We start from the raw sequence: 144179 nt of genomic DNA on the forward strand, positions 1-144179 counted from the left end.
CACCCTGTAATAATAGTAATATTGATCACATATTGAAGGCAAGGCACTGTGCTAGACCTCGCACTTACACTATCCGATTTAATAATCACAACAACTCCATGAGGTAGACACTCTCGTTAGCTCCATTTTATAAATGAGAAAACTAAGACCCAGAGGATTTAAGTGACTTGCTCATGATCATCACACAGATGGAATATTGGGATAATGAAAGCACATAACTCATAAGGTTGGTGGACCATGAAATAAAATATTAGAATATTGTAGAAGCTTAATAAATATTAGCCATCAGGATGAGAAAGAAAAAGAGAAGAGAGCTGATCTGTAATGAGAGGAAAGTCCAGTCAATACAAAGAGAAAAGTGAAGATAAAATTCAGGGAGAGAAAAAGAAATATTGGCAATCACACCTCTGGTTCCAAATATTCCTGAGACCCAGGTACATCCTGGAACTATGTGAGCCAATAAATGCTCCTTTCTGATTGAGCTATACTTTGAGTAGTTTTCTGAAGTTCGCAACCAAATCCAAACTGTGCCTTCCCCTTCCTGCTTTCCTACCTGAGTGTAAACTCAATTCCAAAGACCATAGAAACGGCTCACTCAGGCCCGACGCCGTGGCTCATGCCTGTAATCCCAGCACTTTGGGAGGCTGAGGCGGGCAGATCACTTGAGGTCAGGAGTTTGAGATTAGCCTGGCCAACATGGTGAAACCCTGTCTCTACAAAAAATACAACAACTAGCTGGGCGTGGTGGCACAAACCTGTAATCCTAGCTACTCAGGAGGCTGAGGCAGAGGAATCGCTTGAACCTGGGAGGCGGAGGTTGCAGTAAACCGAGATTGCCCCACTGCACTCCAGCCTGGGTAACAGAGTGAGACTCCGTCTCAAAAAGGAAAAAAAAAATGGGTCACTCATTTAGGATTTAAATAGAAGAAACTCATTAAATGGGCAAGAAACAAATATGTCTTTAAACCCCTAAGTTTACTTTTGGTATTAACTTGGTGATTATAGGCAAGAAACGTATTCTTTGTAGAGGATCCATCATTGTAAAAACTATTTGCATAAACCAAAACTGGGCAAAATAGATGTTTGAGCTTGGGTTTTCCTAAAAGTAGACCCCATGACAAGGATTTTAATATGAGTTGTTTATTTGGAAAGTGGTCCCAGGAAGCACATGTGAGGAATTGGGAAAAGTGAGAAAAGAAAGAGAAAAAAGCCTACAAAATATGTGTTCATAAGGTTGTCATTATAGGCAATTAGGGCTCAGTCCTGCTGAAATTATCTGAGATATGTATGGAATGCCCCTCAAAATTGCCCCAGCGCAGGTTGAGGACGCTGAGGAATTTATGCTGCAACTCTTCTCTTCCCTTGCTTGAGAGTTGTCTCCAGGGCCATAAACTACTCTGCAGAAGTTGCGCCTACAGGAAGCTGAGCAAGCTTTTGCAGTGCCAGAGAAAGCCCTTGGCACAAGAGTAGAGATACCCAGATACTTTGCAGTGGGAAGTTGTTAGCTTGCTGGGAGTGTCCATAGCTTCAAGTGACCCAGGCAAGACAAAAAGATCTGGAACAGAATATGAATGGCATCTATTATTTTAGATACCCTCTCTTCCCTAATGGCTCCTGGAACTGTTTCAGTGTCTCCAAGGAAAGCTCTTTCATCCTTCCAAATTTAATTTATCCACATTTACTTATCTTTCTCAATAACTCAGGAAGGCCACAGTTAACTCCCACCCCCACGATTTTCTCCAGTAGACACCACACCTGAATTAGTAGAAAAGTATTTTTCTTTACATTTAAGGTCTTCTGGAGGAAATTTGAGTTTATGGCTTGAAAACTTAAATTTCCATTTCCAGCCATAGTGGAGTAAGTGGGGCTTAACATATTCTCCCACCATAAATAATTACAAAACTGCTCAAAGTATATGAGACAATTTGTAGATGTTGGACAACAGGCAGTACAGGACCATAAGGACGTAAGGATGGGGTGAGTTATACAATCACCCCAGTTTTCTGCTTAGAGGCAATTTCCAAACCTTGAATCCCAAGCAGAGCAAGGAGGTGTTGATGAATTGAAGAGATGGCTATCAGTGCTCAGGAAGACTTAGATGACTGGAATTTATAGGATAAAGTACCAGGGAGGAGGGAGATGTGCAGAGAAATAGATCCAAAAATAAACGTAGAGATTCCCTTGAGTCTGTTGCTGAATACTAAGCTGCACGTGCATAGAGTGAACATGCTTGATGTTGGGCAAAAGATAAATTAGAGCTGTAATCTGAACAATCCCCAGAGACCACACAGGACTGTGCATTGGTTGAGTTCTGACTAATCAGAGAAGAAATTTCATGCTGAACATCCAGGCCTTCAGTGAAGAGCTCAGAGGATCACTCTTTATGAGAGAAGCTAAACTAGTCCTGGAGTAAAGGCTAATCTATACCCACCCTTAAAAAGCTAGGAGAATGGGAAGTTACTGTTTGATGGGTACAGAGTTTTTGATGGAGACAATAAAAATGTTCTGAAATGGACAGTGGTGATGGTTGCACAACATTGTGAATGTACTCAATGCCACTGAATAGTAGACTTAAAAGTAGTTAAAAGGGTAGATTTTATGTTATGTATATTTTGCCACAATAAAAAAAAGGTATCAGAAAATGAGAGACATGGGAATACATTGAGAAATTACACAATACGTCTGATAGGGTTACAGAAGAAGAAAAAGGGGAAATAACAAAAAGAGTAAGATTTGAAGAAAGGTTTTTCCTGTATTAAAGAAGTAATAATTAATAATTGTCCTGTATTAAAGAATTCTCTTCATTTTTTAAAGTACATCTTAAGCACCAAGCTCAATACATATAAATCCACAGACACATTGTGCTTAAAACTGCAAAACATCAAAAACCAAAAGAAAATCTTGGTTCTTACTCTCCTACTCAAGTAAAGCTAGATGCTGTAGCAGACAACACTCACATCTCAATGGCTTCACAAAATAAAAGGTGTATTTCTTGTTCATTTCACAGAGCTGTTGAGTACTTAAGAAAAGACTTCCATATGACTTTCCAAAGACCCAGCCTCTTTCTAGTTTTCAGTCCTTGTGATCCTTGTGGTCTTCCACTGGAATCACTACATCCAGCCAGGAAATGAGGAAAGAGAGTGTGTGGGTGAGACATACACACCAGGAATATGTACACAATGGAATACTAGTCAGTTATAAAAAGAATGAAATTATGTCTTTTGCAGCAACATAGCTAGAACTAGAAGTCACTATCTTAAGTAAAACAAGCCAGGCATAGAAACACAATATTATATATTCTCAGTCATAAGATTGTTTAGTGGATGCTAAAAATGTGTTCACATTGATGTAGAGAGTAGAATGATAAACGAAAGAGACTCAGAAGAGTGGGAGGGGGTAGGATGATGAGAGATTGGTTAATGGGTACAATGTACGTTATTTGGATGATGGATATGCTAAAAACCCTGACTTAACCACTACACAATCTATGCATGTAACAAAATTGCATATGTACCCCATAAATTTCTACAAATAAAAAGGAAAAACAAACACACACCAGCTCTCAACTGCCTTATATCAGAAGTGACACATTACTGCCATTTACATTACACTGGCATCAATAGCTGAATAAATAAATGATTTATGGTACGTCAAAAAAGTAGAATATGGTTCAAATATTTAAATTACCCAAAGCTATTGATATATATATGTGTGCACATATAAATCTTAAAAACACAATATTAATAGAAAAAAGGAAGTTGCAGGACATGTACTTTATGATGATATTTCGATAAAGCTTTTAAAATGCAAAAACTACCAAATATTATATACATATAATATGCATAATACATTTATGTACATACATGTGTGGAGTGGTATTATATACATATTAATATATGATTTTGGCAAATCTAACATTTTGGCAAGTTCAGGAAAGTAGTGAACCTTAGGAAAGAGAGAGGAATCGGTTGGAGAGGGGTCAATACAGAGGGCTTTGTCTATCTCTGAAATGTTTTATTACTTACAACTGTAGCAAATATGGCAAAATGTTAACATTTGATAAAGACGAGTATTAGGTACACAAATATTTCTCATTTTATTTTTCGTATCTTTGTGTGTTTGCAATATTTTATAAAATGTTTCTAGCACCTAGAAATCAGTTGATATTTCCTACTATAAATTTCCAGACATGTTCTATGTTCTATGTTGTTGTTTTTAGACGGAGTTTCACTCCATTGCCCAGGCTGGAGTGCAGTGGCACAATCTCGGCTTACTGCAAACTCCGCCTCCTGGGTTCATGCCATTCTCCTGCCTCAGCCTCCCGAGTAGCTGGGACGACAGGCGCCCGCCACCACGCCCGGCTAATTTTTGTATTTTTAGTAGAGATGGGGTTTCACCTTGTTAGCCAGGATGGTCTCAATCTCCTGACCTCATGATCCACCTGCCTTGGCCTCCCAAAGTGCTGGGATTACAGGAATGAGCCACTGCTCCCAGCTATAATTTTTAACCACTTACATATTGTCATATATTTCATTGTTCCAAGTAGTATATTGTCATAATCAAAATAATAAATATTATTTTACAGATGCCTTTCAATTATATGATTATATTCTTCTAAAACAATCCTTAAAGTGAAGATGCTTGGATAAAAACGATATGCTTTTTAAAGTCTTGATACATATTGACAAGTTGGCCTTTTAAAAAATGTATTCAATTTTACCGTTTTAAGTGTGTCCAAGATTGTGTTTTTTTATATATATTTTAGCCTTTCCCGGTTTTAATCATCTTTATTTGTAGAGCTTTGAAAACCTGAACATCACAATTGACAGAGGGCAGCCAAGGCTGGTTCTCCATAAGCAGTTGTACGAAGAGAGCTGTATTTGCTTACATGTAAAATTTCTCAACAAACAATATACAATTATAATTTGCACATTGATGAGTGTTAGGAAATGTGACAAATCTTGGGAGAATACTATTCATACCCTTGAGGTCAGCACCATACGTTATAGGTATTTTGTACTCTGTAGACAGTGTACAGTTTTACTTCAACTGTTGACTTGTCATAAAGTCTAATTACCCTAATTGGATGGGGATATTAAAAGACTGAGAAAAATAATCAAGAGCAGGGTTTTCTTTTTTAAATTTCATTGGCAATTTCCTCCTCTTTCCTGAAATTGCCCTGAATACCCAAAGAAAGGAGCTTCCCCTTTCATGTCTAACAACAGACCATTGACAATTAAAATCGTGTTTCAGGTTTTGATAAATGTGGGCCTTGCCCTTCCAGTTTCTGGTTTGACAAGCACCATTGGGATGCAACAAAACAAAACAAAACATAGCCTTAACTAGGATAATGTGGTGTCATGTGAAAAGACATAGAGAAGAGGTCACCTTGGAGAAGGTTATTAAAGGTAACCCTTATTACAAACTTATTGCATAAGAATTGCTTAACTAAAGTAATAAGTTTTAAAATATTTTAAGTAAAAAAAAAAAAAAGCATATGTAAAACATGTCCTTGTTACATTATACAATTGACCTAAATTAGGCCTCTGTAACCACTAATGAACACAGTTTAGAGGACGTTATGAATCCGTATTTTGAATCTGGTGAATGAGACTGAAGCAGCATGCTCAGATTTCAGCTGACACCCAGAAAGTTTCCTTTACTCATCTTTCATAATCCAAAGCAACTGCTTATAATTTTATAATTTTATTAAGCCTCTTAAATTGCATTCCTGATCAGGCTTTCACACAGTATCATTATTTTTATGGACATTTCTCTAACTCAGCCCAAACTACAGACCTATTGGTCTGCTGATCAATGAATTTAAATTCAACGTCTGCTCCTACTTGAAAAACTATATGTGTGAGACTGTGCAGACAATATTTCACATAGGCATGAGCGGCCACTAATATACTCATTTATAATTTTTGCCAATAATCTATTAAGAAATATGAGTCAATTGCAGGTCTAATTGAATTGATTGCTCCTTAACCATTCACTGACAGATATGAATAACAATTCTGTGATCTCAATATGGACCACTTATTATTCATACTTACCAGACCCATAGCCTCAGCACTGTTGTGAGACTTGGGGGTCTGTCCTAATGGCCCCCTAACAGATAAATCAAAAAAATTTTTAAAACTTTTAGATACAGGCTCCAGCTTTGTTGTCCAGCCTGGCCCTGAACTCCTGAGTTCAAAGGATCCTCCCTTCTCAGCCTCCCAAGTAGGTGGGACTACAGGCATGAGCCACTACCCCCAGCCAATCAATGATGGGATTTTTTGTTTTGTTTTTGGCTTAGAACAACACAGATTTATTCTCTTAAAGGTCTGGAGGTCAGACAATCAATGGTTTAAGTGATGTAATATAAGACTGCATTCTACCTCCCTTCCCTTGCCTCGTATCTTGACTATTTGCAAACCTTTTAGATAACTTAGAATCATACCTTCTCACTTTAACTCCCATTGTAGAATAGAAAGATCGTCCTTTGTAGGGACATGGATGCAGCTGGAAACCATCATTCTTAGCAAACTATCACAAGAAGAGAAAACCAAACACCGCATGTTCTCACTCATAGGTGGGAACTGAACAATGAGATCACTTGGACTCGGGAAGGGGAACATCACACACTGGGGCCTATCATGGGGAGGGGGGAGGAGGGAGGGATTGCATTGGGGAGTTATACATGATATAAATGATGACTTGATGGGTGCTAACGAGTTGATGGGTGCAGCACACCAACATGGCATAAGTATATATATGTAACAAACCTGCACGTTATGCACATGTATCCTAGAACTTAAAGTATAATAAAAATTATATTAAAAAAAAAAGAATAGAAAGATCGCTATGTTTTTTTATCGACATGAACTGGCAGCAATATCAATAGGCAGTTCTGTTATCTAATTATCAGAAATACAGTAAATACTTCTTAAGATCAATTACTCTAAAACACCACAATTATTTTGGGCAAATAATCCTATTTCATGATTAGGATTGGCTGTGAGTGACAAAACCCCAAAGTAACATTAGCTTAAAGCCAATTGAAGTTTATTTCTCTTTCACCTAAGTGGAGTCCTAAGCAATCTTGAGCTGGCAGGGAGACTATTATCAGGGACCTGTGCTCTGTGTAATTTGCTGTTTGACCATCCTTAAAACAAGCTACCACATTTATGGCTCAAGACAGTTGCTTCAGCTTCAGCTTCAGTCTTCACATCCACTTTCCAGGCAGCAGAAGAATTGAAGGTATTTACTCTCCCCTTTATAATGGCGCTTAAACTTGTAGTCTGTTGACCAGAACTTAGTCAAAAGTTCACCTAACTACAAATGAGGCTGAGAAATTTAGTCTTTATTTCAGACATCCATGTGCCTCCCTAAAAATTGTTGTAGGTTCTATTGGTAAAGAGGAAGTAGAGAGTAGATATCAATGTACAGTCATGTGACATTTTCATCAATGATGGGCCACATATTCTACAGTAGTCCCATCAGATTATAATGGAATTGAGAACTTCCTATCACCTGGTGACTTCTCAGCTTTCATAACACATTGCTCATGTGTTTGCGGTGATGCTGCTGTAAGCAAACCTGCGTACCAGTCTTATAAAAGCATAGCACATACAATGGTGTACAACACGTAACACTTGATAATGATAATAAATGACTATGTAACTGGGTTATGTGCTTACTTGTTATTATTATTTTACAGTGTGTTCTTTCTACTTGTGAAAAAAATAGTTACTGTAAAACAGCCTCAGGCAAGTCCTTCAGGAGGTAGTACAGAAGAAGGCATTGTTATCATAGGGGATGACAGCTCCCTGCATGTTAATTGCCTCTGAAGAATTTCCAGTGGGACAAGATGTGGAGGTGGAAGAGAGTGATATTAATTATCCTGATCCTGTGTAGGCCTAGGTTAATGTGTGTGCTGTGTCTTGGTCTTTAACAAAAAAGTTTCAGAAGTAAAAATTAAAAAATTTAAAATAGAAATAGCTTGTAGAATAAGGGTATAAAGAAAGTACTTTTGCACAGCTGTACAATGTGTTTGTATTTTAAGCTAAGTGTTTTACAAAAGAGTCAAAAAGTTTTTAAAAATTAAGTTTATAAAATAAAAAATGTTTCATAAATTTAGTGTAGCCTAAGTGTACAGTATTTATAAAGTCTGTAGTCATGTACGGTGATGTCCTAAACCTTCACATTTCCTCACCACTCACTCACTGTCTCACCCAGAAGCAACTCCAGTCCTGCTAGCTCCATTCATGGTAAGTATCCTATACCGGGGTACTATTTTTTATCTTTTATACTGTGTTTCTACTATACCTTTTCTATGTTTAGATACAAAAAACTTACCATTGTGTTATAACTGACTACAGTATTCAGTACAGTCACATGCCATGGAGGTGTGTAGCCTGTGAGCAATAGGCTGTACCATATAACCTAGGTGTGTAGTAGACTGTACTATCTAGGTTTGTGTAAGTACACTAATCACCTTACAACACATTTATCAGAATATGTCCACATTGTTAAGTGACACATGACTGTATAATCTTCAAATACATACAAACACACACACACACACACACACACGTATACACACACCCTCTCTAAGAAAGATAAATCCAAAGTCCTATCCTGTTATTGCATCCACCTCATAGTCTTGGGGATCATATCTGTCTTGGCATACATTCCATACTATATCTTTTTCCACCACCAACACCTCCAATGCCACCGAGTGGACTGGATCTGTAGCGCTGATTGCACTGTACCCTGGTCTACATAGCCCTTTCAGGCTCTAGATTCACTCCAAGTTGGTAGTGTTTTGTGTCACCCAGTACATGCCTAAAATGCTATTCCTAGGGATGAAAAGTATTGTCTCCAGAACCCAAAGAGATCACCAGATGTTATGATTTCTTCTTTGTGGGAGGGATATAAGATGCAACAATTAGTTTACTTTACGGAGGATGTCCCAGCGTGCCCAAGCACTGGACCCTTAAAAATTTTACTGAAGTATAAAATTCCAGCTGGCCACCTCTTCCTCACTTTTCTCAATCAGCATAATGTCATCAATATAATGGATCAGTGTGATATTCTGTGGGACTGCCCAGATCTCTTTGGTCTATGTTATGACAGAGCACAGGTAAGTTAAGAAAGCCTTGTGGCAAAACTGTGACTGCATAGTTTGTACATTCCAGATAAATGAGAACTGTTTCTGATCCTCTTTCCTGACTGGGATAGAAAAGAAAACACATGCCAAATCAATGACTGCCTATCATTTACCTGAAGCCACATTAATCTGTTCTAACATGGACACCATGTTCAGTCTGGCAGCTGTGGATGGGCTTATTGCTTGGAACAATCTGTGATCATGCCCCAGGATCCATTCAGTTCCTGCAGAGGCCACACTAGCAAATAAAATAATTCATGAGATCTTTTTAGATTCTTAAGGGCAGCACTAATTCTTGCAACCCCCCGGGATGTGATATTATTTTTGAGTTACTGCCTTGGTAGGTTGGGGGTTGGGGTAAGTGATAGAGAAAGAGGTATGTTTCATCCACTTGGCCGTCCCTACTATGATAGCTGTTGGCCCTACACAGGCCAAGTACCCAATGTGGGGGTTAAATCAATTGCCAAGTATATCCATCCTAGTTACACAGAGACTAGGAAAATAACCACCAGGTGAGTCAAAAAAATCAGTAAGCTAGACTTTGGCTCCCATATGCCTCCACTCTAACAGGGGGCCACGATGATGCTTAGTGTGTCTAGACCTCAATGTCAACTAGGATCCAATAGTCCTCAAATTGTCTACATATTTCCCTTTCCCCAATGTAACAGTCATCTAAGTTAATAACAGTCCCTTTGGGAAAGGACTGGGGGAATTGTCACACTCTACACTGTCATAGTGTTTCAGTGTCCTTCCTCCTGGGGACCTGGAGACCTGGTTCCCTGATCATCTCTTTAGTCAATGGGTTTTGGTCCTAAAATCTGGCTCAGACCCAGGAAATGGGCAATGTGTCAGGATTTTCTATTGGATCGACACTCTAAGCCTTCTATGCGTACATTTTTGCATCCTTTTGATTAACCAGCATCCTGGTCGTATGCTCATTGGTTTTGCCCTTAGGGAGCTGTAGTTTTTAACCCTCTTCACAGTTCTCTGCTAGTTAGGCCCTTTGGCAGTCATTTCAGTCTTTCTAGTCATAATGATAATTGCACCCCCATGGCTTCTGGTGATTAAAGCCACCATCACCTGGCCTCTATTGCTTTTGAGTCCCATCATCCCTATTGCTATCAACAAACCAAGTTTTGTGACAGACTCCCTGATTTAACCCAGGCCGGCATGCAGCAGAAGCCACAACTAAATGTCTTAATGATGCTAATGGATGACCATCTCACCAGCACATTTCTGATGGCCTTGGCAAGTAGTGTGTCCTCTGCGCATTTCCATGGGCATAATCCACTGGTGGACCTTTTGGCCTTGCATAATATATGCATTCCTGTCTGCCTACTTATCTCAGACTCTATTCCTTGCTCTACAGTTTGTTATAGCAATTTAGATACTTCAATTTTGCTCAATTTAGGCTGCCACTTTCTCTGGAACCACCCAGCAGTAAATTTACCCCATGCCCGAGGTCCTTGCCAGCATGTCCCAAGAAAGTACCATCAAGTCAATAAACCCTCCCTTATCCAGTCATAGTTTTCAGCCCCATTAATCAATTACCCTCAAAATCCAGCCGATTGGTAAGTACTTCCCCAGCTCTTGTCAGTGCATGCTTGACAGGTCTTGCATGGTCTTACCCCTTTGGGGTAAATTCCCTTTCCTCCCTTATCAGACTCAGCACTTTCCCAATGGAGACATAACATAATCCTAGTTATTGCCATGGCAATCAGGAGATACAGTGGAGACAGATCCTGAGAGCAGCCTCTACAGCCCTGTGGGGAAGAAGATAGTGCTGGTGTATTTTTCTACACTGGAGGGTAAGAGGGAGCATGCTAGCTTGTAATAGGGAAAGGTGGGCCCCTGTGAAGGTTCTCAGAGTTTAAAGAGACTGGGGAGCCAAAATCATCAAGAGCATTCACCCACATGTCCTGATCCCATGTACCAGAGTCCAAGTTTGCCCCAAACAGGGCTCCAACTTTTGTATAATAAGCTCCCTCAGCTGAACACTCAATCATTTCTGAAGGTCAATGAATATAACTACTAATTATTGAGTTTTGTCCTCAGCTTTTTCTGCTATCCCACCCCTGGACATAAGGGCCTCTTTGTAAACTACCAAAGAGGACTTCTTGCCTTCACACCTATTTTTCAATTATTTACTAAGTTCCCTCAGTATTTCATTATCTCTCTGTAGGGTGTCATTGAATATCAATAACAACCAGGCAATTCCACTGTTCTTATATGTATTACGACCCCACACCTCCACTCCTACCTCCCCACACCATGGAATTTTCAATCCTTACACCAGCCAGAGCATTTCCCTCCATCAGATTTTTTTTCTCAAATCACTACCAGTGGAAGTTATAGCAATTAGACTGCAAGATTAGTCCAGGGTCCATCATACCTCCCAGCGTGGGTTCCTCATTGCCAATCAGGTGGTGAGTGACTCAGTCACAATTCCCCATCTTTTCTCCTGATTTCTCAGACCATTTCCAGTACCAACTGCATCTGTTCAGGTCCCCTGGGAAGTAAATGGTAAGATGGAATGAGGAGTGCAAAAAGTTTGTTGAGGGGTTTAACAGAAAAAAATGAAGAAGTAGAAAGCAGGATAAACATACAAAGCCTTAAGATGGTGATGCAAATCTGACATCTATCAAAAAAAAAAAAAGTGAGAGAGGAAGTAGAAATAGGCAGAGAAAGCCTCAGACTGCAATGCAGATCTGACAAAGACTCAGCCAACCCAGTGGGGAGCTCTGAAAAAAGATTGCCTGTTAATGAAGACCTATGTTCGGCAGAAATGGCCACGTCATTGTGGCCACATTATGCTTGCCCAGGAAGAGCAGGGCCTCACAATTACATGCTGAGGCAGATCCTGAAGACACTGTAGTTGGGGACTGTCAGATAACTGCACTCTGCAGCTGATTAACAAGTTTTTTCTTTAAAGAAGATGCAAATGGCATACCTTGTTTGCCACAGCAGGCAAAAACAACAGATGTCCACCTCATTTTCATCAGTAGTATGAATCTCTTCTATACTAACAAATAAGTCACAGAGACTTTAATTCTCATAGTTTATTTTTAAAGATAACTGCTTCACCTACAATCTCCACTGAGAGAAAAGCAGATAAAAAGTATAATCACTACTATTTATTAAACACCTGCTATTTTTAGAGACGAAACAAGGAGGCTGGCATAAATTATCTTTAACCTTTACGCTATTCACTGTCCAAGGATAACCTTAATCTTCAAGGATAGGCCATCCCACACCACTGGCAACACTGAATAGTACAAAAGCTGCCACATTCTGTGACTCAGGTTCACATTTCATCTTCGTCTCCTTTCTCTTAGCATTTTAGTTTTTGAACTCCAAACTTGTGTGTGACTTTGGCTGACACATGTTCTTGGCTTTATCTCTGGGTTTCTTCTCCTTTTGACTCCTCTTTAGATTTGCTACTCCTTTTTACTTTGTTTTCTTTCAAGGTTTCTCATCCCCAGATATGGTGACCTAGGCTCTGGTGCCTGACCTGAGGATCCAAAGGTTTCTACTCCTAGTCACGGGTGTAAAAGTACCCAACTCCAACTACCCAGGGGTTATCTCTACTTAGTCTCCCATTAGTTGGAGAGTAAGAAAAGATAATCAGGCAAGGCAGATATTATTATCTCGATTTTACAGATGAAGAAATTGAGTCCCAGAGAAATTAGGTAATTGTTCAAAAGCTAGTATATTGCATAGTTAGATATCCTAGCTATTGTTAAGATACATTTTTAAAACTTGTGAAATAAGGGAGGAAATTGGATTATATGACATTTTAATGTCACCCTGCAGTATTGACAGGATTACCTAATCATTATTTAATTTTCAAGGGAGATGTATCTGTGGGCAACTTTGCCATTTACTATTAATTAAGGCCTCAGACTCTGTAGTTATATGTTAATTTTTATGTCCAGTAGAAAATATAACCCCAAAGGAACGGTTTCATTGCTGTTTGGATATTAACACATTTTGTCTCTAACTTAGTACATTTATTTCAAAGTGGCTTTCCCCGTGACTATAAATATGCCAGTAGTAAAAATGCTCTTTGAACCACCCCTGGGAGTGGGTACAAAATTGTAATACCTTGGACTGTGAGTATCCTTTGCTGAGAAATTTACTTAAAACTGATCTTGAATTTATGAAATTTGCAAGGCCAGAGCAAAGACAAATGTTAAACCATCCAATTATAGCACCTCCTCAACCCAGGGCACACAGAGGACACTCATAGAAGTTAATTTCCACAAAATAGCATTTTGGTTAACTTATCACCTTATTGATTCCCTCATTCATGAATTGAATAAAATCTCTGACATATTTCCATTTTGTATTTGTATGAGAGTCATGTTTTTAACTTTTGAAAATCACTCTTTGGTGCTATAATGTTTGACTTCAAAGTCCTTGGTCTTTTCCCATACTAGATTACCTTTCAAGATGAGCATGCCAATATATATGGGACTAGGAGAAGAGCCATGCGCCCTGAGATTAATTTTCTCTGGAATTGGGAAAGAAATCTTATGCTGTGTCTCTCCTTATGTTAAGGCTATGCCTCCATCTTGGGCCATGTTTTGGGGAAGAGTTTTCCTCTTGCCAAGACTTCTGGTGAAAGGAACAGCTCAGGTAGATTGACCATGAAATCTGCCTAAAAAAATTATTCCAGAGATTGTTGAAATCTTGAAACAAAGCCTAAGTGCTTGAAACAGAGGCTAAAATTCTTCTTTGAGGGCTCTTTTGCTTTGGGAGGCCTGAATGGACTCTGCATAATGTGAAAATTGTTTTCATTGTGGGCAGGGTGACATGCTGAGAGTTTACAGTGCTTTAACTCACAGTAATTATTGTTGTCTGGAAAGATGTTAAAGTTCCTTTTACTCCTACCTCAGTGAAAGGCTAGATAAGGCTGAGGTGGGAGGACTGCTTGAGCCCAGGAATTTGAGAACAGCCTGGGCAACATGGTAAAACTCTGTCTCTCTCTCTCTATACACACACACACAATAAATATATATATACACATACACATATATATACATGTATATACACATATATACATACATACACACACACATATATATGTGTGTATATATATGTATATGCATGGTGGCACGTGTCTATGGTCCCAGCTACTCGGGAGGCTGAGATAGGAGGATCACTTGAGCCCGGGAGGTCAAAGCTGCAATGAGCCATGATTGCACTATGACACTCCAGCCTGGGCAACAGAGTGAGACGATATCCCAAAGAAAAAAAGAAAAGAAAAACGAAAGAAAGACATGCTAGATAAGTGATATGAAAAAATACTCTAAAACATAGTTGAGCTCAAAAGCAAATCTGCAGGGGTCAAAGCAGTGAGAAGGAATTGAGGTCAGACGGCTTTTGTAGTATTGGCCCTAGATATGCACCTCAAGGTGCACAGGTTTCTAACATAAGAATAGCACTGGAATTCAGGCTAAAGGAACAAGTCAAACCGGAAAACTGGACCTAGGTTCTCTAAATAAATGTAGGCACTAGGAAGGGGTTTCCCTGTCCTTTGTCAAAGAGTAGAAGTAGAATGCACACAAGTAGTGTACCCACACTGGGCCATTGGCAAAAATAGAACTACCTGCAAGAAATTGGAACCCTGAATATGATCTCTGCCTGGGAGTGGGTACATATTTGTAATACCTTGGATGATGAATATCCTTTGCTGAGAAATTTACTTAAAACTGATCTTGAATTTATGAAATTTGCAAGGCCAGAGCAAAGGCAAATGTTAAACCATCCAATTATAACACCTCCTCAACCCAGGACACACAGAGGACTCTCATGGAAGTTAATTTCCATGGAAGATGAGTTCACAGCAAAAAATCACAAAGCACATGAGGATATTTTCTTCCCTGAGTATTAGCAGACGCTGTTAATCAGCGAATCCATTGCAGGGAACCACCAAAGAAATCTAATAGGTGTAGGAGGAACAGTCCTCTCCCTTTTCCCTTATTCTTCTTAAAAAAAAAAAAGACAAAAACAAAAAAAACCTTTGCATCTTTACAAACATTAAGAAGAATTGTGCCTTAGTTTGATGTAGACTCTGAGATAAGAATTCAAGTACAAGTAGTTCTTTGGGAGGTAAAGAAATCACCTGTGTGTGGGAGTAGGGGTAGGGGGAGTAATGCAGAGAAGGAAAGGCAGATATGTTATTAAGCCAACTACTATGGGCACCTGGAACTTGACCGCACAGGACAACCCCATGGAGGAAAAGTGTAAAATATACACACATCAGAATTATACTACCCAAGGGGTGAAGGATCTGGGGTATTAATAATGAGATATAATTTATAATGGGTGATAACTATAATAAGAGTTTTTGGCTGAGGACTGCCCTCAGAGAGTTGATTCCCTGGCACTCCTAATCTGCTGCACCAAACAGAGTAGTCCTGCTGGAGGGAGAAGGGCTTGTAGGTCCAGAGATGCAGGTACTGGCCAGCAGAAGTCACAGAGAACACGTTGAAATGATGAAGGTCAAGGGGCCATGGATGGGGCACTGAGAGTGTCTACTACAAGCAACCTTTGACTCTGTCTCTGCCCTTTCATTCTCTTTGCCATACTCACAGTCCAAGGTATTACAAATTTGTACTCACTCCCAGGCAGAGATCATATTCAGGGTTCCAATTTCTTGCAGGTAGCTCTATTTTTGCCAATGGCCCAGGGTGGGTACACTACTTGTGTGCGTTCTACTTCTACTCTTTGACAAAGGACAGAAAAAACCCTTCCTAGTTCCCACCTTTATTTAGAGAACCTAAGTGGGGGTAGAGAGAGTGCATGCAGAGAATCGAGCCCCTTCTTAGGAACACATTTATAGGGTTCTTTTTCCCATGAGTCTCCTCTCTGCTAGTCCTGGGAAAACTTTATATAGCTTTAGGCAGCTATTATTGAGCTGGTCTTTTTCCAGATCTTTCTGTGTCTACCCTGAAGCCTTCAGGACCTTGGGTTTTGATACTCAAACTACTCAGGCTCTTGCAGCCCCAAAACCTTTTCTTTCATAAATATAAGTTCCACAAAGAGCTTCAAAGCCTATTTTGTAGCACAAAAGTAAATGATTCTCTTTTCTTTCTGTTCATTTTAATAAGGGGAGGGCTGTGGGGGTAAAAAGTAATTACCAATAATGAAAAACACATTGGTTTATATTGCAAAATACTATTCTGCTATATCACACATATAGGAAATATGGTATTGCTTTGTTTTCTATAAATCACCTTAAATTCTGTTTTGGGTCTCTATTCCCACTGGCAGATGATCCCAATCATTACTAGCCTAGCTCCTCTTTCATTGTTATATCAGAATCCAAGAGTCTTATAGAAAAAGGGGAAAGGAAGGGTCCTGTGTAGTAAGGAATTTGGCCTTGCTCAAAGAGTGTTCTGGCCTTTGTCCTGGCTTTTGAAGGTAACCACTAAAGGCTTGGAATTTTTGGAGAAATGGGACTGTCTTTGTTATCCATGGTCAGCCACTTGGACCACACCCAACAGTGCATGCTAAAGGGATGACTCAGGGTGGGGCAAGCCACACTAGATAGTCTTTTGGTGGAGGCTAGACATACCAGAAAGGTTAATTATGTGATGGGGTGGGAGCTGGAGATTGAATTTAACCACAACTCAAGCCTACACAATGAAGCCCCAATAAAAACTCTGGATATAAAAGCTGAAGTGAGCTTCCTCGGTTGACAGTTTGCACAGAATATTGTTGGCAATCCTTTGTGGGTATTGTTACACATTGATGTCATGAGAGTAATGCATCCTGAGAACAATGGGAGCTTCACATTTGGAATCCTTGGGAATCCTTCCACACTCTGCCCTATGCATCTTTTCCTGATTTTAATATATCCACAGAAGCACTACCTATAATAGTCCCAAAGCGGAAATGATGTTCCTCAAAAATAGAATAGATAAGTAAATTGTGGTTGCTATGGTTTGAATGTCCCCTCCAAAACACAGATTGAAATTTAATTGCTATTATAACACAGGTGGGACTTTTAAGAGGTGATTAGGCCATGAGGGCTCTGCCTTTGTAAACCATAAAGTATCTGAGACAAGTTTCAATCAATTTGGAAGTTTATTTTGCCAAGGTTAAGGGCATACCCATGACACAGCCTCAGGAGGTCTGAGAACATGTGCCCAAGATGGTGGGGTTACAGCTTGATTTTATACATTTTAGGGGGATAGGAGTTACAGGCAGACATCAATCAATGCATGTATAGCTTACATTGGTTTGGTGTGGAAAGGTGAGATAACTTGAAGGGGAGGTGCAGTGGGTGGGGGTGAGGGGGTTCTAGGTCATAAGTAGATTCCAAGATTTTCTGATTGACAAATGGTTGAGTTCACCTAAAGGCCTGGAATCAATAAAAAGGAATGTCAGGGTTGTGGTAAGGGGTTATGGAGATCAAGGTTCTTATTATGCAGATGAAGCCTCCAGGTAGCAGGCTTCAGAGAGAGAACATGGTAAATGTTTCTTATCAGACTTAAAGAGGTGCCAGACTCTTTTTTAATCTCTCCTGGGTCAGGAAAAGACCTGGAAAGGGAAGGGGACTCTCTACAGAATGTAGATTTTCCCCACAACAGACAGCTTTGCAGAACCATTTTTAAATACGTCAAAGAAATATATTTCAGGGTAAAATACTTTGATTTATTTCAGATCCTCTATCTGTCATGTATGTATCTTATCGCTACAGTCTGTTTGGTCAGTCTCAAGATCTCTGTTTTAATGGTAGCGCTGGTCAGTTGTGCCTCAATTCCAAAGGGAGGAGAGTATAATATGCCTGACCCTCACTTCCCATCATGGCCTGAATTAGATCTTCACATTTACTTTGGAATGTTCTTGGCCAAGGGGGTGGGGGGTGGTCATTTGTAGAGCTTAGAATTTTATTTTGGGTTTATACTTCCATGAATGGATTACTGCTGTTATCATGGAAGTGGGTTAGTTATCATGAGACTGAATTTGTTACAAAAGCAAGTTTGGCCTGATTTCCTTTCTCTCATATGCTTGCTTGCCCTTCTGCCATGATATGACACAGCAAGAAGGCCCTCACCAGAAGCAGCCCCTTAATCTTGGACTTCCAGCCTCCAGAACTGTGAGCCAAATAGACTCGTTTTCTTTATAAATTATCTAGTCTGTGACATTCTATTATAGTAGCAGAAAAGGATTAAGAGTGTGATATGGTCATATAATGGGATATATATAACAATAAGAATTGACCAAACTAGATAACATACAACAACATGGATGAATCTCACAAACATAATGTTGAATGAAAGAAACTGGAAATGAGATTGTAAATTGTATGTTTCCATTGAAATAATTTTAAAACCAGGTAAAACTAATCTAAAATGTTTTAAGTAAGGATAATGGTTATTCAAGGAGGTGGTGACTAAAAGAAAAGAGGGTTTCAGGGATCCTGAAAATATTCTCTTTCTTGATCTGGATATTACATGTGTGTTTACTTGGTGAAAATTTGTAGAACTGCACACTTATGATTTGTGCATTTTAAATTTGTATGTTATATTTCAATAAAAAATTTACACAAACATGGTATTCCTCTCCCCATTTACCTTTAAGAGCACCTCTCCTCAATGAGCTCAGGGTTTAGGAAAAAATTCAGATGGGAAGGATCTCGTACATGACTTCTGCTTAGGGCAACCAACTTGTCCTGGCTTGCCTGGGACTTTCCTGGTTTCAGTACCGAAAGTCTCATGTGCTAGGAACTGTTCCCCTCTCAAACCCCCCTACAAACCCTGAGCAAACTGGGATAGTTAGTTACCCTATTTCTGCCTACAAATAAAATACAAACTATCCTCTGGGAAGGTGCACAAAAAAAATTACTAACTTTCTGGAATGAAGGAGGAAAAAATAAGAAAAAAGAACATACATTATGATCTCAATACATTATCCTGCCACAATATTTATAGTTTACTCATTATCACAATCAACAAAAGTTCTTTCTGTTTGGGAAATCAAAGACACACTATATCACCTTGAAAAGTCAGAATCTATATTAACCTAAAAGCTCAAGGCACACATGCACGCTCGCGCACGCACAACCATCTGAACCTAGATCCAGAGGGAGATACTCAGTTGGAAAGTTTACTTTCTAAAAGGTCAAATTATTCTCCCTGAAGTTCCTGTAGACAAGTGATTTTAGAGATAGAGGCCCCTTGAGATCTAAAGGAAATGCTATGATAATACAAATAAACCTTCTTGCAACCCAGCTGTGACATTTGATACCAGAGGGAATATGACTGAAAATACACAGTGCCACTCTGACTTTTCTCAAATGAAAAGGGAATTGTCAGAGACAAGTATAACTTGCAAAAACAAAAACCAAAACATGAGAATTCCCATTTATAGTTCAAAGGATGAAGATGCTAAAGGGAGCGGCAATGGTGGGCTGTAGAATAACTACCAAAAGAAATAAAATATTGAGCTCAACCTTGGCCAAACATTTCCAAATGGAAAGCGAAAGAGAAGACGACGACCAGTTTAAATTAACTTCCCAGTCAATAAGTCTCTTAAAGTGTTGTTCCTTTGAAGTCTTCTATTACACAGTGATTAAATGTGCTCCTACTCTGATTAAAAACATTTTGTGGGGCTCATTTCTCCTATTCTAGTTCTATAGCACTTAATGTTCCCTCCAAATTGTTTTGGGGAAAGCAATCTCATGTCAGGGAAATGAATTCCAAAGTGCTTCCCTATAAGGCCTGAGGGAAATTCACACCTTCAGTGCACAACTTGGAAAATAGCAGGCTTTAGATTGCTTTTGGAAGTTCAAAAAATAAATTCAAGAAATCTGATGTTGAGTGAAGTAATCTTTAGACAGTTCACATACACATTTAGTCCTTAGAACTATTATTACCAATATTCTTCAGCAGAATATACTTGTTATCCAAGTGAACTATTTTAACAGCATGTTTTGTAAGCATGAGCTTTTATAAAATATCTCCTTTTCAGAGATGGTACTTTAACCTTTTGCCTTTCCAACTTTTGGACACACTATGTATTTAAACAATGAACATGCATAACTTAGATTTAGCCACAGACTAGAAGGGCCCCCTATGCAGCTTTCTGGATCTTTTCTGTCTTGCCTTCTTCCCTCCAGTCCTTTCTCCAATATACATATCTCCCTCCACTGGACAATCCTTCTAATGGAATTGTCCAGTGGACTCATGACCAATGATGTATGTTGGGACAGCTTGCTTGGCCTTGGGTCCACTTGGGAACAGACCCTTCAAAGCCTCTTTCACACATGGCTCTGTTATTCTTTCCTCCAAATGGATCCTCTAGCAAAAGCCATAGCTTAACACAATTCCAGTGAATACCATTCACGTATATGATAGAGGGATGCCACTCAACTAGAGTTGTGTGATGTCCAGACTCTGTCTCACCCCTCAGTCCTTATTTTTCTTCACCTGAAATAAGTATGGGTCACTTGTTCACATTCCCCTAAAGCTGTGGTCTCCATGCCTTGTTTACTGTTTACCCTGTGAATAAATAAGATTTTTGATGACACTTTCCAACATATATGCATACCTTTATTTATAAAATATATACATCTGCATATACATACACAGATACAATATATACATACTCACACATTAAAAAAACTTTTAAAAGTTTGTAATACAAACTAAATATGAAAAGAACTTCTGATAATTTTCGAGATCATCAGATTGGATGAAAAAGCAAGACCCAAATATGCTGCTTACAAGAAATCCACTTTGAATTTAAAGATGTAAATAAGGTTAAAAATAAAAGCGTGGGAAAATATATACCACACTAACACTAGTAAAAATAAAGCTGGAGTGGCTATACTAACATGAAAGTAGATTTCAGAGCAAAGAATATAAGGGATACAGATGGTCATTCCATAATGATAAAGGGGTCAATTCATGAGGAGTACATAATAATGCTAAGTATTTATAAACTTAATAACAGAGCTTCAAAATACATGAAACAAAAACTGATAGAACTGAAAGGTGGAATAGATAACTCCACATTTACAGTTGGAGATTGAAACAGCCCTCCCAGAGTAAACAGAAAAAACAAGTAAACAGAAAATCAGCAAGTATGTAGGAAACTTGAATAATACTATGAACTAAAGTGACCTAATTAACATTTATAAAACATTCTGTGTACCAAGAGCAGAATACACATTCTTTTCAATTACATATGGAATATTTAGCAAGATAGACCATATTTTGGGCCACAAAGCAAGTCCCAATGAATTTAAAAGGATCCAAATTTTGTGATGTGTTCTATAACCACAATGAAATTAAATTAGAAAACAATAACAGAAAGATCTCTGGAAAATCCTCAAATAACAGCTTTAAATAACTTACAGATCAAAGGAGAAATTAGAAAGAATTTTTAATTATATAAAAACAAAACTATAACAAATTAAAATTTGTATGATGTACCTAAAGCAGTGCCTAGAAGAAAAGTTACAGCACTGAACACCTATTTGAGAAAAAAGCAAAGATCTCAAATCAATGATCTCAGCTTGCATGATAAACTAGGAAGTTAAATGGTAACTTAAATGGTATACAAGCCATTGGGATTCCTCTCCCTCTGAATTCTCTTTTTGGAGGTTTTTTGCTCAGAATCTTTTATTTAGAGATGGAGTCTTGCTCTGTCACCCAGGCTGGAGTGCAGTGGCATGATCTTGGCTCACTGATACCTCTACCTCCCAGGTTCAAGCGATCCTCGTGCCTCAGCCTCACCTGGCTAATTTTTGTATTTTTAGTAGAGACGGGGTTTTACCATGTTGGCCAGGCTGGTCTCAAACTCCTGACCTCAAGTAATACACCTGCCTTGGCCTCCCAAAGTGCTGGGATTACAGGGGTAAGCCACCACGCCTAACCCTACTCATGACCTCTTTCTGTGACTGGTGATGACAAATGGGCCATATTCCTTCTTTTCCTCACTCATTCAGCTAAGAAAAAGACCTCTACTCCTACTTATACCCCTTAGACACTTGAGCAGAATTAAGTTTGGGCTCAGGAGAAAGAACACATAGGAAAGGCCCCTTAGGCTAGTTTCCAGTCTAGGCAAAAACAGTGCTCAATGCCATACCAATCCAGTCTATGTTACCTGGGCCGAGATGTCCACTTGGAGTTTTGGAGGGCCATCACTAAATACTCACATCATGCTGTCTCCTCTTTAGACTTGAAAAGACCTAATTCTCTTTTGACTACTTTAGTTAAATATTTCCAGTGTATTTTAGAATTATTAAAAGGAAATTCATTGATTTCAATGTATTAATTCAATAAATATTTATTGAGTGTGCACCAAGTACTGTTCTGGGCACCAGGTATGTAGCAGTGAACAAATAGGCAAAATTTCTTATATTTCTATTGGTATAAAAAACTATAGCAATATGCATTTCTCAAAGTCTATTGGCTTTGTCCCAGAACTTCTCAGAATAGCTATTATTCCCATTTTTAAATAAAATTGATATTTAATTTGTATTTTGACAGTGCAAACTAATGAAGGTATTTTTTTGTGCTAGAAATGAGGGAATCTGGAGTGCAGTTATCAGATGAAATGAACATCAAGAAAATGACATAATAAATAATATGAACATGCTGAGAAGAGAAGGAAAAATCTCTGTGACAATCATTAATTTTTATTCTCTTAAAGGTTTATTTTATAACGTAAGAAGGAAAGAAATATCATGAGGTATTTAGAATATGTTATAAGCTCCAAATCAACATTGAATATTTCTAAAAGGAAACAAAAGAATTTCAGAAGTAACTTCAGCAATCCGACAACCATATTGAAAAAATTATAATAGTGCATGGCTTTTCTCACCTTTATAGCTTTTAAAATCAGCAGGTAGCTGTTTTGTTAGACTTTCAAAATTAAGTTCTTTTTTATTTAGTTTTTGACATGACCCAGAAAGTCAGGATTTGCTAGTTATGAGATAATCTTTAGGCATCTATATCAGTCATATCAAAACTAGCAAAAATTTAGCCACAATTTTTGTTTTGGTGAGGAGGAGGCTGTCTGGGTTCCTTTTTACAGTGAGTCCTTTCATGCTGTATTGTATGGCAATCTGAGGGTGCCAGCTTTCTATTTTATTGGCCCCATGCCTTCTGCAAGTTGCTGACTCACTTTATGGAATGGAATTAAGAACCTGTCCAAATCAATAGGCATTTGTGTGAGCATGCAAGTTCTTCCCCAATATCCATTTTCTCTTTCTTCCATGGAAATAGAAATTTTAGCTAGGAACAGTATTAACAAAGGTCAGCAAGATCTTAGAAGATAACTCATGAGCATAGCAAGCAATGGCATTGGGGTAAATGATAAGAAAGATTCCAAATGTTGGAGGAGTGTATGCTGTATCTGAGTACTTCTAACAACATCCTATAGAGTGATGGACCCCGGTGAGAGTTAGACAGAAAGCAACAAAAAATGGAAGGGAACAGAGCTCTGTCAAGAGTATGTTCTTTGCCCATGGCCTGCAATTTCAGAGTCATACGCGATTGAAAAAGCCATCTGCTTTCTGCAACTTCACAGTAAAGCAGCTTAAAGAGGCTGCAGATAAAGGAAGACTTGGCAGGAAATAATATTGTGGCTCCTCACACATCTTCCTCTTGACCAGTAAATCAGAACCAGAGCAGAGGTAGAGATCATGTTAAGTATGTCAACTTCTCATACAAACCTACTAAGAAGAACCTAAGGAAACAACTATTAAGTTCAATGAGAGGAAGATGAATCAGCACAGAGAACAGTGACAGCAAAAGAATTTACCTGGAAGAGATCTTAGACTATGGTTACTTCTTCTTTTTTTTTTTTTTTTTTTTTTTTGAGATGGGGTCTCGTTCTGTAGCCCAGGCTGGAGTGCAGTGGCATGATCTTGGCTCACTGCAAGCTCCACCTCCCAGGTTCATGCCATTCTCCTGCCTCAGCTTCCCGAGTAGCTGGGACTACAGGCACTCGCCACCATGCCCAGCTAATTTTTTGTGTGTGTTTTTAGTAGAGACGGGGTTTCACCATGTTAGCCAGGATGGTCTTGATCTCCTGACCTCGTGATCCGCCCGCTTCAGCCTCCCAAAGTGCTGGGATTACAGGCATGAGCCACCGCGCCCGGCCAACTATGGTTACTTCTATATGTAATTGGCAAGTAGCAAATAGACCAGAATCCTATTGAGTAGTAGAGGGAATCCAAAAGCCACAGAAACCAAAAGGCTGGTTTGCAAATGCCTATCATGATTAGAGCCCTCATGTAGTGTTAGGAACCCCCAAACTTCTCAGTAGGAAACAGGCTGTGAAAGCTGAGCAATCCCCAAGAACCACCCACTGCAAATGTGGCCATAATAATCAATGAAAATGAACCTTCCAGAGAGCAGAGACAAGGTCCATAAAGGACAATGGACAAGGAATTTTCTTAAGAGAGCAGACCTAAGGGCTGTCAGATGAGCTAACTAAGAAATTCAATCCAATGTTAGGACAAGGAGCTTTTGCATTTCCAAGCCAGTAGGACTTAATAATTACCATGAACTAATAATGACTGCTGAGTGGTTCCCCTTTTCCCTTTCCAACATCAGTGTTTCTGTTCTTATTACTTTGTTCCTAGTCCACCATTATGTTGTGAATGGGGCACATAACTTGTCTTGCTTTTTATAAATCACAGGATCACAAGGAGACACATTTGAGTCTGATATAGAGGATCACACATCAGCACATCATTCAGAGATCCTGGACTTTGAGATGTATGTGTTAACAGGCTTGTATTTTGGGGTTTTCTTCATTGGTAACTGGTGAGTTTGTTCTATGTGTGGCTGGAAAGTCCAAGATCAAGGAGCTGCCATTTGGTGCCTGGTGAGGGCCTTTTTGCTACATCCTCACACGGCAGAAGAGCAGAAGGGCAAAAAGGACAAACGTTCCCCACTCACATGGCAGAAGAGATAGATAAGCAAAAGCTAGCTAGTTCACTACAGCCCTTTCATAAAGCTGATAATCCCATTCATGAGGGCTCTGTCTTCATGACTTAATCATCTCCTAAAAACTCCACTTCTTAATACTACCACATTGGAGTTTAAGTCCCAACATGAATTTTGAAGGGGACACAAATATCCAAACTATAGCAATGGTACAGGCAGAAGATTGGAGAGACTGGAGAGCCAAAGGGAAGAGTTTGCAGTATTTTTCTCCCTCTTTTTCTGATTCTTAAAGCATCTCTTCCATGGATTTAGCTTTTGCCAAACCAAACCTCCCTTGATGGTCCAAGCTACTACTGGACAATTCTGACCAGGCAGACATAGCCATGGTTCAGGTTCCCTTTAAATTGCCCTGGATTCTGGGATCTGGTAAAACCACCTCCTCCAAATAAATGTTTCCCATCCCTAGGGATGGCAGCATCTTTCTGCTGTTGCCAATCTCAGGGTAGTTTCATCACTGACTTCTCAGCTTCTTCATTATTTGTGAAATCAATTTTCTCTTTAATTTTTCCTTTTCTGACAGTATTAGAGTGGTTTCTGTGCTTATTGCTGTACCCTGTCTTAATATACAGACAATATAACCCTCTTAGAAACAAGAGCAATAATGATAGTCATATATGTTGACTCGATTTTTTAATCTGAAAAAAGTGGCTTTGGAAAATAATATAAAAGAAATAAAATATTTGCATAAAGATGTCCATTTTAGCATGACATATAACAGCAGAAAATTGGAAACCACTTAAATGTCCAATATTTTTAAATGGCTTAAAAAATTTAAAAAATTAAATGCTATGGTAACAGATGATTCCCAAATTTCAGTGATTTATCACAGATTTATTTCTCACTCACATTACCTACCCTTTGCAGGTTAGCTATAGCTCTGCTTCATCCTAGGACCCAGTTGGAAGGACCAGTCCCCATGTTGGTCTCATGGCAGTGGACAAAGAGTACGGACAGAATAATAGCTCTTAAAGCTTATGTTCAGATGTGGAATATTTCATTTCTGGACAAATTCCACTGGCCAAAGAAAGTCACATGATCAAGCCTGCTATCAATGGGACAGATACTACTCCTTCAGGGAGGCCCCTCCCCCGGAAGAGGTTCTATAGAGATGGACCCAGAGGAGAAGGGAAGGAAATTTGTTGAAGAATAATAAAACTTACCACATTAATGAAGACTATGAAGAAACATGGAAAATGTTTGATATGAAGAAAAGTAAAGTAAGAATCTACAAAAAGAGTTTACATATACCATCATGGTGAATTCTGGTAACTGTTCACCAAAATCCATTCTAACCTGCTTCCTAGGCATATAAAGTTAGATGTAGTCATATGATTAAGTCCTAGTCAATGAGATATGAGTAGAAGGGATGTTTAATACTCCCTGGCCAGGTGCCTCCTTTACACATTTTTTGTCATCTACTAGCTGATGTCTGTTTGTGGCAATCCAACCTCAACCTTGTAGGTAACAAGTCTATAGAAGTTATAGAGGCACAAAGCAAGAGGACCCTGGGTCCCTAGATCACCACGTGGAGGAGAACACCTGTCAACCTACAATACCTGACCTAGACTGTTATGTTAGGGAGAAATAATTGTGTTCTTTAAGTCACTAAATTTTGAGGATTTCTTTTGGGTTCTATTAGCCTACTCTAACTGATACAAGTATTACTGCATTTGTAAAAGTAAATGCTCCTGTCACTTCCTTCAATTTAGATGTCATTGTCTCCGTGAAGCCTTTCATGGGTCCCTCAGTCCAAATTAGGTATCTCTACTAGGTGCTCCTCATATCTACCCTTATTACACTTTATTGTACTTGTTTGTGTATCCATCCCTTTAAATGGAAAGCTATAACCACAGATCTTTGTTCACTGCTATGATCCCGGCTTCTAGCATAAGACATAACATCACAGAGCCTTCTTATATATTTGCTGAATGAATGAATGAGTAAAAAGGAAAGTAATTGTTTTATAATAATAGAATTATAGACAATTAAATGTAATATTTTAAATAATTATCCACTGACTTTTGACTATAAGTTAATATGCTTTATTTATAATTTTCTAATCAAATATGCCAAATTAAGTATTATCAATGATTATTCCTCAGCATGTCTTTTGGACATTACACACATGACTCATAATACGAACTAGTGGGGTTTTTTCGTTTTTTGGAATTTCATTTTGAGACAGGGTCTTGCTCTGTTACCCAGGCTGGAGTGTAGTGGCATGACCATGACTCACTATGGCCTCAACCTCCCAACCTCAACCTTCCATCTCAGTCACCCAAATAGCTGGGACCACAGGTAAGTGCCGCCATGGCTTCATTTGCTACATTCCATTATGCTTATTTGTTTATGTGATATTCTTTGTAATAGGCTGCAAATACCTTGAAGCCATGGACTTTGTCTTATTCATCTCGGTATCCTCAGAACATGGCTCAATAAATGTATGTTGAACGATGAATTAATCCCTAAGGCTGTGAATAAATGACACTTACTGTTTCTGGTGTTCCTGGCAGAGAGCTCATTGCATTTGGGAAGGGAAGGGCTGAATTCCCATCTTGGCTGGACCAGTTACCTATTACCTTAGGCAATTCTCTTAACCTCAGTTTTCATCTGTCAAATGTCTCTTTGTACTATTACATGTTTACTATGAAAAGGAAACTCTGTGGTTCAGGAAAACCTCAAAACCATCAGGAAAAAAAGCTGCTAAAACAAGCTATTTTTTATGTGTATTGAAGGGTAGTCTATAGTCTTCCCAAAAGCCAAGAACACTCTCAGCTACAATATTTTGTAAGCAGTATTAATTCATAAATCACTTACTTTGGGTGGGGAGGGGTTTAAATCCTGCCCCTGTCCACTCACTGTGTCACCTTAGGTTCTCCAGGTGTGTTTCCTTTTGTAGAATCACAATTAATCTAACACATGCTTATTGAGCACTTATGTCTTGAGTATTTATTACATGTTGAGCCCTAAGCAATAGGCAAAAATTGGATTCATTTTATTGAAACACTATAAATATTTTTGGTCACTTTGCTTTCTGTATTAGTCCATTTCCAGGCTGCTAATAAAGAGATACTCAAGACTGAGCAATTTACAAAAGAAAGAGGTTTATTGGACTTACCGGTCCACATCGCTATGGAGGCCTCACAATCATGGTGGAAGGTAAAAGGCACATCTCACATGGTGGCGGCAAGAGAGAGAATGAGAGCCAAGCGAAACGGTTTCCCCTTATCAAACCATCAGATCTCGGAAGACTTGTTCACTACCAGGAATACAGTATGGGGGAAACCGCCCCCATGATTCAATGATCTCCCACTGGGTCCCTCCCACAACACGTGGGAATTATAGTAGTACAATTCAAGATGAGATTCGGGTGGGGACATCGAGCCAAACCTTACCACCTTCCCTATACTCAGTCATGATCTTGAGTATTCAAACCATTCATTTCTTAAACTCATTCATTCATGATATATTCATTCAGAATCTTTTCTTTGCAAGTGACAGAAAACATATCTCAAACAGGCTTATGCAAAAGGAAAAGAGATCATGTAACTAATAGTATAGAAGATAGGACTGGTTTTAAGTACTGCATGATGCAGGAGTACAAATGATATCCCCCAAACCTAGTTCTTCTGTCTCTCTCTTTATCCCTCAGTTCATTACCTTTGGGTGGGTACTGTTCTTTAGACAGAGTCCCCACTATAGTCATGATATAGAACTAATTAATAATTTTATATTCCCTCTTTCAGTGTCTTGGTATAAGAGGGCTCAATTCAGTTGTTTCTTGTGCTTATGATAGGGAAAATTAGAGTAGATTGCTCTTAATTCTTCTAGCAAGCTCAGAAGGCATTCTGACACTTGTTATTTAAGGTGCTGGCCAGTACAGGGGCAAGTACTAAATGAAGGTTAGGTGGGAAGCAGAGTAGGGGGTAGAATATACAGAAAAAAATTAGATTATGAGAAACCCCTTTTCCATTGAGAATCACTAAATCACAAAGTAAAAATCAAGGGGTCTACACAGAACATTAACATAGTTTAAATAGGGTATTTTAGTACAAAGAGCAGATTTGTCTAAATGTGATCCTGAGAACTCATGTTGGGTTACAGGCAAAAAGCTAACTGGAACCAGGGATCTGCCCTTTTACCAAAGAGAAAAGCTGCACCCAATTTCAGCTTCCCATAGGACTTCTTCCCCTCATAGAAGAATTGTAATATCTAATTAACCCCAAGGTCCCAGACAATGCCTATAAACAGTTGGCACCGCAACTTCAGATTGCCTGGCATCAAGCAGCCTGAGTAGTCCATCACTGACAAGGCTCCTCTTAGACTTGCACTATAAGAAGGGAAAGCAAAGGGGCAAGGGATTCTCTCAACTGAACCCAGTGTTACCCTTCAGGCCCAGCAAGGGCTCCCTCTTACCAAGGCTCAATTAGCTATTACTGGCCTGATCTACCAGCAGCAGAGATCAACAGTGAGCCCAGGGTATAACACCATTTCTCAAGGAGACCAGCCACTTTGGCAGATTGATTACTTTGGATCCTTTCCACATGGGGTGTGGGGCATGCAGTTCATTCTTGCCAGAGCTGATTCATACTCTGAATATGAGTTTGGCTTACCTATCCACAGTTTTCCCATGAGCACCACCATTCAGGAGTTTACAAATGGTCATCTAGTAACATGGTATCCCACAAAGTATTGCCTTAAACCAATGGACCCATTTTACTGCAAAGGAGTTGCACATGACAATGAGAACTGCTGGTATCATATACCTCATCATGTAAAAGCAGACAGCCTCATGAAATGGTCCATGAAAGGCCCAACTAACTTTTTAGCTTTTAGACCATACCTTGTGGAGTTGGGAGTGACACCGAATGTCGTTGGTCCCATGAATAGCCTCTATTCTTTTTACCATGAGTGACCCCATGTGAGACCAGAAGAAAAACTGCCCAGCTGAGCCCACCCCAATTTGTTGACCCACAGCATAATGAGCAAATAACATGATTATTATTTTAGACTATTTATGTTTTGAAGTGGTTTGTTGCAGGACAATAGAATATTGATACAACAGGTGAGGCCAAAAATATCTGAAATGGTACATAAAATGTGTCTGATACATGTGAAAAGAATGCATACTAAGTACTATCACATTCCAAAGGGAGCTCCTAGGCAATTCTCTACAGGACTCACCAAGAGGTGACAAAACCGGTTCTATGACCTCGCTCAAACACTTCCTCCAGCCTAAATAAGAGAAGACTACAAGGGAGAGTTTATTAGTTATTACCTTCGAGGGGGTGTTGTAGATTTTCTCTCCCACTGAAAAGGGGGAAGCCAATGAGAAAAATGAGAGTGAGGTGGCCTCTGAGAGCTGATTAAGAATGTCTTCAAGACATATCACCCTCCAGATGCTTGGTCACTGAACTGAAGCTATCTGTAGGTCCAACCCAGAGAGAAAGTTTTAGGGAGAGCCTGCTATGTATCCCTGGAGTTTGGAGGCCCGTGTCAGTGTAGACACTGACACTGCCTCTTGTCAGAATTCTAAAGGCAGAAAACTTGCTGGAGCAGCAATGACAAGGCAGCATGTCTGTTGTTCAGTATGGCAAGGACATGTGAACTTCTCATGGATCAAGTGAGTGTCTCAGAAGGCAAAATAGCTTGAGCCATTTGCTTGTGCCTGTCAAAGGGCTTGCCAGTTGTTGAAGTAATACTGGCAGTAAGAAACTATGGGTATTCCACAAGAGACAGGGGCTGAGGAGAAGTTTAAAAGGATTGAGTCCATATTTAAGAAATGTGTAGTGAAGGGGGTCCTGAACAATCATACTCACCCTATGAGAGCCAGCATTCGGATGCCAGTCACATAGAAGGCATTGACAACCAAGAGAGGACTTACAGCAGCACTGAAAAGTAAGAGAGACAAAGGGCTGAGAAGAGAGAGGCTAGATGGAAGAAAGAGCTTCATTTGTGTCCTGACAGGTACTCCTGAATCTTCTCAGTGGGACCCTAAGAAGAAGTCACAGAAGAAATCAACAGAGAGCCAATTTTCAGCATTTGCCATGTCCAGAAAGGACAAAGCCATGTTATGAAAGGATCAGTAAAGCAACACCTTGCCACCTCCATTTCTATCACCCCCAGAGGAGATACAGCTATGGTTAGCAAGATGGGGTAGAAGAAGTAGAAGCCTAAGGGACAGAAAGAGAAGGGTTACACCTGCTTCCTTGACTCAAAGCCCCTCATCGGTGGCAGGATCCAACTGGGAGAGAGGACAAGATATAACTTCAAATAAGGTCCGAGTTTTGATTATTGTATGGGTCTTCTGGTTGTCCCCTCAATGTTTTTTCCAAAGTCATGGAATGTTTACCTAGTTACAGGACTGCTTAGAATAAGATCACGTTTCACAGTCTCCCTTGCAGGTAGATGCAGTAACGTGATTAAGTTCTGACCAATGGGTTGTGAACATAAGTTGATGCTAACAACTTCTGGGTCATGCCCTTAAAGGAAATGGGTAGGCTTTTTCCCCCTTGGTGACTGAAATGTGATGTGGTGCTGAGCCATTCTGGACCATGTAGACTAAGACAACAGTCTAGGAATGGTGGAGCAAGAAGACATAGGGAGACTAAACCATCGCTCAGTTTGTAGAACAGAGCTGCCGTGTTAGTCCACTTTTGCCACATAATAAGCAAAAATCTCAGTGCCATGCTACAATAAGCATTTATTTCTCACTCATGGTTTTGTGAGTTGGCTGGGGCTGCTCTCCTTGGTCCGAAACCTGAACTTGTTTTCTACAAATGTTTCAGCACATTGGGCCCCACTGTGTGGGGTGTGTGATAGGAGTGAATGAACCCCTTCTGACCACATCCAGCTTCCAAAATGAGTGGCTCTTGACACTGCAGCTGCTCTACTTCAGGATGTGGGTCAAATTCAGCTCCAGTCCAGCTGTTACATTCTCATCCCCAGGCTAGAGGGAGATTGGAAGCTCCCAGAGGGACAGGAGAACTTCCTTCCCATAGCAGCAGTTGGATCGTTTGCAGTTTGCCCACACTTGCAGAGGCAACGCCTTGAGCCCTGCTCAGAGACATAACACCAGCGGATGCTGCTCCTTTCTCAGAGGTCTGAGTTTTACCTCCACAAGGCAATTCCTCTAAACGTATAAATTGTAATAATCCCAACCTCTTCCCTTCCTCCTTCTAGCTCTAGGCATAGTAGCTGCTTCCTGCAGTTGCTACCTCTGTGGTACATTAACAGTTCTCTCTGACCTTATCAGTTGCCTAATAATCAATTCTTGATATTAAATTCTATTGGTTGAAATAATTGGGGTGGTTTGTTTCCTGCTATCACCCCAGGTGATTCACTGGACTAAATCCTATACCTGTTAGACACCTCTCAAGAATTTTCTCTTTGGCTGGGCGTGGTGGCTCACCACCTGTAATCCCAGCACTTTGGGAGGCCGAGGCGGGCAGATCACTGAGGTCAGGAGTTCGAGACCAGTCTGGTCAACATGGTGAAACCCTGTCTCTACCAAAACTAATCAGCTGGACTACAGGTACACACCTGTAGTCCCAGCTACTCAGGAGGCTGAGGCACGAGAATCGCTTGAACCCGGGAGGCGGAGGTTGGAGTGAGCCGAGATCACACCGTTGCACTCCAGCCTAGGCAACAGAGGAAGACTCGGTCTCAGAAAAAAAAGAGGGATTTCCTCTTTGATGTATTTTATGATATCCTCCCCCCATATCTGTCACTCCTCTCTGTACTCATTTCTATCACAGAACTTACTGTGCTAAAGTGTCATCATTGTTTTTTCTCATTCATCTCCATCCCAGGCCAATAGCTCCCTGAGGTTACAGCATTTCCTCAGTAGCTGGCACATAGGAAACTGAACAACACACGTTTGAATGAATGAGCAAGAAAAAATAAAATAGGAAAAAGAGTTATTCGTATCAGATGGCTCATGTAGCACCAAAAATGAAAGAGAAAGTTGGATGGTGATGGTGGGAAACAGGACTGTGGCTGCCAGCTGTGAGGCCATCTGCAAGCACACAGCAAGAAGCTCTTGATCAATAATGTGAACTCATAACAGGATGAAGAAGGTGCAGCTGAGGCTTTGCTAAGACTACTCGGTGACAGAACCCATAAGGACAAGCAAAGGCTTGGAATATTCCCGAGGACGCAAAAGTGTGTTGGCCATTCGGGCTCCTGAGGGATGACCAAGCCTTAAGGGACGCCTCTCACTTGGTGCCTGGTCCTGCCAAGCCCTTTACTGGGTTTCTTGACTGGGTTTCATTACCCCGCCCCGCGCCACTAGTGGAAACAGGTAAAACCTGGAGAACCAGGTCCTACTTTAGAGGCCGTTCCAGGCATGCGTCATTACCCGCGCACGCAGGCGCAGCAACTTCCTCGGTAACTGGTACTGCCCATGTCCGATATGGGAAGTGTTTGCTCAGGCTTCCCTAATTTATCACCTTTCCTTTGGGCCCCCGCCCTCCTGTTCCTGTGGGGGAAGCCTCGCGAGATCGCCCTTGGCCGTACCCAGCGGCGCCATCTTTGTACCTGGCGAGCGACGGCGCCCGACGGAAGCCCTGAAGCCAGAGCTTGCTTGCCAAGCTCTCGCTCAGACCGGATCTAGGAAATACGAGGCGGGCCTCGGTGGGAGGGACGCACTGAGGGAGGAGGGAGGAAAGGGGGCGGCGGCGGCTCACACCGGATCCCGGCCCCGCACGGCGCGCACCCTGGGGGTTCGGGCGGGGAAGCGGCGCCGGCCCGGACCCCCCGCGGGAGCAGGCAACGGGAGTGAGGGCGAGGCGGCGGCGGCGGCGACCAGAGAGCAGCAGCCGCCTGGTGAGTGTCCGCGGGGAGGCCCGGCACCTGCCGGAGCTGGGACGTCGGAGGCGCCCCCGGGATCGTCCCAGTGACCCTGTGCCTGAGACGGTGGGCGTGTGCGCAACTGCTGGTGTCCCGGGGACTCCGCTCGGCCCGGGACTGCGGCTGACAGCGGGAACTGCGGGGCTGCGGGAGGTTTGCGCAGGGCCTGGCGCGTCCGCGCCCGCCCCAGACGCCCTGAGAGGCCGAGGGAGAGGGAGTGGCTGGGGTGGGGTGTCGACTTGATGGGCCTTGGTCCCCCCAACGGAGGGGAAGATGCCCTTCCTCGCCGGACCCTAGGCATTGCTGAGAGTGAGCCTCTGTGGACCGGCTTTAAGCCCCCAGGAAGGTGTTTGAGGATGAGGACTAGCAGCACCAGCGTAGGGGCCGTTGAGGGTGTTGAGAGATGTGAAGGTTAGTAGCAGTCTAGTAATAATTGTTGGAGAGGAGGTTTACAGATGACTGTTGGTAGGTGTTGAGTAAGGAGAAAATATTGCTTTCCTTTAAAGATCACACAAGCAGTCCTCTGAGGTCCAACATCAGATTTCCCCGTTGGAGTTCTGTAGCTTACTACCGTGTGCCAGCTCATAAAGTGCGTAAAATCAGGATTTGAAGGGTGAGGGACAGGTGAGGCATAAAGTAAGCTGCAGTAAAAAAAATCTGAAGTTTGTTAATGTGTTAAAATGTAAAGCCTTCTGTTTCTACTGAAATGTAACTTACTTGAATTATTTAAGAAAACTTGCCACCTTTGGTCCAGACCGGGCTTGTCAGTCCGGTGTGTTTCTTCAGTGACGTTTGTCAATCAGGCAGTCATTTTGGCATACAGTATATTTACTTCTGGTTTCTAAAAGAACAAGAATGAATGAAAAAAGGGAGCGGTTTGGCAAACTGAGCTTTCTTTGCGCACTTTTTCATTTTGAAAGGATAAGAGAATTTACTTTTTTCTTTGCTTTAGCAATGATTTGCAGTAGTATACAAGAACACGTGGAAGAAGAAAGAAAGGGTTTTTTGAGATGAGAGTTTAATTTTGCACAGTGTTAAATTATAAAGGGCCTCATCACCCATGGCAAATTTTGTGATGGTGTGTTTTTATGAACACCGGAAGAATGCAGGCACATACATATACATGCTTCTTAGTCAGTGTGTGATATGAATCTTTACAACCTTAGGGACAGCCCCTGCCCCCATTTGCTTACAACTGGCTTAATCAAGGGAAAGTTAGACTTCGGTGAAGGTAAATATTAAATGTGTGATTTTCATCTTCACATCTGAAAGAACATAATTTGCATTCAATCACCCTGAATTTTCTTCCATATGTTTATTTGATGGAGTCTTCTCCTCAATTATAGATACCACATTGTGTACAGTTTGTTGGAGCAAACAGAGCTAACGTCGATTATATTCAGGCACTGGAGATCCTCACAGCCACCCGTTGCTAAAAAGATAATGTTATCCCGATTGCACAGAACAATACTAACCTCGAATATTCTTTGGTGACTTCCCTGAGGAGATTATATAGCCCTTAAATTGCAGAGCTAGAACTCAGACCCATGTAGGTCTGATTCTAGAGCGTGTGTTCTTTCACCGTACTGTGCGTAAGTTTTTGTGCTGACTGATACAAACTTTATGAAAATGGAAATTTGTGTTACAAAGAAACCTTTCAGTTCTGTTGGTAATCTTGAAAGCTTTCAGTGTCCTTGGCTCCAGATAATCTCAAGGTTTTTTTTTTTTTTTCTTTTCAGATGTGTCCATTTTCTAGCCAGAGGTAATATTTGAGTTAGAAGTCTGCTAATCTGTAAAGATTCCTAATAGCTGGTAGTGACCTATCTGAATTTCAGATATTTTCAGCAACTTTGCCTCTTGCGTCAGCATGCCCAAGATACTTCAAAGAACAGATATTTTGTTTATTCTGGTCCTGAATAGTATTTCAAATTACATTATTAAAATGGCAACTATCTATAGGGATTTGAATTTGCTTTATCAGAGCTTGGAGGTACACATACACACCCCTGCCTTCTCCAGCAAGTGGAGTACTTGACAGCTGATCCTGTTTTTCTTCTCTCTAATAATTTGATACAAAGGTTTTGGACCCTATTCATGATTTGCAGAAAAGACGGCAGCTCTTCTGGGATCCACCATAATCTGCTATGGGGCAAGGGAATGAAAGACCTTAACAGGTTCCCAGGCAGTATCTTAGGTGTTGGTGAAACAGTGTGAACATCTTGCCAGTGGTCACTTTTATCTCCCACTGTCTCTGCTGTTGCATTTCTTATGTGCTGCAGAGCCTGCCATCCTGGCCCTTATCTCTGCTCAAGAGAAGGGCTCCACATCTGAGTAGAGTTGAAGTGGAAGAACAGCCACAGAAATCATAAAAAAAGAGAAAAAGATACTAAATATCTGGTACTCATCCTCCACCAAGTCATTTGGTCAGGTTTAGCTGCCTAGTTAATTATCTCTGGCTGAAAGTTCTAGAAAAGTTATGAAATTTGGGATTTGCTGCTTCATCTTTAAGAAGTACATTGTTCGGGGGCCTTCAGTTAAGTAGTCCTGTCTTCATGGAAACAAAAGAAGTCTTGTGTTCCTCAGTACACATCAGCATGTGTGTGTATTATGTGGCTTTAGAGACTGTTTTAAATAATGCCTTGGCATCTTGATGGGCAATCTTTGATCTGAATAAGTTTTTAAATATAGTTATACTCCCAAGAAAGAGTTAAATAAAATATACTTCCTTACTTGTGAAAGTAATTACTCATGGTATTTGGGCTGTTTATTAGGGCGAAAAAAATCAACAAATGATAATGTAACTGAATGCTTACCAAGTAAACAAAGCCTTTCTGAAATGATTTATATTGCCACTGTATAAAGATAAAACACTGGGAAATTGCCTCATATCTACTTATAAGTTTATTTTCATACCTTCTATATAGTAAACCTCAAATTATTACTATGGCCACAAATATTTATTTCTCTAAAAGTGAAATGGACCTGACGAAATATTTGGAACTATCAAACCGAATTAATCCTAAATAAGAACATTTATTATAGTTTAATTCATGGACAGTTCTATTTGTCCAACTCTAACATCCTACTTCCCTCCCTGCTTCAAATTTCTCTACTTTCCGTCCTCTCCTTCTGATGCTGTTCCTGCCATTTACCTGTCACCCTTAGTTTTCCGTTGACATTGAAGTCTTTGATAGGGTGGATACTAACAAGGAAGGCACCAAAACTCCTCCAGGTCCCTTCTCCACATTCCCGTGCTCTAGGAGGTCAAGAGGGATGTGGATAAGACCTCTTAACCCACCCTGTTCTTTCTTGAAAAGGAGAACGAGAATAGCCAGAGTGAGGGAAGCACTGTCAAGATCCTCCAATGGTTTCTCCTCCTCTTCCCTCTCCTTAAGCGTCAAGGAGGAAAGTTGGTAAAAGCCCACGTGCTGCAGGAACAGGCACTGTACACTTATCCTCTTCAGCAGCCCACCATCTTCGCACTGTGTCCTCACTCCTTTCAGCTGCCATCTCCCCCTCCATCCTTCTTTCCCAGTTGTTCTTGCCTTCCTCATCCCTGGATCTCCTCCCACCCCAGCTCTGCCTTTTTGCCCTCCTTCATAGTGGAAGCCGAAGTCTGTGGTCCTAGAGAACCTCAGACTTCAGTTATGGGAGGGAAGATTTCCTTTTTCTACCTCCAGGGCTAAATGGGTCAGGAGTAGTTGCTGTTATCCTAAGTTGGAATGCTAAATTGATTTTCCTGTAGAAACATTGCCCACACAGGTTCTGTGTTTTGTTATACTTCTGTAACCTTTTGGACATTTAGGCTTTTGTGAGCCGGCTTGGAAACCTAGCATATTGATTACTGTCTCCTGGAAAGGCAAAGTCTGAGTTTCAAATAGATGATTTTAAAAATCAGCTTGTGCTCCAGAAATTGTTGAGGGTTGCCTGCTTTTTGTTAATTATTCACTGAAATGGTAGGTATTAATAGTACACCTTTAGCTGTCCGGAATTAGATTTATGTGGATCAGATGGCTCTTCTGGGAGATAAACTGATAGGCTTTTTAGATTGTCGATGAAGAATTTCTAAATTTAGGCACATGTTTTGAAATAAAATTTAAGTTAGTCCATCTCAGCCTAATATTGTCATTAAAGCAGGCAGATCTTGAAGTTTTGTTGAAAGAGCATAGTTTTGGTTTTTCATAAAAGGAATATCTCGTTCCCACCATGAATTACTGCTGATTTGAAACTTTTCAAAGGTATTGGATCTCTTGCAGTTATTTTACCCTCGTTTATTTAGTGAGTAAATAACATGGGACAGTGTGTTTGTTTTACTTCAAGATTTTAAAATAAAGAGTGTGTTGAGGTTACATACTGTACCACTGTTTGTGATGTTCAGACAATTGAGGGATTTGAAGGTGATAAAAACAAAACTAAGTATATTTTAAATTTGTTTTCCATAAATGTGTTCAGTCTTATCTTGGTTGAAGGAAATACTCCTAATAAAAGGCAAGATGGGTTTTTTTTTTAGTTTCCAAACCACTCTTTCGTTTGAAAAATGACTTTCAGTAAGCATGCTCTGTTCATTTTAAGAGTTTACCAAGTTATTTAATTACACACAGAGTGCAGAGGTTAAAAATATGATCTCTAGCGGTAAAATGCTCAAATGTTCAGATCTGACACTAACTAGCTCTGTGTTCGTGGGCAAATTACTTAATCTTTGACCTGTTCCCCCATTTTTGAAGTGAGGATAATGTGGTATCTACCTCATATAAGGATTAAATGAGCCAGAGGATGTATCATATTTAAAACATGCCTAGCAATGGTGAATATTCAAAAAGAGTTAGTTCTTATTATTATATTGTCATCATCATTACTACTATTACTGTTATTACTTTAGCTGCTTTCTAAGATGATATGCCTTCTGCGGTGTGGGCATGAAAGATACATTTGTTTACCTGGTAGCAATTTTTTAATGCAGAGTTTATTTGAGAGGCTCAGGGAGAGAGCAGTATGTTAACTGCTGGATACATCCACAATTGGCCATAGTGCAGAAAATTCATAGAATATTAAGCTTATTTTTTTTCAGTAACACCATTCCTTTTGTTAGGTATAAAGAACTGTGCCTTTTTGATGTTTGAGCAAAACTAGATTATTTGAGTAATTGCAATGTCTTTATTAAAATTCAGTTATCTTGGTATTTACAGGCTAGAGTCTGTGCAGGGGGAGCCTCAATTTCTAAATGATCCATTGGTAAGACTTTTTTTAAGCAGCACCATTTTCCCACAGAAAAATGTCACATAATAGTGTTCAGATTCCCAAGCCAGCCCAACATATCTGAATTTGAATACTGATAGTATTATAAAAACTAACTTTTATGTATAACAGTGTCTCAGCAGGAACATGCACTGAATATATCAAGTACTGAAAGATTATGACCACAATCTTGCATATATGGCAGTAGGGCTATCTTCCTTTGCAGTTCTAGCAAGGACCGTCAAGCCTTGGGAAGAGAAATCTTTCCTCTGGTAGAGGCCGAGGGTAAGTAGTGGAGACTGGTCTCTAGAAGGCAGTAGCTTTTTTCTGGCTTGGCTCCTCAAAAGGCTGTATAGTATAGTGGTTAAGCGCATGGACTTGTCCACTCAGAGTGCTTATCTTCAAATCTCTGTTCCATTACTTACAGAACTTCTCATCTGTAAAATGTAGATAAAAGTAGTGCCTCCCTTATGGGGTTCTTCAGAGGATTAAATGTGTTAATATGTGTGTAGCGCTTAAAATAGCACCTGACCCATAAGTGAGTGCATAAGAAATGTTACGTATTTTTTAATTATTAAGCTCTACTGGTCTAGGATCTCTAGAATACCTTTGTCTGCTTGGCTGTCCACTGCCCATATCTTTTGCACTAAACAGGATTATTCTCTTTCCTTTCCACTTTGGAATGGTTTCAGACTTTTCATTCCTGCCTGAAGTATTTTTTAAGGAGTTTTGGGGGATTTATTTTATTTTTTAATGTTGGAGAAATAGCATTTAAAGAGTCTCTTCTGAGAACCCACTCCGTTTCCCCTTTAGGCCTTGTGTTGATGGAGACCATTATTTTAAGAAAGATATTGACTGCGGGCATTTAATTGAGTCAGAATTGAGTTACAAATTTCTCAACTTTTAGTAGTTTTTGCTAAGTCATTTCTTTTTAAATAAGCTTTTTATTTTGCAATAATTTTAGACTTACAATGAAGTTGCAAAGATTATACAGAATTCCCATATACCCAAGTATATATAACCCTGGTACATTTGTCTCAACTAAGACATTAACATTGGTACATTATTGTTAGCGAAACTGTAGATTTTACTCGATTTTACCAGAATCTCACTAATGTCCTTTTTCTGTTCCAGAATACCATGTTGCGCTTAGTTAAGTCATTTTTAATTATTTGTATTTATATCATGGAGACCGCCAGTTCTTCAGTGAATAGATTTCTGTGGCTATAAAACCATTTTCTGTTTTAGTTTGAAGTTTTCTGCACATACTCGACGGCTAGGTGTTTCCTCTAGGGATGGCAAGTCCAGGGATTTATCTTGGCACTGAACTTTATAGGTTGAAATAAAAGGAGAGAGTCCTATTATAGTGGAAAGAACACTATGGTGATGGAGTTTAGGCTAAAGCATTTTTATAATTTAAAACTGTGTTTTCATGGGACTAAATGAGTTTGTTTATGCACTATTCACTTTTGATGGATTTGATTTCAAAATGACGAGTCATTCTTCCTATTAAAAGTGTTAAGCATACTTCTTGGATATAGAAGCTAATTGAAATGAATTGGAGAATTTAATTTTTTAGTACTCATCATAGTTGTGATTGACTTAATAAATTAATATTGTTAGTATAATTAAATTTCAGTAATTTAGAACATTTGTTTATATGTGCTTTTAGAAAATCCTTGGTTTCAATTTGTGGTAACAATAGAATCTTTTTGTTTTTTTCAGGGATACCGTATGTAATAGGTGCCATTGTTACTCTAACTTTTCGCACATGCCTTCAGTTTGATGTCAAAGTCATCATTTAGTGTAAACAGCAAGTTATCTGTTAGGCTGCACATCATGAACTTTACTTTTAGAAAGTCTTATCTTTTATGCCACAGAAATAGCATTTGGCTATTAGTCATGGATGGCAAAGAAATTAATTTTGAGTTGTTTGGATAAAAATGTTTCAGTTGACTATAGTGTGTATTGAGGGACACTGCCAGTAAACAAACTCTCTTGGTAGGTGGAAATCCCCTAGAAGTTACAGAAAATTGGGAGGAGGTTAACTTAATTAAATAACTTGAATTGTTTAGACGTATTCAGAGCGTCTCATGACCTTGAACAAATCACCCAACTTCAAAGGACCTTGGTTTCTTCATTTGTAAAATTAGGGAGTTTGACTAGATGTGTAAATCTAGTTGTTAGTTAACTTCTAAGATGTAAAAACCCTCTTGTTTAACAAAAACCTGCAAGATCAAGTTGCTTATCTGAAATCTTTATGAATCAACACGAGTCACTAAGTCTAGATATAAGTCAGTTTATCAGTTGGGTTCAAATAGTTTCAAACCAATATTACTGTAAGTTTGAGAATCACTAGTTGTTTGACACCTCTTATATATTTTTGGTAATTAGTATATTGCCTTTTAAAATTTTGTTATCTGATTTTTGTACTTTACCCTGAAGCAATGAACTTCAAACTTTTTTGTTCTCATATTCCCTAAACAATTGTGAAAAATGTACTCCTTTACACTTAAAACAAACCCAAATAACCTTTTACTGAAGTTTAATATGCAGAAAGTACACAGAAAGTATGGTAGTGAACAACTCCGTGAATTTTCACCAACTGAGCACACTTGTGTACTAGCACCCAGATCAAGAAATTCTTACCACCTTACCCCCCTCCAGCCCCACCCCCGCATATTTTCCTAACTTTTAACACCACAGGTTAGTTTTGCCTACTTTTATACTTTATCTAAATGGACTCTTGTCTCTGACTTCCTTTATGCAACATTGTGAATTTGAGATGTATTTATATTGTATGTAGTTGCAGACTGTTCATTCTCATTACTGTATACCATTCCACTGTATGAATAGATCATTATATATCATTGTTGATGGATATGTAGGTAGATCTCAGTTTGTGGAGAATGTCTTTGTGACCTTGGAGTAGGCAAAGATTTCTTCAACAGGACTTTTCAAGAGTAATTATTTCTTTTACAGTTTAGATTGGATAAGGAATGGGAGAACTGGTTTATTGAAAGATGAGCAGTTAAATTTTTTTTTTAATGTTAATGTATAGTTAAAAATACTCTCTAAATCTCAGGGAGAATGTTAGTATTTTTAACTAAATCTTCCAGGTAACAGGCTTGTGCTTTCATGACTATTTTGAGAGGAATTCCTTCAAAAATGTGTCATGTACTTCCTTGTCTTTTTGACTTGCTGATTTGTAGGAGTTTTTTACTATATGCTGGAAATGAGCCCTTGCTGGTTGTAAATATCTTCTCCCACTGTGTGGCATGCTTTTTCTATTTCATGGTATTCTCATAAGATTACCTTCAAGGTATTCTCTCATCTTCTAGAAGCTTTATTGTTTTGGCTTTCACATATAGATCTAGCATATACCTGAAATTGATTTTGGTATATTGTGTGAGGTAGGGGATAATACTGTTTTTTCTTATATGGATAGCTAATTGTCCCAGCACACTATTTCCCTGCTGTTGTCAGGAATCAAATGTCCATATATCTGTGGTTCTGTTTCTGTGCTCTCTGTTCTGTTCCTTTGGTCTGTTTGTCTCTACTTGTACTGATGCCACATTGTCTTGTTTATTATAGTTTTATCATAAAACTTGATATCTAGTAGAACAAGTTCTTCCACATTGTCCTTCGAAAGCATCTTCGCTATTCTTGACCCTTCGCACATTTCTTTGATTTTAGTGTCATCTTGTCATTTTCCACACACACCCACAAAACCTGTTGCTACTCTGATTGGAGCTGCATGGAATCTAGAGAGCAATTTGGGAAGAACTGACATCTTTATCATTTTCTGATTCATGAACATGATACACTACTCCATTTATTTAGGTCTTTAATTTCTTCCAGTAATGGGTGTGATTTTCTCCAGAAGATTGTTCACAATTTTTGAGAGTTTTATTTGTAGATATTTGATATTTTTTGATATTGTAAATGTTTATAGCCATTATTTTGTTTGTTTATATCTTTATAGTGACCTTGTATCTAACAGTTTTGCTAAACTTTTAGTTATATATCTTTAGAGTATGTATTCGATCTTTTACTATGTATTCAGTCTTATCTGCAAATAAAGTCTTGTTTCTTCCTTTCGAAATGTTATACTTTTGTTTCTTATCTTACTGTACTGGCTAGTATTTCGATTATAATGTTGAAGAGAAGTAGTAATAGTGGCGCTATTGTCTTGTTTCCTTTCTTGAAAGGAAAACTTTGAACATTTCTCCATTAAATATGATGTTTAATTTAATTTTTTTCTAGCTATCATCAGATTAAGGAAGTTTCATTCTGTCCTTAGTTTGTTAGGAGCTTACATCATGAATAGATACTGGATTTTATCAAATGTTTTTCCTACTGTTAATATAACCATAGAATATTCCTCAAGTCACATTATATTGATTGATTTCTTAATGCTAAATAAACTGCATTCCAGAAATAAACCCAGCATGGTCAACATCACATTTTCCTCTAATTTTACTTTGGAATTTTAGATCTTTGTTCGTGAGCAGGGTTGGCCTGAAATTTTGTTTTTCTTGTGCTGTCCTTGTCAGGCTTTAGTAGCCTTGTAAAATGAGCTAAGGAAGATACCTGCTTTTTGATTCTCTGGAAGAGTTTAGGTTAAATTTGGTTTTATTTTTTCTTTAAATGAATGATAGAATTTAGCAGTGAAGCCATTTAGGCCTAGAATTTTCTTTGTGGGAAAGCTTTTAATTACAGATGCAGTTTAAAAAATACTAATAGTATTCTTCAAGTGTTTCTATTTTGCTAATCTCTGCCTTATATTCATTATATTTTATATACCTTTTTAGGAATTATTTTGCTCTTTTTCTAACTTCTTGAGATGGGTAGGTAGGTGTTTATACCCTTGTTTCCTTCCTGACATACATATTTAAAGCTATACATTTCATTTTCAAGTATTGCTTTACCTGCATCCCATCATTTTTGAGATGTAATATTTTAATTATTTGACAGTATTTTTAAATTCTCACTGTAATTTCTTTTTTGATCCATGGGTTTTTTAAAAGTATATTTCTTAATTTCCAGTAATATGAGAATTTTCTGTGTATTTTTTGTATTTTGTTTCTGGCTTTAACACATTTTCCTTAGAGAATTTTCTTTGAGTGATTTCAATCTTTTAAAATGCCCTGGGACTTACTTTATGGTTCAGCATGAGGTCAGTTTTTGCAAATATGTAAGCACTTGAAAAGTATATTTCTGCAGTTATTGGATATAGCATTCTATATATGCCCATTGATCAAGTTTGGTAATCATATTTTATCTCTGTCCCTACTAACTTTTTTGGTCTGCTTATTCTTTTAACTACTGAAAGAGATATCCTTTCTTTCTTTCTTTCTTTTTTTTTTTTTTTGAGATGGAGTCTTGCCCTGTTGCCCAGGCTGGAGTGTGCAGTGGTGCAATCTCAGCTCACTGCAACCTCTGCCTCCTGGATTCAAGCAATTCTCCTGCCTCAGCCTCCCACATAGCTGGGACTACAGGCACACACCACCACTCCTGGCTAGTTTTTGTAATTTTTATATTTTTAGTAGAGACGGGGTTTCACCATGTTGACCAGACTAGTCTCGAACTCCTGACCTCAAGTGATTCACCTGCCTTGGCCTCCCAAAGTGCTGGGATTACAGGCGTGAGCCACCACGCCCAGCAAAGAGATATCTTAAAATTTACCCCTGAGATACTAATGCGTGTCTAATTCTCTGAGAAGTTTTGTCAACTTTTGCTTTATATATAATTTGAGTCCATGTTATCAAGTGCATACAAATTTAGTTCTTTATATTGTTCTGGTGAATTAAGCATTTTATCACTATGAAGGGACTCTTTTTAACTCTAGTGATCCTTTTTCTTTGATTCTGTTTTGTCTGAAACAAATACAGCAACACCATCTTTAATATAGCAATACCATCTTTATTTTAGCTAATGTTTGCATGATATATGTTTATCCTTTTACTTTTAACCTTTCTATATTCTCATGTTTTAGATGGGTCTCTTGAAAGCAACATATATTTGTAGATTTATTTTTTAACCCAATCTGATAATCGTTCTTTTTTGAAACATTTGATTCATTTATATGTAATATAATTATTGACATTTTGGGGTTAAGTACAGCATCGCATTTTTATTCTACTAACTCTGTATTTCTTTTTCCCCCTGTATTTTTCTTTTATTTGACTGATTATTTTTATATCGTTTTTCCTTTATTACTTCAGATATCACTTATTCATTTGTATTTTTTGTGATTACCCTAGCATTTATAGCATGTATTCTTCACTTATCAAAGTCTAGTGTTAACTGATACTTCTACCTTCCTTCTAGTTGAAGCAAGAATATTAAAGCACCTTAGTTCCATTTACCTACCTTGTGACATACATATTGTTGTCCTGTAATTTAGTTTTCTGTATGTATTTTAAACCTTACAAGACATTATTATTTTATACAGTCAATATTCCTTTAGATTTCACATGCTTATTTGAACTTCATGGGTCTTCATTCCTTTCTCTATCTGTGACCTTCCATCCTGAGGCAGTTTTCTTTTGCTTCATTCGTAGTGAGGGTTTGCTGGAGATGAACTCTGTTTTTATTTGTCTGAGCCTGTATTTTAATTTTTTTCTTGGAGGATATTTTCTCCTATACTAGGTTGGCAGTTGTTTTCTTCATGCTCCTTGGAGATACACAGTCTTTTAGCTGCCATTTTTGTTGTTGAAAATTAAGCTGTCAATCTAACTGTCGCTTCTTTGAAAGTAATCTCCCCACCCCTGCCCCCGCTGCCCCTCCATCAGGATGCTTTAAAACTTTCCTTTGGTGGGAATTCATTAAGATTGTTACACATGTAGTGTGACAGGTTTCATCATTTTTGGAACATTTATTCAAATATTGCCTCTGCCCCATTCTGTCTCTTTTCCTTCTGAGATTCTGATTAACTCTTGGATATTAGACCTTTCTCACTATATCTTCCAGGTTTATTACCCTATCTTCATTCTGAGCCTTTTATTTTCCCCGACCTATCTTTCAGTTCACTGTCTCAACGGTGTCTATTGGCTGTTAGACCTGTTTATTGAATTCTTAATTTCGGTTTTTGCATTTCTCAGTAATAAAATTATTCTTTGCTTCTTTTAAAAATCTGCTGTGTAGCCCGGGCAACATGGCAAAACCCCATGTCTACAAAAAAAAAAAAAAAAAAATACAAAAATGAGCTGGGCATGCTGGTGCATGCCTGTAGTCTCAGCTACTCAGGAGACTGAGGTGGGAAGATCACCTGAGCCCCGGAGGTCAAGGCTGCAGTGAACTGTGATCACGCCACCACATTCCAGCCTGGGTGACAGAGTGAGACCTGGTCTCAAAAACACCCAAATTCTGCTGTGTCACATTTTATGATTTCTGGGTCATTGCTGAGGTTTTTAAGTTTGGCTTTCATCTCCTTGAACATAGCAAGCACAATTTAAAATCCATGTCTGATAATTCCAATACTTGGAGTCCTTCTGAATCTGTTGTGGTCATCTTATCTTGTTTCCTCGTGTACCTGATTGTCTTTAATTGCATGCTGGGCATTGTATTTGAAAAATTATTTGAAAAATCATTTGAGACCAAGGATGATAATTTTTCAGAAAGGAGTATATGTGTGTGTGTACATCTGCTTAAGGGAATCCAGAAAATCCAGAGTTGCTTAATCAAACCTCAGCTTTGGAGACCTTCCTAGGCCAACCAGATGACTCAAGGCCACACTGCATTCAGTGTATGAACAGATTTATTGTGGTTCACCCTTATTTCTAAGGTGTAGCCCTTCAGGGTCCCAGCCCGAAAGTGGATGAAGAGGATTTTCCCTTTTGTCCTTCTGTTTTAGCTCTTTGACACTTTTAAGAAAGCCATTTCTTATATTTTAACCAACCCTATTACTTGCCTTCAGATAGTGAGGGGTTTTGTTGGCTCTTTATGGGCAGGATTTTCTTAGAAGTGGCAGAGACTATCATTTTCTCTAAGACTTCAGACTCAGCCCTAGTTCTGTTTAAGCTTTGTTTTATATAGCTGTACTCACTTGTATAATTATATACATTTTTAAATTGAAAGGTTACATTGTATGTGCGTAAATATAAGTAAATTGTTTACTAAACACTCAACAATATTTTAAGTCTCTTCAACCTTGGTCAGTTGCTAGACCTTGACAATGGACAGGTTTATTTAAATTTCAGCTATGTCTGGAATGACTCAAAATATGAAATCCCTCTTAATTGCTATTGAAATTAGCATGCATAATACCAACAAAAGTTTTTTTCCTGTCATGGAAGAGAATACTTTTCTAGTTACACTTTTGCAATCACAACTTCTGTCTTAGCATACCTATATGTAGGTATAATATATATCTGCCTTGTGAAATAGGAAAAAAAAAAAAAAGGCAGTTCTGCTGAGATTCTTAGATTTCTGCCATATAAGAACCCTCAAACAACCTAATCAGTGAACATTGTGTTTTACAAACTTTTTTCCTTCTATGTAAATTAATAACCACAGCAGCCTTGTGAGGTAAATATGTGATAGTTAAGTGTGATATTAAGCAAAGGATTAGGAAACAGGGCCCAAGAGGTTAAGTAACTTGTCTGTAGTCCCACACCTGGTGAATGGCATATGTTCTTTGTCTGTTACTATTACAACATTGTGTTTCAGCTATAATGGCCAGGTAACTCTTGCCTGCAGATGTTCACTGACTTCCCAGTTTTATCATGTTATGCTTTCTTCTTTCTGTAAGTCATATAATATCCTAACCCCATGACTCATGTCCTGAAGATTGAGACAATTAGGAGATTACTCCTTCATATCTCATCCTCACCGCCTCCCACCCCATTTCTAGAACATGGTACCACCAGCTCTGAAATTTGCCACCTCTCTGCCCTGTAAGAAAGCTTGCTGTGTCACTAGTCCTTTCTCATCCCTACACATACAGTCCCTTTATCTCTTTTTAGACATGCCTCAATTTTTCCAGTTCTAAAAGAGATGCGTCTTTGCTTTCCAGTTCATTTGCCGTCTTTCTTGGCACTCAAGGCTTCCTTTGTTGCTTCTCTAGTCACTCTTGATGAAATCCTAACCAGTCTTGTTTGCCTTATCCTTCTGAATCTTAAGAAGGGCAAAAAGCTTATCTGCCTTGTACTTCTTTCCCAGCAATAGAGTCAGTGCTCCTATACTTCTAGTGGTGATTCTGCTTCTGAATCTCCCTCATATCTCATTTTCAAATCATTGTTTTCAGCATCCAGCAACATCCTTGCTACTCACTTATAATGATAACCTTGAACAATTATCTTATGTTAGGCCTGTGAATGTCAAATACCCTTGTTCATTTGCAGGTACTTGACATTTGAACGTTTTATTTGAACATTTCTAAATGTACACAAATGAAAAGTCCAATGAACCTCTGATGCTACAGTTATGTACGTTTTACCATACTAGTTTCATCTCCTTACTCCTCTTTTTTCCAAGAATTTAAGGCATAGCCAAGACATATTTCACTCCTCAATAATTTAACATCTCTAACACAACACATTTTCTTACATAGCTACAATGTTATTATCTTATACAGCACACCTAATAAGAATTCTTAATAGCATATACAATACAGTTGACCCATGAACAAAGCCAAAATTAGGAGTGCTGACTGCCTGCAGAGCCAAAAATCCACCTGCACTTTTGTTGTTGTTGTTATTTTGAGACAGGGTCTCACTTTGTCCCCCAGGCTGGAGTGCAGTGGCATGATCATGGTTCACTGCAGCCTCAGTCCCCTGGGCTCAAGTGATCCTTCCACCTCAGCCTCCTGAATAGCTGGGACCATGAGCATGCACCACCACACCTGACTACTTTTTTATATTGTTTTGTGGAGATACGGTCTCCTCATGTTGCCCAGGCCAGTCTTGAACTCCTGGGATCAAGGGATCCTCCCGCCTTGCCTTCCCAAAGTGCTAGGATTACCGGTGTGAGCTTCTTTTGACTCCCCCAAAACTTAACTACTACTAGCCTACTGTTGAACAGAAGCCTTATCAGTAATATAAACAATTAACACGTGTTTTGTATGTTACATAGATTACTGTATTCTTACAATAAAGTAAGCTAAAGAAAATGTTAAAAATCATAGAAAAATATTTCCTACTCATTAAGTGGAAGTAGATCATCATAAAGGTCTTCATCGTTGTCATTTTCATGTTGAAGAGGCTGAGGAGGTGGAAGAAAAGGAGGGGTTGGTCTTGCTGTCTCAGGCATGGCAGAGGCAGAAAAAGGGGAGGAGGTGGAAGGAGAGGCAGGCACACTTGATGTAACTTTTTTTATTGAAAAAAATCCACATATAAGTAGACCCACATACTTCAAACCTGTGCCGTTCAATGGCCACCTGTACTTAGCCCATCCTTAAATTTCCCTAATTGTCTAAAAAAAATTCTTTTTTTATAGTTGGTTTCTTTGCAACAGGATCTACTCATTGTATTTGGTTATGCCCCTTAAGTCTCTTAATTCTCTTATAATTTATAACAATCCTGTCTGCTTTTTTTCATCCTCAGACTATCCCATTCTGGTGAGGTATTGTTTAACTTGTTTCTTTATCCTCTTATTTCATATGGACTGGAAATTAGATCTATGTACTTAATTAGGTTCAGAATATATTTTCTTGGAGGGCTGGGCAAGAGTGCTTATGGTCACTTCATATTCCATTACATCTGGAGGCATATATTGTCTGGTCATTTCACCTTAAGTGTTATGAAGGTTCATCAGAGGGTTCAAGTGGTGACAGCTTGATCCCTTTGTGAAGCCCAACCTTTTACCTAATGCTTTTACCATCCATTGATTACCAGTGCATGAATTTAGTTATGTAATTAAAGGTTGCAAAATTGTGATTGTTCAATTTGGTCACTTCTGCTATTATTAGCTGAAATATTTATATATGGACAAACTGTTTTCTCATTCACAAGAGCTATTTGATTAACCTGAAATATGTAGTCATTTATTGAGTTGTTAAATGTATAGCTCTATTATTTTACTAAGGCTTATGATAACTTGATAACTTGAAGAAGTTAAAGCTATTCCTGAGTGTTAGATTAGTGATTTTTGTGGGTTTGGTCATGGGGAAGGCCTTCCAATCCTGAGTGAACAGTTATAATCCTATTGAGAAGAGGTAAGGTAACAGGGAAAAACAAACAACCAACAAAACAGAAGAAAAGATTGTATACTCTGGTCATTGTTGTGGGCTTGCAGTGCGAGTGTGGTGCTTACTTGGGGTGTGGGAATTTTAAAAAGTTCCTTTACTTTACCAGAGACTAAATCAGACTCACCACGGAGTCCTTTAAATTTAAAGACCTATGGCCCTAAAAGGGCCTCAGCACAGTTTTGCAATCAAATTCATTTAATTTTAATGACTAGTACATCTTGGGAAGCTGCAGGGACTCCTGATGGTTTTCCAGGGATGCAGCTAAAGCTCTTCTTGCTAGCTTTCTCTGAAGCTAAAATCTCAGGAAAGCTTTGTTCATCCCCTCTGCTGTTGTAAAGCTCTGCCTTAGGCACTCCAGGTGATGAGAGAAGAGCAGGGTGGCTCAGACAGTCAGGAAAACGATCTCTTAGTATCAATTAAACATAAATTTCATTCACTGAAATTTCATGTAGTAAAATGGCTGCCTGCTTTTTCATGACCTTTTATTCATACACTATATCACTTGCTCACACTGTTGTATTTAAAGCTTTCACAGTTTGAATCTTACCTCATTAGCCTTTTTATTTTTTAGGATACTGTCTTCAGCCTTTTCTTCAAGTTTCTAACTGTGAATTGTGTTGTGTCAAACTGGATGAATTATCTTAGTTGAATTTTCACCAGTTGAAAATTGGAGGTAAGGAGTATATTTCTTTTTTGAAATTGAATCTATATTACTGTTAACATGTTTACACCCTCCCCTCCATTTATATTCCGTGTCCTTTGTGTATTTAAGAGCAGGGATGACAAAAGATGTCCAAGTGATTTCATGTGCTTAGATTTAGGCCCTAAGTCAAGACCCTAAGAGCAGCAGCTGCTACTGCTACTACTAGTGCTAATACTACTACTACTGCTAGTGGGAGTTACAAATTCTTTGGACAATTCATTTGCTATTAGAAACCTCACCAGAAAATAGAAGGGTAATTTAGCAGTTTATTTTGAATAAAAGGGGCTAATCCTACTCAGGTGCCAGATCCCCAGCATTAGAGCTGGTGGAGATTGAAAGATCTGCCCCAAGAAATAACTAGATGTGTGTGGGATATACAAATCTTCCAACTTCCTAGTTTTTGTAATCTTTCTTATTCTCAAATCCATGTTGAATAACTGAATTAAGCAGATGGTAAATACAGTATTATGAACAAATAAGGGTATACTTTTGTTAGTGGTATTGTAACCATAATTCTTGCTTTGAACCATTGGTAGATCTGTATCAGGAAAGACTACATAACAATATCAGTTGTGATTTCTAGACAGTTTATCTTTCTACCTTATGAAAATGTTCCCACTTTTTTTAACATCTGTTTCCTAGTATAATAACACACATGGGTATGTGCTGTGAATTAAATACTTAGGCAAGATGTTGTGACACCTGTTTAATAATCTTGGCTTTTAACAAGTTTTAAAATCCCTCCAGCCTTTAGTTATCTTCCTGTGTGAACTGTTTGTATTTGGGTTGAGTTCAGGGTTTCTCGGATTTGGCACTATTGGCATCTTGGGCTGGATAATTTTCTGTTGTCAGGGGCTGTCCTGTGCAGTGTAGGATGTTTAGCAGCATCTCTGGACTCTGCCTGTCAGATGTCAATAGCACCTTTCCTCAGTATGACAACCAAAAATATCTTCAGACGTTGCCAAATGTCCCTTGCAGAGCAAAGTCACCCCTGGTTGGGAACTACTGGGTTAGATGATGTGGAGTTTCTTCCAGCTTTATAATTCTATAGTTTTTATTTTAAACAAAAAAACCTATTTTTTGTAATCAAGCTTAAATGTCATCTCTTCCCTGAAGCTTTCCTCCACTCTCCTTCTCTTTGTTCTACCTTCATTGTTTCTTTTTCTGACTACTAATTATGGAACTCACCCCACTCTATTATAACTGCCAGTGTGCTTCTCTCACTACGAGGACATGGGTCTTCAGTATCGCCAAGCTTAGATTGTATTAAATGAATGGGCAATGCATTATAAATTGTTTAGTTAATGATTATAAATGGCATTTCTGTTAATCTTTCAAACTCTTCCACTAGGAAATTCCCATAGTTGTGATCTTGGATTTCAGGGTTAATGAGACTGATATTCATTTTTTTAAAAATCTTTTAAATATATTATAAGGCAGGAGCGTCCTATATGTATGTGAGGATGCTACATGAACACATCTAGGCTGCACTTGAGAGAAATCACACAGAAGTTCATAATGTGAAGAGTTAAGTCATTTCAACTTTCATATCTAGAGGGTTTCTCCAGTACCTCCACTTTGCTTCTTAATCAGAAAGCTTCCATCTATTCAGAAAAAGGTAACAAGGAAAGTAGTAATATTTTTCCTTATATAACCTAAAATATATCACCATATTTGAAGTTACTGTTTCTCAAACCCGCAGTAAGAAATACATTTTAATCGTGATCTAGTACATATGCACATACCTGAAACAAGTTTTTTGAATTAGTATTTGCCATTACTGTGTGTGAAACACTTCGATATTTTCTGTTCTTTTTCTTTTCCCCTGATAGTCATCACCTAGTACATTTGTTATACAATTCATTAACCGGTCAAAACCCACCATTTAAAAAACACTGTTCTAAGTAATCTCTTTAAGTAATAAAATGTGCAGATGATCTGCCTCTGGCATATGTCACCAATAGGTTGTTCTGTCTTTCTTTTAAAATAACATCATTTAGGAATTGATGCAACCAAGACCTTAAAACACCTTAACCAGAGCATATTAGATTTCCAGTTATTTTCAAGGCCTATATTTTCTCATTTATATTGAATATTTAGTGTGTACAAGGCACTGGAGCCAAAAGAGCATGTTTGGTTCTTGTTCTCAAGATTTATAGTGAAAAATCCTAGAGGAGACTAAAAAGTTAATATACTAAATGTTGAAAGTGATAATCCACACACGGTGACTTTTATAGGCATTTACGAAAGGGAGAAAACTTTATAGGCATGTAGGAAGGGGTTAACATAAATGTGGGATGGCAAAAAACAAACAAAAGGCCGGGCGCAGTGGCTCACACCTGTAATCCCAGCGCTTTGGGAGGCCAAGGTGGGCAGATCACCTGAGGTCAGGAGTTTAAGACCAGCCTGGCCAAAATGGTGAAACCCCATCTCTACAAAAATACAAAAATTAGCCAGGCATGATGGAGGGTGCCTGTAATCCCAGCCACTCGGGAGGCTGAGGCAGGAGAATCGCTTGAACCCGGGAGGCGGAGGTTGCAGTGAGTGGAGATCGCACCATTGCACTCCAGCCTGGGCGACAGAGTGAAACTCCGTCTCAAAGGGGGAAAAAAAATGTGGGGTGGATTTTGTGGTGTTGTATCAGAAAGTAGAAAAAATATTACACATGGTAGAAGCAGCATTCATGTCAGTGCACAGTGCTTCTTGCTCATACTTGAAGTTCATTTTTTTTTTTTTGGATAATCAGTAACTGAGAAATTAAAAAATAAGAAAGTTTGGTAAACTGCTAAATTAAATATATGATATAAACAGGGTATGTTATTTTAGCTCCACTGTGTTTGTAAAATGAAGTTTACTCAGGAGATCAATTAGAAACTTGTGTGTATGATAGCTCTGATAAAAGCCAATATATGCCCTAAAATGATAATATTAACATTGAATTACTAGGTTTACTGAGAATGCAGATAATCTCTAAATGGGGAGAGTGCTCATCTGTCAAAATAAGTGAATAAGGTTACTATTTCTCTCCCTCTCTCTCTCTCTCTCTCTCTCTCTATATATATATGTAGTTTTTCACAGACCAGAAACAGGATTATAATAGAGGTAGCAGTTTTCAAAAAGTTATACACACTGTATGCTATGCAATTAAAAATCATATAGGCTGGGCATGGTGGCTCACACCTGTAATCCCAACACCTGGGATTCCAGGCCCAGGTGGGCGGATTGCTTGAGCCCAGGAGTTTGAGACCAGCTTGGGCAATATGGTGAAACCCTGTCTCTATGAAAAATAAAAAAATTAGCCAGGTGTGGTGGTGCACACCTATAGTCCCAGCTACTTGGGCATCTGAGATGGGAGGATCACTTGAGCTTGGGAGGTCGAGGCTGCAGTAAGCCGTGAGTTTGCCACTATACTCTAGCCTGTCTCCAAAAAAAAAAAAAAAAAAAATATATATATATATATATATATATATATATATATATATATATATATGCACGCTTCATAGGCCTGGGCTTAATCCTCTCTTTTCTAAATAGAATGGAGGCTCAGGATGCTGAGTCAGAACCAGGTGTTGACTTAAGAAAATAAGTAGTGGACTTGTTTTTCTTTTTGAACTTCTGCTGTCTTCTGTGGGATAATGTAGAATTTACTTGCTGTAGAAGAATTTAAAGAAAAGAAGATTCAGCTTGTAAGGATACTTGGGAAAGAGCCAACCTGCCCTGAAAGTGTGGTCTAGCATCCTGTCTGCTGTTACTTTGAGGCACCAGAAGTCTACTAGTTTTTGTTACTTTCTATATTGAGTTGGGAAGTTAGCAAAAAGATAACCATCTTTTCGTTTTCTCAGATTTCTAGACTACTGAAAAGAAGTTGCTTTCAGAGCTGGAGATGTGAATAAAATTTCTGTGCCAGGGTTGATAAACCATCTTGAGGTATATTTTTTTTCTATTTTTAAATAACTATATTTTTTAGAACAGTTTTAGTTTTACGGAAAAATTGAGAAGATGGTACAGGGAGTCCCTGTATACCCTGCACTCCATTTCCCCTATTATTAACAGCTTACATTAGCATGGTACATTTGTTACAATTAGTGAACCAATATTGAAACATTATTATTAACTGAAGTCTGTACTTTATTCAGATTTCCTTAACTTTTACTGAACATGTTTTTTTTCTCTTTCAGGATTCCATCCAGGAAACCCCATCACAGTTGGTTGTTATGTCTCCTTAGACTCCTCTTGGCTGTGACAGTTTCTCAGACTTTTGTTTTTGAGGAGTACTGATGAGGTATTTTGTAGACTATCACTCAATTGGAACGTGTCAGATGGTTTTCTCGTGGGTAGAATGGGGTTATGGGTTTTGAGGAGGAAGACCACAAAGATAAAGTGCCACTCTCACATTCTCATCACACCATGCAAACAGTCCATACTATCAACATGACTTATCACTGTTGATGTTGACCTTGATCACCTGGCTGAGAACGTGTTTGTTAGGTTTCTTCACTGTAATCTTTTTTTTTTTTTTTAAATACCTCTTTCCTGTATTGTGCTCTTTGGAAAGCAGTCACTGTGTGCAGTCCACACTGAAGAGGTGGGAGGTTATGCTCCACCTCCTTGAGGTGAATTATCTATGTAAATTGTTTGGGATTTCTGCGTGGGAGGCTCCCCCCACCCTCATTTATTTATCATTCATTCATTTATTCAGTCATTTCTTTATATCAGCATGGGCTCATGGCTATTTATTTTATACGTTGGGTTATAATACAATACTATATTTTGGTGTTCAAAATTTTCCAGCTTTGACCATTGGGAGCTCCTTCAGTTGGCTCCTGTGTCATTTTGACATGCCCTCATCATCATGGGATTTTGATTTTTTAGTACTTCCTTACTTTCTGGTACTACAAGATGCTCCAGGCTCATCCTATATATTCCCTGCCCCAGTTTTAGAATCATCCATTTCTCCACAGGGCCTTGGTTCCCTTTATTAAAGAGAGAATGCAATTAGAAATCAAGATCTAGATGCTGGGTGTGCTCATTACTCCTGGGGTATTGTTGCCTCTGTGTCCTCTCAGCTGAAATTTCTGCGTATGTAGTCTCTATATATTTATGCATATTTATAAATATTCTTGTGTATAAATTTAATGTGGCAGCTAACATTCTTTGTGGGGGGTGTTAAGTTTAAATTAAATATGAATATATTGTTTTTGGAGGCCATATTTAAATTGAAAATGTTTTTGAGGATTATTTTAATATAAATATTTCAGTCTCATAGTATATCTCGAGACTATAACAGAATATGAGATAGATGCAGTGAATATGTGACTATTTCAAAATGGTTTCTATTGTAATAAAAATCCTATAGGATGACTGTTTCATAAATTATTTAGAAGGCTTAATTTAGGGGAAATAATAACTATTGTATTCCTCTCTCCCTTGTTATTTGGTAGCACCTTTACATATATGCATTAAAAATCTTGAAAAATGGAACTCTTGTCTCTGCCAGTAAAATATCATTTGTTATGCCTCAATATCAGCCACTTTTTATTACTGTTTAACTTGAATAATTCACACTCTAGTATAAAAACTCTTCTGTTTTAAAAGCAAGGTTTGGTTTAAACTGTTGTTAAGAGTTATGACATCATCATAGTCTTACCAGGTAGCCAGTAGTATGGAAGAATAATGGTTAAGAGCATAACCTTAAATTTGTATCTTAGTTTTGCTACTGGCTGACTGTGTAACCACAGGCAATTTATTTGCCCTCTCTGAACTTCAAGTTTACTTATTTGTAAAATGTGGATGATAATATTACCTCTCTCATGGAAGTATCTTGGGGATTAAATGAGGTAAAGCACTTAGCACAGTACTTGGTACACAGATACGGCTCAATAAATATGATCTAAAATTAAAACCTCCAAAGCAGCAAAAAATGGGTGAAAGCTTGAAAGCTTTATACTCATATAGGTACTGTGTTTTGTTCAACAATTATTACTGGGCCAGACCAACCAGAAAAATTAAAGATTCCTTTATTTTGCAATCCTAAAATTCCTCTCAAGACAAGGCTAACTTTTCTTCAAACCTGGGAAATGCTCACTCACCTCACTACCTTAATATGCTAGCAGTGGCTGTCAGCCCAAGGAAGTATTGCCTCTCTAGAGGCCACTTGGGGGTGCTACTGAGATTTTATGGGAGGGGCCAGGATGCTAAATACCTTTCATTGCCTGGAATAGTCTTGCATGACAAGGAATTCTTGTGCCCCAAATTATTGTATCAATAGTATGCCGTTGAGACACACTAGAGTACACTGATACTTACTATTGTATCTTTAAACCTTTCTGCAGAAACATTTTGGGTGTCACAAACCCAGGAGATACCTAGATGAGTGAAGCAAGGCCAGGCTGCAGTGCTTGGGACCAGCTAGGGAGTATAGGAACTAGGCAAACTGTCCTTTCTAAAAGGGGAGTGGTACCTTAGCTTCAGCCAGTTGTTGCCTGCAGTTGCTAGATCATGTGATTTTTCAGAGAAAAGCTAGATATGTAAATTTTTATGTGAAATCTCCCAGCTTTTTTTTTGAGATAGAGTCTCGCTTGTTGCCCAGGCTGGAGTGCAGTGGCCAGATATCGGCTCACTGCAAGCTCCGCCTCCCGGGTTTATGCCATTCTCCTGCCTCAGCCTCCCGAGTAGCTGGGACTACAGGCGCCCGCCACCTCGCCGGCTAGTTTTTTTTTTTTTTTTTTTTGTATTTTTTAGTAGAGACGGGGTTTCACCGTGTTAGCCAGGATGGTCTCGATCTCCTGACCTTGTGATCTGCCCGTCTCGGCCTCCCAAAGTGCTGTGATTACAAGCTTGAGCCACCGCGCCGGGCCAGTCTCCCAGTTTTAAATGTAGCTCAACTTAAAACAACACTGCGGCGGCCAAACCAGGCAAATCTGTAGGCTGAATTCATTGCACAGACCATTGGTTTTACTACCTCTGATACAACTGTTTTAGGAAGTGACCTAAAATTCTGACAGAGGTAAAACACTTTGGGCCATAATGGCACCACCCTGTTTATTTGCTGAGCTCAGAAAAAAACTGTGGAAACAAAGCACTAGATGTCGACATCATTTTCTAGAGTGTGGGGAATTGTGGCATTAGAGCAGAGCTCTGGGGGAGCTTCCTCTCTGATTGGGAGGAGCAATTCTGTTGGGAGACATCCTAGCAACTGCTTTTTCAGGAACAGAAACCACTGTGCCTTGTGTTACCAGCAGTCTTGAATTAGGGAGGTAGCTGTACCACTGAAGGAAGCCTCTGATTCCACTGCTAAGCATAGCATCTGGGCCCCATAGTGTGTCTTGCCTTTAAGAAAAGAATCCTCACAAAGCTGACATGCATTAAAGGCTTAAAACTCTGCAGAATCTCTTGGTTCATGTGGCCCCTGAACTGTGTGATGATCATAGGGTTTATGTCTTTAGTATTTCTTCTTTCTTGATCTAGGGTTACCGCCTACACAGCTCCACAATCCACAGCTGTGGCCATCTGGACTTTAGTGGGGGTGTTTCAAGGGTATCCCAGGAGTTTGGTCATGCCTGAGCCTAGCCTGTACAGTTTAGATACTGCTTGAGTCCTCTGTCTGGTTTTAAAGTGACAAATCATTATTCAGCGCTTATTGTATTAAGCCCATTATAATGTTAAGAAACAACTCAATGTGTATTTTGCTTAGTAGTTGTTGCCTTCATTGATATATATGGACAAGAATAGATTATATGCTTTGATCTGCATGGTAGCCACATCTGTAATATGATACTATATGACAGTGTTTTCATTTTGTTTTCTATTGGATTAAATACAAAAGTACAGCGTAATACTTTACTGTAAAACTTTGTGTTTTTAAAGGAAACTGACTATATGAGGCCATTCTTACATCACTGTAAAGAAACACCCAAGGCAGGGTCATTTCTAAAGAAAAGAGGTTTAATTGGTTCAGAATTCTACAGGCTGCATAAGCATGGCACCAATATCTGCCCAGCTTCTGGTGAGAGCCTCAGGAAGATTAACAATCATGGCAGATGGTGAAGCAAGAGCAGGCATGTAATATGGCGAGAGCGGGAGCAAGGCGGGTGGGGAAGAGGTCCTAGAGTTTTAAACAATCAGATCTTGAGTGAATGGAACAAGGACTCACCTAGGATGGTGCTGAACCATTCACAAGGGATCTGCCCCTATCATCCAGTCACCTCCCATCAGGCCCCACCTCCAACATTGGGAATCACATTTCAACATGAGATTTGGAGGGGACAAACATCTAAACTGTATCACTGAATTTATTGGCTGGAATATTTTCTATTTGTAAACAGAAAGCCTCCCAGTGAGCAAAATGGAAATTACTTTTTTAAAGTATTTTAACATGATATAGTTATCAAAAAATTAAGTTTGAGTGTTATATATTACAGTGAAATACTAAATGATTATTCATGTCATTTAGTGCTTATGTGAGTGAATGTTTGTACAGGGCAGAGTGCTAACCACTATTAAGATTACATACATAATCCCTTAAGGAGGATATGTGTTTACCAGTTTAGATTCCTATTTGTTGTGAAAAGTCAGTGTATTAATCATCTTTTCAGATGGTAGCCATTTTTATAAGCTGTTGGCTTCCATTTGAAAGATGCTTTCACGTGTTTCTTCAAAGGCAAGTATTTATAACCATTTTTTCAAAAGGCATTTTCTTCTTGTGTGTTTAAATAGCTAACTTACTTGTACAAGAATTTTTTCCTTCCCTCTCAGTCGTCCACCTCACCACACAGCTTTAGCTCCCTATTTGAATGATAAACTTAATGAGGGTGTGCTCCTTAGCCAGTCAAAGAAAGGCACTCATAATTAGAAATGTCTCTGATACCTACTAGTGACACAGTGGAAAGAACACAGACTTTGGAGAAGGCAGGCATGGATTTGAGTCATGATTCTGCTGTATGTTCATTCTTTGAGTTCATTTTCTTATTTGTAAAATGGAGATAATCGTAACTACCTTTGAGGGCATATTATTAGCTACCAATAAATGGTAGCTAATAATAGTGATAAAAATAATGGTAACCTTGGATTCAGTAGCATCTGAGGTTTCTGAAGGCTCTGACAAAGCTAGGTGAGAGCTAACCGCTCTCAAGATCTCTGAAGTATATAGAGCCTATGCTTTTGACACCTGAAGCCTGTCTGTCCTTGTTTTGATCCTTCTTGCCTTTTCTTCTATCTCATAAAAAAGACAATGGCATTGCCCTTGTATTTTAAAGGCTTGTAATTAAGGTTGGGAAATGAATAAAACTGTTTTGGGAGCCACTGGGAAAGCTGGAGTTAGGCCTTTGGCTGCTTCAGAAGCTTTTTATTGAAGGTTTGATTAAATAGCCATGAAGTGTTCTGAATGTAGTTTAGCACCTCAAATATTGGGATCACTTCCTGTTAGGAAAACTATTATTTTTGTAAATACAAGCAGATTTGATGAGTTAAGGTCATCCCTACCATTAAATTCAGTGAATTCCTTTTTTCTCCCCATTTCTCCTAATAAATATTTATTGTACACCTAGCCTGTGCTAGGCCGTGTGCCTACTTGATTGTATACCCTAAAAGGAGATGTTGAATTAAGGAATCTAAGAGTTCTAGGTTGTTGCCTATTATTTAAATGAAGATCCTAAAGCCTTAGAGCTGCACTGTCCAGTAAAGTAGCCACTAACTACAGGTGGCTACTGAGCACTGCAAATGGGACCAGTGTGAATTAAGATGTGCTGTAAGTATAAAATATACACTGGATTTCAAAGATATCATTTGAAATATATATAAAATAACAATGATTTTATGTAGATTACATTTAAAACAATATTTTTGACATAGGTTAAATGTTACAATTAATTTCACCTGTTTAAGTTGGCCACTAGAACATTTCAAATTATACATATGACTCACATATTTTTACTGGACAACGCTGCCTTAGAGCCTCAGTGACTTGGTAAGATTATACATCTAGCTAGGGCTCCTTTGGCCAGTGGAAATTAGAAATTGCTTTACTTTGAAAATGGAAGATAGATAATTCAAACCCCATTCAGAAAAAAGTTAAATTAACACTAAGGACTTTGAAACATTTTAAATCCTGGATGGTTAATCTGGTAGAATCTCTTAGTATTTCAGATTTGGGATTTTCAACAGGGACAAACTGGAAAAATATACCCATTGATTTAGTAGCCTAAACCAATTTTTTTCCCTAAGCGTTTACAAGTTACCCTATATAGGTGACTCCACTCCCTCGATATCTGCTGGGTGGGGGATGGCAGGAGATGGGGGGACAAGATTCATCTAAAAGGCTTGTCTATATATTTTTGATTATGAATATTGTTTTATCCAAATCTATCTTATTAGGTAGATTGATTTAGTATAGTGAAATTGATTCATCATTTAACGATATTTGAGTAGATATGGGGTTGGGCTCTGGAAATACAGTGGTGAACAAGGCACAGACCTTGAGTAGAGCTACAGGCTTTTGTTTGGTTAGCTGGTTTTTGTTTTCATTTTTACTTTTTATTTGGAAATAATTTTAAACTGACAGGAATTATGAGAATAAAAATAGGAGAAAGAACACTGTATACCCTTTACCCAAATTTACCTATTAACATTTTCCTGTTTGCTTTATAGTTGTCTGTGCACACACGTATGTGCGCATGTACACGTTTGTATGTACACACACGTACATTTTTTTTCTGAACTATTTGGGAGTAAGTTGCATGCCCTTTACCACTGAATGCTTCATCGTCTAATACCTAAAAATAGGAATATTCTCTTATGTAACCACAGCACAGTTATCAATTCAGTAAACAGGAAATTCAATACATTTATTGACACAGAATACTTCTGATGTACCGTCAACATTTCACTTCGGTCAATAGATCCACTCATTTATTTTATAACAGTTTTCCCTTTTAGTATAGGATCCAATCTAGGATCAGGTAAAAGATTTACTTGTCATGGCTCTCTCTTTTTTAACCTGGGACATTTTTCAAACCTTTGTCTTAAAATGACATTTCCTTCCCCCACCCTTTTTTATAGAAAAACCCAAAATGAGAAATGTTCTGTTTCCTCATGATTAGTTTCAGGTTATGCATTCCTGACTGTAATACTATAAAATGATGTGTTCTTCTCATGGTGTCACATCTGGAGGCCTGTGCAGTCCATCTGGCCTTCATTGGTGATGTTCATTTTGATCACCCAGTCAAGATGTTGTTCCATTTGTCCACTGTATAAGTGAATTTTTCCCCTTTGCAACTAATAAGCTTTGGGTACACAATTATAAAACTGTGTGTACTTCCTACTCTTCATGCAGATTTTCCCCTAGATTTAGCATCCATTGATGATACTTGCTTGAAGCAGTCTCTATACTATGATGACTGCAAAATGATTTTTCCAGCTCCAGCACTCCTGCATGTTTACCAGTTGGATTTTACTGTAAGCAGGGACTTCCCTTCTCCCCTATTTTTGTATGTATGTATTTAGTTATCTTCATTGATACGGATGCATGGCTCCCTCTTTTCTACAGGTTTATAACTCATTACTGTCTTCTATTATTTTGGTATTCAAATTGTTGCAAATGTGGCCAGTGAGTGCACCTCTTCAAGTTGACTTCCAGGTCCTTATATGTTCCCATCACTTCTTGAGTACATCCTCACCGTCTGTAATAATGAGCTATATTCCAGGTGGGGCTTCAGGTTTTTTTGTTTTTTTTTAAATAGGTAAGAGCTTTAGTGCATAGACGGTTTCAGTATAGTGTGTTTAGTGTTCCTGTGAGGGTAAGCAAAGCCTGCTTTGGCAGCATCATGGAGGGGAGAGGCAAGGCAGCAGGACTAAGACGGGGAGTGTCAGTGGAAGCCTCCTTAGAGGAGATGCCACCACTACTGAGTTGTACAGGATCAATAGGAATAAAGTAAAATATGTAACTAGACTTAACCATACTTTTTTTTTTTCTTTTTTAAATAGAAAATGACTGTGGTGCTAGAAGATCATTACTTTTGGAAAGCCAGTTAACATCCATTTCCTAAGAGAAACTTCGCCACCATTTGCTCTGGCATGGCGCAAAGCAGCCCACAGCTTGATATTCAGGTTCTCCATGATCTTCGACAGCGTTTCCCTGAAATTCCAGAGGGCGTGGTGTCTCAGTGCATGTTACAGGTAAGTTACCACCAGTGATAGTGATATTAAGTTTTAGTTTTTCCTATTAGAGCTGGTGATGTGTGATGTAATTAGAACCCAGTTATGTTTTCTTTGTGTGTGTGTGTGTGTGTGTGTGTGTGTGTGGTCGGGGGGAACATTTAGAGCAGGATTTCCCCTCAACCTTGGCACTGTTTACAGTCTATCCTGGATAATTCTCGTTGTGGGAGTCTGCCTTGTGCATTGTAGAATTACTAAACATTCTAGGCATCCGAGGCCTCTACCCAGTAAATACCAATAGCTTCCCCGCAGTTGTGACAACTGAAAATGTCTTTAGACATTGCCAGATACCTCATGAGAGGCAAAATCTCCCACCATTGAGAACCACAGATTGGAGAGGAGAGTAAAAGCAGGTAGCAACAAGAAAAACAGATTCTCCTTATGTTTCACTTTTTGAAGATTTTGGGTTGTACTATCAGTCCCTAAGTCCTTAGAGTTGAATTTTGAATCTCAAATTTATCGTTTTAACTTCTTAGACTATACACTTTTGAGTCTTTTTTTTAAAAAAAGTCTGTAGATAGGCCGGGCGTGGTGGCTCAAGCCTGTAATCCCAGCACTTTGGGAGGCCGAGACGGGTGGATCACGAGGTCAGGAGATCGAGACCATCCTGGCTAACATGGTGAAACCCCGTCTCTACTAAAAAATACAAAAAACTAGCCGGGCGAGGTGGCGGGCGCCTGTAGTCCCAGCTACTCGGGAGGCTGAGGCAGGAGAATGGCGTGAACCTGGGAGGCAGAGCTTGCAGTGAGCTGAGATCCGGCCACTGCACTCCAGCCCGGGCGACAGAGCGAGACTCCGTCTCAAAAAAAAAAAAAAAACAAGTCTGTAGATAATCTACTCCTTGTTTTTCTAATGCTAAATCCTTACTGATATCTATTTTAAATGTAAGCCCACTTTCACTCACATTACCTTTGTCTTGCTGTGTGTCTTACATTGAATTACATCTCATCTCTAAGATAGAATGTGTCTTTCCCACTCAGGGGACAACAGAGAAGTAGGCCTACCACTTCCCCTGTCCCACTGTCCCCTTGTTGTGTTTTATATCATCCTTCACAGGATCGTAGTGTTTTGGGTTATGGCACTTACCTATTTGCTTAACTTTGGGCAGCACTACTTCTACCATGCTCACCGGTCTTCCTCACACACAGTCAGTACTCATGTTCAAACTCTACCTTATGGCAGTGTGAGCAGCTCAGGATATAACCTAAACCTATATACAGGTGTGGTTAATTACAAAGAGAGACTCACAGAACAATGATGGTAACAGAGGTGCTTCCTTTGTTTGCAAGCCGTTTACTAGTCTAGAGCTTTGGGCTTATGGTTTTTGTGTTACAGCTTGCCTTTGCTTTTTCTCACACACATTCCCAGCCTGAATCTCAGCTCTTTACTTTAGCCCCATTTTGGTTTCTGGTAGAGCAAAGATACTTCCCACCAGAGTGAAACCAAGTAAGGGTGAAGCTTTTAGTTTAAACCACTTCCTAGCAATCACCTTCCTCACCTATCTTAGGGCCCCACCTAGCCCTGACCTTGTTTTGTTTCATTTAGCCCTTTATTACCTGCATTTTTCATGACCATTTAAACTGAAGGAATAGAACTTTACATTCAGCTCAGTGAACATTTGTTGATAATTACGCTGTCCTAAGTCTTCCACTTTTTTTTCCTTTGGGATTAATAAAATATATTGTATGGAGATTTACCACCTACTGGCTCTGGAAAACTGTTTTTCACATTAAAATGTGTGAGGCTCAGTAGTTTGCATTTAATGCGCAAGCCTTAGAGCCTCACTCAGGGGTATCATCCTCAATTTAGGATCACTTTTTAGGAATATGATGCTTTTTTGCCTCATTCCTTTCAAAAGTGTTCATTATATGTCTTAAAAATTCTTACCTCTGAAATGATTTTGATTTCTTCTTCATGTTTACTGTTTGATACATTTTTTATCCTTATTATAATCTATTCTGGTAGTTTTCTTTTTAAAATACTCCTGTAAAAATAATACTTCAATATCTTGGTTTTGTGGTTTTTAAATTTTCTTCATAGGAAAATTACTCAACTTGTCACTATAGACATGCTGACAATTCCAACTTTATATCATTTTGAATTTGGATACTTTTTGTGACAATACTAAGTAGGCTATCTAACTCAGCATAGAGAACATGGAATTTCAGGGTTATTAATAATAAAAATATCAGATGGTAAAGTATCCATGACTACCTTATGTTTAAAAGAAAACTCTCCAGTTTTTGTTTTCCCCTAATCCATAGGTCTATTAAAAAAAAAAAAAAAGAATACTTTATTTCACCTTCCATATTTTTTTTCCTTCAGATGTCTGTCAGTGACACATTCTAGTTGGCAATCAGTTTGAATCCTTTGGCTCCAAATTTGCTTTTAATATCTTCCCTTCCTTGCTCAATACAATTTTCAAGCAAGGTAAAAATAATTCAGATCTTTGAGTTGTAATGATTTTCTTCTTCAATTAATACATCCTTCTGTAACCCAAAGTATTTTTAAAGTATTTGAATTTTAAATTTTCTATATTGATAATAATTACTATTTGTTACTATCATCTGGGTAGGATGTTAATGTTTTACAGGCATGATCTCATTTTTTAAAGTATTTGAATTTTAGTATCAAAACTTTATATAAAGAAAAGGTTAAAAATGATCTATAGAGTTTTAATAAAGCCAATTCATTAAATTTCTAAGAATTCATTTTGCAAAGATTTGCTTGACTTTTTTTTAAACTTCCTAAAGCTCTAGTTTAATAATGTCCTTTTGGCCAAGCATCCTTTCCCTTGAAATTACCATGTGGAAAGAGCACTGGGACTCAGGAGAGTAAGAATCTAGAATTGACTTTCCAGTTAACTAGTTAAGTGCCTATTGTCAAGCCATGTAACTTCCAGGCATCTGTAACTTCCCAGGCATCTCTTCCTCATCTGTAAATGTGAGTTGCATTGGAGCAGATGAACTCTAATAGGAGTTCTCCCAACTCTAAAATTACAACATTATGGGTCCTGTTTTAGGTTTAACTTCATTTGGTTCTCAGCAGAAGTGAATTATTTCCTTTTGTTTTTATATAAAACGCTCTTCCTAAAATATATAGTAATATCGATGCATGTGCATATCTCTGTGTATATTTATGAACTACAGAGAAAGTCACAATAATTGGGAAACTTTTATGGATTACTTCAAAAGTAGTGGATAATATGTGTCTTACACTAGTAAAATAGTTTGGAATTCTGTATTTCATAGAAAACTGCTTTTTGATATATTAAAATTTTACAAAGAGGGAACCTTTATTAGTCTGATTACTGTCAGTTGGAACTTCTAAAGTGTCAGTTTGCTATTACATACTTCTTTGTGAGTGTGTAGAACTAAACAATTCAAATCTTTCAGTGATTTTGAAAGTATACCAAGACACCTTTCAGCGGGTAAAAACTTTTGAGACTGTGAGAGTATGAATGAATTTAATTAAGGCAGTCGACACCAGGTTTTTAATTAAATTACCCTAACTCGGGCAAAGTCATAGAGCCATAGTTCAAGTTACGGATTTTTTAAATACTTATTTGTTTTGCTTAAATCTTATATAATGGTTCAGACAGTTGAAGTTATTCAAGGATAAATTTAGGTAAAAGAAAAATGAGGGCTGCTTTAGAATTTTTATTGTTTTAACTCTTGAGGAATTTTATTGTAATTTTTCTCCTTTTGTGGTTTTAGTGCCTTTTAAAAACTAAAGCATGGTTATTTTTATGTTTTTTATCGATTTAAATATTAATCATGGATATTACTTATACTTATATTGCAGCAATTGTGGTGAATCCGAGATAAGCCCAACATTTTAATTTGTTGAGATGCAACAAGTATAAAATGAGTCCTGGATTTGGAGTCAGAAAACTTGGGGTTGAGTCACAGAGTTCATTAGTAGGTACTTTACATTTCTGTAGCAGTAGCAGTAGTGGTAGTACTAGTAATGTGAGCTAAATGTTTGTAAAATAATATGGATCGTTTGGGATCTCCTTTTCAGGATAGATGACCATGAAGCTTTTTGTGGTTAAGATACTGCTCTCTATTTATTCTGTGACAGTAGTATTTGCATAACTCTCTGGCAAAGCCTGACTTCCACTATTAGAATTTGTTAATGTTGCCAATGTTACTTTTACCATTTTTCTCCCCTAGAATAACAACAATCTTGAAGCCTGTTGCCGAGCCCTTTCCCAGGAGAGTAGCAAATACTTATATATGGAATACCATAGTCCAGATGACAATAGGATGAATAGAAATCGCCTTTTACATATTAACCTGGGTGTCCATTCTCCTAGTAGCTATCACCCAGGAGATGGAGCCCAACTTAATGGTGGTCGAACACTGGTACATAGCTCAAGTGATGGACATATTGATCCACAGCATGCAGCAGGTAAACAGCTGATATGTTTAGTTCAAGAACCACACTCAGCTCCAGCTGTTGTTGCTGCTACTCCCAACTACAATCCATTTTTTATGAATGAACAGAACAGAAGTGCAGCTACTCCTCCTTCACAGCCACCTCAACAGCCATCTTCCATGCAAACAGGAATGAATCCGTCTGCTATGCAAGGGCCTTCACCACCACCGCCACCTCCTTCATACATGCACATACCTCGGTATAGTACAAATCCAATTACTGTTACAGTATCCCAGAACCTCCCTTCTGGACAGACTGTACCAAGAGCTTTACAAATTCTTCCACAAATTCCAAGCAATCTCTATGGATCTCCTGGTTCTATTTATATTAGACAGACATCTCAGAGTTCATCAGGAAGACAAACTCCTCAGAGTACGCCGTGGCAGTCCTCACCACAGGGCCCAGTGCCTCACTATAGCCAGCGTCCTTTACCTGTTTATCCACACCAACAGAACTATCAACCTTCTCAGTATTCTCCCAAACAGCAGCAGATCCCTCAGTCTGCTTACCATTCACCACCTCCTTCTCAATGTCCTTCACCCTTCAGCTCTCCACAGCATCAAGTGCAACCTTCCCAGTTGGGCCACATCTTTATGCCACCTAGTCCTTCAACTACTCCACCCCATCCATATCAACAAGGACCTCCTAGCTATCAGAAACAGGGAAGCCATTCAGTAGCCTATCTTCCATATACAGCATCTAGTTTATCCAAAGGTTCCATGAAGAAGATAGAAATTACAGTTGAACCTTCTCAAAGACCTGGGACAGCAATTAATAGGAGTCCTTCACCCATCAGTAATCAACCATCTCCACGGAATCAACACTCACTATACACAGCCACCACGCCACCTTCAAGTTCTCCTTCAAGAGGGATATCTAGTCAACCAAAACCTCCGTTTAGTGTTAATCCTGTGTATATTACATACACACAGCCAACTGGACCTTCGTGTACTCCATCACCATCTCCTCGAGTGATACCAAACCCAACTACAGTTTTTAAAATTACCGTAGGCCGAGCAACGACTGAAAATCTTTTAAATTTAGTGGACCAAGAAGAGCGCTCTGCAGCACCAGAACCTATTCAGCCCATTTCAGTGATACCAGGCTCTGGGGGAGAAAAGGGAAGCCATAAATATCAGAGGAGTTCTAGTTCTGGATCAGATGACTATGCCTACACACAAGGTAAACTTTAACCCTTTTATGAAATTTCATTTCTGTGGTGAGGCAGCAATCTCCCATTCAAATATATTAGCTGTTTAGTTTTAATTAAATGTTTAGTATTAAATGTTGGGCAGTAGCATTGCTATTAAGAATAAAGTTAGTGGTTGGGTGTGGTGGCTCACGCCTATAATCCCAGCACTTTGGGAGGCTGAGGCGGGTGGATCACCTGAGGTCAGAAGTTTGAGATCAGCCTGGCCAACATGGAGAAACCCCACCTCTGCTAAAGTGTGGTAGCGCACATCTGTAATCCCAGCTACTCGGGAGGCTAAGGCAGGAGAATCGCTTGAAGCCAGGAGGCAGAGGTTGCAGTGAGCTGAGATCACGCCACTGCACTCCAGCCTGGGCAACAGAGGGAGACTGTGTCTGAAACAAAAAGAATGAAGTTAGTGCTTCAGGGTCATCTATAGACTTTGTTTTAGAACATGAAATTGTAGGCCTAATAAGGCTTAGTTTAGAAAGAATATTCATAGAGCAAAAAAATAAAGTGAAATGGAAATTGTCCAAAGTACAAACTACAGAGTAGGAAAAAAGAGATTCATGGAGAATGGAGTCAAGTTAATCAAATGAAAGAATTTGAATCTTTTCTAAAGAGGATGGCCCAGAGGGCGTAATGATATTTACATATAAATAATATATAAGAAGTGGAATTATTGGATTAGCTAATAGTAGACCTAAATTAGATACAGAGTTTTTAAAAAGTCTATCAGATTGTTTCAAGATACCTGAGAATTTAGTTTTCTTTCAGTATATAAGAAGGGAAGTAATGATTAAGTATGCCTGGTAGTCAGCCTGTTCAAAACACACACAAGTATAAAGAGAATCTTAGGACAATAGAACAAGAGGGATGTTCAGGTGATGTCACTTTGGTAGCATTCAGAGAGCTAAATTGAAGCAGATATGGAGGCAGCATAGCATTAGAAAGAAATGAGAGTAAATGCCAACCCCCAAGTTGAATGAGTCTTTTATACATTAGTAATACATATCGAAATTTTCCAGTCACTTATTCAGTGTTGTTCTCTGCAATGACGTTATCTATAATGCTATAGCCTTGCTGTTACATCAACGAGCAAGGATGGAGAGGTTAGCAAAGCAATTGAAACTTGAGAAAGAGGAGCTAGAGCGGTTGAAGTCCGAAGTTAACGGTATGGAGCATGACCTGATGCAGAGACGGCTCAGAAGAGTCAGCTGCACCACTGCGATCCCTACGGTAAGTGATCTGTTAGATGTGTTAATAGGTGGGTCGGGATATTGGCTATCAGGTCATTTATTTTTCTTTAGGTTTTATTCCTGGCAGAGTTCTGGGTTTTTTGTTGTTGTTGTTGTTGTTGTTGCTGTTTTTTAAAACAACAGATGAAGGACTTTTGCCTTTAGTAGTTCTTGTCAAAATAATTCATGTATGCAAATTCCATAGGCTCATCAGTATTTTCAAACATTGATGATAATAATCAAGGTATAGCATCTCATTTATTTGTAAATTGCTTTCTGTCAAAATAGAAAAGTGCACACTGACCAAAAATTTGATGAATTATTCTTTGTGTATTCATTTATTATTCTAAGCGTATGATATATATATATTTTTAAACATTTAAAATTATTTTTGTAAGTACATTAATTCAGATGATTTAGAATAGATCAATATGAGTCTTGGGGAAGTGTTGACTGTAGAATTTTTAAGGCAGAGCAGTTTTGTTAAGTATAAATAATTGTAGAAACTGAGGTAACAGTATTGATTGATAGCAATCTTAAAGGGAACTGCTGTAATGAAAAGATTCAGATAATATATTTTTAACATTTGGTTAATGTATATGAGTTCTAACGATCCCAAGCAACTGATAATTTTGAAACATGTTTAAAATCTTGTGACTTCACAAGCTGTGATCCAACCTATCATTTTACCTTTCAACATTTAGCAGTTTTGTGCATATAGTTTATGAAATGTGGTACTATGCTAGATGCTTAGTACATACCTACCAGTGGGAAAAATAGATACATCAACAGATAATTATAATACAGTGTGGTAAGTGCTCTATATGTTCATGGGTAATGAGAGAATTCATACATCAACTCGTTTCTGTGCAGATTCAATGCACTTCTCTGCTCTTACATTATCCTCCTGCTGGAATGCCCTTCTAAAAAGCTCTGCACGTGTAAATCTTGTCTGTTCTGTTCTTCAAGGCTCAACTTAACCTCTACTTTTTCCATGAAGCCTTTCCTCATTTTTCTACCCTCTCTAAACTTAGGGCAATCTCTGAGTTTACAAGTTTAGAGAAGTGGGCATATGTCAGGCCTCTTGCAGTCAGCATGTCTGCAGCCACTCCCTCATAGAGAAGTTTCTACTTGAGGTTCTTGGCTTCAAAGGGGATCTGTGAATTCTCTGAAATTATCTGCAGAGTTTCATAAGTGTGTCTAATATGGGAAGTGGGTCTATAGCTTTCATCAGATTTTCATAAGATTATTACATTGAAGGAAAAAAAGAGTGAGGAACCACTGCCCTAAACAATAGAGAGAAAAGGGGAAGGCATTTTAGAAGAGAAAAGAACAATAATAAGGTAATGAAGGCTTGAAGTCAAGATGGAGAGTGACTTTTAGGAGACAGTGACTACAATTCCCTGGCATAAGCATGAGATTTCTGAAGAGTTAACAGAGGGTAAGTGGGGCTTTGACCTTGAATGCTAGGTCGAGGTGCTTGAACTTTATTCTGCTGGTAACAGGGAACAAGTGGGAGTTTTTGAGAAAGAGAGTCTTGAGAAATAGGCATATTCACTAATTTAATGACTTTTTTGTAATATCATCTATAGTCCTCAGTATAGTCAATACTAGAAGTGAGGAGGAAGATTTTAACTACTTAAAGCAATGGAAAAATAACAGAGCCATCTTTAATGGAAAGGTGATGTTACTACAAATCAAATTTCTGCCTCATTTTCTCCATTTGAAATCTTAATTGAATCGTCTGATTGTGGAAGATATTGAAGGACATAACCCATATGGGAATCCACCTATGGTGGTGGGTACTTTGGAAACCTTTAGGTACCTGTAGAGCATAAACAAATTTTCTTAGCATAGTAATTTTCTTTTCTTTTTTTTTTTTTTTTTTGAGATGGAGTCTTGCTCTGTTGCCCAGGCTGGAGTGCAGTGGCCGGATCTCAGCTCACTGCCAGCTCCGCCTCCTGGGTTTATGCCATTCTCCTGCCTCAGCCTCCCGAGTAGCTGGGACTACAGGCGCCCACCACCTCGCCCGGCTAGTTTTTTTTTTTTTTTTTTTTGTATTTTTTAGTAGAGACGGGGTTTCACCGTGTTAGCCAGGATGGTCTCGATCTCCTGACCTCGTGATCCACCCATCTTGGCCTCCCAAAGTGCTGGATTACAGGCTTGAGCCACCGCACCTGGCCAATTTTCTTTAATTATATACATTTTATTTAGCAACTACTTGCTGTGTGATAATCCCTGCTAAATAAAATATTGGGTTTTTTTTTGTTTTTCATTGGAAGTGGAGAACTGTCTAATGTAGTATAGGTTAGTACTTAAAAAAAAAAAGCCCCAGATTTTATATCAGAGCTCTTATTGATGTATCTTTTTCCTTTTCTTTTTTTTTTTTGAGACAGAGAGTCTCACCCTGTCACCCAGGCTGGAGTGCAATGGTACGATCTCAGCTCACTGCAACCTCCACCTCCCAGGTTCAAGTGATTCTCCTGCTTCAGCCTCCCGAGTAGCTGGGATTACAGGTGTGCGCCACCACGCCTGGCTAATTTTTTGTATCTTTAGTAGAGACAGGGCTTCACCATGTTGGCCAGGCTAGTCTTGAACTCCTGACCTTGTGATCTGCCCGCCTCGGCCTCCCAAAGTGCTGGGATTACAGGCATGAGCCACTGCACCTGGTCCCCAATCTATCTTCTTGAGAAAGGAAAAAGAGAAGTTGGTGAAACTGCTGCCCTGGGCTGTAATTTAGTTTTAAGTTTTATTATAATTTCAAAGATACATAAAATAGTATAATGACCCCCATGTAGCCATCCCCCAGACTGAGAAATTGGTAGTTCATGTGGGTGCTAACATCTGAGAGATAAGACATTTAAGTGTGTTTCCCATGTGTTTCTGTTGCCAAGCCTAGAGTAAAATGGAGGACAATTGTAGTACACGACAGAGGGACAGTTGTACGTGGTGGTTGAGACAGTGAGTAGGCTTTCAAGTCAGGTGCCAGTTTGAATCCTACTTCTATTTGTGTCATTCATGTATCCTTGGATAAGTAACTTTCTCTATGCTTGTTATCTATAAAATGTGTGGTATAGTACCCATCTTACGGGATTTTTATTAGGATTATATGAAGTAATATATGTGAAGCAGTTTACACAATGCCCAACAAACAGTAAGTGTTCTTATAAAATATAAGTGTTGGTTGCAAAATACTAGAAAAATTTGCTTGAGGTTTAGACACACAAATCTAAAGCATTTTGTACTTTGACTTCCTTTGAACTTGAGGAACATATATAAGATTATTCTTATGTAGGAAATTAATCAAGAAATAAATCATTTAGTCAGAATGCCCATTTTGCACATCAAAGCTCATTTGAGGAACCATGACATAGTGGAAAGAGAGCCCACATAGGCTTGGGAGTCAGAATTGCTCAGGTGCTCACTGGCTATATTTGACTTCTCTGCATCTGATTTTCCCTATCTGTAAAAGAGAATTATAGCAAGTACATTATAATAATTGTCAAGATAAAGAGACAGTGTATGTAATAAGCCTGGCATGAAGTAGGTAATCAGTAGATGGCTAGCCTTATCATTGTCCCACTTGTATATAGGAATACCCAGTAGAGAATTGATGTTTTTGCTACTAAAGCACACATTGCCACCTTCAAGTTTTCAAACAAATTGCTTATCAGGCATTGTATACAAAATTGATTAGAAAGCTGCTTGCCTAATGATACTGCAGTGCACATTTGTGACCAGCTATGGGGAGGGGGGGTTGTAGAAACTTAGAATAGCAGTGAAATAATCTTTTTCTAAGGAGAGCAGAAGTACAACATGTAAGATGCATGATGGTGTCATTTCCCTTAATCTGTTATTTGCAAAGCATTGTATTAAATGCTGACGAAGATGTCATCTCTTAGATCTGCATGTGAAGTGAGATAGGTATATCTGTGAGTCTATATGTATTTGTGTGAGAGAGAAAACATAAGTACTTTCAGAGTATTGAGATAGAAATGTTAGCTTTTTGCCTATAAAGTTTATAGATGAAACAGTTTCAAGGAGAAGGGAAATTTAAGTTTTACCTTGAAAGATAAGATTTTAATATGCAGAAAGCTGCCAGTTGCCCCCTCCCTCAAGTTTTTTCCCCCCATTCTTCCTGTTCTGATTAGGTTTTTGGACTGTCCTACAGCTTTGAGTCCCAGAGGCATAATGGAGGCCAAGCCACAAAAGAACATCAGTGGTCTCTGACGCTGGTCTATGCCAGCTTTGGAAAAAAAGCTTACCGTTTTTTATTTTGAAATGTTAGCTACAACATCCTCTTATCTTACAGACAACTTTGAATTATACATACCCAATTTTGAAATTCCTTCTCCACAAAAACTACTTTTGACAAATGGTGGTAATTTCTCAGAAACTGCTTTTTTCCCCCCTCAGTTTAATCAGAAGCTATATGAAAAAGGACATAAGAATCTTACTGATAAACCCTTAGTAAGATCGAGTGGTTCTACTATCTTTGGAAATGAGCCTGTTGATGAGAGTATTTTTGTTGTTTCTGAGACAGAGTCTCGCTCTGTTGCTCAGGCTGGAGTGCAGTGGTGCAATCTGGGCTCACTGCAACCTCAACCTCCCAGGTGCAATCAGTTCTCCTGCCTCAGCCTCCCGAGTAGCTGGGACTACAGGCATGCGCCGCCACGCCCAGCTAATTTTTGTATTTTTGGTAGAGACGGTGTCGCCATGTTGGCCAGGCTGATCTCAAACTCCTGACCTCAAGTGATCCACCTGCCTCGCCTCCCAAAGTGCTGGGATTATAGGAGTGAGCCACTGCGCCCGGCCTGATGAGAGTATGTTTTTTGTTATGAGCAAATGTGTGGTGGCCGCTTCACTGTTTAGGGCCACTGTGGCTGAAACGTCTCTCTTGTCCCCAACTCCCTAAAACCTATGGAAAAGATCATCCTTTTCAGGTGCTTGACTTTCGCGATAGGTTCTTCCATGTGTTCCTAGGAAGACAGCATCACTGTGTGGAGCCCTTAACTAAATACATTATCTTTAATTTAATGTTCAAGTATATATTTTAAACTATTTGAATATTGCTTGATAGGCAAAGCACAAAGCATTGTACACATTAGTGTCACATAGTTTTAGCCCATAGGAATTAGAAAAGGCAGTCCATAATAAATATTTCTGAATAACTTTTTTTGTTCCTTTAGCATTCTGTGGAATTGTAGCTATTATATTCTGCCTTTTATCACTTATTTTAAACTTTGATACCTGCTTATTTAATGGGCATTCTCAGTTATTCTGATAATACCTCCTAACATCATATTAATTAAGATATCCTTTCTGCTCATTTTTCTTTCACTGGCATATTAACATATTTAGCATCAGCAAAGTACATGTTTTCAACAGAATAGGATTTTGTTCTGTCTCCTAGAGTAGCAGATATTTAATTTTTCACTTTATATGTTATAGTTAAAATCACCCTAGTAATTAATAACTGGGCTGTGCTGAAAGCTTCAGTATTTCAGCCTCTAGATTCTAAACTTTGACTTTTTAACTGTACATATATGTACACATGTGTATATATACACATACACGTGTATATATGTACACATACACGTGTGTATATATGTACACATACACATGTATGTATAAAATAAATTAAGAATGGCATGGGAAGTAAAGGCTTCCAAAAAGCTTTATTGAATGGAAGATTAGAACTCTTCACATTTCAGTGCCTCATATGTGCCCCTGAAAGGCCTAAGGAGTGGGCTGTCCTGAAGAGGTGGAGGCAGAAGAAAACAAAGTTGGGGAAAAAATGGAATTCAGTTGTTTCTGAAGTTTTCATGCACTAGAGTAACTGCCTCCTTCAATCTAGAAAAAAAGATGACAAAAATATTTATATATGAATTTATATAGGTGTCTTTTATATAAATCCTGGCTGTACCAATTACTAGCTTTATAACTTTAAGAGAAGTATATAACCTCTCTGTGCCTCGGTTTTCCTCATCTACAAATTGGGCACAGTATTAGTACCCACCTTAAAAGATTGTTAAGAAGAAGGAATGAGAGAATTCTGGTAAACACCATACTGTTGTAATTTTTACCAGGCTGGACAAGACTAAGATCATGGACATGACTCGTTTAAAAGGTTGATTCTTACATTTTCCCTTACCATGAAAAACATAGAAACAAATTATTCTCAGTGTTCTGTGATTAAAATGGTAGTATCTTGTATGGTAGAACACAGTCCACTGTTGCAGCTCACCACTTTATATGCAGATTTTGTTTATATGTGGCCATTTTGATGTCCCCATTTTACCTGACTATTCCTTTAAAAACATACACATAGGACTTCTTAAACATGCCCTCTTACGGACTAAGGCCATATTCTTGGTAATACCCAATCATTACAATTAACATGAAACGCAGTTCTTAAATGTTGGGCTTGATAATGACTTTCCCACAATTGCTATTTTGGGTCCTTTCTTACTAGCCTGAGGAAATGACAAGATTGAGAAGCATGAACAGACAACTCCAGATAAATGTTGACTGTACACTGAAAGAAGTTGACCTCCTTCAATCTAGAGGTATAGACTTGATTATTTGGTAAACCATAAGTAATAGTGTGGTATTTTAAGCTGCTTAAATAGCAATAACTTTGGTTTTGTAGATTTAAGAGACAGTTTTTATCCATGATAAGATTACAATCCTGGTAAAGAGATCGCCCTGTCCCATGGTCATGGATCAGATTTGGGATGAAAAAATAGTTTTACTTGGCAGTTTCATCAAGTTCTTATCATTTAGACTGTTCTATGTTGTTACTTTGCATTTATCCTTTTTTTGTCATTACTGTGAATATTTTATAAATTGATGGGTTTTAATTCTAAAACTTAGTAGAGTTCATATTATGTGATAGACATCTAAAGTATCTGTAAAAAGGGATCCCAAATCAGAGTATCAGATTTCTCAGTTTTAAAATAAACTCTATATGTTATTTTTCATGTTATATTATGTGAAAACATTCAACTATAATCATAGTTTTAGTTTTTTGGATTTTTTTACAGAAGTATACTACAGCAGAAGCTCTCTTAAACTTTCATTTACCCAACTCACCAGATTAGAGATGGTCTTCATTTTCTGTGGAAAATATACTGACTGATGTCCACAGCTGCTGCATACTTTTGACTAGTAGGCTGCATTCTGGTAGGCCTATGAATATTGCTCCCATCGGTTGAATTGTCTGCTTACCAAGAGTTGATTCTGTCCCCAAACCTGTTTATACCAGTTATTGTATTTCTGCATTTTAATGTCTCATAAACTGACATGAAGGAGAAAGTTGCTCTTTCTATGAAAAGGCAGATCACTCAAAAAATAGGGATTGTGAATTAGATATTGGTGAAAACAACTGAAAAAGGTTAAGGGAGAAAATCATATAAGTCTAAAAGGATTCTGTACTCAAATTGCATTATAAGTGTTCTTATATCTTTCTTGCTCCATTCTAAAGCAATCAAAATTATAGATTGCTAAAATTATAGTTCAGCAAACTAGGGCCTGTTGCCTGTTTCTGTGAATAAAAGTTTTAGTGGAGCGATAGCCATGCCCATTTGTTTACAGATTGTCTATGGTTGCCTTTAGTGTTTCAACAGCACAGTTAACTGCTTGCAACAGAGACTATATCACAGGTCCACAAAGTCTAAAATATTATCTGGCCCTTCACAGAAAAGGTTTGCCAACCTCTGCTGTAGGTCATCATGGGTGTGGTTTATGTAAGAAATACAATATGGAACCCCAGCTAGACACATAAAAATAAGGTCTTCGTCTAACTTTAAAATATAGCTATATACAAGTGTTTTGTTACGTTAAAGTTGACATGTAATTTTTCTTAACGATTCTGTGTATTAATCACCTTTCCTGTCCCCCCCATCCCCCACACTTACTTTTCTTGATTATGGCAGCTAAGAGTTTCTACAGTGTTTTAAGAGTATATAATAAAATATCTCATTGCCATTTTTAGCCAAGATTAAACAAACAGTAGGCTGGGCACAATGGCTCATGCACGTATTCCCAGCAGTTTGGGAGGCCAAGGCAAGAGGATCACTTGAGCCTAAGAGTTAAGAGACCAGCCTGGGCAACATAGGGATACCCCATCCCTACAAATAATTTTTTAAAAATTAGCTAGGTGTGGTGGTGTGTGCCTGTGATCCCAGCTACATGGGAGGCTAAGGAGGAGGATCACCCGAGCCCGGGAGGTCAAGGCTGCAGTGAGCCATGATTGCACCACTGCACTGCAGCCTAGGCACCAGAAAGAGACTTGGTCTAAAAAACAGAGAGAGATTAAAGATTAGTGGCAGGTGAACCCAAAAGACATGGCATTATCTGAACAACAGACAAGAAGCAAATTTGAATGTGAAAATTGAGCATCTAGTCAGGTACCCTTAAAGTTATTTGCAGAAGCCTAGTCACTCTTTAGCCCACTCACTTGAAGCAGTCAAAGAATGACTATGCATGATGTAGGGGTTACATAAACTATTGCTACTATATTTTACAAGATTGCATCAATTTTTTCTACTTGTGTGGTCTTTGAAGCAAAACAGTGAAACATTTGGTTAGGATACTTATAGTAAGCCTTTTGTGATCTAGAAATTAGAACATGAGCTGTAACAAGTAATTAAGGAAATACATATGCAGCTTCTTAAAGCATAAAAAGATCCAGTTAATACATCAGATAGCACTGTGGCTTTTATGAGCTATCACAGCAATTATTTTCAGAAAATTATCTTAAAACAGCATATTCAAGTGGATAAAACATTTGTGAAAGGGCCTGCAAGGAAACCACTATTAAGGTTTTATAAGCAAAGAGCTGTGTTTTTTGTCTGCATTGGACAATGAGCTCTTTGGGATACTTAGGCATTTCTAAATCTCTTTTCATAACGAATCTAAATGTATCCATTTTATACTAAATTCTACTCTTCCACACTGCAGAAAACTTTTTTTACTGAGTTTCCAATCTAAACTTTTAAGCTAGGGAAAGAATCTAAACCTTTTTTGGTGGTGAGGGGGGAAGCAGGGAAATAAGCATTTAGAATAGATGCAAATCAGTGCATGATTTTATGAAAACCAGCTTTTTTTGTGATTTTTGGTAAGGAAAACTTGTTGGGGAAAAAAAAAGTAGATCTGGAAATCAAGAGATATCATATATTTAAACTATCAGTGTTAGTACCATACAGCATCTTCTATAAATAAGTATGGCTACAGTTAACCGTAATTGTTTAGAACAAGCAGAGCACAATGATAGGTTCACAGAAGTGAAGGCAGCACCCAAAACTGGCACTAGATCAAAACCAACCTTGGAGGAGACACGGCAGGAGATGTGGCTGAAATAGACACTAGACCAGGGAACGAACATTTGAAGACAGGTGAAAATTTTGTGGCAAGACAAAATTCTCAGGTATTGTTCTATCTATTCTGAAACTGGCACCTTTTATCATTGATAAATCTTTAGGAAACATTTACATTTAAGATTCTCCTTTTCTTGAAAATAAGAATACATAAACTGTTGATGTTATTTCACATGTATTGAGGTTGTTCAGTAGTCTCAAAATATAACTTGATTAATCCTTGTAAATGTTTATATTTGGCTTCTTCCATAGTTCAATTTATAATGAATTTTTAAGGTAAATTATGAAAAATATGAAAGTAAGCTTTCATTATTTAAGTGTTCTTTCTCATGGTTTGTTCATTAAAAATCAAAACAAGCAGAAAGAGAAAACAGTTCAACCATCCTTTCATTTCTCTTCTTCATGTATCTCCCCAAAGGCCCACATGCCTAATCCTGCCTAAGGAGACTAGCCTTACAATTAGAAAAATATTCCTTTAGGTGTAATACATTGTAGACATACATCTATGTAGTGGTTTTCTTGGGTCTTTTCTCATAGCAATGAAAACACAATTTCATTGGGAGGATAGAATTATGTAATGAGTTCTGAAATCCTGGAAAACATTTTTTCCCTTATGTGTTTTATTTACATATTTTCTTTTAAAAAATCAAATAACAGGAAAAAAAAGTTCTTAAATGCCTGATGAATTTACTTTCTTTATAGGAAACTTTGATCCAAAAGCCATGAATAATTTTTATGACAACATAGAACCTGGCCCAATTGTACCACCCAAGCCATCTAAAAAAGGTGAGTATGAAAAATGTCACAAATATGATAGAAATAAATATCAAAATAATTTGGGATTTCACATTTATATCTGAAGAAATTTCCACTAGAGGTTAACTTATTCAGCATAAAGTTACCATATTTTTATTCTTTTTCGACAGGGTCTCATTCTGCTGCCCAGCTAGAGTGCAGTGGTGCGATCCTGGCTTATTACAGCCTTGACCTTCTGGGTTCAAGCAATCCTTCTGCCTCAGCCTCCCAAGTAGCTGGGACTGTAGGTACACACCACCATGCCGGGCTATTTTTTTTTATTTTTTGTAGAGATGGGATCTCACCGTGTTGCTTACTGGTCTCAACAAATTTACCATATTGGTGTTAATGTGGCAATAATGAAATGTCCCCAAACTTTAGTTTTTAAAAAGTACTGAAATTAGTAACTCTTAGAATGACTGTCAGAGGTAATTTGATGGAATATATAATTTTTACAAACAGAAGTTGAAACACTATATTACATAGTTAACATTATAAATTTACTTAGCATTGTAAAAACTATAACCCTAAAAGATAATTCTCATAAAATAATGAGGATTTTAAAGGTCTAATGTGAGAACAGAAAGTTAGATTTGCAGTAGACTTAAGATTATTTTTCAGACAACAAAAGAATCCCTGTGTACTCAAAAGGGGAGCATAGCAGTTAGTAGCGACTAGGTGTTTTCCCATCAAGAACAAAAGAAATCCTACATAACCAAGGTCTGAAGGAATCATTTTCGGATAATGTTACATAGAAATGATTTAAAATTAAAGATATCAAATGTGTTCTTATTTTTATGTACCAAATGTTTAATTGGCATTTCCATATCTTAAAAAATTAATTTTAATTGAACTTACACATTTAGTCATTTAAGCCAGATGCAGTGGCTCATGCCTGCAGTCCCAGCACTTTGGGAGGCCGAGACGGACGGATCACATGAGGCCAGGAGTTTGAGACTAGCCTGGCCAACATGGCAGAACCCTGTCTCTACTAAAAATACAAAAATTAGCCAGGCCTGATAGCACACGCCTGTAATCCCAGCTACTCAGGTGACTGAGGCATGAGAATCACTTGAACCCGGGAGGCGGAGGTTGCAGTGAGCCGAGATCGTGCCACTGCACTCCAGCCTAGGCGACAGAGACCCTGTCATTTATTCATTCATTCATAAATAGTCATTGAATGTAGATTAACTTTCTGCCTCATTCTTAATATTTTAATTCTTTTTGCCTTAAGCAACTCAAGGTAGATTGATCATGAAGACACAAAGAATAGTGGAGAATGCCTTATTTTTTTTAAAAAATTACCAGAGAGTATAACATTTAACATCTCATCAGACTTACTTTTAATTAAAGAATATATAAATTCTTTTAAATACTACCTGACCTAATTATTTAAATTTTGGTTGAATAGTTTTCTACGTGTATTAAGCTCATTACAGAGTTTTTTTTTTTTTTTCATTTATAAGTTGCAACACAGTATCTGTTCTTCTTTTTATTGTTTAATATTACCATGGATGTTTCATCTGATCTACATTTAAAAACAGCCTATTGATTTCTTTTGAGATGGAGACTCACTCCGTCACCTAGGCTGGAATGCAGTGGCGCGATCTCAGCTCACTGCAACCTCCACCTCCCGGGTTAAAGCGATTCTCCTGTCTCAGCCTCCCGAGTAGCTGGGATTACCCACCACCATGCCCGGCTAATTTTTGTATTTTTAGTGGAGACGGTGTTTCACCATGGTGGCGAGGCTGGTCTTGAACTCTTGACCTCAAGTGACTCAGCCTCCCAAAGTGCTGGGATTACAGGCGTGAGCCACCGCACCTGGCCAAAAAATGGTTTTATTGATTTCTAAAAATGATACAAAGAATCATCTTAGTGGATGACTGCCAAGTGCCAGATTTGGCACTTTGGCAGCATTATATGCAGTTTCTTGCTGAAAGTCACTGAGGTGTATAGTTATCATTGATCAGTTTAAGTCTTAATCAGAATCTTTAAACTTGATTTTGCCTGAATGTCTACTAAAGAAGTATCGCCAGACAAACTTCAGTTCATTGATTCAAGGAGCTGTCTTAGAGGAATTGCCCTATCTAAGGGAGTGCATTGGAAAGTTTTTACCCTGGAAACAGGACCAAGTTGATTGATTAGAAATGGTGGAAAACATATGCACCATGAGCCATTCCTCAGCATAAACTCCCTATAGGTGTGGTGTATTAGTCTGTTTTCACGCTGCTGATAAAGACATATCCAAGACTCGGCAATTTACAAAAGAAAGAGATTTATTGACTTACAATTCCACATGGCTGGGGAGGCCACACAATCATCACAGAAGGCAAGGAGGAGCAGGTCACATCTTAAAGAGAGCTTGTGCAGGAATACTCTCCCTTATAATAACCATCAGATCTCGTGAGACTTACTATCACAAGACCTGCCCCCATGATTCAGTTACCTCCCACCAGGCCCCTCCCACAACACGTGGGAATTCAAGATGAGATTTGGGTGAGGACACAGCCAAACCATATCATGTGGTCTGAGGGACCCACCATAAATAACAGACACTGCCGTTACTCAGGAAATGTCAAGGTTTTGAGCCAGGGACAAAGCCAGACCTCTCTTTGGGCAAGGCAGAATTCTTTCCTATGCAATAAAGCAGTGCTTAGAAGGAAATGTATAGCTTTAAATGCTCATGTAAGACAGGAATATCCAAAATCAATGATCTAAAATTCTACCTTAAGAAACAAGACAAGAACAAAGTAAAAACAAAGTAAAAGAAAGGAAAGATAAGTCAATGAGATAGAAAACAGAAAAAGTTAACAAAGCAAGAGTTTGATCTTTGAAAAGATAAACAAAATCAATAAACTTCAAGGTAGACTGATCTGTAAAAAAAAAAAAAGAGAGAACACAAATTACAACAATCAAAAGTGAAAGATGGGTTATCCATTACAATGATAATGATAATAAGGGAAAGTGATGGACATCTTTATGCCAGTAAGCTTGACACCTTAGATAAAGTGGACAATTTTCTGAACCATATAATCTACCCAAACTGAAAACAAGACAAAACAGTAAATATTAGTATGTGTGTGTGTATATATATATATATAAAATATATAATATATATATATATAATATTAATATATATATAATATATAATATATATATAATATATAATATATAATAAATATATAATAAATATATAAGAAACTGAAACTACTATCAAAATTCTCCCCACAAAGAAAACTCCAGATCCAGACAGATTCACTGGTGAGTAAATCCTACAAATATTTAAGAAAGTAAAAATACCAATCTTACACAAATGCTTTGAGAAAATACAGGAGGGAATGCATTCCATATTTCCTTTTTGTTTTTTCATTTTCTTTTCATGTTACTGAGAGGAAGTTGCAGAGATTTTCCGTATACCTCCTGCCCCCACAAATTCAAAGCCTGCCCCATTATCAGCATCCTGCACCAGAGTGGTGCGTTTGTTACCATTGATGAACTTATATTGAGACCTCATAATCACTCAGAGTCCATAGTTTACATTAGGGTTCGCTGTTGGTGTTGTACCCCATCTTTTTTATGGCTCTAGCAGAACTCTGATTCTAAAACCTGGTAAAGACATTATGTATCTGCCCCTCACAAAAAGAAAAGAAAATTTCAGATCAATATCCCTCATGAACATAGAAACAAAAAATCCATAATTCTGTTTTCTATCTCATTGACTTATAGTCACAATATATAAAAAAAGATAATACATCATGATCAAGTTGAGTTTAGCTTAGGAATGTAATCTTGGTATAAGCATTAAAAAACCAACCAGTGTAATTTACCATATTAAACAAAGGGAGAAAAAGCATGTGATCGTTTCACCAGATACAGGAAAAACATTTGACAAAATTCAACAGCCATTCCTGACAGACAAAAACTTTTAACAAATTAAGAATAGAAAAGAACTCTTTCAGTCTCATAAAGGGCATCTTTCAAAAACCTTTAGCTACCATTATTACTTAAATAATGCAATTCTGAACTTACTAACATTGGGAACAAGGCAAGGATGTCTATTCTCACCATCTTTATTCAATGTTGAACCTGGAGTTCCAAGCCCATGCAGTAAGAGAAAAAAATAAATAAATAAATAAATAAATATTGGAAAAGAAGAAATAAAACTATATATACTACAGATGACATAATTATTTTTAAAATCCTAAGGATACTGAAAAACAACTATTAGAACTAATAAGTGAATTTAACAAGGCCTCAGGATGCAAAGTCTATATATAAACATTTTTACAATATCAGTAAACACTTAGAAAATAAAATTTAAAAGAGAATTTCATTTACAATGCCATCAAAAACATGTAACAGGAATAAATTGATCCAGAGATGTATACATTGAAAACTATAAAACATTGTCAAAGGATATTTAAAAGACCTAAGTAAGTGGAGTGATATACCATGTTCATAACTGACTGAAGCAATATTTTTGAGATACCTGTTCTTACAAGGTTGATGTATAGATACAGTGTAAAACCAATTATAACCCCATTAGGTGGTAGTGCATTTTTAATTAACAAACTGATTATAAAATTCATATGGAAATACAGAAAGTCCTAGAACATCCAAAACAATCTTGAAAAAGAGCAGCCAGAAGTCTTAGACTGGCTCAGTGCAATGGCTCACACCTGTAAACCTAGCATTTTGGGAGACCAAGGCAGGAGGATCACTTGAGCTCAGGAGTCCGAGACTAGCCTGGGCAACATAGTGAGACCTCATCTACAAAAAGATTTAAAAATTAGCCAGAAATGGTGTAATTAAAAGTGTATTAAAAGTATATTAGTGTAGAGCTAATTTAAAAATAGCTCACTGCTGAGAGCCGGCCACTGCACTCCAGCCTGGGCGGCAGAGCAAGACTCCGTCTAAAAAAAAAAAAATAGCTCACTGCAGCCTCACCTGTAGTCCCAGCTATTCTGGTGGCTGAGACAGTAGGATTGCTTGAGCCCAGGAGGTTGAGGCTGCAGTGAGCCGTGATTGCAGCACTATACTCCAGCCTGGGTGACAGAGCAAGACCCTGTCTCAAAAAAAAAAAAAAAAAAAAGTCTTAGACTAACCAGCTTCGGGACTTACTATAAAGCTACAATAACCACAGAGTGATATTGGTATAGGAATAAAGAAACAGATCACTGGAACAGAATAGGGAGCCCAGGTTTCCACCCCCCAGTCACACTGTCATTTGATATTTGACAAAAGCACCAAAGCAACCAATAGAGAAAGGAACATTTTTTCAACAGGCAGAGCTGGGAAGAACTGGATAGCCATGTGGAAGAAACACACAGTCTGATCTCTACCTCACATCATACACAAAAATTTGAGATAGATCATACACCTAAGTATCAAAGTTAACTATAAAGCTTTCAAAACAGAATATCTTTGCAATATAGGTATTAAAGTTTTTAGACAGGTTGCAGGAAGCAATAAGAAAAACAATTGATAGATTAGTCTTCATTAAAGTTTTACACTTCTGCTCATCAAGTGACACTATTAAGAAAATGAAAAGGCAAACCACAGACTGGGAGAAAATATTTGTAAAATATGTATCTGATGAAGGATGGTATCCAGAGTATATAAGAATTTCTACAACACAGTAATAAAAAGACAACTCAATAAAAAAAGGTAAAACACTTGAACAGACACTTGACAAAGGAATATATATGAAAGACCATGAAAAAAGAAATATCAAGAAATTTGCTAATGAAATGGATCTGCTGCCAGGATCCTGTATAGTCAGATTGTGGTTTTCCAGCAATGGTGATGTTCGTGTTAATATGTCATTCTGAGGCCAGCATTGTGGCTCATGCTTGTAGTCCCAGCACTTTGGGAGGCCCAGCAGGGAGGGAGGATCACTTGAGGTCAGGAGTTCGAGACTAGCCTGTCCAACAGGGTGAAACCCCGTGTCTACTAAAGATACCAAAATTAGCTGGGCGTGGTGGTGTGCACCTGTAATCCCAGCTACTTGGGAGGCTGCGGCAGAAGAATCACTTGAACCTGGGAGGTGGAGGTTGCACTGAGCCGAGATCGCACCACTGCACTCCGACCTGGGTGACAGAGCGAGATGCTGTCTCCAAAAAAAAAAAAAAAAAAGTCATTTTGCCTTCTGTCTTTGGGACCAACACCATGTATTCGAGGTGGGAGGTCCTGTTTGGTATCCTCCTTGGCTGGGAATTGAACAAGGCTTGCATTAATATTCCATGATGTGGTCCCATTAATATCAAGCTTCATCTAGCTCTCTACAGGTCCCTTTACATTAAAAAGACTTTGTTTGTTTTTGTTTTGAGACAGGGTCGCTCTGTCGCCCAGGCTGGAGTGCAGTGGCATGATCATAGCTCATTGCAGCCTCGACCTCCCAGGCTCAAGCCATCCTCCTGCCTCAGCCACCCGAGTAGCTGGGACTACAGACGCACACCACCACACCTGGCTAATTTTTGTATTTTTTGTGGAGACAGGGTTTCGCCATATTGCCCAGGCTGGTCTCGAACTCCTGGGCTGAAGCAATCCTGCTGCCTCGGCCTCCCAAAGTGCTGCGATTACAGGCATAAGTCACTGTTCCTGGTCTGAAAGACTCTCTTCTATGGCTCATTTGACTCAAATACAATTTGCTAAAACTGATAGTCCCTAGAGTTGGTTATAATGGGATTTCGGTTACAATTTCCTAAATATGTATTGAATGCTCAGTGCGTATCTCGATTATGTATTATGTAGATAGATGCTTGATGTTACAAAGGGAAAACATGACTCCTACCCCAAGCAGTTTATACTCTACATATGTACACTTTTAATAAAAAGGAGACTAGGAAGCCATCTCAAACAGTCATCTTCGCTATAAATGAATTCTATTTTAGAATTTAGTAGTTGTAATTCTATAATAATTGGTTCTGTTATATGCCAAATGTCTTTAACCCGTTTTTTTATCTTTTTCTGTTAAAACTTAGAAACAGTAGAACTTGATTAATTCTATAATTTTTTGGTGAGCCTTTTATCAGATTTATAAAAGCTATTTAGTTTTCTCCATAAAATCAAGTTTGTTGGCCGGGCGCGGGCGCAAGCCTGTAATCCCAGCATTTGGGAGGCCGGAGACGGGCGGATCACGAGGTCAGGAGATCGAGACCATCCTGGCTAACCCAGTGAAACCCCGTCTCTACTAAAAATTACAAAAAAAACTAGCCGGGCGAGGTGGGGGGCCTGTAGTCCCAGCTACTCGGGAGGCTGAGGCAGGAGAATGGCGTAAACCTGGGAGGTGAAGCTTGCAGTGAGCCAAGATCCAGTCACTGCACTCCAGCCTGGGCAACAGAGCAAGACTCCGTCTCAAAAAAAAAAAAAAAAAAAAAATCAAGTTTGTTTTCATTAAGCACTTGCAGATTCTCATTTTGTATTTGAAACCAAATCGCCTTTTCTAAAAGTACATATAGTTTAGCACAGATGGCTTGCAATACCACTCAAATACCAAAAAAAAAAAAAAGATAACCAGTAAACACAAATTACTGGTAAATAGGTTTATTGGTTTGAATAAATGTCTTGGAGTTATTACAGATATATACCAGAAATCCAAGTGGAATATAGTTTATCTGAATAGTAAGTGTGATAATTAGAGAAAGAATATGAGGGAGACAGAAGGAGAGAGAAAGAGACAGAGGAACAAGCCTTTTGGATTGAACTTTGTAGTTAAGCAATACAGTGTGTTCGTGCTCTTCAGCGGGCTTAGAAAGTCTCCCAACCCTTACTAGTAACTCATAACAGTGGCAGATTGGACTTTGTAGTTAAACAATACAGTGTATGTGTGTGCTCTTCAGTGGGCTTAGAAAGTTTCCCCAGTCCTCATCAGTAAGCAAGCAAGCACACTGACCTTGGTGTCCCACGATCTGAGCACTGGTCCTGGTCATCTTGGCCACCTAACCTTGTTCAGACTCAATCTGAGCACCACAGAGTGACAATCCCGCCAAGTACTCCAAAGGTTGTAAGAGGTAGTGAGATAAGGTATGTGACTCTGTAGAAGTACTTTGCAAATCTAAGAAACAGAACTTTACCTTATTCTTTGGAGCCTAAGGAGACATTAACTCTGCTTTTGTTTACTTGGACAATGGAGTGTTTAAGTACCTGAGCACCGTGCTTTGGATTCTGGAGCAGTGATTTCCAAGATGAGTTGTACTGTCAGCTCAGAATTGATTAGAAAATGCAAGATCTTTTTGGTTCCTAAGGGCAAATAATATAAAGGGTTGCTTACTAATAAACTATAAATTTATAGAACAATACTCTAGCAAGATATTAGGATGCCTACAGTTCTTGTCTGTGTTGCAAAGTGTCTGCTGGGCTTCTGCACACATAGGTAACTGGAATTCAGGAAATGATTTGGGAGCACGTGGTTGTCAGTATATAATACTGAGTTGGTTCTGATTTTTCAAGTACTGCTATATTTAAAAAATCCACCAGACACAGTTGCCTGTAATACCAACACTTTGGGAGGCTGAGGTGGGAGGATCACTTGAGGCCAGGAGTTTGAGACCAGCCTGGGCAACATAGTGAGACCCTGTCTCTACAAAAAATAAAATTAAAAAAATTAGCTGGGCGTGGTAGTGGCATGCACCTGTAGTCTTGGCTACTTGGGAGGCTGAGGCAGGAGGATCACTTGAGCCCAGGAGATCAAAGCTGCAGTGAGCCATGATTGTGCCCCCCTGTACTCCAGCCTGGACAGCAGAACAAGACCCTGTCTCAAAAAAAAAAAAATCCTGTCATTTTCATCACATTTCATCCTTCTAATAGCCTTACTGTATGGATAGTACCCATAATTTTAAAATAATTTTTAAATAATTATTGCTTAATCAGATAATTGCTAAAGTATATTTTCCCAAATTTTGCTTTCACATTGACATATATTTGCTATCACTGAGTTTGTACCCTTAATCCATTAAAAAGTAGAAAACAGTGAAATAGGGCATTTGTTCTAAGTAATGGGACAGGATGTAATTGGAGAAGATGGAAAAAGTCGTAAGAACCACTGCTCTGTATAGGTTGTAAAAGCAGTATTAAATATGGTACTCGCCCTTGCTAAAAAGGTAACATGAAGTAATAGGAAGGGTAAATGCACTCAGCTGCGTGGGTTGCATGAAAGATCTTGTGAGCCTGTTCACTCTTGGAGTTGAAAGACTAGATCACTTCTTTCTGGCGTTGTTTCTTCTTATGCAGACTCCTCAGACCCCTGCACAATTGAGAGAAAAGCCCGAAGAATTAGCGTGACCTCCAAAGTACAGGCAGACATCCATGACACCCATGCAGCAGCTGCAGATGGTTTGTACTTGTGTGTCCAGAGTTTGTGCAGAATGTCTAAAGACACATGTTAATCTATGTAGAATTATAAGTAAAACCATACCTTTATTTTCTGCTTTAAAAAATTACCGAGTTTCTAAGGCTGTGCTGTCCAATAGAAATATAATGCAAGCCACATATATAATTTAAAATTTCTAGTAGCAAAGATGAAATTTTAACATTTTATATAATTCATTATATACAAACTATTATTTCAATATGAAATCAATATAAAATTATCAGTGAGATGTTTTACATCCTTTTTATACTAAGTCTTTGAAATCTGGTGTATATTTTACACTTATAGCAACACTGAGTTTTTAGAGCATATCTATTAAAAACCAACAACAGTAAGATATGAATTTTTTTTAAGTGTTAGGTTTTGGGGCATATTGTTCTTTTAAAAGGTAAAGACAAAAGAGGTCCTTTTCTGAAAATGGCATAGTAGGCCAGGTGTGGTGGCTCACGCCTGTAATCCCAGCACTTTGGGAGGCCGAGAAGGGTGGATCACGAGGTCAGGAGATCAAGACCATCGAGATGGTGAAACCCCGTCTCTACTAAAAATACAAAAAATTAGCCAAGTGTGGTGGCGGGCGCCTGTAGTCCCAGCTACCTGGGAGACTGAGGCAGGAGACTGGCGTGAACCCGGGAGGCGGAGCTTGCAGTGAGCCGAGATCGCGCCACTGCACTCCAGCCTGGGCGACTGAGCGAGACTCCGTCTCAAGAAAAAAAAAAAAAAAAAAAGAAAATGGCATAGTAAACATTTTTCCTCCAACCGAAGGCTTATTCCTCCATATGAGACAAAAAAGAAAACTGTATTAAATCTACATGTTTTAGAGTCATGAGCCAAACAAAAGACACAAGGTGGGTGATAATGGCAGTTAAAAAGCAATAGTTGAAGCAAGAGAAACAAGCCCATCTCCTATTTATAGTCATAGGAAGCGACTGAAGAACCCAGTAATTTTCTGTTACATCGTAAGGCTAAGATCACCTTCCTGTTTGAGGCTGAGCATTATCATACCTTGGGGTAAGGTTCAGGGTCTAAAATTCAGTTCTCTTTACCTCTTGGGGAATGTTATGACATTTGTCATATAAGGCAAATTGATAAACCAGAAGTCAGCTTGTTAATTTCCAGTGGAAGATATGCCTAGCCCAAAGTAGTAACTGACAAAGCTTCCCTAGATCTGTTTCTTTTGTTACCTATTTAAAAAGGTGTTGCTTACCTTAGATCTTAATCTCATTTCCAGTTCATAGTGACCATTTCCAGTTACCCTAGATTCCAGGGTGAATTCCATCTGGAGATCTTTAGTCTCCTATTCATTGACCTCAGTCTCAACAGGGACCTAAAAGACAGAAATTACAGGTTAACTCTAGATGCAAAGAGCTTTTTTGAGCACAAAGCCAGAGGAATAAGGACCTAAGAGGAATGTAAGTTTGGATTTCTTTATCAAATCCTGGAACCAACATAAGGTTGCCAGGTATGGGCATTTTTAAAAACTGATATATGAAGGATTTTTAATGCCAAAATGTAGGAAAGAATATGAGAATAAAAGTCTTATATACTGAATGAATTTAGCTTTATGAAAAATGAACTGTAGAATCTTTCTCTTTTCACTGTTCTGGGGAAAACTTTGGTATGAACTGCCACTACTATTTATGAACCATTAATATAAAATACATGCATATTGTAGAACTTAAGTTGTCATGGAAGAAGGCACACATTTAGTCAGATGTTTAATATAGTGTGGATAGAATACTATAGAGAGGAAAAGTCAAGGTGGGCTGAACGTCAGGGAAAACTTACAGAGGTGACAGAATTTAACATGCTATAAAACATTTCTCTTTTTTTTTTTTTCATTTGGCTGGAATAAAGCATAACTCTCCACTATTTACAGGTAATGACCTAGGAAGGCAGTCTATTCTGGACATATATCCATCTTCTTATAGCCAAAAAAAAAAAAAAGTAATTAGAACGAAGTAAAAGATCAACTTTCTGTTCAACTATGCATTTCCAGTAGATATGTTTACTAATTGGCTTACATATTAAAGTAGGCAATTAACTCCCTTGATTTTTGTGGTATTTTTCTTTTCAGTTTGGATTATACTTGGAAAAAGGTTAATCTATTTACCTTCCCCCCCCCCCTTAATCCTAACCTCCCTCAGAGCATCGAACTGGCTCCACACAAGTCCTCGGACACAACCTCGAGATGAAGACTACGAAGGGGCTCCATGGAATTGTGATAGCTGCACCTTTCTTAACCACCCAGCACTAAATCGCTGTGAGCAGTGCGAGATGCCACGGTACACTTGAATTCAGAAAAGTCTGCGCCAGGTTGAAAGTGAAACTTTGAGCACTACTAGAAGAAAAGGAAACCTCGGGACTCTATTCATCCACCCAGCCTTTTCATTTTCGATTGCACAGCAGGGAGGAGGAATGGCTTTGTGGTCGTTGTGCTCACGAAAGGAAAAATGGGGAGGTCTTTTTTTCTCCTTTCTTAACTCACTACAGAGTGAGAGATAGGAAGGGATACTTGAAACTGGGAAAGGATTCACTCTGTGAAAGAATGTACACACAGAAGTCAAGAGCTCTTCTGTGGTGGAATCCCAATTGTTAAAGTTACTGCTGAGTGGCCCTTATTTTTCAAACTAGAACTTTGAATCATAGTATAAAATGTTACAGTTTATGCAAACTGTGAATCCCAGAGCAGACTTACCTGGTCACTGCTCTCTGGAAAACCAAGGCTCCCCGTGCTGCTTCCCGTTGCTTCCTACTAAAGAGGACAACAGGAAAAAGCACCTAGAATATTTTTTGGGGGGCGGGGGGCAAATTAATTAAGGGTATTTGTAATTGCTGCTTTTTTCAGGGGTAATTTCCAACACACATACATGCACACAAAATGTTTTAAAATGTGATTTGTAGCAGTCAGGAACTAGGCATATCATGCCTTTGTTTAAAAGTACAATCAGAGGTGGTAAGATGCCTTTGGCTTGTACAGTGATTCATCAAGCTCTGTCAACACTGGTAACTAAGACCTACTTAATGCCACATAAGAGATGCATTTTTTAAGTTACTGCATGTTTTTATTGAGGCCACCGGTTTTCAAAATAACAAGTCCTTACAAAGTATGATTTTATAAATGATATTCTCGTAACACTGCGCTTTGCCAGTAGCACAGAGAATGTATGCCAAATGCAAGTCCATTCCAAAATCCATTTGGAAATCTTGAACTCAGCTGTAGTTCTTAAACTTTTGCAGTCCATAGGGCCTTTTTTTTTTCTCCTTCCAATTTTGTGATAAATTCATGATGTTTACAGCACAGATAAAACTTTGTGCCATAATCCTAATTTAGCTGAAATCAATATTAACTGTTCAATAAAAACTTACTTGCACATGTTAATAAACCAATGTGAGGGGAATTACAGTTGGCCAATGACAAAGTTGCACACTGCATTATTTGGGAAACGAGAGGGATTGTCAAAAATTATTAAGAGAAAGGTGAATATAGAGGACTTTGAAACAGAACTTTTAAAATTTAACATAACTGTATCTAGAGGTCAGTTGAGTTTCTACAGGCAGTTCAGGTCATTTTAAAGCACTCCTTATTTATGAAATAGAACTTCAGGGTGTGGATAAAGTGAAGAGATATAAAATCATGTGACTCACTAAGGCGCATCACTGGAAACTTATAGCATGTTTCAGTCTCTGCCGTTGCTGGAGTTCCTTCTTAGCTCAGAATTGGAGTTTTGGAATCTTCCCCTCATTTTGGTGAGTATAAACAGCAATAAAGTTAGTAGGCTCTCCCATCCTAAAGGATTTTACCTGAGGATATCATCTTAGGAATATCCATTGACTCTCCCATCAGGTATCTTCCCCAACCCCCATACACACAGACACACCCCCCTTCTAATTTAGCAGTAATCTCTGGCAGACCTGGAAAAGCAAGCTGCTCTTAATAGCATAATGAAACCAAAGGCATAATAACTCATCATAGTTTTCCATCAGAATCATCATTTCACACTCTGCCTACAGCTTTGAAAACATTTTTTCATATGTGAAAAATTCCCCCAAAATATATCCACTTGTCTCCCAAAGGAAGTGTGGTAATTACACTGATAAAACATCTCTCATACAACAACTGTGGCAAAACTGTGAAAATAACGGTGAGAAAGCAGATGGGCTCAAAAGCATGGTCCCCAAAACAATGTTCTTTAAAGGTTTTTGTAACACTGGTCTCTGTCTCCAATAACAGTCTAGCCGTCCTACTGTTCTGTAATATGCCTTTGCCTTTGTATGGTTTCATATCTCTTTAGTGATGGTCAACCCCACTTGTTTTTAAGTTACAATTTAGGGGAAAATATATATATATATACTGCTTGGTGTCCTAGCTAAAAGGTTTACCAGTATTCATAGTGATATGCTGAAGTGGAGGCAATTAACTTGGCAGTTGTCAGTTGAGAATGAAAGTAGCATGTCTGAAAACAGTCTGATGCTTTATAAAACCACGTAGATGACTTTAAAACTATTGCATGAAAATACATCAAGGTTAATTAGCTGTTATACAGTAGATGCATGGTTTCAATTCTTTGGTGATATATCTAGTCAATCATTGTTTTCACCTGCCAGGAAAAGAGAGCAAACAGTCTATTGGATAGGTGTAAAGGGTGGGGTATGCAGTATCAGATTGATTTTAAGGAAGTTTTGTACATGTTAATTTTTAATTGTGCATAAGTTTCATATGCCAGCATAGGCTGTATTCAGTTTTAAAACAGGCAAAATGACTTGACACTGATAAATCTGATATATTTAACTGTGTCCCATATGTATACTGCTTTTTGCCTATGACCAGTTTGAACAAGAATTCACCGAACTTTCAAGGTGCCTTTTCAAAAGGATCTTGTAATCAGTTGGTATGTACAGACAATTGGCATGAAAGTGGTAGGATATAAATCGGATGATGCCTGGCTGCTGAGGTGCCTGTGCTCTCTGGATCAGCTGGTGCACTTCTTGTTTCTTGTAAGAGGTTTGCTTCTTTAAAATGACTAGTTTGATGTATCTGGTAACATACAGACCTGACTATACATTTTACATTATTTCGCTATTTTGTAAACTGGGATTTTAGAAAGCACGTTTGCCATTTTGTTAAAGTACATTGCCCCTTAAATTTTGGAGTAGTTTTTAAAAGTTTAAAATGGTAATAGAGGAGCCAGAAACTTTCTAAGCATTGTAAAATGTTTTGAATTGATATTGACTTTGTTTGGAAGAGAGTAGAGGCAGGGGGTTTTAAAGAAACAAAGAAATGCATTGTAAAAATGTAGTTTTAGAGCAGATTAATAATGATGGTGGGGAAAGTGTTGCTAATTTGTTTATTTCCCTGGAAGAAATGGGAAGTGTGATAAGCAGTTTAATTTTTAAGGAGCTGGTCTCAATTTTAGTATTTTTTAATTATGCAAATAAATCAATGTTTCCTTAAATTTTGTCATTGCTTTGTCACAGTTGTCTAGGGTTCTTATCTAACCTTCTGTGGCAATTCAATTTTATATAGTCTTTTAAGAGGTAATTGTAATGTATTTCTGACAGTATAAACAAAAAGAACATAAGCATAGACGAATTGTCCTTTAAAAATATCAATGATGTATCCTGGAATGTGAAGATGTCTCTTTAGAGTTAAAATCAAATTATTTTAATATTGTACCATTGTTAGACCTTGAATGAGTCCATGTTACCATGTGTGTCTGTATATCTGTAGAGAAAGAAAAATGACAACTGAAATGTTACTTTTTAAATCGGAATAAATTGGGCACTGCCTGTGTTGCGCCACTACTGTATCTTTTCGAAAGAATTAACAGTATTTGCCTATTGTAAAAGTTAATTCTGATGACGCTTTCACATTCACCAGACTTTTTTTCCTGTATTATTTGCATCCCCAAATATTTAATACAAGTAGATTCTGCATGGCTTGGGCATTCAGAGATTAATAGAATGATGACTCAATTTTAATTCTAAAGCCATGAAAAGTTACTTTAAGACTGAACAATTCTGATTATTTATGATACCAATGTCCATGTTTCTTTCCCTACTGTAAAAGAATTGATCAGTTTCTTCATTAAAGCAGCAAAAACTTATTAAATCTTGTAAATACCATGTCTCTTTTAGATTTCTGTGTATGCTGTGAATGAAATCATTTTGAGATGAAATTGTACAAAGGCATTTTAAAAGGCTCTGCATGCATCGTACCTCCAAACAGTACATATTCGGAAAGTCAAAGATTCCTGCAAAATAAATAAACTAAAAGCAAACACTACATTCTGCATCTTTTCTGTGTAGTTAGAAATTTACAGTATCAAAGTAGTTCTAGCGTCAGCACTCATATGTCTGGACTGAAATATGCTGTCTCACAACCTCATCATCACATTTGTCTTCCTTTATTAGAACATATAATGTTAGATTTGGGGTATTAAGTGCACATTACTCCATTTGGAAAAATGGTAAAATTATACATAAGCAGGTTTTATATAAAAGTTGGAATATGTTAGGAACTTCTTTTCATTCCACTTTAGAATGTTATTTACAAAAGAATACGTAGTTTTCTTTTTTAAAAAATCTTTGTCATTTCAGAGGCAATAATGTTCTGATATTTTGTTAGGGTCTGTAGTAAACCTTTACAACTTTTACACAGAAATTACCACAAATGAATTATAGTAGGTAACATTTTCAGTGATTAAGCACATTTAAATTCAAAATCATTTCCAGGCTGGGCACGATGGCTTATGCTTGTAATCCCAACGGGATGTCGAGGTGGGAGGAAGGCTTAAGCCCAGAGTTCAAGACCAGTCTGGGCAACATAGTGAAACTATTGTCCATTCAAAAAATATGCAAATTAGCTGGTCATGGTGGCGCAGGCCTGTAGTCCCAGCTACTCGGGAGGCTGAGGTGGGAGGATCGCTTGAGCCCAGGAGGTCAAGGTTGCAGTAAGCCCTGGTTGTGCCACCGCACTTCAGCCCAGGCAACAGAGCAAAACTGTCTCAAAAAGGCATTTCCACTACATTGTTTTAATACATGAAAAATTGCAAACATACGCAAGTAGAGATATAATGATCCCCCATTTATTACCCAGCTTCCACAATTATCTATGTATAAGCGTTCTTATTGCATCTATGTTTTCATCCCACCTCCCCCTAGATGATGTTGAAACAAATCCCAGGCATCATATCAATGTACACTCATCACACCTTACAAAATAATTTAAACACGGAATATCCAGTGGTAAGTTTCTCTAATAGTTTCAAGGATTTTTTAACAAGCTTATCCAAATTAGGGTCTAAATAGAGTACATGAAATTGATTATGTCTTTTAAGTCTATATGCATTCTCATCGTCTCTGTAAGAAGCCCAGTCATGTGTTAACTGGATTTTTTGAGACAAGATCTCACTGTGTCACCCAGGCTGGAGTGCAGTGGCACGATCACAGCTCACTGCAGCCTCCAACTCCTGGCTCAAGTGATCCTCCTGCCTCAGCCTCCTCAGTAGCTGGGACCACAGGCTTGAGTGGTGTCACCATGCCCAGCTTATTTTTTTTTTTTTTAGGAGATGGGGCCTTGCTATGTTGTCCAGTCTCGGAATATTTTTATAGGGGAATTCCCTCATCTACTATTGAGTTATCCTCCACCACATCTTATAGTTCAATTATGCATAGAATGTCAAAGATAATTTTTAAGACAACTTTTTAAATAGTGTGTGCAGTATTCCCTTCCCCTTGCTTCCCGCACCCTGGGTTGTCCCTTTTAAACGACTGATTTTTAAATAGAAAAGTACTTCCAATCTGTTTGGTTACCACAACAATGGTTCACTGTGGTGCTCATTTTCAGAGACATATCTGATGTTTTGTTTTGTTTTTTTTTTGAGACAGGGTTTTACTCTCACCTAGGCTGGAGTACAGTGAGTGGCACGATCTTGGCTCACTGCAGCCTCAAACTCCAAAGCTCAAATGATCCTCCCACCTTAGCCTCCCAAGTAGCTGGGATTACATACGTGTGACACCATGCCCAGTTAACTTTTGTATTTTTAGTAGAAAGAGGGGTTTGCCATATTGCCCAGGCTGGTCTCGAACTCATGAGCTCACGTCATCTGCTCACCTCAGCCTCTCAAAGTGCTGGGATTATAGGTGTGAGTCACTGCACCTGGCCCATAATTAGTCTTTATCCCACTATCACTATGATGATTTCAGGTATTGCCCAGCTCAGTTTTCCACACAGAAGACTGGAGGACTGTTGTGTAGGAAATGCACAGTGTGTATCCCACCTGCATTCCTCCAAAGACTTCCTGACTTGACTTTGTCCTCTTGACCTTTTTTCTAGAACATTGACCAGGTAATGTTTTATGATGGAGATTTCAAAGATATTAATAGAATATGTGAGTGAGATTTTGTTTTGCAAGTTCCTTATTCTCAGAGCAGTCAAACCATCTCACTTGTCCTGCCTCGTGAACGTTGGTGGGTGTGCTTTTGACCACCCTTCATAACATGACAGTGATAATATATTGCGCAAGAAAAGTGGTGCCGCCTAGCTCTCTCGAGTTTTGCACTGTGGTGGGAACAAAATGCCAGTTACTATATTCTATATTACTTTGTTTTCTTTCGACTTACTTGTGCATTTATTCCTGGGGACTGAGGCAGTTTTCAGGCAATTCCATTCCCTTGATCAAGAACTGCTAACATTTACAGCAATTTCTAAATCCTATCCCCCAATTCTGTTTTCTTTCAAATCATTTAGTCTGATTTGGGTGTGCAAGATTCAAAAAAAGATATATGGAAGGTATTTGGGGTTGAGAGAGGAGAAAGTTGGGTTAGCATATGGAAATAGCTTGCATTCTCTATACACTTTGACAGTGAATCAAATGGTCACATGTGGCAGGAAGACTCTGATTTTAAGATTACTATTTGAGATTCTCTTCCCAAATTCCACTGGTGTAACTAACAAAAGCATTTTCAAGGACTAGAGAATAGGCTCTCAGGGTCAGAAATTACAGGAAGCAGATGGGGATGTATGGAGGGCAGTAGCAACCAATGTCAGCCAGCCCACAATTCCAGCCATCAGTGAAAGTCAACCTGCAAATCAAGTCTATGGGACTCCTCAAAAGAACCCATGAAGACCCCCAAACTCTGAGCAGTGGGCAAATGGGAAGGGATCTGTGTGCTGGACATGTAGATTGCAGCATTTGCTTTCTGGCTCACTTGGCACCACAGTTCACTACAGAAAGCATTTAATGGGAGTGGTTTGGCCACCTAGTTAAGGGGCATAAGGCACCAAGTAACTTCAAGCTGCCACAATGAACATAGAGGAAAAGCTTGCTTGGCCCAGCTGAGGATTCCAGGGAGCAGTTTTCAACCCCGCAATGAATATTTAAAAGAGCACCCATTGATGCCTGTTACTGAGTGGCTGAAAAGAAATGCTTAGCAAAGCACTGAACTTCCCCATCTTTCTAATACTTTTAGTAATTTCCAACCAAGAAAAATTAGACTACAGAAGTAGACAAATTTTTGCTTAAGATATTAAAAGAGTTAAACAATGTGACCCACATGGTATTTACAATTCTTTAAAAATCAAATGTACATGAAGATGTAGCATTCTGAAAAAAGAATCTCATTCTACAGAAGGGAAGAGAAAACCTTAATTTCTAAATTGAATTCCAAACAAAATTTACAACCATGTTGTATCTCTCAAAAAGGAACAATCAGATCAAAAAGGTTTCCTTCAAAGGAAAACTAATTTTTGCTAAAACCCTAAGATACAAATACAGGTAGTGAAGTTCAGAAAACTGAGTCAATAGAAATTCTAGAATTCAGAGGAAAGAGATACTGAGATGAAGAGCTGATATATAGAAGAAATAAACGTGAAACTAGACTCAGGAGATGCAATAAGGAATACCAGAAAAAACAAACACAGCAGATAGGAGAGAAGCAATGAAGATACAAGAAACATGGGACAGGAGGATTGAAAAAATCTTACCTGGCCGGGCGCGGTGGCTCAAGCCTGTAATCCCAGCACTTTGGAGGCCGAGACGGGTGGATCACGAGGTCAGGAGATCGAGACCATCCTGGCTAACACGGTGAAACCCCGTCTCTACTAAAAATACAAAAAACTAGCCGGGCGAGGTGGCGGGCGTCTGTAGTCCCAGCTACTCGGAGGCTGAGGCAGGAGAATGGCGTAAACCGGGAGGCGGAGCTTGCAGTGAGCTGAGATCCGGCCACTGCACTCCAGCCTGGGCGACAGAGCGAGACTCTGTCTCAACAAAAAAAAAAGAAAAAATCTTACCTATGAAGGTCAAATAAAGGAACACAATTGTCTGATTTTCACATGCAAAATAGACAAATAGTGAATATTATCAGTTTGGTTAAATCTACTATAATAAAACTTTATACCTCCCAATAACCAACTGTTCTTTCAAATGTCCAAACATTCACCCCTCAAAAAATCGAGAAAACCTCGATTCCTAAAACGGAATTATACAGGCTACATTTTTCTGACTGTAAGGCATCAAATCTAAAAATAACTAAAATCAAGCCACCTGAAAATTAAAAGAAAAAGCTCTTCTAAATAATTCAAAAATGGAATAAAAAATAATTAATGTCAGATTTAGTTCAGGTGACTCCTCAACAAGAGCCTGTGGCAAAGACATTATCTCAAACTAAAAAGATTTTCAGCTCCCAAAGAACAGGAGAAAATCAAAGAGTGCCATATCCCAGTGATGTTTTATACTGTGCAAATGTTGAATTATGTCTAGATGTAAATGAATTGTCCACACTCATAATAGAAGCTGTTGCACAAAGAAATAATTCAGAACTGTAGTTGATGTCACTTGTGGGAAATACATTTCCAACACAAGATGTCTCTATGCAAACTCTAACAATGAAATGAAATCATGTCAAAATTTGCAGCCCAGCTATAGTCTGAGAGAACACTCGGTCTAATATGGCCAGTGTCAAGAATCCTTATGAACTGGAGAGCCCTGGGGAAAGAGTTGGATCAGAAGTATTCCAAGGCCAAGCTGATGTGTAACATGTGTGAGAAAGTGTTTTTAGAAGCCATCAGCTTAAGAATGCATGTGAGTATACATAAAGGAGTCAAACTCTGTATCTGCCACGTCTGTGGAAAGGTATGTATACATTGTAACTAGCTGAAAACGCATGTAAGAACTCATACGGGTGAGGAGTCTTACAAATGTGAATTATGTGATAAAGGCTTAGCTCAAACATGCCGGGTAATCACCCATAGTCACATGTATCATGGTAAGAAAAAAAAAAAACCCTGTAAATGTGATATATGTGATTTACAATTTGCAACTGCTAGCAGTCTCAGTATCACGCAAACACACTGATATGGTTTGGCTCTATATCCCCAACCAAATCTCATGTCAAACTGTAATCCCCATGTGTTGAAGGAGGGGCCTGGTGGGAGGTGATTAGATCATGAGGGCAGATTTTCCCCTTGCTGTTCTCATTTAGTGAGTTCTTAGAGATCTGATGTGTTTTAAAAGTGTGTAGCACTTCCCCATTTACTCTCTTCTCTCTCCTGCCACCAAGTAAATAAGGTGCTTGCTTTCCCTTTGCCTTCCGCCATGATTTTAAGTTGCCTGAGGCCTCCCAGCCATGCTTCCTGTTAAGCCTGTGGAACTGTGAGTCAATCAAACCCCTTTCCTTCATAAATTAACCAGTCTCAGGTAGTTCTGTATAGCAGTGTGAAAACAGACTAATACAGACACCTAGTGGAGAGAAGTCATATGTCTAAGAAAGAGGAGTGGACAGAGATTTGCCTAACCTAGCAGCAAACTGACCTGTCAGGTTTGCATGCGTATTAAAGGAAGCCTTACGTGTGTCACACCCAGAAGATGGTATTTCCTGCCCCTAATTCTCTTATCACGCATACTTGAAACAAACAGGTGAAAACATATACAAAGTATTTGTGGGAAAACTTCTATTTCTTCAGAAGTCAAACACTTTGAATCCCATCAATAAGACAGACCATTTATGATGCAAAAATTCTTACAAAGATATTAAAAAATATAAAGAACAAAACAGAAGTTCATTCTGGAACAGACAAAGTTCTAGATTTCAGTATAGAGGATCATATCATGCTTGGAGTGAATAAGATTCCATACAGAAAAATCCTGAATCAGAAACTATGGATTTGAAAGTTTCTGAAAAGGCTTTAACACTGACTCTTCCTCTTGGGACTAAGGACCTGTTATCAATAATCAGGCTTTTACGACAGATCCTTCTCATGGTTAGCTGGGAGCCAGAGATGATTTTTTTTGCAATAACTTATACTGACTTTGTGAGGAGTATGAAATGACTAAAATATCTGATAGTAGACATAAATATCTCTTGTAAAAATTTCATTCACCAAAGTAAAAGCACCTCATACCACATCCTATTTCCCCTAATTTATTATTAAATTGATAAAAATTGTCTTATGTACGTGATGCTTGGAAATATGTATACATTGTGGAATGGCTAAACTGAGCTAATTAGCATATGCATTACCTCACATCATTATTTTTATGGTGAGAACACTTTACATCCACTCTCCCAGCATTTTTCAAGAACACAATATATTGCTTTGTTTTGAGATGGGTGGGGGGGGGGGGTCTCACTATGCTGACCAGGTTGGTCTTGAACTCCTGGCCTCAAGTGATCCTTTCACCTCTGCCTCCTAAAGTGCTGGGATTACAGCCATGAGCCACTGCGCCTGGCCAGGAATACAATATATTGTTAACTACAGTCACTAGGTGGTGCAATACACCTCTTGAACTTATTTCTCCTAACTGAAATTTTGCATCCTTTGACCAACATCTCCCCATCTTCCCACTCCCCGGCCTCTAAATAACCAACATTCTTCTCTTTACTTCTGTGAATTTGCCTTTTTAAGCTTCTACATACGAGGGAGATGCAAATCAAAACCACAATGCAATACCACCTTACTCCTGCAAGAATGGCCATACTTCTAGAAATCAAATAATAGATGCAGGCATGGATGTGGTGAAAAGGGAACACTTTTACACTGCTGGTGGGAGTGTAAACTAGTATAACCATGATGGAAAACAATGTGTAGATTCCTTCAAGAACTAAAAGTAGATCTACCATTGACTCAGCAATCCCACTAGTGGGTATCTACCCAGAGGAAAAGAAGTCATTATGTGAAAAAGATACTTGCACACACATGTTTATAGGAACACAATTTGCAATTCCAAAAATATGGAACCAGCCCAAATGCCCATCAATCAATGAGTGGATAAAGAAACTGTGGTGGATAAAGTAACTGTGGTATACATATATACACACACACACACACACACACACACATACACATACACACCATAGAATACTACTCGGCCAAGAAAAGGAACAAAATAATGGTATTCACAGCAACCAGGATGGAATTGGAGACCATTATTCTAAATGAAGTAACTCAGGAATGGAAAACCAAACACCGTATGTTCTCACTCATAATTGGGAGCCAAGCTAAGAGGATGCAAAGGCATAAGAATGAAACAATGGACTTTGGGGACTCAGGGGAAAGGCTGTGAGGGGTGACTACACACTGGGTACAGTGTACACTGCTCGTGTGATGGGTGCACCAAAATCTCAGAAATCACCACTAAGAACTTATCTATGTAACTAAATACTACCTGTTCTCCCAAATCTATCGAAATAAAAATTTACACACACACACACACACACACAGAGAGAGAGAGAGATAGCGAGAGAGAGGAGAGAGAGAGAGATTGATTGATTCTAGTGAAAAAGTCCCCCAACTTATGGAAAAAAAAAAAGAGAGAGAACTACCTGAGACCTTACATTCTAGGATAAATCCCACTTGGTCATGGTGTACAATCTTTTAAATACACTCTTGGACTCAATTTGCTAGTATTTTGTTGAGGATTCTTGCATCTATATTCATAAGGATACTGGTCAGTAATTTCCTTGTGATGTCTTTGTCTGGCTTGGTATCAAGGTAATGCTAGCCTCATAGAATAAGACAGGAGGTGTTCCCTTCAATTCATTTTTGGAAGAATGTGAGAAGAATTGGTGTAAATTTGTCTTTAAATGTTTGGTAGAATTGACCACTAAAGCCATGTAGTCCTGGATGTTTCCTTTTTAGAAGGTTTTTGATTACTCATTCAATCTGTTTTAAGTCTAAGACATTACATTTCTTCTTGAGTCCCTTAGGTAACCTGTGTGTTTCTAGGAATTTGTCCATTTCATTTAGGTTATCTAATTTCTTGGTGTGCAATTGTCCATAGTATTCTCTCACAATCCTTTTTATTTCTGTAATATTAATAATAATGTCTCCAACTTCATTTCTGATTTTAGATATTTATATCTTTTCCTTGTCAGTCTAGCTTAAGGTTTGTCCATTTTCTTTTCCTTTTCAAAGAACCAACTTTTGTTTTTATTGTCTCTTATTTTTCTATACTCTATTTTAGTTATCTCTGCTCTAACCATTATTTCCTTCCTTCTGCCAGCTTTTGGTTTAATTCACTATTTTTTCTAGTTCCTCGAGGTGTAAAGTTAGCTATTAAGATTTTCGCTGTGTGGTTGTTTTTTTTGTTTTGTTTTGTTTTGTTTTTGCTATTGTTTCTTGAGACAGAATCTCACTGTCTCCTGGGCTACAGTGCAGTGGTACCATGTTGGCTCTCACTTTAACCTCCGCCTCCTGGTTCAAGCAATTCTCATGCCTCCGCCTCTTGAGTAGCTGGAATTACAGGCATGCACCACCACATCTGGCTAATTTTTGTATTTTTAGTAGAGATGGGGTTTCATCATGTTGGCCAGGCTGGTCTTGAACTCATGGCCACAAGTGATCCACCCACCTTGGCCTCTCCAAGTGCTAGGATTACAGGCATGAGCCACACATTGGGTCAAGTAGTAGCATTTACAGCTATAAATTTTCCTCTGAGGGCGCCTTCACTGCATCCCATAAGTTTTGATATATTGTGATTTACTTTTCATTCATCTCTAAGTATTTTCTAATTTTTCTTTTGATTTCTTTTTTGACCCATTGGTTGTTCTTGTTGTTGAATTTCCACATATTTGGGAATTTTCCAGTTTTCCTTCTTTTATTGATTTCTAATTTTATTCTATTATGGTCAGAGAAGATACCTTATATGATTTCACTCTTTTTAAATCTATTGAGACTTGTAAAGCCTAATATATGGTCTATCCTGAAGAATGTTCCATGTGCACTGGATAAGAATGTGCATTCTGCTGTTGTTGAATGGAATGTTCTATATATGTCTGTTAGGCTTAGATGGTTTAATGTTTCAGGCCTCTATTTCTTTATTGGTCTTTTGTCTAGATGTTTTATCCAAGATTTGAAGTGTTGTACTGAAGCTTCCAACTATTATTGCATAACTGTGTATTTCGCCCATCAATTCGGTCAGTTTGCATCATATGTTTTGTAATAATGATAGTTTTAAAATAGTAATTATAGCATAATGATAATAATAGCTAACAGCTTTTTAGCAGTTAGGATATGCTAGGCACTATTCTTTGTGCCTTGACTGTAATAACTCATTTAATTTTCACAACTCAATGAGGCAGAGTGCTATTATCATTTACATTTTTAAAATGAGGTGGCTGAATTTGAGAGAAATAAAGAAATTTGTAGAAGATGACAAAGCAAGTAGGTGGTAGGTGGAACAAAGATTTCATAGATAGAATCCTTAACCATTAATAGTCTAGGCTATACGCTAAAACAAAAATAAAACACCATCATAGGAATTCATATGGCATAAAAAGATGTAGTATATGTGTATGCTTATCCTTGCAGAAATATGAGTATTTTTAAAAAATGAGCTTAACACAAATGGAGGAGTTAATATAGTGTTTCATTCATTGTGCCCATTCAGAAGGTAAACATTTTTTCTTTGCACCTAAATGTTAATCCTGAAAGCAATTCATGTTTACTATTGGAAACTAGCATATCCAAATCTGGGGCCAGGAGTGGTGGCTCATGCCTGTAATCCCAGCACTTTGGGAGGCCACGGTGGGCTGATCACTTGAGGTCAGGACTTTGAGACCTGCCTGGCCAACATGGTGAAACCCCATCTCTACTAAAACTACAAAAATTAGCCAGGTGTGGTGGTGGGCACCTGTAATCCCAGCTATTTGGGAAGCTGAGGCAGGAGAATAACTTGAACCCGGGAGGCAGAGGTTGCAGCGAGCCGAGATTCTGCCATTGCGCTCTAGCCTGGCTGACAAGAGTGAAACTCCGTCTCAAAAAAAAAGAAAAAACAAAAACAAAAAAAAACCCCTGCTCTTTGCAACAATGTAGATGGACCTGGAAGGTATTACGTTAAGAGAAATAAGCCAGATACAGAAAGACAAATACTATATGATTTCATTTATATGTGGAATCTAAAAGAGTCAAGCTCATAGAATCAGAGAGTAGATTCGTAGTTGCCAGGGGTAGGGGAACAAGGAAATGGGGAAGTGATGGTTAAAGGGTACAAAGTTTCAGTTATACAAAACTAAGTTTCGGAAATCTATAGAGCACAGTGCTACTGTATTGTGTACTTAACATTTGTTAATGGCAGCTTTTTATTTGTTTTCTTTTTGAGATGGAGTCTCACTCTGTCCCACAGGCTGGAGTACAGTGGCACGATCTCAGTTCATTACAACCTCTGTCTCCCAGGTTCAAGAGATTCTCATGCCTCATCCTCCCAGGTAGCTGGGATTACAGGCGTCCGCCACCATGCCCAGCTAATTTTCACATTTTTAGTAGACATGAGGTTTCACCATCTTGGCAAGGCTGATCTCAAACTCCTGACTTCAAGTGATCTGTAGGGCAGATCTTATGTTTTCTTCTTACCACAAAACAAGCAACCAGAAACGGTGGCTCACACCTGTAATCCCAGCACTTTGGGAGGCTGAGGCAGGAGAACAGCTTGAGGCTAGAAGTTCAAGATCAGCCCGGGCAACATAGTAAGATCCTGTCTCTACAAAAAAATTTTTAAACTAGCTAGGTATGGTGGTGTGTGCCTGTAGTCCCATGAACTCGGAAGGGTGAGGCAGGAGAATTCCTTGAGCCCAGGGAGTTTGAGGTTGCAGTGAAGTATGGTTTGCACTACTGCACTCCAGCCTATGTGGCACAGTGAGACCCTGTTTCATAAAACATACACACACACACATACACACATACACTAAGAAACTTTTGGATATATTGATGACCTTGACAGTGATGCTTTCACAGGTACATATTTATCCCCAAACTCATCAAGATTAAGTATGTGTAGCTTTTTAGATGTCAATCATACAAAAAAAATAAAGATACTGGGAATCTTAGCTCTTTTAAATCCATCCGCATGGATAAGCTGCTTTGTCAAAATATTATATATATTTCAATTAAGCAGATATCAAATAGTGAATCTAATGATTATTTATATTGAAATATTAATGTGTGGGAGTCTCATTAGATTTTAAACTGCCACACAATCTCTTAGAATAGTGCAATTTATTCTACAGAATTGAACATATTATGTGACTTAAGGATTGTCATATTCATTATAGGCAACTGAATATAGAAGACTTTCAATTACAATTTTGAGGATATATGAAGTTGTGGGGACTCCAGCTTGGTCGGTAACCATCATGCACTATGTTAAATGTAAGGCAGATGAGCCTTACACCATATTCTAACTAATGAATAGTTCTCTCGCATACACGAATTACCACCTTTTACATGACTAATGGTTATTTATCTTAAAAGAGCATATACCACTATTCTTTTTCTATGCAATCTTCCACAGTGGAGGCCAGATGAAATTACACCTCAGATGAAATTACTTGGCCCGTTTGTTTCCTTTGCTACAAACCTGGAATGAACTTAAACCATTTTTAATATCAAGTATCATGGTGTTATGCTAAAGTCATAAAAGATGTTACCACTGGGAGAAGCTGGGTGAAGGGTTCATGGGACTCTATGTACTATGTTTGCTACCTTCTGTGAATCTACAATTATTTTAAAAGATAAAAGTTTAAATATCAAAAGTTTGTAAGGACATCAAGTTATCTTAGGCAACCCAAACCGTTAACCCTGTTCTCAAAAGTGGTATGTTGAATATTGCATCCAGACTAGGCCTTCTGGTTTTCACAATGTTGCAGCTACAAACCTTTATATATATATATATACACACACACACACACACACACACACATATATATACACATACATACACACATACACACACAAGCATATATATACACACACACACATATAAAAGTGCTCTGTAATGCTGACTCTCAACAATCTAAATTAGACCTAAGTGAAACTTGTGTTAATACAATGGAATCATAATCTAATTTCTACTTTGATTTCTAAACCCAATTACAGAGATTTCCTCAACATCATACCAAAAGTAACTATTTCATTACTCCTTTCTGAATCATAGGAGTTTCTAAAAACTGTGGCATTAAAACCTGGGTGTGGTGGCTTCTGCCTAGAATCCCAGCTACGTGGGAGGCTGAGGTGGGAGGATTGATTGAGCCCAGGAGGTTGAACCTGCAGTGAGCTGAGAATGCACCAGTGCACTCCAGCCTGAGCGACAGAGTGAGACTCCATCTCTAAAAAAACACCTACAAATAAAACGATGGAGTTCAAGTTTGCAAGTATTTGTGCTGTTGGGAATATGAATCTTTGCTCATTCTTAGAGAAACATAAAGCACAAGGCAGATGGACCCTGTCTGCTAAGACGTCCACTTTTTCCAGAATTATGTGTGCCCTGATAAAAATTCTTAGAGACAATGCCTCACTTCCCCAATTGGAAATAAATTCTACCACATACCCTCTCCCATGGAGCTCAAATGAATGAAGCAGTGTATGCTGAAGATGTAAAACGGTGTGTATAGACACACATATAGCAAATGCTATTAAGAAATATAGCTTTCTAATGTTACAAAGAAATTATGGCACGTACATGCAACAGAATATTATTCTACTTTAAAAACAAAGGAAATCCTGCCCTTTGCAACAATATAGATGAACCTGGAGGGTATTAGGTTAAGAGAAATAAGCCAGGCACAGAAAGACAAATACTATATGATTTCATTTATATGCGGAATCAAGAGTCAACTCATAGAGCACAGAGTAGAATAGCAGTTGCCAGGGGCTAAGGGAACAAGGAAATGGGGAAGTGATGGTTAAAGGGTACAAAGTTTCAGTTATGCAAACTAAGTTTTAGAGGTCTGTAGAGCATAGTGCTAACAATGCTGTATTATATACATAACATTTGTTAACAGTGCAGGTTTTGTTGTTTTTTGTTTTGTTTTATTTTGAGATGGAATCTTACTCTGTTGTGCAGGCTATAGTACAGTGGTGTGATCTCGGCTCATTACAACCTCTGCCTCCCAGGTTCGAGAGATTCTTGTGCCTCAGCCTCCTAAGTAGCTGGGATTACAGGCATCTGCTACCATGCCCAGCTAATTTCTGTATTTTTAGTCGAGACGGGGTTTCACCATGTTGGCCACGCTGGTGAAGTTTAACCATAAACTTGAACTCCATCATTTTATTTTTAGTTTTTTCTTTTAAGAGATGGGGTCTCACTCTGTCCTTCAGGCTGGAGTGCAGTGGTGCCATCTCAGCTCACTGCAACTTCAACTTCCTGGGCTCAAGCAATCTTCCTACCCCAGCCTCCTGAGTAGCTGGGACTATAGGCAGAAGCCACCATACCCCGGTTTTAATGCCATAGTTGTGAAAACCTCTTACGATTCAGAAGGGAGTAATGAAACACTAATTAAAATGTGTCAGATTTTTTGGGTCTTTTGAGTTGTTTCACCAAAAACATAGGTTTTGAATTTTAAACTATGGGAAAAGTCCATGGTTTTAAAACCACACTAAAAATGATTATGATTGTTTACAAAAGAAGGATCAGGCAGGTTTTGGCAGCAGATGAGTTTCCTAACTCTATGAAGTCAGGCACCTCAGCCTTCTGAGTAGCTGGGACTATGGCACATGCTACCACTTCCAGCTAATTTTTAAATTTTTTGTAAGGACAAGGTCTCACTATGTTGCCCAGGCTGGTTTTGAACTCCTGAGCTCAAGTGATCTGCCTGCCTCGGCCTCCCAAAGGGCTGGGATTACAGGCGTGAGCCACTGGACCCACCCTGTAGTGCTTTTTTGTGCTCCTGAGCTCTATGCAACTCTTACAAATGGGTATTTTGACAAAAGCACCTACTGATTTCATTTCTGGTCTCTAAGTCTTCTCTGAGGGAGTCCCACATATCATCTCCAGCAATGGAATGCAAGATGCCTATCTCTGCCTCAGAAACTTGAGATTTTTATACCCGTTTTGAGCAGGTGATCTTTGTCTTTAGTGTGATCTTTAAGGATGTTTGCCTGATGATTGGGCCCCCTCAGATTGCTAGAGTTATACAATTTCAGTTGATGGATGGATTGTTGTTTTATGTCCTGTATTATCTTTAAGCCAATGTGAGCTGCAGATTTTTATTCCCCAATCGAAGGTACAGTCATGCTTTACATGACTAGATCTTGTTCAGACCTCACCCTAGGCCACCTAACTCAGAAGTTAATAGCTGTTGGGACCCAGGAATCAATGTTTTAAAAACTCCCTAATAATTCTGATCTCCAGCTAGGGATTAGAACCACTGGACTAGAGTTGCAAAAGTTTTTACTTTAAAATGTCTGAGGACTAGGATTTTGACCTCCTGATAACACCACCTACTTTATTATTTTTTTATTTATTTATGATAGGGGGTCTCACTCTGTCATCCAGACTGGAGTGCAGTGGTGCAATCTCGGCTCACTGAAACCTCCACTTCCCAGGCTCAAGGGATCCCCCCATCTCAGCCTCCCGAGTAGCTGGGACCACAGGCACGCACCACCAGACTTAACTAATTTTTTGTATTTTTGGTAGAGACAGGGTTTCGCCATGTTGCCCAGGCTGGTCTAGAACTCCTGGGCTCAAGAGAGCCCTTTGCCTCGGCCTTCCAAAGTGCTGGGATTACAGGCATGAGCCACCATGACCAGCCATACACCATCTACTTTGGTGAAATACCTGAGATCCTATGGATGTGAAGCAATTGTCATGAAAATTTGACTTTGCTAAAGTGGGGCTTTTTTTGAGATTTTTAAGTGTATTTGCATTGAAAGTGAGTCATAGATTTGGTTGAGTCACGTGGTCATCAAAATATATTTGGCTTAAAGTACTCTTACATCATTAACCCTTTAAACTTTGATAGCTTTTGTGCTGTTTGTGCTTTTGACACGAGAGATCAAATGAAAAAAATTCACATACACAGGCTTACTTTTCCATTTTAACTTTAGAACTCTGGCTTTTTCATAACCAGTTATTTGGACTAGTATAAACACATTACCTTTGGTCAACAGATAGGCTTTCTACTTGGAACATTCTAGGTTTATCTCTCATAAAAAATAAGTGGCTGAGCTTGAACCCAGAAGGCTGAGGTTGCAGTGAGCCGAGATCGCGCCATTGCACTCCAGCCTGGGCGACAAGAGCGAGACTCCATCTCAAAAAAAAAAAAAAAAAAATTAGTGGTTGAGCATTTTTTTTTTCTGACGTGGAGCTGGGACTTGAATATTCTGGTAAGTAGATTTAAGTCACATCTTTCTACCTAATGCTAGCCCTTGTTTTACACATTGCTGAGGAACAATTTAAGACAAAAAAAAAAAAGCCTCATGTCTCCAAATGAGGTTTTTCCTATACATATATACAGTTGTACATACCGCCTGGCAAATAATGGGAGCTGCATAAAGACTTGATTGAGGCTGGGTGCAGTGGCTCACATCTGTAATCCCAGCAGTTTGGGAGGACGAGGCAGGTAGATCACTTGAGCTCACGAATTTGAGACTAGCCTGGGCAACACAGCGAAACCCTATCTCTACAAAATTTAGCCGGGCATGGTGGTATACACCTGTGGTCTCAGTTACTTGGGAGGCTGAGGTGGGAGGATGGCTTGAGCCCAGGAGGCAGACGTTGTAGTGAACCGAGATTGTGCCACTGCATTCCAGCCTGGGTGACAGAGCCAGACCTTGTCTCAAAAGAAGAAGAAAAAACAAAGACTCGATTGAATGAATGTCTGGTATACTTGGGTCAATAAGTCAAGAAGATTGTTGGGGGTGGGGATGGGGAGCTGATAATAGTCATATTTCATGAATGAAAGGTAGCGCTACTGAGATATTTTGTCACAAAGGAAAGAGAAGCTTAATACAGCCAGCCAGTCTCAGGGGAGGATTGAGAGGCAGTGATGGTTCTGATCCCAGTATGAGGACGACTACAGGTTGTCCAACAGTGCCAGAGCAGCCCTGGCCCGGGCCACTACGGAAGTGTGCTATGCCCTTGGGGCGAAGCCTGCATGCAGGAACCCCATTCTGCAGTGTTCCCAGGCCCGAGTACCCCGTTCTAGGATCATTCTATTAACACTACTGAGAAAGACGGAGGGGGTGCCCGATGCTCTCTTACTTTTAAAGGGGTGTGTGTAAATGGTGAAGAAACTTTGAAATCATCACAGATGGACATGAAGGCACAGATGTGAACTTCAGCTTGGGGGACAGAGAGGTTTAGCAGTGGGATCCCAGCTTATCTGGCCATGGTAACTCATTATCCACCAGAACTGTGGACACAGGTAAAGGATCTTGAGAATTCCCAGAAATACTTGGTCTGGTATAGCCTTAATTGTCCTTCGGGATTCATTTTCCACATCTTCCCTTTAGTACTAGAAACCTCTGAGTTCTAGTTTACAGAACATAAGAGTATGGCTTCTGTTTGTGATCTATATGTGAGTTTCCATTATTTTATTCTCCACATGATTACAACTTAGACCAGAATCCCTACCACTTTCTCATGCCAGGGACTTTAATTACTAATAATTATGCTGCAAAACTAAAGAGTTTAATATTCAAGAGATATTTGAAAATAAACATGTAAATTAAAATGAAAAAATTAAATGGAAAAACTGGAGAGAGAGCAACAGATGAGTTATTTTAATGAGAGAGGATAAGAATCTATTTCCTTATTTAAGTTACTGATATATAGAAGTACACACATCTTCAATGTACAGCCTGAAAATTTTTACATATATAGACACCCATGTACTCAACCAGATCAAGATACGGAATATTTCAGGCATCTCAGAGGCTCTTTTGCTACCCATCTGAGTTAGATCTACAGAAAGGGTAACCATTGCTTTATTACCAATCAGTTTTGCTCACTTTGAACTTGATATACAGTTTGTATTTTTTGGTGAAGAGGAAAAATTTTAACTAAGATTGCTGTAGCTCAGAGAATATTTGATGGTGGGATTCAGGAAAAAAAAAATCATAGAGTATAAGGAAGACCCATTCCAAGTCATAATCATTCTAGAAGTGCTCTCTTCCTACCAAAAATGCCAGGGTGAGCTATAAAATCCTTCTCATAGCAGCTAAGGAAGACACTCTGCTTTTTTAAAAAGGAGGATTTAGTCTTGGATATTGGAGTCTCATTAGGGACAGTAAATGTTTACCATTTCAGTGTCACATGGATCATTAGGCTGAGGCAAAGGAACAATAAAATCTACAGTAATTAAAAGACAGTTGCTGCGGTGTGTGAAGGGAGACTGAGAGCCTTTTACAGTCAGGATGTCCACCCTACACTGACAAGTCCCGAGAGTTTAAAACAGTGCTTGGCATATTCTAAGCATTCAATAAATATCTACTGAAAGAATGTTGAATTAATGAATAATGAATAAATTTGAAGGAAAATTTCTGAAATATTTATCAGGTTATTTTTCTACCACCCAGAAGGTAGTAATAAATTGAAGAATAATAGTACTTGTTTTCGTGAACCTTCAGCATTTCTCTTCAAAATATCCCAGTTTTAATTCTCTCTCAAGCAAATAACAATAAAACAATATGAGCATTATTCCCTAAGCAATTTTTTTTTTTTGAGACAGGGTCTGGGTCTGGCTCTGTTGCCCAGGCTGGAATGCAGCTGTGCAATCACAGCTCACTGCAGCCTCAAACTCCTGGGCTCAATCCTCCCACCTCAGCCTCCCAAGCAGGTAGAATTATAGGTGCACACCACCATGGCCAGCTAGGGTTTTCTGTCTTTAATTTTTTATTTTTGCAGAGGCAGATCTTGCTATGTTGCCCAGGCTGGTCTGGAACTCCTGGCTCAAGCAATCCTCCTGCCTCAGCCTCCCAAAGTGCTGGGATTATAGGCCTGAGCCATTGCACCTGGTCCATAAACAGTTTTGAAAGATCTAACAGCCCATCTGTTTGTTGCTTCATTTTTTTCTGTTGGTACTAGGGCAGGCTTTCCTTGATAAAATGTTAACCAATATTATGTATTAAATGGCTAAATGTGGATGGCATCTCAACATGCAAGTATCTTAGATAAAAAATAGAATTGTTCTACAATTTTTTGTTCTCTAAGCAGCACCAGATAAATTCTTATCAGTCATGAATTAATTAACAACAGGGAAGCCAAATGTGGTGGCTTACACATGTACTCTCAGAACTTTGGGTGGCCAAGGCACAAGAATCACTTGAGTCTAGGAGTTTGAGGCCAGCCTTGGCAACATAGTGGGACCCTGTCTCTACAAAAAATTTTAAAATTCACTGGGTGTGATGGCATGCAACTGTAGCCCCGGCTACTTAAGGGGCTGAGGTGGAGGAATTGCTTGGGTTCAGGAGGCTCAGCTGCAGTGAGCCATGATGACACCACCCAGGCACTCCAGCCTGGGTGACAGAATGAGATGCAAGGCAAGGGCAAGGGCAAGGCAAAGGCAAAGGCAAGGGTAAGGGCAAAGGCAAGGGCAAAGGCAGAACCAGGCAATGCAAGGCACAAGGCAAGGCAAGGCACGGCAAGGCACGAGGCAAGGCAAGGCAAGGCAGGGCAAGACACGAGGCAAGGCAAGGCAAGGCAGAAGGCAAGGCAAGGCATGAGGCAAGGCAAGGCACGAGGCAAGGCGAGGCAAGGCATGAGGCAAGGCAAGGCACAAAGCAAGGCAATGCAATGCAAGGCACAAGTCAAGGCGAGACAAGGGACAAGGGATGTCAAGGCAAGCCAAGGGACAAGGAAAGGCAAGGCACAAGGCAAGGCAAGGCAAGGCAAGGCAATGACAAGACAAGGCAAAGAAGAAGGCAAGGCAAGGCACAATGGAAGCCTAGGCAAGGCAAGTCAAGGCAAGGTACAAGGCAAGGCAAGGCACAAAGGAAGGCTAGGTAAGGCAATGCAAGGCACAAGGCATGGCAAGGCAAGGCAAAGCAAAGCACAAGGCAAGACCAGGCAAGGCAAGGCAAGGCATGGCACAAGGGAAGACAACGCAAGGCACGTCCCAATGCAAGGCACAATGCAAGGTTAGGCAAGGCAAGGTACAATGCAAGGCAAGACACAAAGAAAAACTAGGCAAGGCAAGCAAGGCACAAGTCAAGGCAAGGCAAGGAACAAGGGAAGGCAAGGCAAGGCAGAAGGCAAAGCACAAGAAAAGGCAAGGCAAGGCAAATCCAAAGGCAATGCAAGGCAAAGCTCAAAACGAGGCAAGGCCAGGCAAACCATGACACAAGGCAAAGCAAGGCAAAGCACAAGGCAAGGCAAGCACCAAGGCAAGGCAAGGCAAGGCAAGATACCAGGCAAGGTAAGGCAAGACACAGGGCGAGGCAAGGCAAGGCAAGCACCAAGGCAAGGCACAAAGCAAGGCAAGAGAAGGCAAGGCACAAGGCAAGGCAAGGAATGGGACAAGGTAGGCGAGGCAAGGAAAGGCAAGGCAGAAGGAAAGGCAATGGAAGGCAAGGCCAAGGCAACGCAAGTCAAGGCAGAAGGCAGGGCACGGCCAGGAAAAGCAAAGAACAAAACAAGGCAAGGCAAAACACATGGCAAGGCAACACAAGGCAAGGCGCAAGACAACGCAAGGCACATGGCAAGGCAAGGCATGACAAAACACAAGGCAAATCAAAGCAAGGCATAAGGCAAGGCAAGATGAGGCACAAAGGAAGGCAAGGCACAAGGCAGATCAAGGCAAGGCACAAGGCAAAGCAATGCAAGGCAAGGCACAAGGCAAGGCAAGGCAGAAGGCACGGCAAGGCAAAAAAACAAGTCATGACACAAGGCAAGGCAAGGCAAGGCATAAGGCAAGGCTCCAAAGAAGGCAATTCCAAGGCAAGGCAAGGAGATTCAAGGGCACAAGGCAAGGCAAGGCAACACAAAGCAAGGCCAAGGCAAGTCAGGAAAGGTTCAAGACAAAACGAGGCAAGGCAAAGCAAGGTACAAAGCAAGGCAAGGCGAGGCGCAAGGCAAGGTAGAAGGCAAGGCAAGGCAAGGTAGAAGGCAAGGCAGGCAAGGCATGAGGCAAGGCAAGGCACAAAGCAAGGCAATGCAATGCAAGGCACAAGTCAAGGCGAGACAAGGGACAAGGGATGTCAAGGCAAGCCAAGGGACAAGGAAAGGCAAGGCACAAGGCAAGGCAAGGCAAGGCAAGGCAATGACAAGACAAGGCAAAGAAGAAGGCAAGGCAAGGCACAATGGAAGCCTAGGCAAGGCAAGTCAAGGCAAGGTACAAGGCAAGGCAAGGCACAAAGGAAGGCTAGGTAAGGCAATGCAAGGCACAAGGCATGGCAAGGCAAGGCAAAGCAAAGCACAAGGCAAGACCAGGCAAGGCAAGGCAAGGCATGGCACAAGGGAAGACAACGCAAGGCACGTCCCAATGCAAGGCACAATGCAAGGTTAGGCAAGGCAAGGTACAATGCAAGGCAAGACACAAAGAAAAACTAGGCAAGGCAATGCAAGGCACAAGTCAAGGCAAGGCAAGGAACAAGGGAAGGCAAGGCAAGGCAGAAGGCAAAGCACAAGAAAAGGCAAGGCAAGGCAAATCCAAAGGCAATGCAAGGCAAAGCTCAAAACGAGGCAAGGCCAGGCAAACCATGACACAAGGCAAAGCAAGGCAAAGCACAAGGCAAGGCAAGCACCAAGGCAAGGCAAGGCAAGGCAAGATACCAGGCAAGGTAAGGCAAGACACAGGGCGAGGCAAGGCAAGGCAAGCACCAAGGCAAGGCACAAAGCAAGGCAAGAGAAGGCAAGGCACAAGGCAAGGCAAGGAATGGGACAAGGTAGGCGAGGCAAGGAAAGGCAAGGCAGAAGGCAAGGCAAGGCAAGGGAAGGGAAGGCACAAGGCAAGGCAAGGCAAGGCAGAAGGCAAGGCAAGGCAAGGCAAAGCAAAGCACAAGGCAAGGCAAGGCAAGGCAAGACACAAGGCATGGCAAGTCAATGCAAGGCACAAGGCAAAGCAAGGTACAAAGCAAGGCAAGGCAAGGCAAGGCAAGGCATGACAAAACACAAGGCAAATCAAAGCAAGGCATAAGGCAAGGCAAGATGAGGCACAAAGGAAGGCAAGGCACAAGGCAGATCAAGGCAAGGCACAAGGCAAAGCAATGCAAGGCAAGGCACAAGGCAAGGCAAGGCAGAAGGCACGGCAAGGCAAAAAAACAAGTCATGACACAAGGCAAGGCAAGGCAAGGCATAAGGCAAGGCTCCAAAGAAGGCAATTCCAAGGCAAGGCAAGGAGATTCAAGGGCACAAGGCAAGGCAAGGCAACACAAAGCAAGGCCAAGGCAAGTCAGGAAAGGTTCAAGACAAAACGAGGCAAGGCAAAGCAAGGTACAAAGCAAGGCAAGGCGAGGCGCAAGGCAAGGTAGAAGGCAAGGCAAGGCAAGGTAGAAGGCAAGGCAAGGCAAGGTAGAAGGCAAGGCAAGGCAAGGTAGAAGGCAGGGCAAGGGAAGGTACAAAGCAAGGCAAGGCACAAGGCAAGGGAAGGGAAGGCACAAGGCAAGTCAAGGGAAAGCATGAGGAAAGGTAAGGCAAGGCACAAGGCAAGGCAAGGGAAGGTACAAAGCAAGGCAAGGCACAAGGCAAGGGAAGGGAAGGCACAAGGCAAGTCAAGGGAAAGCATGAGGAAAGGTAAGCAAGGCACAAGGCAAGGCAAGGGAAGGTACAAAGCAAGGCAAGGCACAAGGCAAGGGAAGGGAAGGCACAAGGCAAGTCAAGGGAAAGCATGAGGAAAGGTAAGGCAAGGCACAAGGCAAGGCAAGATAAGGCACAAGGAAAAGAAAGGCAAGGCGCAAGGCAAGGCACAGCAAGGCAAGGCAAGACACAAGGCATGGCAAGTCAATGCAAGGCACAAGACAAGGCACAGCAAGGCAAGGCACAAGGCAAGGAAAGGCAAGGTACAAGGCAAAAAAAGGCAAAAAAAAATGGCAAGGTGCAAGGCAAGGCAAGTCAAAGCAAGGGAGAAGGCAGAAGGCAAGGCAAGGCACAATGCAAGATAAGGCAAGGCAAGTCACAAGGTAAGGAAAGCCTAGGCACAAGGCAACGCAAGGCAAAGCACATGGCAAAGCAAGGCACAGGGCAAAGCAAGGCAAAAGGCAAGGAAAGGCACAACGCAAGGCAAGGCAAGGCAAAAGGCAATGCAAGGCATAAGGCAAGGCAAGGCAAAACACAATGCAAGGTAAGATGAGGCAAGTTATAAGGCTAGGAAAAGCTAAACACAAGGCAAGGCAAGGCAATGCAAAGTAAGATGCAAAGTAAAATGCAAGGCAAGGCAAAAGAGGCAAGAAACAAGGAAAGGCAAGCCAAGACACAAGGCAAGGCAAGAAAGGCAAGGCTCAGGAAAGGTAAGGCAAGGCAAGCCAAGACACAAGGCAAGGCATCACAAGGCAAGTCAAGGTGCAAGGCAAGGCAAGGTACAAGGGAAGGCAAGGCAAAAAGCAAGGCAAGGAACAAGGCAAAACAAGAAACAAGGCAAGGCAATAAAGGCAAGTCTAGGCAGGGTCAAGCAAGGAAAAAACAAGGCAAGGCACATGACAAAATGAAGCAAAGGAAGTCAAGGCAAGGCACAAGGAAAGGCAAGCTAAGGCAAAACTCAAGGGAAGGCAAGGCAAAGCACAAGACAAGGCAAGGCACAAAGCAAGGCAAAGCTAGGCACAAGGCACGGCACAATGCAAGGCAACACAAGGCAAGGCGCAAGGTAATGCAAAGCAAAGCAAAAAGAGGCAAGGAAAGTGACAAGGCAAGGCATACCAAGGCACAAGGCAATGTGACCTAAGAAAAGGCACAAGCAAGGCAAGGCACAAGGCAAGAAAAAGCAAGTCAAGGCACAAGACAAAGGCAAGACACAAGGTAAGGCAAGGAAAGGCGAGACACAAGGTAAGGCAAGGAAAGGCAAGGCACAAGGCAAGGCAATGTAAGGCACAAGGCAGGGTAACTCCAGGAAATGTGCAAGACAAGGCAAGGCACAAGGCAAGGCAAGGCATAAGGGAAGACAATGCAAGGCAAGGCAAGGCAGAAGTCAAGGCAAGCCACAAGGCAAAGCAATGCAAAGCAATGCACAAGGCAAGGCAAGTCAAAGCACAAGGCAAGGCAAGTCAAAGCACAAGGCAAGGCAAGGCCAGGCACAAGGCAGGGAAAAGCAAAAAACAAGGCATGATGCAAGGCAAGGCAAGACACAGGCAAGGCAAGGCAAGGCAAAAGGCAAGGAATAAGGCAGAGCAAGGCAAGGTAGAATGCAAGGCCAGGGAAGCCAAGGCAATAGGCAACGCAAAGCAAGGCACAAGTTGAGGCAATACAAGGCACAAGGCAAGGCAAGGCAAGGCACAAGGCAAGGCAAGGCACAAGGCAAGGCAAGGCAAGGCACAAGGCAAGGCAAACCATAAGGCAAAGCAAGGCACAAGGCAAGGCAAGTGAAGAGAAGGGACAAAGGAAGGCAAAGCAAGGCAAGGTAAGGAAAGGCAAGGAAAAAGGCAAGGCCAGGCATGGTACACAGCAAGGCCAAGCAAGGCAACTCAAGGCAAGGCACAAGGAAGGGCACACCAAGACAAGGCACAAGGGAAGGGAAGGCAAGTCAAGCCAAGGCACAAGGCAAGTGTAGAAAAGGCAAGGCAAGGAAGGCAGAAAACAAGACAAGGCAAGGCACGAGGCTAAGCAAGGTACAAGGCAAAACAAAAGGCAATGCAAGGAGGGAAACAAGGCAAGGCATGAAAAGGCACAAGGCAAGGCACAAGGCAAGGCGAGGCAAGGCGAGGCAAGGCACAAGGCAAGGCGAGGCAAGGCGAGGCAAGGCGAGGCAAGGCACAAGCAAGGCGAGGCAAGGCGAGGCAAGGCGAGGCAAGGCGAGGCAAGGCACAAGGCAAGGCGAGGCAAGGCACAAGGCAAGGCGAGCAAGGCGAGGCAAGGCACAAGGCAAGGCGAGGCAAGGCACAAGCAAGGCGAGGCAAGGCGAGGCAAGGCGAGGCAAGGCGAGGCAAGGCACAAGGCAAGGCGAGGCAAGGCACAAGGCAAGGCGAGGCAAGGCGAGGCAAGGCACAAGGCAAGGCGAGGCAAGGCACAAGGCAAGGCGAGGCAAGGCGAGGCAAGGCACAAGGCAAGGCGAGGCAAGGCACAAGGCAAGGCGAGGCAAGGCGAGGCAAGGCGAGGCAAGGCGAGGCAAGGCGAGGCAAGGCACAAGGCAAGGCACAAGGCAAGGCGAGGCAAGGCGAGGCAAGGCAAGGCGAGGCAAGGCGAGGCAAGGCACAAGGCAAGGCGAGGCAAGGCACAAGGCAAGGCGAGGCAAGGCGAGGCAAGGCGAGGCAAGGCACAAGGCAAGGCGAGGCAAGGTGCGAGGCAAGGTGCAAGGCAAGGTGAGGCAAACTGCAAGGCAAGGCAAAGCAAAGCACAAGGCAAGGCAAAGAAAAGCACAAACCGGGGGGCGGAGCAAGATGGCCGAATAGGAACAGCTCCAGTCTCCAACTCCCAGCGCGAGTGACACAGAAGACCGGTGATTTCTGCATTTTCAACTGAGGTACTGGGGTCATCTCTCTAGGGAGTGCCGGACAATCGGTGCTGGTCAGCTGCTGCAGCCTGACCAGCGTGAGCTGAAGCAGGGCGAGGCATCGCCTCACCTGGAAGCGCAAGGGGGAAGGAAATCCGTTTTCCTAGCCAGGGGAACTGAGACACATAACACCTGGAAAATCGGGTAACTCCCACCCAATACTGCGCTTTAAGGAAACAGGCACACCAGGAGAATATATCCCACACCTGGCCAGGAGGGTCCCACGCCCACAGAGCCTCCCTCACTGCTAACACAGCCGTCTGCGGCGATCTACCCGCAAGGTAGCAGCGAGGCTGGGGGAGGGGCGCCCGCCATTGCTGAGGCTTAAGTAGGTAAACAAAGCTGCTGGGAAGCTCGAACTGGGTGGAGCTCACAGCAGCTCAAGGAAACCTGCCTGTCTCTGTAGACTCCACCTCTGGGGACAGCCACAGCTGAGGTTCAATAGGGAAAGCAGCGGGGGCCGGTGCAGAGGCGAACGACTCTGTCTGACAGCTTTGGGGAGAGCCGTGGATCTCCCAACGCGGAGGTTGAGATCCGAGAACGGACAGACTGCCTGCTCAGGTGGGTCCCTGACCCCTGAGTAGCCTAGCTGGGAGACATCCCCCACTAGGGGCAGTCTGACACCCCACACCTCACAGGGTGGAGTCATCCCTGAGAGGAAACTTCCAAAGGAAGAATCAGACAGGTACACTCGCTGTTCAGCAATATTCTATCTTCGGCAACCTCTGCTGCTGATACCCAGGCAAACAGGGTCTGGAGTGGACCTCAAACAATCTCCAACAGACCAACAGACAGTCCTTCTGACTGTCAGACGGAAAACTATCAAACAGGAAGGACACCTACACCAAAACCCCATCAGTACGTCACCATCATCAAAGACCAGAGACAGATAAAAGCACAAAGATGGGGAAGAAGCAGGGCAGAAAAGCTGGAAATTCAAAAAATAAGAGCGCATCTCCCCCTGCAAAGGAGCGCAGCCCATCGCCAGCAACGGATCAAAGCTGGTCAGAGAATGACTTTGACGAGATGAGAGAAGAAGGCTTCAGCCCATCAAACTTCTCAGAGCTAAAGGAGGAATTACGTACCCAGCACAAAGAAACTAAAAATCTTGAAAAAAGAGTGGAAGAATTGACAGCTAGACTAATTAATGCAGAGAAGATCATAAACGAAATGACAGAGATGAAAACCATGACACGAGAAATACGTGACAAATGCACAAGCTTCAGTAACCGACTCGATCAACTGGAAGAAAGAGTATCAGCGATTGAGGATCAAATGAATGAAATGAAGCGAGAAGAGAAAACCAAAAGAAAAAGAAGAAAAAGAAATGAACAAAGCCTGCAAGAAGTATGGGATTATGTAAAAAGACCAAATCTACGTCTGATTGGGGTGCCTGAAAGTGAGGGGGAAAATGGAACCAAGTTGGAAAACACTCTTCAGGATATCATCCAGGAGAACTTCCCCAACCTAGTAGGGCAGGCCAACATTCAAATTCAGGAAATACAGAGAACGCCACAAAGATACTCCTCCAGAAGAGCAACTCCAAGACACATAATTGCCAGATTCACCAAAGTGAAATGAAGGAAAAATCTTAAGGGCAGCCAGAGAGAAAGGTCGGGTTACCCACAAAGGGAAGCCCATCAGACTAACAGCAGATCTCTCGGCAGAAACTCTACAAGCCAGAAGAGAGTGGGGGCCAATATTCAACGTTCTTAAAGAAAAGAATTTTCAACCCAGAATTTCATATCCAGCCAAACTAAGTTTCATCAGTGAAGGAGAAATAAAATCCTTTACAGATAAGCAAATGCTTAGAGATTTTGTCACCACCAGGCCTGCCTTACAAGAGACCCTGAAGGAAGCCCTAAACATGGAAAGGAACAACCGGTACCAGCCATTGCAAAAACATGCCAAAATGTAAAGACCATCGAGGCTAGGAAGAAACTGCATCAACTAACGAGCAAAATAACCAGTTAATATCATAATGACAGGATCAAGTTCACACATAACAATATTAACCTTAAATGTAAATGGACTAAATGCTCCAATTAAAAGACACAGACTGGCAAACTGGATAAAGAGTCAAGACCCATCAGTCTGCTGTATTCAGGAGACCCATCTCACATGCAGAGACATACATAGGCTCAAAATAAAGGGATGGAGGAAGATCTACCAAGCAAATGGAGAACAAAAAAAAGCAGGGGTTGCAATCCTAGTCTCTGATAAAACAGACTTTAAACCATCAAAGATCAAAAGAGACAAAGAAGGCCATTACATAATGGTAAAGGGATCAATTCAACAGGAAGAGCTAACTCTCCTAAATATATATGCACCCAATACAGGAGCACCCAGATTCATAAAGCAAGTCCTTAGAGACCTACAAAGAGACTTAGACTCCCATACAATAATAATGGGAGATTTCAACACTCCACTGTCAACATTAGACAGATCAACGAGACAGAAAGTTAACAAGGATATCCAGGAATTGAACTCATCTCTGCACCAAGCGGACCTAATAGACATCTATAGAACTCTCCACCCCAAATCAACAGAATATACATTCTTCTCAGCACCACATCGCACTTATTCCAAAATTGACCACATAATTGGAAGTAAAGCACTCCTCAGCAAATGTACAAGAACAGAAATTATAACAAACTGTCTCTCAGACCACAGTGCAATCAAACTAGAACTCAGGACTAAGAAACTCAATCAAAACCGCTCAACTACATGGAAACTGAACAACCTGCTCCTGAATGACTACTGGGTACATAACGAAATGAAAGCAGAAATCAAGATGTTCTTTGAAACCAATGAGAACAAAGATACAACATACCAGAATCTCTGGGACACATTTAAAGCAGTGTGTAGAGGGAAATTTATAGCACTAAATGCCCACAAGAGAAAGCAGGAAAGATCTAAAATTGACACTTAACATCACAATTAAAAGAACTAGAGAGGCAAGAGCAAACACATTCAAAAGCTAGCAGAAGGCAAGAAATAACTAAGATCAGAGCAGAACTGAAGGAGATAGAGTCACAAAAACCCTCCAAAAAATCAATGAATCCAGGAGTTGGTTTTTTGAAAAGATCAACAAAATTGACAGACCACTAGCTAGACTAATAAAGAAGAAAAGAGAGAGGAATCAAATAGACGCAATAAAAAATGATAAAGGGGATATCACCACCGACCCCACAGAAATACAAACAACCATCAGAGAATACTATAAATGCCTCTACACAAATCAACTAGAAAATCTAGAAGAAATGGATAATTTCCTGGACACTTACACTCTCCAAGACTGAACCAGGAAGAAGTTGAATCCCTGAATAGACCAATAACAGGCTCTGAAATTGAGGCAACAATTAATAGCCTACCCACCAAAAAAAGTCCAGGACCAGATGGATTCACAGCTGAATTCTACCAGAGGTACAAGGAGGAGCTGGTACCATTCCTTCTGAAACTATTCCAATCAATAGAAAAAGAGGGAATCCTCCCTAACTCATTTTATGAGGCCAACATCATCCTGATACCAAAGCCTGGCAGAGACACAACAAAAAAAGAGAATTTTAGACCAATATCCCTGATGAACATCGATGCAAAAATTCTCAATAAAATACTGGCAAACCGGATTCAGCAGCACATCAAAAAGCTTATCCACCATGATCAAGTGGGCTTCATCCCTGGGATGCAAGGCTGGTTCAACATTCGCAAATCAATAAACGTAATCCAGCATATAAACAGAACCAAGGACAAGAACCACATGATTATCTCAATAGATGCAGAAAAGGCTTTTGACAAAATTCAACAGCCCTTTATGCTAAAAACGCTCAATAAATTCGGTATTGATGGAACGTACCTCAAAATAATAAGAGCTATTTACGACAAACCCACAGCTAATATCATACTGAATGGGCAAAAACTGGAAAAATTCCCTTTGAAAACTGGCACAAGACAGGGATGCCCTCTCTCACCACTCCTATTCAACATAGTGTTGGAAGTTCTGGCTAGGGCAATCAGGCAAGAGAAAGAAATCAAGGGTATCCAGTTAGGAAAAGAAGAAGTCAAATTGTCCCTGTTTGCAGATGACATGATTGTATATTTAGAAAACCCCATCGTCTCAGCCCAAAATCTCCTTAAGCTGATAAGCAACTTCAGCAAAGTCTCAGGATACAAAATTAATGTGCAAAAATCCCAAGCATTCTTATACACCAGTAACAGACAAGCAGAGAGCCAAATCAGGAATGAACTTCCATTCACAATTGCTTCAAAGAGAATAAAATACCTAGGAATCCAGCTTACAAGGGATGTAAAGGACCTCTTCAAGGAGAACTACAAACCACTGCTCAGTGAAATCAAAGAGGACACAAACAAATGGAAGAACATACCATGCTCATGGATAGGAAGAATCAATATCGTGAAAATGGCCATACTGCCCAAGGTCATTTATAGATTCAATGCCATCCCCATCAAGCTACCAATGACTTTCTTCACAGAATTGGAAAAAACTGCTTTAAAGTTCATATGGAACCAAAAAAGAGCCCGCATTGCCAAGACAATCCTAAGTCAAAAGGACAAAGCTGGAGGCGTCACGCTACCTGACTTCAAACTATACTACAAGGCTACAGTAACCAAAACAGCATGGTACTGGTACCACAACAGAGAAATAGACCAATGGAACAGAACAGAGTCCTCAGAAATAATACCACACATCTACAGCCATCTGATCTTTGACAAACCTGACAAAACAAGAAATGGGGAAAGGATTCCCTATTTAATAAATGGTGCTGGGAAAATTGGCTAGCCATAAGTAGAAAGCTGAAACTGGATCCTTTCCTTACCCCTTATACAAAAATTAATTCAAGATGGATTAGAGACTTAAATGTTAGACCTAATACCATAAAAACCCTAGAAGAAAATCTAGGTAGTACCATTCAGGACATAGGCATGGGCAAGGACTTCATGTCTAAAACACCAAAAGCAACGGCAGCAAAAGCCAAAATTGACAAATGGGATCTAATTAAACTAAAGAGCTTTTGCACAGCAAAAGAAACTACCATCAGAGTGAACAGGCAACCTACAGAATGGGAGAAAATTTTTGCAACCTACTCATCTGACAAAGGGCTAATATCCGGAATCTACAAAGAACTCAAACAAATATACAAGAAAAAACAAACAACCCCATCAAAAAGTGGGGAAAGGATATGAACAGACATTTCTCAAAAGAAGACATCCATACAGCCAACAGACACATGAAAAAATGCTCGTCATCACTCGCCATCAGAGAAATGCAAATCAAAACCACAATGAGATACCATCTCACACCAGTTAGAATGGCAATCATTAAGAAGTCAGGAAACAACAGATGTTGGAGAGGATGTGGAGAAATAGGAACACTTTTACACTGTTGGTGGGATTGTAAACTAGTTCAACCATTATGGAAAACAGTATGGCGATTCCTCAAGGATCTAGAACTAGATGTACCATATGACCCAGCCATCCCACTACTGGGTATATACCCAAAGGATTATAAATTACTCTACTACAAAGACACATGCACACGTATGTTTATTGCGGCACTATTCACAATAGCAAAGACTTGGAATCAACCCAAATGTCCATCTGTGACAGACTGGATTAAGAAAATGTGGCACATATACACCATGGAATACTATGCAGCCATCAAAAAAGGATGAGTTTGCGTCCTTTGTAGGGACATGGATGCAGCTGGAAACCATCATTCTTAGCAAACTATCACAAGAAGAGAAAACCAAACACCGCATGTTCTCACTCATAGGTGGGAACTGAACAATGAGATCACTTGGACTCGGGAAGGGGAACATCACACACTGGGGCCTATCAGGGGGAGGGGGGAGGAGGGAGGGATTGCATTGGGGAGTTATACATGATATAAACGTTATGCACATGTACCCTAGAACTTAAAGTATAATTAAAAAATAAATAAATAAATAAATAAATAAATAATAAAAAATAATAATAAAAAAAAAAAAAAAAGAAAAGCACAAACCAAGGCAGGGCAGTCAAGGCGCAAGGCAAGGCAAAACAAAGCAAGGCAAGGCACAAGACAAGGCAAGACAAACACACAAGGCAAGGCAAGGCACAAACAAGGCAAGGAATGGAAAGGTAAACACACAAGGCAAGGCAAAACAAGGCAAGGAACAAAGCAAGGCAAGGCAAGACACAAGGCAAGGTGGAAGGAAAGGCAAGATTGGGCACAAAGAAAGGCAAGGCAAGGCAAAGCAAAGCACAAGGCAAGGCAAGGCAAAGCAAAGCACAAGGCAAGGCAGAGCAAGGCAAGGTACAAGGCAAAGCAAGACAAGGTACAAGGCAAAGCAAGGCAAGGCAAGGCACAAGGCAAGACCAAGGCAAGGCAAGGAAAAAGGCAAGTCCAGGCAAGGCACAAGGCAAGACAAGAAAAGACAAAAGGCAAGACAAGAAAAGACAAAAGGCAAGGCAAGGCAAGGCACAAACAAGGCAAGGAACAAAGCAAGGCAAGGCAAGGCAAAGCAAAGCACAAGGCAAGGCAAGGAAGGCAGAAAACAAGACAAGGCAAGACGAGGCACAGCAAGGCAAGACGAGGCATGGCAAGGCAAGACGAGACACAGCAAGGCAAGATGAGGCACGGCAAGGCAAGACGAGGCACAGCAAGGCAAGACGAGGCACAGCAAGGCAAGATGAGGCATGGCAAGGCAAGACGAGGCAAGACAAGACACTAGGAAAGGTTAGGCAAGGTTAGGCACAAAGCAAGGTAAGGCACAAGCAAGGCAAGGCACAAGGCAAGGCAAGGCAAGACACAAGGCAAGGTGGAAGGAAAGGCAAGATTGGGCACAAAGAAAGGCAAGGCAAGGCACAAGGCAATTCAATGCAAAGCAAAGGCAAGGCAATGCAATGCAAAGCAAAGGCAAGGCAAGTCATGGCAAGGCACAAGTCAAGGCATGGCAAGGCACAAGTCAAGGCACAAAGAAAGCCTAGGGAAGGCATAAGGCAAGGGAACACTCAAGGCAAGACAAGGCAGAAGGCATTGCAAGGCAAGGCAAAAGGCAAGGTAAGGCAAGGCAGAAAACAAGGCATAAGGCAAAACAAGGCGCGAGGCATGGCAAGGCAAAGTGCAAGGCAAGGGAAGATACAAGGCAAGGCAGGGGAGAAACGAGGCAAGGAAAGGCCCAAGGCAAGGCAGGTCTAGGCACAAGGCATGGCAAGGCACAGCAAGGCACAATGCAAGACAAGGCAAGGCAAGTCACAGGGTAAGAAAAGGCTAGGCATAAGGCAAGGCAAGTCAATTCAAGGCATAAGGCAAGGGAAAGCAAGGCAAGAAAGGCAAGACACTACAAAAGGCATGGCCATCCTGGCTAACACAGTGAAACCCTATCTCTACTAAAAAATACATGAAAATTAGCAGGGCATGGTGGCAGGCACCCGTAGTCCCAGCTACATGGGAGGTTGAGGCAGGAGAATGGTGTGAACCTGGGAGGTAGAGCTTGCAGGTGAGCCAAGATCGTGCCACTGCACTCCAGCCTGGGTGACAGAGCAAGACTTCGTCTCAAAACAAACAAACAAAACAAAACAAAACAAAACCACACACGGCAAGACAAGGCACAAGGTAAGGCACAAGGCAAGGCAAGGTAAGGCAAGGCATTGCAAGGAAAGGTAAGGCAAGGCACAAGGCAAGGCAAGGCAAGGGAAAGCAAGGCAAAGGGCAAGGCCAGGCACAGAACACAGCAAGGCAAAGCAAGGCAAATCAAGGAAGGGCACAAGGAAAGTCAAGCCAAGGCAAGGCACAAGGCAAAACAAGGCACAAGCAACGCAAAATAAGGCACAAGGCAAGGCAAAAAGCAAGGCAAGGCTAGGCAAAGCCAGGCAAAGCAAAGCAAGGCAAAGCCAGGCAAAGCAAAGCAAGTCAAGGCAAGACACAAGGGAAGGCAAGACACAAAGACAGGCAAACAAGGCAAAAGACACAAGGCAAGGAAATGCAAGGCAAGGTGAGGCAGGGCAAGACAAGGCGAGGCAAAGCAAAAGTCAAGGCAAGGCAAAAGAAAGGCAAAGCACAAGGCGCAGCAAAGCCAGGCAAGGCAAAGCCAATGCAAAGCAATACACAAGGCAAGGAAAAACAAGGTAAGGCACAAGGCAAGGCAAGTCAAGGCAAGAGAGAAAGCAAGGCAAGGCAAGAAACAAGACAAGGCAAGGCAGGAGGCGATGCAAGGCAAGGATAAGGTACAAGACAAGGCAAAGCAAGGCACAAAGGAAGGCATCACAATTCAGAAGGCAAATCAAGGCAAGAAACAAGCAGAGACGAGGCAAGGCACAAGGCAAAGCACTACAAGACAAGGTAAAGCATAAGCCAAGGCCAGGCAAGGCAATGCACAGCACAAGCAAGGCAAGGGACAAGGCAAGGCACAAGGCAAGGCAAGGCACAAGGCAAGACAAGGCTCAAGGCAAGGCAAGGAACAAGGCAAGGCAAAGTAAGGCACAAAGCAAGGTAAGGCAAAGCACAAGGCAAGGCAAGGCAAGGCACAAGGCATTACAATTCAGAAGGCAAGTCGAGACAAGGAACAAGCCAGGCAAGGAAAGTCGCAAGGCAAGGCAAGCCAAGGCAAGGCAAGGCAAGGACAAGCCAAGGCAAGGCAAGGAACAAAGCAAGGCACAAGGCAAGGCAAGGTGAGGCTCCATGCAAAGCAACACAAGGAGCAAGGCAAGGCTAGGCTAGGCAAGGCACAAGGCAAGGCAAGGCTAGGCACAAGGGAAGGCAAGGCAAGGCAAAGCATAGGCAAGGCAAGTCAAGGCACAAGGCCAGCTATGACAAGGCACAAGCAGGGCAAGGTAAGGTGAGGCACAAGGGAAGGGAAGGCAAGTCAAGCCAAGGCACAAGGCAAGTGTAGCAAAGGCATAAGAAAAGGCAAGGTAAAGAAAACACAAAACAAGACAAGGCAAGGCACAGGCAAGGCAAGGCAAGGCAAGGCAAGGAGAAAAACAAGTCATGCCATGGCAAGGCACAAGGCAAGGCAAGGCAAGGCAAAGGCAAGGCATGGAAAAGCAGAAACCAAGGCAAGACAAAGCAAGGCACAAGGCAAAGGCAAAGCAAGGCAAGGCAAGAGGCAAAACAAAGCAAGGCAAGGCATAAGTCAACCAAAGGTAACACAAACGCGCAAGGCAAGGCACAAGGTAAGGCATGGCAAGGCAAAAGGCAAGGCAAGGGAAGGGATGGTAAGGCACAGGGCAAGGCAAGGCAAAGCAAGGCAGGGCACAAGGAAAGATAAGGCACAAGGCAAGGCACAAGGTAAGATAAGGCACAAGGCAAGGCAAGGTACAAGGCAAGGGAAAGCACAAACCAAGGCAAGGCAGAAGCCAAGGCAAAGCAAGGCAAGGCACGAGGCAAATCAAGGCAAGGCAAGGCAAGGTTAGGCACAAGGCAAGGCAAGGCACTAGGCAAGACAACAGGCAAGGTATGACAAGACACATGGCACAAGGCAATTTAAAGCAAGGAACAAGTTGAGGAAAGTCAAGGCACAAGGCAAGGCAAGGCAAGGGAAAGCACAAACCAAGGCAAGGGAAGTCAAGGCAAGGCAGAAGCCAAAGCAAAGCAAGGCAAGGCACAAAGCAAATCAAGGCAAGGCACAAGGCAAGGCAAGGCAAGATTAGGCACAAGGGAAGGCAAGGCAAGGCATTAGGCAAGGCACAGGCAAGGTATGACAAGACACATGTCACAAGGCAATTTAAAGCAAGGAACAAGCCAAGGAAAGTCAAGGCACAAGGCAAGGCAAGGCATAAGATAAGTCCAGGCAAGGCGTAAGGCAAGGCAAAGCAACGCACGAGGGTAGGCAAAGCAAGGTAAGGCAAAGCACAAGATAAGGCAGGGCAAAACACAAGATAAGGCACAGCAAGCCAAGGCAAAACAAGGCACAAGCAAGGCAAGGCAAGGAAAGTCACAAGACAAGGCAAAACACAAAGCAAGGCAAGGTGAAAGATAAATCAAGGTTGGGAACAAGGCAAGGCACAAGACAAGATAAGGAAGGCACAAGACAAGGTAATGCAAGGCAAAGGCAAGTCATGGCAAGGGGCAAGGCAAAACAAGGTACAAGACAAGGAAAAGCACAAAGAAAGGCTAGGCAAGGCAAGGCACAAAGCAAGGAAAGGCAGGGCAACACTCAAGGCAAGACAAGGCACAAGGCATGGCAAGGCAGAAGGCAAGACACAAAGCAAAACAAAACACAAGAAATGGCAAGGCAAGGCACAAGACAAGCCAAGGCACAGGACAAGGAAAGGCATGGAAAGGAACAAAACAAGGCAAGGCACAAGGCAAGGCAAGGCAAGGCAAGGTAAGGCAAGGTAAGGCAAGGCCAGGCCAAGACAAGGCAAGACACAAGGCAAGACAAGAGAAGGCAAAGCACAAGGCAAAACAAGGGAAGGCACAAGGCAAGTCAAGGCACAAGACAAGAGAAGGAAGTCACAAGAAAAGCAAGGCACAAGACAAGGCAAGGCGAGGCACAAAGCAAGTTGAAGCAAGGCAAGGCATAAGGCAAGGAAAGGCCAGGCAAGGCTAGGCACAAGGCAAGGGAAGGCAAGGGACAAGGCAAGGCAATGCATAAGGCAAAATATGATGAGGCATAAGGCAAAACAAGGCAAGGCACAAGCCAAGGCAAAGTATAAAGCATGGCAAGGCAAGACAAGGCACAAGGCAAGGCAAAGCAAAGCTCAAGGCAAGACAAGGCATAAGGCAATGTATGAAAAGGCACAAGCCAAGTCAAGGCAAGGCACAATCCAATGAAAGTCAAGGCACAAGCAAGGCAAGGCGAGGCACAAAGGAAGGTCAGGCAAGGCAAGCCACATGGGAAGGAAAGGCACAGCAAGCCAAGGCACAAGGCAAGGCAAGGCAAAAGAAGGGAAGGCACAAGGCAAGGAAAAGCAAGACACAAGGCAAGGCAAAGCAAGGACACTAGGCAATGCAAAAGGCAAGGCAAGGCACAAAGCAAAGGCAAGGTACAAGGCAAGGCAAGAAAAGGCACAAGGCACAAGGCAACACAGGCAAGGCAAGGCAAGGCAAGGCACAAGGCACAAAGCAAGGCAAGGCAAGGTGCAAGGCAAGGTAAGGCAAGGCAAGGCACGGCAAGGTGCAAGGCAAGGTAAGGCAAGGCAAGGCACAAGGCAAGACAAGGGAAGGCAAGGCAAAAGGCAAGTCGAGGCAAGGCACAAGGCAAGGTAAAAGGCAAGGCAATACAAGACACAAGACAAAGCAAGGCAAGAGGCAATGCAATGCAAGTTACAAGGCAAGGCCAGGCAAGGAAAGGCACAAAACAAGGCAAGGCAAACACAAGGCAACACAAGGCATGACACAATGTAAGGTAGGGCACGTCCCAAGGCAATGCAAGTCAAGGTGTAATGCACAAGGCAAGTCAAGGGGAGGGACAAGGCAAGGCCAAAGCAAAGGGCAAGGCAAAGCAAAAGGCAAGGCACAAGCCATGACAAGGCAAGGCAACGCAAGGCAAGACACAAGGCAAGGAAAGGCAAGACCCAGGCCAAGGCCAGACAAGGCACAAGGCAAGGCCAGACAAGGCACAAGGCAAGGCAAGGCACAAGGCAAGGCAAGACGAGGCACAAGGCAAGGCAAGACGAGGCACAAGGCAAGGCAAGACGAGGCACAAGCAAGGCAAGACAAGGCACAAAGCACAAGACAAGGCACAAGGCAAGGCAAGGTACAAGGCTAGGCAAGATAAGCACAAGGCAAGACAAGACAAAACACGAGGCAAGGCAAAGTACAAGGCTAGGCAAGATAAGGCACAAGGCAAGACAAGACAAAACACGAGGCGAGGCAAGGCAAGGTACAAGGCTAGGCAAGGCAATGCACAAGGCAACGTATGACAAGAACATGGCACAAGGCAATTAAAGCAAGGCACAAGCCAAGGAAAGGCAAGGCACAAGGCAAGATGAGGCAAGGCAAGGCACAAGGCAAGTCCAGGCAAGGCAAAGCAAGGCACAAGCATAGGCAAGGCAAGGAAAGGCACAAGGCAAGGAAAGGCTAAGCCCAAGATAAGGCACAAGGCAAGGCAAGGCACAAGCAAGGCAAGGCAAGGAAAGGCAAAACACAAAGCAAGGGGAGGCAAGGCCAAAAGCAAGGCAAGGGTGGGCATAAGGTAAGGCAAGGCAAAGCAAAGACAAGGCAAGTCATGGCAACGCCTGGCCTTCACTTGCCTTGCCTTGTGACTTTCCGTGCCTTGCCTTGGTTTGTGCTTTTCCTTGCCTTGTCTTGTGTCTTGCGTTTCGTTGCCTGGCACCTTGCCTTGCCTTGTGCCTTGCCTTGGGTTGCCTGGTGCCTTACCATGCCTTGCCTTGGCTTTTGCTTTGTCTTGCCTTGACTTGCATTTTGCCATGAGTTGACTTGCCTTGCCTTGCCTCGTGCCTTGCCTCCACTTGTGCCTTTTGTTGCCTTGCCTCCACTTGTGCCTTTTGTTGCCTTGCCTCCATTTTTGCCTTTTGTTGCCTTGCCTTGTGCCTCCCTTTGCTTTGCCTAGTGCCTTGCCTTGCCTTGTGCCTTGTTTTGCCTTGCCTTTTGCCTTGCCTTCCTGTGGGGTTGCCTTTTGTCTTGCTTTGGCCTTGCCTTGCCTAGCTCTCTATTGCCTTGTGCTTTGCCTTGTGCCTTGTCTTGCCTTGCTTTGGGCTTTGCCTTGTGTTGCTTTGTGTCTTGCCTTGCCTTGACTTTGCCTTGCCTTGCATTGCCTTGCGTCTTGCCTTGCCTTGTGCCTTGCTCTGCCTTGTCTTTCCTTGCTCCTTGCCTGTGCCTTACCTTGTGCCTTGTCTTGCCTTGCCTAGTCTTACCTTGCTTTGTTTCGATTTTGCCTTACCTTGACTTGCCTTGTGCCTTGCCTTGTGCTTTTTCCTGCCTTGCCCTACCCTTGTGACTTGCCTTGCCTTGTGGTCTTGCATGTCTTGCCTTGTTTTCCTCCTTGCCTTGCCTTTTACCTTTCCTAGCCTTGCCTTGTGCCTTTCTTGCTTTGCCTTTTCTTATGACTTGCCTACACTTGCCTTGTGCCTTGGCTTAACATGCCTTCCCTTCCCTTGCCTTTTTTGGCTTGACTGGTGTCTTGTCATACCTTGCCATGTGCCTAGTCTTGCCTTGTGCCTTGCCTTGTTCCTTCCCTTGCCTTGCCTTAAGCCTTGAGTTGTGCCTTTCCTTGTGCCTTGCCTAGCCTTGGATTGTGCCTTGCCTTGTGCTTGCTTTGACTTGCCTTCTGAATTGTAATGCCTTGCCTTGTGCCTTGCCTTGTCCCTAGCACTGTTTTGCCTTGCCTCATGCCTTGCTGGCCTTGGCTTGCGGCTGGCCTTGCCTTGCCATAGCTTGTGCCTTGCCTTCTGAATTGTAATGCTTTGCCTTGTGTCTTGCCTTGGCTTGTCTTGTACCTTGCCTTGCAAATTAGGCAAGGCAAGGCACAAAGCCAGGCAAGGCACAAGGAAAGGCAAGGCACAAGACAAGTCCAGGCAAGGCACCAGGCAAGGCAAAGCAAGGCACAAGGGCAGGCAAGGCAAGGTAAGTCAAGACACAAAGCAAGGAAAGACAAAGCACAAGATAAGGCATGCCAAGGAAAGGCACAAGGCAAAGCAAGGAAAGGCAAGGCAAAACACAAATCAAGACAAGGTAATGCCAAAGGCAATGCAAGGCTGGGTGCAAGGCAAGGCACACGGCAAGGCAAAGCAAAGGCAAGGCAAGTCATGGCAAGGCACAGGGCAAGGCAAGGCAAGGTGCAAGGCAAAGAAAGGCACAAGGGCAGGTGAGACAAAGAACAAGCATGGCAAGGCAAAACACGGCAAGGCACAAGGCAATAAAAGGGGAAGAACAAAACAAGGTGAGGCAAGGAAAAAGTCAAGGCAAGGAAAGACACTAGGCAACACAAGGCGAAGCACCAAGCAAGGCAAAGCAAGGCAAGGCAAGGCACAAGGCAAGGCAGGTCAACGCAAGCCACAAGGCAAGCAAATCAAAGCACAAAGCAGGGCAACTCAAGGCACAAGGAAAGGCAAGGGAAGGCAAGGCCAAAGTCAATGCACAGCAAGGCACAAGGCATGGCAAGGCCAAGCAAGGAAAGGCAAGAAAAGGCAAGGCAAGGCACAAGCCAAGGCCATGCAAGGAAAGGCACAAGGCAAGGAGAGGCAAGGCACAAGGCAAGGCCCAAGGCAAGGCAAGGCACAAGTCAAGTCAAGGCAAGACAAGGCACAGGGCAAGGCAAGGCACAAGGCAAGACAAGGCACAAGGCAGACAAGACATACGCAAGGCATAGGCAAAGACAAGGCATAGGCAAGGCAAGGCACAAGGCAAGGAAATCCAACGCAAGGCACAAGGCAAGGCAGAGGGAAGCAAGGCAAGGCAAAGCAAAAGGCAAGGCAAGGCAGAAGGCAAGGCAAGTCATGGCAAGGGACAATGCAAGGCAAGGCATAAGGCAAGGCAAGTACAAGGCAAGGCTCAGGAAGGTAAGGCACAAGGCAAGGCAAGGCACAAGGCAAGGCAAGGCAGCAGGGAAGCAAGGCACAAAGCAAGTGAAGGCAAAATGCAAGGCAAGGCAAGATGCAAGGCAAGACAAAGCACAATGGAATGGCAAGGTAAAGCAAAAAGCAAAGCAAGGCAAGGCACAAGGAAAGGCAAGGCAGAAAGCAAGGCACAGCAAGGCAAGACCCAAGTCAAGGCAAGTCAAAGCAAGGCACGAGGCAAGGCAAAGTAAGGCAAGGCACAAGGCAAGGCAAGGCACAAAACAAGCAAGGCACAAGCAAGGCAAGGCACAAGGAAAGGCAAGGCAACACAAGGCATGGCAAGGCAAGGAAAGTTACAAGACAAGGCAAGGCCAAACTAAGGCAATGCAAGGCAATGCACAAGGCAAGGGAAGGGAAGGCACAAGTCAAGGCAAGGCAAGGTGCAAGACAAGGCAAGGGAAAGCACAAGGCAAGGGACAAGGCAAGACAAGGCAAGGCACAAGGCAAGGCAAGGCAAGGCAAGACCAAGTCAAGACCAAGGCAAGGCAAGGCAAGGCAAGACCAAGGCAAGGCAAGGCAATCAAAAGGCAAGTGAAGGGAAGGCAAGGCACAAGGCAAGGCAAGGCAAGGCACCAGGCAATGCAAGGCTAAGCAAGGCAAGTGAAGGCAAAAGGCAAGTCAAGGCAAGGCACAAGGGAATGGCAAGGCAAAGCAAAAAGCAATGCAATGCAAGGCAAGACACAAGGCAAGGCAAATCATAAGACAAAATATGACAAGACATAAGGCAAGGCACAAGCCAAGGCAAGGAGTAAGGCACAGCAAGGCACGAGGTAAGGCCAGGAAAGCATAAGGCAAGGAAACGCAAGTCACAAGGCAAGGCAAAGCAAGCCAAGGCACGAGGCAACGCAAGGCAAGGCAAGGCAAGGCACAAGGCAAGGTAAGAAAAGGCACAGGCAAATCAGGCAAGGCACAAGGCAAGGCAAGGCAAGGCACAACGCAAAAAAAAAAAGGCACAATGTAAGGAAAGGCAAGGCAAAGCCAAGGTGAGGCAAAGCATACAGCAAGGCAAGGCAAGGCAAGGCAAAGCATGACAAGGCCAGGCTAAGGCAAGGCACAAGGCAAGGCAAGTGAAGAGAAAAGGCCAAGTCCAGGTAAGGCACAACACAAGGCAAGGCAAGACAAGTCAAAACGTAAGGTAAGGCAAAGCACAAAATAAGGCAATGAAAGGCAAGGCAAAAGGCAAAGCAAGGCAACGCCAAAGCAAGGCAATGCAAGGCAAGGCACAAGGCAAGGCAAGGCGAAAGACAAGGCAAGGCAAAAGGCAACGCAAGGCTGGGCACTAGGCAAGGCAAGGCACAAGGCAATGTAAGGCAAAACAAAAGGCAAGGCAAGGCAAGGAAAGGGAAGGCAAAAGGCAAGGCAAGGCAAGGAAAAAGGCATGGTGCAAAGCAAGGCATATGGAGAGGTGAAGCCAGGCAAGGCAAACCCAATGCAAGGCAATACACAAGGCAAGGCAAGGCAAAGCAAGGCACAAGGCAAGGCAAGGCAAGGCACAAAGCACAGCAAGGCAAAAGAAGACAAGGCATGGCAAGGCAAGGCACAAGGCAAGGCAAGGCATAAGCTAAGGCAAGGCAAGGCACAAGACAAGGCGAATCAAGGTACAATGCAAGGCAAGAGAAGGCACAAGGCAAGGCAATGCAAGGCAAAAAGCAAGGCAAGACTGAAGGCAAGCAAGGCAAGGTTCAAGGCAAGGGAAGGCTCAAGGCAAGGCAAGGCAAGACAAGGCAAAAGGTAAGGCAAGGAAAGGCAACACATGGCAAGGCAAGGCAAGAGAAGGCAAGGCAAGGCTCAAGGGAAGACGAGGCTTAAGGCAAGTTAAGGCTCAAGGCAAGGCAAGGCTCAAGGCCAGGCAAGGCAAGGCAAGGCAAGGCCAGGCAAGGCAAGGCTCAAGGCAAGGCAAGGCAAGGCAAGGCTCAAGGCAAGGCAAGGCAAGGCTAAATACAAGGCAAGGCTCAAGGCAAGGCAAAGATCAAGGAAAGGCAAGGTGCAAGGCAAGGCAAGGCAATGCTCAAGGCAAGGCAAAGCGAAAGGCAAGGCAAGGCAAGTCAAGGCAAGGCTCAAGGCAAGGCAAGGCTTAAGGCAAGGCTCAAGGCAAGGCAAGGCTCAAGGCAAGGCAAGGCTCAAGGCAAGGCAAGGCTCGGCAACACAAGGCTCAAGGCAAGGCAAGGTAAGACTCAAGGCAAGGCAAGGCTCAAGGCAAGGCAAGGCTCAAGCCAAGGCAAGGCAAGGTAAGGCTGAAGGCAAGGCAAGGAAGAAGGCAAGGCAAGGAAGAAGGCAAGGCAAGGCTGAAGGCAAGGCTGATGGCAAGGCAAGGCTGAAGGCAAGGCTAAAGGCAAGGCAAGGCTCAAGGCAAGGAAGAAGGCAAGGCAAGGCCGAAGGCGAGGCTGAAGGTAAGGCAAGGCTCAAGGCAAGGCTGAAGGCAAGGCAAGGCTGAAGGCAAGGCAAGGCTCAAGGCAAGGCTGAAGGCAAGGCAAGGCAGAAGGCAAGGCTGAAGGCAAGGCAAGGCTCAAGGCAAGGCAAAGCAAGGCTGAAGGCAAGGCTGAAGGCAATGCAAGGGTGAAGGCAAGACTGAAGGCAACCCAAGGCTGAAGGCAAGGCTGAAGGCAAGGCAAGGCTGTAGGCTGAAGGCCAGGCTGAAGGCAAGGCAAGGCAGAAGAGTGAAGGGAAGCCTAAAGGCAAGGGAAGGCTGAAGGCTGAAGGCAAGGCAAGGCTGAAGACAAGGCAATGCTGAAGGCAAGGCAAGGCTGAAGGCAAGGAAAGGCTGAAGGCAAGGCTGTAAGCAAGGCAAGGCTGAAGGCAAGGCAAGGCTGCAGGCAAGGCTGGAGGCAATGCTGAAGGAAATGCAAGGCTGAAGGCAAGGCAAGGCTGAAGGCAAGGCAAGGCTGAAGGTAGGCTGAAGGCAAGGGAAGGCTGCAGGCAAGGCTGAAGGCAAGGCAAGGCTGAAGGCAAGGCTGAAGGCAAGGCTGAAGACAAGGCCAGGCTGAAGGCAAGGCTGAAGGCAAGGCAAGGCTGAAAACAAGGCAAGGCTGAAGGCAAGGCAGGCTGAAGATAAGACAAGGCTGAAGCCAAGGCAAGGCTGAAGGCAAGGCTGAAGATAAGGCAAGGCTGAAGGCAAGGCAAGGCTGAAGGCAAGGCTGAAGGCAAGGCAAGGCTGTAGGCTGAAGGCCAAGCTGAAGGCAAGGCAAGGCTGAAGGCAAGGCAGGCAAGGCTCAAGGCAAGGCAAGGCTCGGCAAGGCAACGCAAGGAAAGAATCAAGGCAAGACAAACCTCACGGGAAGGCAAAGCAAGGCTGAAGGTAAGCCTGAAGGCAAGGCAAGGGTGAAGGCTGAAGGCAAGGCTGAAGGCTGAAGGCAAGGCAAGGCCGAAGGCTGAAGGCTGAAGGCAAGGCAAAGCTGAAGGCTGAAGGCAAGGCAAAGCTGAAGGCTGAAGGCAAGGCAAAGCTGAAGGCTGAAGGCAAGGGAAGGCTGAAGGCAAGGCTAAAGGCTGAAGGCCAGGCTGAAGGCAAGACAAGGGTGAAGACTGAACGCAAGGTTGAAGGCAAGGCAAGGCTGAGGGCAAGACTGAAGGCAACGCGAGGCTGAAGGCAAGGCTGAAGGCAAGGCAAGGCTGAAGGCAAGGCAAGGCTGAAGGCAAGGATGAAGGCAAGGCAAGGCTGAAGGCAAGCAAGGCTGAAGGCAAGGTAAGGCTGAAGGCAATGCTGAAGGCAAGGCTGACGGCAAGGCAAAGCTGAAGGCAAGGCTGAAGGTAAGGCAAGGCTGAAAACAAGGCAAGGCTGCAGGCAAGGCAAGGCTGAAGGCAAGGCTGAAGGGAAGGCAAGGCTGAAAACAAGGCAAGGCTGAAGGGAAGGCAAGGCTGAAGGCAAGGGTGAAGGCAAGGCAAGGCAGAAGGCAAGGCAAGGCTGAAGGAAAGGCTGAAGGCAAGGCAAGGCTCAAGGCAAGGCAAAGCAAGGCTGAAGGCAAGGCTGAAGGCAAGACAAGGCTGAAGGCAAGGCTGAAGGCAATGCAAGGGGGAAGGCAAGACTGAAGGCAACTCAAGGCTGAAGGCAAGGCTCAAGGCAAGGCAAGGCTCAAGGCAAGGCAAGGCTCAAGGCAATGCTGAAGGCAAGGCAAGGCTGAAGCCAAGGCTGAAGGCAAGGCAAGGATGAAGGCAAGGCACGGCTGAAGGAAGGATGAAGGCAAGGCAACGCTGAAGGCAAGGCAAGGCTGAAGGCAAGTCAAGGAAAGGCTCAAGGCAAGGCAAGGCTCGGCAACGCAACGCAATGCAAGAATCAAGGCAAGACGAGCCTCAAGGCAAGGCAAAGCAAGGCTGAAGGTAAGGCTGAAGGCAAGGCAAGACTGAAGGCAAGGCTGAAGGCTGAAGGCAAGGCTAAGCTGAAGGCAAGGCTAAAGGCTGAAGGCAAGGCAAGGCTGAAGGCAAGGCTGAAGACTGAAGGCAACGCAAGGCTTAAGCCAAGGATGAAGGCTGAAGGCAAGGCTGAAGGCTGAAGGCAAGGCAAGGCTCAAGGCAAGACATGGCAAGGCAAAGCTCAAGGAAAGGCAAGGCGCAAGGCAAGGCAAGGCTATGCTCAAGGCAAGGCAAGGTGAAAGGCAAGTCAAGGAAAGGTAAGGCAAGTCAAGGCAAGGCTCAAGGCAAGGCAAGACAAGGCTCAAGGCAAGGCATGGCAAGGCAAAGCTCAAGGAAAGGCAAGGTGCAAGGCAAGGCAAGGCTATGCTCAAGGCTAGGCAAGGCGAAAGGCAAGGCAAGGAAAAGCAAGGCAAGACAAGGCAAGGCTCAAGGCAAGGCAAGGCAAGGCTGAAGGCAAGGGAAGGCTCAAGGCAAGGCAAGGATCAAGGCAAGGCAAGGATCAAGGCAAGGCAAGGATCAAGGCAAGGCAAGGCAAGGCTCGGCAACACAAGGGTCAAGGCAAAGCAAGATAAGGCTCAAGGCAAGGCAAGGCTCAAGGCAAGGTAACGCAAGGTAAGCAAGGCTCAAGGCAATGCAAGGCAAGGCTAGGCAAGGCAACGAAGGCAAGGCAAGGCTGAAGGCAAGGCAAGGCAAGGCTCAAGGCAAGGCAAGGCTCGGCAAGGCAACGCAAGGCAAGAATCAAGGCAAGACAAGCCTTAAGGCAAGGCAAAGCAAGGCTGAAGGTAAGCCTGAAGGCAAGGCAAGGGTGAAGGCTGAAGGCAAGGCTGAAGGCTGAAGGCAAGGCTAAGGAGGCTGAAGGCTGAAGGCAAGGCTGAAGGCAAGGCAAGGCTGTAGGCTGAAGGCCAGGCTGAAGGCAAGACAAGGCAGAAGACTGAACGCAAGGCTGAAGCAAGGCAAGGCTGAGGGCAAGACTGAAGGCAACGCAGGCTGAAGGCAAGGCAAGCTGAAGGCAAGGCTGAAGGGAAGGCAAGGCTGAAAACAAGGCAAGGCTGAAGGTAAGGCAAGGCTGAAAGCAAGGCAAGGCAGAAGGCAAGGCAAGGCTGAAGGCAAGGCTGAAGGCAAGGCAAGGCTGAAGGCAAGGCAGAAGGCAAAGCAAGGCTGAAGGCAAGGCAAGGCTCAAGGCAAGGCAGGGCTGAAGGCAAGGCAAGGCAAGGCTCAAGGCAAGGCAAGGCTCGGCAAGGCAACACAAGGCAAGAATCAAGGCAAGGCAAGACAAGCCTCAAGGCAAGGCAAAGCAGGCTGAAGGTAAGCCTGAAGGCAAGGCAAGGGTGAAGGCTGAAGGCAAGGCTGAAGGCTGAAGGCAAGGCAAGGCTGAGGGCAAGGTTGGAGGCTGAAGGCAAGGCAAGGCAAGGCAAGGCTGAAGGCTGAAGGCAAGGCAAGCTGAAGGCAAGGCAAGGCTGAAGGCTGAAGGCAAGATAAGGCTGAAGGCAAGGCTGAAGGCTTAAGGCTGAAGGCAAGGCTGAAGGCAAGGCAAGGCTGTAGGCTGAAGGCCAGGCAAGGCTGAAGGCAAGGCAAGGCTGAAGGCAAGGCAAGGCTGAAGGCAAGGCAAGGCTGAAAGCAAGGCAATGTTGAAGGCAAGGCAATGTTGAAGGCAAAGCTGAAGGCAAGGCAAGGCTGAAGGCAAGACTGAAGGCAAGGCAAGGCTGAAGGGAAGGCTGAAGACAAGGCAAGGCTTAAGGCAAGGCTGAAGGCAAGGCAAGGCTGAAGGCAAGGCTGAAGGCAAGGCAAGGCTGAAGGCAAGGTTGAAGGCAAGGCTGAAGACACGGCAAGGCTGAAGGCAAGGCTGAAGGCAAGGTAAGGCTGAAGGCAAGGCTGAAGGCAAGGCAAGGCTGAAGGCAAGGCAAGGCTCAACGTAAGGCAAGGCTAAAGGCAAGGCAAGGCTCAAGGCAAGGCTCAAGGCAAGGCAAGGCTGAAGGCAAGGCAAGAATGAAGGCAAGGCAAGGCTGAAGGCAAGTCAAGGAAAGGCTCAAGGCAAGGCAAGGCTCGGCAAGGCAACGCAATGCAAGAATCAAGGCAAGACGAGCCTCAAGGCAAGGCAAAGCAAGGCTGAAGGTAAGGCTGAAGGCAAGGCAAGGCTGAAGGCTGAAGGCAAGGCTAAGCTGAAGGCAAGGCTAAAGGCTGAAGGCAAGGCAAGGCTGAAGGCAAGGCTGAAGACTGAAGGCAACGCAAGGCTTAAGCCAAGGATGAAGGCTGAAGGCAAGGCTGAAGGCTGAAGACAAGGCAAGGCTCAAGGTAAGGCATGGCAAGGCAACGCTCAAGGCAAGGCAAGGTGAAAGGCAAGGCAAGGAAAGGCAAGGCAAGTCAAGGCAAGGCTCAAGGCAAGGCAAGGCTCAAGGCAAGGCATGGCAAGGCAAAGCTCAAGGAAAGGCAAGGTGCAAGGCAAGGCAAGGCAGGCGAAAGGCAAGGCAAGGAAAGGCAAGGCAAGACAAGGCAAGGCTCAAGGCAAGGCAAGGCAAGGCAAGACTCAAGGCAAGGCAAGGCAAGACTCAAGGCAAGGCAAGGCAAGGCTAAAGGCAAGGGAAGGCTCAAGGCAAGGCAAGGATCAAGGCAAGGCAAGCCAAGGCTTGGCAACACAAGGGTCAAGGCAAAGCAAGATAAGGCTCAAGGCAAGGCAACGCAAGGCAAGGCAAGGCTCAAGGCAAGTCAAGGCTGTAGGCTGAAGGCCAGGCTGAAGGCAAGACAAGGCTGAAGACTGAACGCAAGGCTGAAGGCAAGGCAAGGATGAAGAGGGTGAAGGCAAGGCTGAACGCAAGGGAAGGCTGAAGGCTGAAGGCAAGCAACGCTGAAGCCAAGGCAAGGAAGAAGGTAAGGCAAGGCTGAACGCAAGGCAAGGCTGAAGACAAGACTGAAGGCAAGGCAAGGCTGAAGGCAAGGGTGAAGACAAGGCAAGGCTGAAGGCAAGGCTTAAGGCAAGGCAAGGATGAAGAGTGAAGGCAAGGCTGAAGGCAAGAGAAGGCTGAAGGCTGAAGGCAAGGCTGAAGGAAGGTAAGGCTGAAGGCAAGACCGAAGGCAAGGCAAGGCTGAAGGCAAGGCAAGGCTGAAGGCAAGGCAAGGCTGGAGGCAAGCTGAAGGCAAGGCAAGGCTGGAGGCAAGGCTGAAGTCAAGGGAAGGCTGAAGGCAAGGCAAGGCTGAAGGCAAGGCTGAAGGCAAGGCAAGGCCGAAGGCAAGGCAAGGCTGAGGGCAAGGCTGAAGGGAAGGCAAGGCTGAAAACAAGGCAAGGTGAAGACAAGGCAAGGCTGAAGGCAAGGACGAAGGCAAGTAAGGCTGAAGGCAAGCCGAAGGCAAGGCAAGGCTGAAGGCAAGGCAAGGCTGGAGGTAAGGCTGAAGGCAAGGCAAGGCTGGAGGCAAGGCTGAAGTCAAGGGAAGGCTGAAGGCAAGGCAAGGCTGAAGGCAAGGCACGGCTGAAGGCAAGTCAAGGAAAGGCTCAAGGCAAGGCAAGCTCGGCAAGGCAACACAATGCAAGAATCAAGGCAAGACGAGCCTCAAGGCAAGGCAAAGCGAGGATGAAGGTAATGCTGAAGGCAAGGCTGAAGGCTGAAGGCAAGGCAAAGCTGAAGGCAAGGCTAAAGGCTGAAGGCAAGGCAAGGCTGAAAGCAAGGCTGAAGACTGAAGGCAAGGCAAGGCTGAAGCCAAGGATGAAGGCTGAAGGCAAGGCAAGGCTGAAGGCAAGGCTGAAGGCTGAAGGCAAGGCAAGGCAAGGCTGAAGGCTGAAGGCAAGGCAAGGCTGAAGGCAAGGCAAGGCTGAAGGCTGAAGCAAGATAAGGCTGAAGGCAAGGCTGAGGGCTGAAGGCAAGGCTGTAGGCTGAAGGGCAGGCTGAAGGCAAGGCAAGGCTGAAGACTGAACGCAAGCTGAAGGCAAGGCAAGGCTGAAGGCAAGGCTGAAGGCAAGGCAAGGCTGAAGGCAAGGCAAGGCTGTAGGCAAAGCTGAAAGAGCAAGGCTGAAGGCAGAGAAGGCAATGCAAGGCTGAAGGCAAGGCTAAAGACAAGGCAAGGCTGAAGGCAAGGTAAGGCTGAAGGCAAGACTGAAGGCAAGGCAAGGCTGAAGGCAAGGCAAGGCTCAAGGCAAGGCTGAAGGCAAGGCAAGGCTCAAGGCAAGGTTGAAGGCAAGGCTGAAGACAAGGCAAGGCTGAAGGCAAGACTGAAGGCAAGGTAAGGCAGAAGGCAAGGCTGAAGGCAAGGCAAGGCTGTAGGCAAGGCAAGGCTGAAGGCAAGGCAAGGCTGGAGGCAAGGTTGAAGGCAACGCAAGGCTGAAGGCAAGGCTGAAGGCAAGGCAAGGCTGAAGACAAGGCAGAAGGCAAGGCAAGGCTGAAGGCAAGGCAAGGCTCAAGGCAAGGCAAGGCTCAAGGCAAGGCAAGGCTCGGCAAGGCAACACAAGGCAAGAATCAAGGCAAGACGAGCCTCAAGGCAAGGCAAAGCAAGGCTGAAGGTAAGCCTGAAGGCAAGGCAAGGGTGAAGGCTGAAGGCAAGGCTGAAGGCTGAAGGCAAGGCAAGGCTGAAGGCAAGGCTGAAGGCTGAAGGCAAGGCAAGGCTGAAGGCTGAAGTCAAGATAAGGCTGAAGGCAAGGCTGAAGGCTGAAGGCAAGGCAAGGCTGTAGGCTGAAGGCCAGGCTGAAGGCAAGGCAAGGCTGAAGACTGAACGCCAGGCTGAAGGCAAGGCAAGGCT

The 144179-nt window shown here is 41.2% G+C and overlaps 1 protein-coding gene across 1 annotated transcript; it reads left to right on the forward strand.

The window, feature by feature from the left end:
- Window positions 1-33659: 33659 nt before the first annotated feature.
- On the forward strand, window positions 33660-96021 carry TAB3 (TGF-beta activated kinase 1 (MAP3K7) binding protein 3). Its single transcript, XM_033200844.1, is given in 9 exon segments — window positions 33660-33963; window positions 63096-63287; window positions 67502-68948; window positions 70034-70194; window positions 76669-76762; window positions 80276-80359; window positions 89600-89701; window positions 91883-91903; window positions 91906-96021. Coding segments are annotated over 8 exon segments (2136 nt in total). The 5' UTR covers window positions 33660-33963; window positions 63096-63185; the 3' UTR covers window positions 92031-96021.
- The last annotated feature ends 48158 nt before the right edge of the window (window positions 96022-144179 follow it).

This window comes from Trachypithecus francoisi, unplaced genomic scaffold, assembly GCF_009764315.1.
Source record: "Trachypithecus francoisi isolate TF-2019V2 unplaced genomic scaffold, Tfra_2.0 Lachesis_group6, whole genome shotgun sequence".
Classification (NCBI taxonomy): Eukaryota; Metazoa; Chordata; class Mammalia; order Primates; family Cercopithecidae; genus Trachypithecus; species Trachypithecus francoisi.